This window comes from Scomber japonicus, chromosome 6 (assembly GCF_027409825.1).
Source record: "Scomber japonicus isolate fScoJap1 chromosome 6, fScoJap1.pri, whole genome shotgun sequence".
NCBI lineage: Eukaryota > Metazoa > Chordata > Actinopteri > Scombriformes > Scombridae > Scomber > Scomber japonicus.
Genome location: NC_070583.1, coordinates 396,715 through 540,893, shown reverse-complemented (window position 1 = coordinate 540,893; position 144,179 = coordinate 396,715). Strand labels below are relative to the sequence as shown.

The following is a 144,179-nucleotide window of genomic DNA, read 5'->3' as shown; positions in this document are numbered from 1 at the left end:
TTTTACAGGTATGTGTATTTTGTAATGTACTCCCATTTCCACTTCCACTTTCCCATATTTCTAAATATCAGGAAGTAGCAGAGAAAGAGTACATTGCCCTATGTTAGTAGAGGGTTATTTGTATGTTCTATGTATGTGACAAATACAGTTAGATTTACCCTCTAACTATGTTCACTAGTTCTCTGTGAGGAAAACAGTGTTCCACTTGTTTCATACCCAAATGCTGGAGGGAACAATATGTTTGTGTATTTTCCTTTTAACTTATTTTTGTTATGAACCAAGCTCTTCTGGTCAGGACTGTATTTCCTCTTCAGTAATTGTGTGAGCAGCCTTACTCATCCCATGACCTGGCCTGCTTTCATCACTGTCTGCTAAATGTCGATAGGCTTGCTGAGCCCTAGCGCGCTATCAACAAATCAATAAAGCTTTTTTAAACCCTAGAATCTGCCTGTTGCAGTTTTCCACCAATCAATGAAATCCAAATAAATGTCCACTGCATGAGCCGACACACTACAGTAACCATGCCTCAATCCAACTATTTAAACAAGTCACACACATTTTAAATTTAGCTAAATAAAAGAGGGAATTACACAAATGACATTAGTTTGTTTGATGATTTAAAAAAAAACCTTTTGGAAATTGTCTTCTAGTGAATTTCTTGTAAACAATGAGAATCACAATCACCTTTGACTCTTTTTGACTTTGATGAAGACATCTTGGTGTCTGTTTGTGTGTTGCTATTAAAAACTGCAAATCAATCAGTGTAGTCCAGTCTGTTCTCTCTGAGGTTTACTATCCCTTATCTGAGGGATACCTGATTCAGCTGTACATGGAGAAGCCCTCTTTACTCAGAATTACCCTAATGGCCAACATTGAAGACACATACAAGGGATTTGACTTCAGCACCTCTCAGTGTATTTCTACACTGTTCCAAGAACCAGGACCAGAATAACCCAACTGAGGGCCCTGGGAAAAAAACCTGAGCTCTGGACGCCTAGTGTTCAGGATAGCTCCAATATGCTTGGGCCTGTCCATCTTTGTTTTATTTTTATGTTGTTTTGTTTTTTTTTGCACTGACATATTTGGTGAAACTCTGTGATGTGAAGTATTTTGGAACAGTCCCCTGGGCCATTCTCACAAACCAGTAGTGCTGACGTCACTAAGGAGACAGAATGTGTCACTGCTATTATTCCCTGAAGCAAAGCAGACTGTCACCATGTTCACTGATGCATGAGCTCTGTGTGTGTGTGTGTGTGTGTGTGTGTGTGTGCTAGATACAGGTTCATGGTGATGTTCTGACATCTATAAAGGAGTCTGTGTAGTCTAGACAGTGTAATGTAATAAACACAGAGCAATACATTGGATTATTTTTAGGGCGGGGGTTAGGGTTAGGGTTAGGCGCGATTAGATTAATGCAATCCATAACACGTTATATTTTGCAAGCCTTTTTGTCCCTTCTACTCCCCCGTAGACGGCTCCTCTAGCTGTAGCGCTATGCTTTGAAGTGGCCTCCTGCAGTAAACCTACCGCGCTGATGGAAAGTAAGAGAGCTACTGGACTTTTGAACGGCTTGTTTAACTTTAAAACACTCCCAGACGGTTCAGTTGACAAGTCAAAAGTAAAATGCAACCTGTGTCAAACGGAGTTTAACTACCACCGGAGTACGTGGAGTTTGAGTTAGCACCTCCACGCTAAACACCCAGGTGCAGCCAAGCGGTTTGGAGTGTGGGAGTCGCAGCAGAGCCGTGATCGATTCCCAGTTAAGACACTCTGGTAAGAAATGCTTTACATTATGGGCTTAAAACTACGGAAGCGCATTGCATTCACTGGATAAAAAAAAATGTAGACACCTTATCTTGTAATTGCGAGAAAAGATCTCGTAATTACGCGAGAAAAGATCTCGTAATTACGAGATAAGAAAAAGGTGCCACATTAGGTGTTACACTGTACAGTGGGGGTCGACTGATTATCACCCAAATTGATGATTGATTAATTAATTGATTGTTTTTATCAGTTGGTTGCTTTTACAAAAAGTGAAATCTGGACAAATAAAACAAAGATTACCTGTATAGAGTAAAAATAATCATAAATAAATTAAATTATATTCTGCGTTTGTGTTTTCACAGCTATTGAAATGCATCCAAATGCTGCTTGTTTTCCTACTGTCACTCATCTCTGTGTTTGCACACTCCTCTCTCCCGAGGAGCAGAGAGACGGGAGAGAAAAGATTTCGTAATTACGAGATCTTTTCTACGAGAGAAGGTGTCTAATTTTTTTTTATCCAGTGAATGCAATGCGCTTCCGTATAAAACTGCCTTGAAATGTAAAATAACAGGATTTTAAACATGCAATTCAAAACGTGATTAATCGCGATCAACTATGGAAACATATGAAGGGATCTTCTAATGGTCAGTATGAACAGGAGGAATCATTACAGCAAAATAAACCTGTTTCATTGTTCATTTGGGCTCTTGACTGTTGTTAAGACAGACCTGAAAAATTGTGACTCCGTCCTTTAAGCTACTTACTAATAAATAGGTATTGTATTTATGACAGCTAATAAGTAACAAGAAATTCAAGTAATGGAAAGCCAGGGATGCAGCTTGAGTAGCTTTTTCTCCTCCATACTTCATACTACAACTCATACTACCAACTCATACTACACCATAGGTGTACTGCCCTTGCAGCGCGTAGTCCTGTGCAAAGCTAGACAGCCAGCTAACATACAATGAGTCCTCCAATAACGACACAAGGCTTGACTTTTCTTGTGTTTACTGGTTTCCTCTGTTGTTTTTTGTAAAACTGAAATATTACAGAGATAAGAACATAAATCAGTGTACAATAAAATATCAATAGAAATGGCAAATATCACACTCTTGCACAATTCTCATCAAAAAATAAGGCTACTGCTATAAATATTAGCTAGCAGCACACATCCCATAAAACACAAAGGTTTATAACATAATATTCTCAAAAACCAAAAGTGTTAAATAACTCTCCACACACACTAGGCTACTTACAGACAAATAGTCTCCAAGGCAGAAGCGTATCAAAAGGTGTTCAGCAACATGCGTTCATCTGTCTGTCTTGCTTGTCTGTTTTTCACTAAAGAAGCAGCTAAAACTAGCAGGAGAGCTACAGAGATGCAATAAAAAACATATAGAACAGAGCGCTCACTCTGACGCTATTTCTGAGACCTGACGAACAGAACACCCACATTTTACTTTTTTAACCAATAACTTATTTCACTTATTTAACTTAACTTTAAAGACAGCACAATAGGACATGTCTCACAATACTGTTGAATTCTGTTGCTGGTCTCAGTCCAAATTCATTCCACTCACTGTCAAAAAAACATCAAATATGCATTATTCGGTGAAGTGTGATTAGAGCAGCTCTTATCATGGCTGCTACTTATTCACATAGGAACCTTCCTAAGCAAAAAAGTCTACTCAACTGCACCCCAGGACTTAAATACAAACTGAACTAATGAAGCAGCAAGGATCAGGTGGCAAGACAGAAGGTACACTGGAGGCTGTTATAAGCTGGTGAAGATACAGGGAGCAGGACAGGGCTAATGAGACTCATGCAGGGTAGGTGTGGAGAGGAGAGCAGGCTGGGGAAATAAGAAAAAACCTACTCTGTACAAAGTTAGATTTCAGGTTTGTGAGGTAACTTCATTTTTCACTTTCATCACCATAGTAACTTATGCTTAAGATAACTGGAAATAAAGAGTCATCATTCCTGCAGGGTCCTAACATGAAGAAAAGTCCAACAACACAATGACAGTTAAAAAAGAACTATATATATTTTTATAGGTCAGTGGAAACATTTATTGATCCAAGCTTTCTATTTCCACTTTGGTAATAAAACCGAGGGCAAATTAAAAAAGGAACCCCATCCATGAGTGAAATAAAATATAATCATAAGTTTCAGAATGAAATACAAGTTAAATTGCACATGTCATACTGAGCAAATACAGTAAATGAACTTCAGCATTACATTTCCAACCTGGGAATCTTTGCTGTAAGGATGAGAGAGATAAAACACCAACAAATAAAGTGTGGCCTGCATACTAAGTGTGTATGTAGCATAATTAAAGACAACTGTTGCCCTGAGTTACAGTTTACTTAGACTTAGAAAAACTTTAATGGCCTCCAAAAAGGCAACTTATTGTCTAACACAGAGACACATTAAAAAAACCACCAGACAAACACACAATCCAAATATCATCCATAGCAGCATCACAATGTCATCACACTAAGCATTAACAAGCACAACAACAATGACAGCACATAGCAGTGATTGGTAACTTTAAAAAACAAAACAAACACAAGAACAATGAGACTCAGACAAACTGTGCTGCAGAGGCCTGTAGTACGAAGCTGGATTAACATACCCAGGATCTCTCTCCGTTACCTGGGTTGATTTATCCAGACATTCACAATCCTGATAAGCGGTACTACGAAGCTGGTTATCAACTCAGTAATTGAATCCAGGGTTTTCCAATCTGGAACACTGCGCTCACATAAAGGGGAGGAGTCTGCAGCGTCTGACCAATCACAAACATGCAGAAACCCTGCAGAGCAGACTACTTTACCATTTACAATTATTCTTCAACAATATGAAGAATTCAAACACATCATCCAGGCCAAAAGCAACACTGTTGCTTGCAGAAAATTGCCGACATTAACTTAGTTTAATATTCAACATTCATTTGACATTTCACGAGCAAGGAACACATCACCAATGAAATATGATTTAACAGATTTATTTGACAGAATAGAATGAATTGTGTATAATTGATGATGAGTGGTCTTGATACAGAGATTCTGGATGTGGTGTGGGGAGGTCGGATGAAGGATCCGCCGCTGCGCCCGGGCAGCGACGAACCCCTAGGAACCTGTGAGAGAGGAGAGAAGAACAGAAGAAAGGCGGGGGGGGGGGGCACACGAATGCGAGCGAACAAGGGGGAAGATGGTTATGTCTAAGCGGATATATCAGTGGTACGTTAATGAGGCCCAACGACCCTTTATTTGAATAAAGTGCTCGGGTATGCCGTTACGGGAAGCTCAAGTAGCGGCACCGATCCTAAAAGAGTGCCCGGAGTAATGCGTAGGCGATAAACCGGATAATGACAGTATTTGGCGTAAGTGATGATGAAACCAGGACCGAGTGGTGATTTGACCGTATTCGGAGATGAAAAGGGGGTGAGATAGAGGCGTGCCGTGGGATTTTCGGTAGAGGAGATAGTTAGAGAGGATGATGAATGGATCTAGGGGAGACTGGTTCTGAAAGTAAAAGACTGGTGTAGGATGGCCGGATTGATTAGGTTTAGTTTTCTTCAGGTGGAGTACTATAGTGTCGTCGGAAAATAGTGATAAGTCAGAGATGCAAGCATGACGGCACGGGTCGAAGTGGGATGATGACACGATGAATTCTGAGCATCTGAGGAAACCGAAAAAAGCTAAAATGAACATCGCTGCGAGGGTCAGGGCGATGTGAGGAGTTTGGTAACCTGAGCGAATGGTGTTTAGGCAAGCGGACAGTAGTTCGGCGGTAAGAGGAAGCCGTTTAGGAGGTCTGGCTGGTTCTTGGCGGAGGAGACCGGAGAGAAGAGACTTTACTTGGGGATGGTTTAAGGCTGGGCTGGGAGTACCGGTGATGAGTTTAGAGAACTAATACCAGTGAGGTAGGATTTGATGGTAGACGTTCTTGTCTTCAAGGCAGAATGAGAATAAGTAACGTAGCAGATTACAGCAGTGAGATCAAACAAGGGGAAAATGATGTTATGTCAGTTATGAAATTGATGGAAATTATTCCAAGCTGTCCAGTATGAGGAGAGTGTGGCAGGTGATAAACTGTTAATGATATGATTCTGGGATTCGACGATCAGGGGTATTAGAGATGGATTTACAGATTGAAAGTCAGTGCAGAATATGGAGGAACTGGAGTCGGCAGCGATTCGGCGTGCAGAGCCAAGTTTCTGAACTTCTGAATCATGAAGCGAGAGAGAGAGTCAGCGATGGTATTATGGTGGCCTGGGATGTGGACAGCGCGGAGGATATATTGGTGAGTGACAGAGTGCCATGTGAGGCGATGCATGTATGGCATAATTGAAATGGAGTTGGAACGACCTTTGTTAATGATATCGACTACTGAAAGATTATCGGAGTCATGATGAAGTGAACCATCTACCATTTAAAACTCTATCTCCTAAGTGCTCCTCTCACAATCTGCACCAATGTTGACAGGGTCTTCTAAGAATGGGCGGGTCATTTTCTAAGAGAGCTGATTGGTCAGGAGGTGGTGCTTTTATACTCATTGATCTCTTATCCAGAACATAACCTGCTCCGGAGCAGATTAGCCGTTCAGCATCAGTTACCATGGTGATTTACCCCGGTAAGAAGTGAACCAGCTTCGTAGTACGGAAAACCCAGGGTTAATCCTGAAGTTACCTCGATAAGAGAAAATCCAGCTTCGTAGTACAGGCCTCTGGTCTTCTGTGAGAGCCAATAAAGCTAGCAACAGTATCTCAAGTGGTCATTTAAAGGACTGTGAACATAGAGCCAGAGTCAGCCATAACCATAACATAACCTATTATATTTCATTTCACACACACTTCCACTTCTGTTTATTTTACTTTATTCTATTCTTTTCACAAACATCTTGATCAAAGCCTTGGTCCCATGCTGCCACCTCCCTCCTCTCCTCCTCCCTTCTCCTCCTCCTCTCCTCCTCCCCTCCTCTCCTCCTCCCTTCTCCTCCTCCTCTCCTTCTCCCCTCCTCCCCTCCTCTCCTCTCCTCCTCTCATGGCTCCAGACTGAACTGATTTGTTTATGTATAGCCCTGAGCTATCTACCAAGTTCATGAACTAACTGTTCATTAAGTCAGTTTTTTGCTGTTAATACTTTGTTCAGGTGTTATTACACAGAGTGCAGTCATACATTCTTGGTTGATAATGTTTTTACAAAGATTCCTCATTGCCTCACTGCTTGATCCCTAACAAATGTATTTTAAGATACTGACTCATTTCCTGTTGTGGGTTTTAAAAAGCAAAGCCACATACTTGAAGTTGTTAAGGTATGAAGTGTTTCAGGACTTTTTTCTTTAAACTAACAGACGACAGGAGGATGTGCAAACGACTATGAGATGAAAGAAAGAGAAGCCAGGAAGATGATGAAAAATAAAGTAACCCAACTTCCTGCTGGCTCACTGGGCTCAGGAGCAAACCATATCATTCCACTCCACTATTATTCACACTCACACACACAGAGAGAGAGAGAGTGGGGGGGGGGGGTATGTGAAAATGGTTCTCTGCTCCTGAGAAAGTAGAAAGGAGGCTTAAATTACAATTTGTAAAACTCATCTAGGTGCAAACACACTCACTCACTCACACACTCACACACTCACACACACACACACACACACACACACACACACACACACACACACAGAACCACAGTATATAATATGCCCTGCGGCCTTGGCTGCTCTTATCGGCCACAGGTTTCCACTCATCTATGACCAGGAACAGGAACAGATGCCTTCTCTCCATTTTGCTTTGTTTTTTTCAGCAATGGTTGCGTGTTTCCCCTGTGATGTTTGCACACATGTGATCTACTATCACACAGTACACAAAGAAAGGAATCATTTTAATTCACAAGATATGAAGAGAATTGGTGCATCACTTTTCTGTGCTGAAAATGATGCTCCAACAAAGTTGGTAGTGCAGTCTAACCTCTGGTCCTCTGATAGCATCTGATATCACATCTGTAGAGTGACTTGATGAAATTGGAGGAGCTCTATATGAGCAGCCCTGTCTCTTAGCCTGACCATCTGTGGTGTAATGTGTAGTGATCTTCCATGGCCTGAAGATATCAAGCTCAGTACAGGACAATGTTCAGCAGCTCAGTCTCTAATTTTATTTTCTAATTTTTTGCTCCTTTTTTTCCCTGCAGCTTTCCACAGGTCATTTATGGGTGATGCTACTTATATATAATAATTATAATAATATATAATAATATAACTTTTAACTCCTAATATCCATGGGCCTCTTGCTGTGATTGTGCTCTGTGAAGAGTCTGCTGTGATGTCTCAGTGCTTCATGATGATGAAGACAGAGTAAGATGTTCCTCTACTTGCAGCAAGCCATTGTCTCTGGATCTACGTGTTGTTTGCTCATTATATGATGATTTAAGGGTTTCACTATTCAATAGAAAAGAATTCCTCTGTGGTGTTGAGTAAGGTGAAATTGTTACAAATATTAACATTTTCACAGAGGTCACGAAGTAATGAAATGAGGCACTTAGTGTTGTATTACCCAGTTAGGAATTATGTTTTTTTATTTCTTTTTATATGTAGATACAACAAATGTCTGGTTGAATGTCATTTTAACAGTTTTGTTAAAATGCATTTCATGTCAAAGCAATGAAAAACATTACACTTTAGTCCACAATGACTTTGTGCTGACTGTGTGATGAGTTTTGAAATAGAGGACTCAGTATTGAGTAATGCCTGTTAGTAGTACTTAACTTGAACTTTGTGCACAAAGTAACCTGCAGGGAGGAAACATTTTAAATCAATCAATCAATCTTTATTTGTATAGCGCCAAATCACAACAGAGTTATCTCAAGGCACTTTACACATAGAGCAGGTTCTAAACCAAACTCTTCAGGTTTTAACTTTAAAGGGACCCAACATTCCCACATGAGCAACAGTGGCGAGAAAAAACTCCCTTTTAACAGGAAGAACCCTCAGAACCAGACTCAGAGTGGGCGGACATCTGCCTCGGCCGGTTGGGGTAGAGAGGAGAGAAAGGAAGGATAGAGGAGAGAGGCACAATGAAAATCAACAACGAAGCTAGAAGGTCTGGGACTGGAATCTGTCATCCAGACGTCTACAGGCCCAGATTACCTGTGAGACGAGAAAGCACAGACAACTCCAGGGAAGAAGTTTAGGTTATTGAATGCATTAATAGTACATGAATGTTAATGGATATAGATGGATGGATAGATGGACTTCCATGTTGCTGAGAGCAGTCAACAATTGGTTAAATATTATGGAACAGTTCTCTCACAGAGTGGTAGACAGCATGGAGGCCAGTAAAGGAAATGACTTATTTTAAACCACTTTACACATTTTATTAGTGAGATAGCCACAAGCAGTTTTGGAATTTTCAATTTCCAACACTTCCCAGTACTAGGCAGTCTAAGGGTTTTGTTACCTTTCAAATCACCACACTGTTTCAATCACAACTAAATGTCAGGCTGGCTGCTTTTTTTTTTTAGCAAAATAAAGAACCAGTGTTTAGATTATGAGTCTTTCAGGTCACATTACTCAGCATTTATTAAAAACAGCAGTGAAGCTTCTCATTTCACAGTGACACATGAGAGAGAGTCAGAGACAGTTTGTAATATTTTTTTAACACAGAGATTAATATAAAAGTCACAGCCTACTGCCACATCCATGCTGTCTCCAGTGTTAACACACACTCACTGTTGCAGGGTTAGTTTTATGAGCATGTAGTCATGCCAGCCAGGCTCAGGTCAGTAGAGCCTGACCATGTCAAAGCAACATATATCTACACATTGTGACCATATGAGATACATTCCAACACTGCATAGGGAAGGAGACCAGGTTGGGGGGATTTGTCTAGACTTGGTCTAGTCTGGCATTAAAGCTGTGACCTCAATGACACAGCACTGCAGGAACTCAACCTCCTTTGAAATGAGATGCTGTGAAGTCTTGATGGTGTTCTGAGTCTTTAATAACTGTGAATCAAAAGTTGATCTCATAAGAATGAATCTACTGGCACATAACTCTGGAAGAAATGGAGGAGGAAGAGGAATGCAGTTTGAATGAAGCAGATACATACAACACATATACTCTGTTAGGCTTGCTTTTCAAACTTGTTTAAGTGTAGGAAATCTCACCCATACCTTTTATCCATATGGATATGGAACAAATAAAATAAAACAGGAGACAGAGCCCTCACTTAACCAAATTTCATAAAAGAAATTTCAGTTTTTGAAAACAAAATCCTTTAACTTTAGTTCCTCATTGTCATTGTTAAAGATTCCACTTTGTATTTATGTTGTTTTCTATTTATGCCCATTAATATCTAATGTCCTTTAAGAGAAGAGCATTTTTTATTTTGTAAACTGGACCACAAGAGTGACCATGACTGAAAGTATTATAAAGAAAGAAAGTGTTATAAATACATCATGGTTTCTTGCTAGTGAGTGGAAGTAGGGAGTCTGTTTTTGACTTTGGTGTTTGAAGAGTCCTGGCAACGGCCTTGATCACAATCAACCTGATAATTACATGATAGTGTTGATAGAAAGTGTTTGTTGTTCTATAGAAGAGTTGTGTGATGTCTTTCTTTCATCCTCATATTTTACTCCTGTTTGTTGTTTTGACCTGGACATGAACTACTGAGAGTCAAGCTTTACTTTGCCAGCCTCAGTGACTCCACATGTTTTCATTTTCAGCACAGACTATTACACTGCTTTGCTTTCCTGTCCACCTCTGTCATCCTATTTATTCATACGCACACATCTAAGATGTGTTTAAAAACAGCTTGTATTTGCAGCTTCACTTTATGTCCATGCTTCAAACTGCCAAAGCTGTGAGTTAATTGTCACACAGAATATTCATTTTCTCTTTCAACATGAGTTTAGGTTGTGTTCTCCTACAGCACATACAGGTTTTATTAGCTCACTCCAACCACAGCCTGAGCTCCCTGCTGCCATCTGGAAAATGATCCAGAAGTATCCTTAGCCGTAGCACCAGGCGACAGAGCAGCTGATTTCCTCAGGCTCTGAGTCTCTGCAACTCCACCATGAATAAATGACTCATCACAAACCTCAGATCTACATACTATAAATGCTTCGAATGGACATTGCACATAAATCAAACCACATCTGTGAAATTTGCAATTAACTATTTGAAGTTATTTTTGGTGTTCTCATGCACGTTAACATAGCACCACTCTCTCTACTACTACTACACTATAACTGGAATATTACATTAGTGAAAGAGCTACACTACTTGAATGCACCCATGCGTCTTACTTGGCCCTGCCCCTTTCTCTTTTCCCTAAATAGAGCAACACACTCAGCTAGTCAGGTTACAGTGAGGTAGGGAGTCAACACATTAAAGGAGTTGGAATGATTTTAAGCTACTTGTTTTTATGTATTTTCTGATATTATATGTATGTATTATATGTTTTTGTTTTTAGGGTTTGAGAATGCAGTTAGCATTGACTAACCGACTAAAACACCTGCAAGTCATTCACAGACTGCATGTGGCTTCAATTAACATTGTCTCATATTATGGAAACCAGCCACAGCTATTTTGCTAAAGCCTTCCTTCTTTGTAACATTGTTTATCAAAGACAAGAAAGTAGCCACATTACTAAAGCACTACATACGAACAGTCCATTTACCATTTCTTTCTTTTATCGTGCTAGCAATGGCTTACCTGAACTCTTAGAATCCCCATCATATGTCATCATCATATTAAAAACAGTTATTATGTATCTGTTATTTTAACGTTGTGACAATAAATGTGCCCATCTTACACTGAGATCCACATCTCTGTGTTTATTACAGACATCCCAAATCCCCGGAAGTTCTGGGAGTCTCCTGCATATTGATAGCAGCTCCCTGACACCTGCAAATGAGATCCAATCTCCTGGAATCTAGAGCGAGCAAGCAAGAGCGCGCTCTAGAGAGTGACTGTGTGTGTGAGTTTGTGTGACTATAAATGCAGCACGTGTGAGAGCTCTGTGTTGCCGCTTATTAGACCACCCCCCCCCTCCCCCGGTACCTCCCTGACATGACTTTTTGCAGGTTCGGATGTCTGGTATTGCACATTTCTAAGCATTTGCATTATCTGCACTACAACTGTGAATTTTGACATTAAAATGTTTTTTGTATAGGCAACAGGTTTATTAGGCATTAAGTGTTGACAGTTGGCACAGCGTGGGATTAGAGAGCCAGATGCATCCTGGGTTTATAGCCGTCCTCATTCCTGGTGTCTGCCACAGCTGTTGGAGGTACTGGCGTGCAACCACAGGCAGCTTCTACAGGGACAATCCAAGTTGGACCTTCCAACACTACTTTATATGTCTAATCCTACAATCTCTCCCCGTCCTATCAGACTCTTCCAATTCTATCACACTGCTGCAGCTTTGGTTGCCCTATGCAGCTGTGGCTCAGGAGGTAGAGCAGTTTACTATATGTTTAGGGATACTTCTGGCAGAAGTATTGATGGACAAAGAAGGACAGGCTGGTATTAAAGGCAGGAAATGAATGCCCCTTGACTGGGCTTATTTCATGCTGAAGGAATATGCCTGTTCTAAATCATATGTAATACTGCAGGAGCATTTCTTCTCTAGGAAGCAGTAAGAAGCAGGGTTTACTGAAGGAATTTTGCCAGCATCACATGCAGTTGTCCAACAGATGAAAATATAAACAGCCAAAACATGGCCACAAACCAGCCTCTCTTTAACTATTCACCAACTGTAATTAAAGGATAAGGCTGGTAAATTTGTCAAACATTTAATCTGTATGATCAGCAGACTGTAAAATCAGCATGCACGATTCTACAGGAGCCCTCCCATATTCTGTTTCCTGAGGTTTTTAGCTACTGTCATGACCCTAAAGTAAAATTGCTCCTTGTGGACAAATAAAGTACCGTAGTTTATGGTAAGGGACTGAAGTTTCTTTTGTAACTAGTGCCAATGTTTATAGAGCTTATATTAAAAGCTTGAATATCTTTAGGTCAGATAACCTTCACCCTTATCTTCTCCTTGTTAGTATTCTAATCACTTGTCTGCATTTGGCATATACAATTTTATCAAATCCACAACTAGTACTGTACAATTCCGGCTTTGTGGAAAATTGTTATATAACAGTATGCTGGTGTCAAATATCAACGCTTTCCTGTTTGGTTAAAAAAAATCCCAGAATCTTTGGTTAACTCACAACTATGATCTTCTACCAACTCACTGAATTCACCACAGCAGTCTTTTTATTCAAGTCACAGCACAATAATGTATGCAGTGTTGATGAGTGATGATGTCATGTCTGTACTGGGTTAATAACAGTGTTGTGTTACAATCTTTCTTGACCGCTTTAAAACATTTGATAGCATGAAAACACATTACAGCCTAAAGTGTCAATATGATGTGTCTCAACCAGATCATTCAACATACAGCCAAGCAGTCTTACTGTCAGTAACTGGGTGCCACAGATGTCTGTACTTGATCAATTACTGTTTACAATTTAGATAAATAACATCATATTTATTGAATTAACATCTGATTTATGACAGAGTGGTATATGCACCTGGTTCCACTGGAATCAGATTCTTCTCATCTTCAGCCTTGGACATGTTGGTTTGGGGATGACAGTGGACCTGAAGAGGCGTTATCTTTTACCTGCATGGGAGCTACTGAGCATTGAGGCTTGATTTTAGGTTCATTCAAAGCCAGGCTTATGAAAAAAGGACAAAGAAGGAATCTTTTCTCAAAGGGAAAACACAGCTATATAAAAGAAGTTATGCTATCTCTCTTCTGTAGGGTTGTCATGTTCAACCAAGTCTTCCTGGAGTTCACTTTTTATTACTTTCAAAAACAACTTTAAGCATAGAAAAAAAAAACTACACCTTCCATGAAAAAACTTAAAGTGCATCAGTGCAGGTACATGATATGGGCAAAAATATTGGGACACTTAGCCATTACACCTAGAGGAGCTTTAATGACATTCCTTTCTAAATCCATAGGCATTAATATGGAGTTTATCTTGCACTCTTCTGGGACTCTTCTTCTTTTTTGTGAGGTCAGGCACTGATGTTGGAGTAGTGTCTAGTTCATCCCAAAGGTGTTTGATAGGGTTGAGGTCAGGGTTCTGTGTGGGCCAGTCAAGTTCTTACACACCAAACTCATTCAACCATTAGAACCATAGAAGCATTAAAGATGTCCCTTTACTGGAACTAAGGGGCCTAGCCCAACCCCTAAAAAACAATCCCATACTGTTATCCCTCCTCCATCATACTAGGCAGGTAACATTCTCCTAACATCCGCCAAACCCAGACTCATTCATCAGACTGCCAGACAGTGAAGTGTGAACATGTTTCCACTGCTCCAGAGTCCAGTGGCAGCGTGCTTATTAATGCCAAAGGAAGTTTGGAACTTTGCAGTCAACAGAGCATTGCCGACTTTTACACACTATGCACCTCAGCATTCATTGACCCTGCTCTGTGACTTTACATAGTCTGCAATGAGTCTGAATGAAACACCTGAATTCAATGATCAAGAGGTGTGTCCCAATACTTTCATCCAAATAGTGTATTTTGATCATTGCAACTTGGTTTCAGCCATATCCATAAAATTCCCCAATGCTTTCTTCCGAAGTCAGTGTTCATCTGTCTAGTTGTAACCTGTGCTGTGTAAAGACTTGCACATTGTTCATGCTGTTATTAAAGACATGTTTGAACTCGCTGTGACACCTCCACTTGCTCATGGACTTGTCACCTCTGTTGAGCCATGATGTTTAGCCTGCGAATGTCTGAGGCTTATGGGAAATGGTGTTTGTTAAAGGCTGCTATAAAACGTGAATATAATGAATAAATAACATAATTACATGTTGTTTTCAGAAACCTCCCATTCTTCTTATCATATAATAGCCACAACTCATACTGTTGAGAAAGGTTCTGTTCCGAGGATGGATTTTTACTCATTTGCAATGTTAATGACATTATTTTAGAACAGAATGTGGAAGTGCATGTTGGCCCTAAAAATAAAATAGAACAATGAACCTTTTCCTGGTTCCTGACCTTGATTATGCCTTATGGTCTTACACATGTAACAAATACCTGCAGAACATCCTGCAGAAAATGCTTATATACACTGGCAGGCTGCATATCTTTAGATTCAAATTAGTGTTTAACAGAAATGCCTGATATGTATTTGCACACACACACAGACACACACACATACACACACACACACGATTCAACTCAAAACTTCAGACAGACAGGAGATAAATGAAGCGAGGAAGGCCCAGACCCTCAGCGGGGAACATAGATTCTGTCTCATAGTGTCTGACAGTGGTTTACCTCCCTCCAAGTATTATAAAAGTAGTTTCTCTTTTTCATTGATTTGCCTTTCATCTCAACACTTTCCCTTTTGTGTCTTTTCTGGCTGTGGAAATCAATAACCCCTGTCTGCTCATCTCTCAAGTGGTTAAGAGAACTAAGCGGAATGAGGTGAGGCTGTCCCAGTGGCCTAGTTTACTGAAAAATCTTCCTTTTTAATATGAAGTAGGAGCTAAAGGACTGTATAAGAGGTGAGGCTCAACCTGTGAAATAGGAACCGAAGTGGAGCAAGCTACACAGACTGCAAAGCTGCAGTTTCAATGTAGCTTTAAAACTAAGTTCAGGACAATATTTTTAGACCATTAACCACAGTACTGACCCACTGCATTCAACACTGCAGTCATTATTCTTCATTATTCAGTGCACCAGCAGTGATTTAGTTCATATTATCCAACCACACCCATGTGTTTGCAGTATGCATTCTTCACAACTTGTGGAGAGTATACCAAGTCTGAACTTGTGTTCTTAGGAGTTTGAACTTGACAAGTTGACCCTGCAGCTAGCTGTATAGCTGACATCAGCAGCTTAGCTGGTGAATTACGCTTCAACACCTCTGATGTACAATAAATGAATCTCAATTCACAAACAATTTACTTAACTAGCCACTACACGCATTGACCATGAGGTGCTCTCATCAGATAAAGCTGTTATCACTGTACAATGTATTTATAATACATTTGAAATCAAATATCATGTACCACACTGCTGTTTTTAACATGAAGTCATCAAAATGAAGAAACCAAATACACTATTTGTCACTGCCCTTTAAAATGACACAGAAGCATATTCTCATCAGGATAACATCATTTATCTGAGCTTTCTAAATCTGTTACAATCACTGGTGAAAAATAAATCTGTTTTATAATGCAACAACACTATGATAAGGTTTGGTTTGATAGAGTGAGATCATGGTCACCAGGGCAACCATTGAACATCTCCTAAAACACTAGAGCACATTTTCATAAAGGCATCATTTTGATAAATCAAGTAGGTATGTGAAATGTAAACAGTTCAAGCATATCTTGTATCTCTATTGTATATCTTAAAACAATAGTGAGGAGCCCACAGGAACAATAAAAACTGTTTTGGCTTGCTGTAAATGTTCCTTCACTCACAGCAATGCTCTCTTTTTCAGGAAAGCACAGATCACTTTCACACAGTGACACATTGAGCAGGTGACCACAATAATATACCACCAGGAATAGTCTTTATTTTTCAAGGTAACAGCAGAAAGCTAAACAAAAACTATTTGTTGTGAGCAGCCTTGTCTTTGAAACAGCAGCAGTTCTCTTGGGTACACCCGCACAGAGTGGGTCAGGTACTCTGCATCTTGTAGAAGATAACACAGTTCTTCTTCTTCTTCTGTGGAATTTGGTGTCTCAGATGCTTCTGTCTCTTTATGTAATCCCAAACTTCCTGAGCCACTGCCCCCCTTAATGGAATTTCAAGTATTACTGGAAAACAGCTCTATCTGCTGGTAGCAGGGTGTCATTATTTCATTTCTTAATGACAGCTGGAGCCACGGGACTGGATAAAAACACTATTCATCTTACATATAATGTGTGGCCAATAAGAACAAGAATAAGAATAAGAAGGAACTTTCACCAAAAACCCAACCACAGAGGATTAATATATATATACATATATATATACATATAAATATATACATATATATAAATTGTATGTATAATTATATCTATAAATTCGATGATTCAATCTTGTGACTATTTCAATAGCTCTTGTATTTTTTTCTCCTTTCTTTTTGTTTGTTTTCTAGTGTGTGTTCTCTGTCTCTGTGATGTCATACTGCCATCTGCTGGTTAGTCCTGACCATGTTATAAACCTCTGAAACAGATTATAATTGTTCATGCGTGGCAGTAATCGTTAATTCTATGAACAAGAGCAAAATTGTGTTATTCTTAGAATGGGTCATGTGACCATCATTACCAGCTCTTTAACGGCCCACAACTTTGTTTTCAGTTCACTGCTCTCATCAACCTGGTTTCCAGCAGCTGCAGGCAGCTCTTATTCATAAATAAATAAACCCACTGTACACTGCCTGATCAGCACCAAACATCATAGTTAGAGAATAACTGATTAGCATAGTAGAGCGTTTAGTAGTTAAGGACAAGGACAAAGATATTTTTCTCAGGAGACCAAACTGTATATTCACCAGGTGAACACAAACATGATTCCAAATGAAAATAATGTTGCTCTGTGTCTGCTGGATGTGTAAATAGGAAACTGCTAACAAGTTTATAATAGAAAAGAAATATCTCACATGTTGTTAAGCATGTTCACATGGCCATTAAACGACATTATTGCAGAAATATTGTTGCAGGTTTAAAACTAAAACTTCAGTCACACAAGGACCATCACAACAGAGAACACTGAGAGTCTTTTGTGATAGGAGTGTGTCTATCCTCTCTTAGCAATGTCAGTATCAGGACCTGGGCATCCAAGTACTAAAAGTAAAATAGGAGATTAATGTGAATATTAACATATAAAAATGTAAACATAAAAATAAAAATAAATTTTTTTCAAAACAGTGCAACAAAAAGTCCTCACACACCAGTTATTATAACAGTATACGTTTGACACCTTATATTTTGATAATTAACCCTTTCACTCACAGTGGTCACTGCAGTGTACAGCTATTCAAAAGCTGTTTTCTTATGTATGAAAGGATTTTGATGGCATAGTTACACTTCAGCCACCACAGTGGACACTAGTGTGTCATATCATTTGGTGAAAGAAAAAATTAAGTTCAATTTTTTTTTCATGCCAATTAAGTTCAATTTATTTTTTCAATCCTGACTGAGGTTATCATAATTCATGCATGAAAGGGTTCAGATGAATTGAGTCAAATGCCTCATGTCCAGAATGAGGAAGGCAGGGGTATTCTGTTGAAGACTGCCAGAACATTTACCCTTGTCATTTGGCAGATGCTTTTATCCAAAGTGATTTGTAAGCAAGGCAAGAAAATCAAGCATTAGAGAACTGAGCCATGATGCAAACTGTCAAATAGCTGACCAGGTAAACTACAAGTGCAATGAGAGGGAGCGCTAGGCAGATGTTTTTTTGTTTGTTTTTGTTTTATCTTGTTTTTTAATATATAAATTAAGAGACAACAGGAAGTAGACAAGTGCATAAGAAATACCATAAGCAACAAGAATATAATGCAACAATCAAAAGTGCTGAGGTGTTCTCTTGAATACACCAAGGGAGTCAGCAGACTGTATGGAGCTGAGTAGCTCACCACTGCAGAACCACAAATAAGAAGAGTCTGGATTGTGATTTCATAGTAGACAGTTATGGGATTACCAGACATATGGGATGGGAGGGGATATACAGCCTGATGATTCAGTGTAGGAGGGTGCCATTCCATTTGTTGCCTTGAAGGCAAGTATTGAAGCTTTGAACATGATGTGAGCCACCACCAGGAGCCAATGGATGGGGATGAACAGACGTATGACATGAGTTGGTTCAGGTTCAACAACAGATGTGCAGCTGCATTCTGAATCCTGCAGTGCTTGTAGCGTTCTATGGTTCTAAGTGTAATCTAACACTTAGGTAGAGTATGTTTAGTTTATACATATACATCTGCCAGCACTTATAGATAAAGTTCTGTCTTGTGAGAATGCAGAATTACCAACTGAGCCCTAATGGTGTCCATCATCTGGACTACAATTGTTAGATTTCATCTGTGAGACTTACTGTATCTTCCAAACAGAATTTTATCATATATCAAAATGCATTATGCATTATCAAAAGACATTAGAGCCAGTGGTAACTTATCAAAGAGCTGTACTGATCAGATGATGATGGACGTTGACCGGCTGCTGAATTGTGCTGATAGCAGCTGAGATAACCAGCTGGTCTAACCTGGCCAGTAGCGCCTCACATCTCCAAAAACTTACTCTCTTACCTAAAAAATATTAAAACTTAATGAAGTGACATTAAGAGTCCTACAGCTTTTAGCCTGGCTCAGCTCCTCCTTGGCGCAGTCTGAAGAGACACAATGCATTATGGGGCAGTAATATGTCCAGTAAGTTCACACGGCATACTCAGAATCTCTTGCTAAATATACATCTGGGCATTTCTTGCATACACAAAATCCACATACTATGCAATTTAGAAAGACACAAGATACTCAATTATACATGACACTTAGTATGAATAGTAAGTTAGGATGTGATTTGGAACATAGCCTTAGTCTATGTGTTCATCTCTCTCTGTGTAAGTTCATCTCAGTACCTCTGTGTCTAGTGTTCCAGACTTTTTTTTCTGGTGTTACTTCACTGGTATTTTTGATACCTGCTCTGTTTTTTCCTGGACCCTTTGCTTTCTCCCTGTCAAAATTCTTAACCTTTTATCCTGACTGACTTCCTGTGTTCCGAATTTTACAAGTAAAGACTATTTTTCATTTACATTCCTGTCTTTGACTCGTGCAGTTGAATTCCTGCTCAAGTCATTACAAAAAAAAAGTCAAAATAAAGTGTGACAAAAAAATAAAGCATTGCAATGAATGGAGGCCTTTATACATTTTCAAAATAATCTTTTTCAGCAGTAGTCATCAACTATAGAAGGTATAATCTTTTGCTTTCTTACATGAAAATGTTTCCACCCAGTTATTAATGGTTCCAGACCAGAACGGTGCCCATACTGTGAAAAGCCACTGAGCCTTTTCTATAAACATTTGCTACACCTGACAAAACATGGACACCAACACAAAGCTGGAATATTTATAACCAACAGCCATAAAAGGAAACTGTAATGCTGCTATGCTAAAGAACTCAATTTACAAAGGGTGTGGGTCCCAAGATCTATAATCCCTCCAGCATGTTCTGGATCTGCCCTGATGCCACCTACCAGTTGGACATACCTCTAAAGTTAGGTGTTCAGGGTGGCCAAACCACTTTAGCTAGCTGCTTTCAATGGGAAGGAGCAGCAGCTACTCTGAGCTCCCCATGGATATCTGATATATTTTCATTCTAAAGCTGAGCCCAGACACTCTCTGAAGGAAACTCATTTTGCGTGCTTTCTTTCAGTCACTACTCAAAGCTTGTGACTATAGGCAAGGGTTGGAACGTAGACTGACTGGTAACCCTAACCCTAACCCTAAATTGGGAGCTTTACCTCCAGGCTCAGCTTTCTTCACCACAATGGTCTGGCGCAACACACATTCCTTCAACCCTACAACCCTCAGTTGTGAATAAGACCTCAAGATACTTGAGCAGCAGTTCTCTCCCAAACCAGAGGGAACAGTCCATATTTTTCCAGCAGAGCAGCATGGCCTCAGATTTGGGGGTGTTGACTCTCATCCAAACATTTTAAAGAACAACATTTTGAACAAAACATTTTAACTTCAATTCAAGGGGCATATATGGACACCAGGGGCCTCACAAAAGAGGTGCAGATGATCTTCCTCTTTTAATTCATCTGGACTGGCCAAGGACTAGCCATATAACCCCAAATGTCTGGAGTCACTGAGTCACTGAGTGATGTAGTGGTCAGACAGCACAGTGTTGGAGTTTCCCAATTGGCCGTTGTCTTTCCAGGCAGCACAAACAATACATCTATTGCATCCTTACAGGATGTTTTCAGCAGAGCCCTGACCACAGTGAAGTCCTGAAATAAGTTTTAAAAACACACATAAACAATATATTGTTATATAAACAAACAAACTATATAAACAAACCTAACCCTCTTCCCCTCTTTTGCTCTCGTATTCGAGTTTCACGTGCAGGCAGTCTGAGTCAAGCTTTCATGGTCATCCCAGAAACAGATCGTACTTCCCACATAATTGCATTAACAAAACTTGAACAAACGCTACGATTATTACTCCAAGAGCCAACTCAACACGGATCACGAACTGCAGATCAACCCGTCCGATTTGACTGAAGATTGGTGTGAAACCGGTTCTCCTCTCGTCACCCAGCTGCAGACCGCAGCCAAGCGTCCCGGCGGAGCTGCTGCGATCAGCAGTGCGCATACCGGCCTCGTGGGCTCTTCAACTCACGCTCTCCTGATGTGACACTCCCAGTAGATCTGCGGCTTCCTCTCCTCCATCAGCGAGGGCAAAAAACCAGGGAAGCAACGGGCATAGCCGCTGGAACAGCAGCTTCAACTCTCCCCTCCTCAGCTGCTTCAACAATCCAGATAATTCTCCACCACACCGAACTCACTGCCCTCCGTCTGGCCGCCCCTTTACATCCACAAATGGACCCCGACATCAGCAACCGAACTACCGTCCGCTTCCAATGGTTCATAACCCTAACCTCAGCCACATTAAACTAAAGCTTCATTGTTTACTCAGCAGCTACAACAGCCACCAGGTCTCCCGTGCTTCCGGGTTTTCGCCAAAGCCAATCACCGCCCGGTTCGGCACGTATGACCTCACTGAGCCCCGTAGCCCCACCGTCACAGCCCACATTACAGACACAGAGTTGCACGTTGCTAGTACATCTCAGTCAGTCAATCATCATTTAAGCATTATCTGCCATGCATGTACTGCCACGCATCATGTTGCATGTTACTAACACAGCTTATCACAAATACTAACTGAAATTGTGCTGTATTGTCCACGTTAAAAGCACTGGATCGCAAGCTACTAACACAGTTTATCACAAATACAACTAACCTGAAATTGCTTCTATATCATCTGCGTCATAAGCACAGGGACAGGGACATCAGACACCGTGATACCAGCAACCCATGCCGTTTCCTCACTACAACCGCAGCGCTTCGCTTAGACAGGGACATCAGGCACCGTGATACCATACAACCATGCAAACCAATTTTGTGGGGGTCCATGGTGGATGATCGTTCTGCGCTAAATGGCCAGCTCAGACAACCCCCTTTCACACGTTCAATGTAACCTACATTTCTTTCTATCGTCACTCCGTTCATTTCATTATCAAAGCCCCTTTCATACGTTCAACGGAGACTACCTGTCGTTCTCTCTCGTCACTTCAACCATTTCATTATCAACACCCCATTCACACATTCAACGTAACCTACATGTCATTCTATCTCATCACATCGACCATTTCATTATCACTGCCCTTTTCACCATTTGATAGGCTACTTCGGTACGCTTTAACAACAAATATTACTGGCACCACTAAAGAAAATAACCATTGAACATTTAATATTCAGGAACAACAAACTGACCACAATTTTGCACATTGACCAAACATGGCTCAGCTCTATACTAGGTTTTGATCTACTCTTGTTTTCTTCATGTTGTCTCTATAAATCTTTAGTTTCATGTGTATACCTTCTAGGAAAATACTTTAAACATGAGAAATATTAGACTGACAACAAGACAAATAGTTGGACAAATAGATTAGATATCCCAAATAAGTTAGATATCCCACAATAATGCAAGCTACAGTAGACTTGTCATACTCCACACAGTTGTACAGAAGATCATTCAACCCACAAATAAAAAGGAAAGGCAAACTGGAAAATGATTATTACTTTATGACACTTAGGTCACAATTAAATATTAAAAAGGCTAAGGAAACTGAAAAAGGAAATAGATAGTCACAGAGCACTGCAATAAGGTTGCTGTTTAATCTAATTTGCTCTTACCTTCGTTTTTAACCTCGAGATCTTTGATATATGTTATTAGACAAGAGACATGCACATACAAGATATAGATAATGTTATGAAGGTACTATAGAAGCATGGTGTTTGTAGCACAAGTGCTTCCTCTTGGAATACATGTTTACAACCAAACTAACTTAGTTTAAGCTACATTAAATATATACTAGACTGTTTAAACAACACTAATAAAAATAAAAAGTTCTCATGATTTGTTATTCAACATTGGCAATCATCTTTAGTTTAACTGATTATTATTTTTCTGCTCATGTTCTGTCTCTTACAAGAGAAATTGTGAGGGGGAACCTAGTTTTGGCACACTAACAGGTGTAAAGTATGTAGAAATACTATTCAGAATGTGAGAGGTGAGTAATCTGTATTTACCCTCTACCGCCACAATCACAGTTTTTATAAGGTGACAAAATGATGTGCGTTTATCTTGTTCCTCTGCCTTGAGGTAGGCAAAATATTACTTAATCCAGCTTCAATATTTTACTCTAAAAACCTACAGTAAGTCTTACTCCACTGAATACATGTGGAATCATGTCTGTGTAGATGGGTGTCTGAGAAAGGCAGTCTCGTGCTTTCACATGTGCATAAAACTCTTTCAACCCTCTAATTTGCCCCTAAGGAGAAAGACTACATAAGGGAGAGAGAAAAGAGCATAGCAAGCGGGTGAGAGGCAGAGTGGAACAATGGAAAAGTGAAGGGTGACACATTTCCCAGCAGTAGGTGAATGACCCATCTCTCACTCTTCAGACTAATGAGAGAGAATGAAGGAAAAGCTACAGCAGCTACAAAAATGTCAAGTGAATGGCTCATATTTCTGACGCTGTCATCTGCCACCTCCACAGTCAGACTGCTGCAGGACAACAGAGGGGGTAACAGCCAAAGTAATGTCCAACTTTATCAAATTGTCTGGCAGCTGTCGGATTCTTCAGTGTAAACATGACCACTATACACTTCTTTAACCCCCTTTCCACAGACCCATTTTTGATAGCAGGTCAACAGTATTTGCCACATAGAAGTGGTATACATCATCTGAAAGCTGGAAGCCTGAAGATTATTTTGGTAAATTGCCTATTCAAATTATGAAAGTTTAGTTAGTAGTTTAGTTAAGTGGACATCCCCATGCTCAATTATATATCATATATTTTTGCACCAATGTTTGGGTTGAAACCATTTGGTGCAGATTTGGTGCAAAATTGAACCATGATGGTCAAAAATGGTCAATTCTTACCTGACGCACCAAATGGTTTGTTACACAGAACCATTTGAGAAATCATTCTGGGACACTTTTCTTAAAGGGCAGGCACTTTCAAAAAATACTTGGCATATGACTGGATGAACCATCTGTCCATCACTGTCTATCACCATCTTACCTTATGAAGCAGCTGGATTTGTGATGCTGATTGGTCCAAACCAGATTCTCGTATGATGTCGTGATGTTGTGATGTAGTGAATCTAATAAATCCTTCCTAAAATACCACATTAAGACACCAAGACCCTCAGGAAAACTGCAGAATGGTATCAAAAACGTTTGTCTTTTGGAAATTACTGTAAGAATGGTGATGGTGATTGGATTGCAAGCACTGCTCAGGTTGTAAAGTTTCATGAGGCTGTGATTATCCTACAGGTTACAATGGGTCATTTTATACAGCGAGGTCAAATTTGGTCTCACTACAATTAAATGGTTACTATGGAGACTACCTTCATCATACATGAATAGAATTGAGCTCATTGAATTCACAAGCATTTTCTCAGCTTTCCAGTCAAACCAAATGTATGCAATTGCAAGACTGTTAAAGTTTGCAGAAATATTTAAATAACACATATATACTGCATGCAAAAAAACATGGAGCACTGACATGCTCAATGAATTTCATCTTAACCTGTCCTTTACAGTCGGATTTTTATTTAGTGGAATTTTTGACTGGTGGAGCTACAGGAAAAGTCAGGAGGTCACAACTTGGGTTTTTATAGTTTTGTCCATCATTTCTCTCAGTTATGGTGACATTGTACTCACACAAGTAATAGCTGAGATTCTGTACAACACCTACACCCCTCTACAGTGCCAACAGTACCTGTGTGACCAGCTAACTGTAACTGCAGTAACAGTAAGTACCCTTCAAAACTGCTAGCATGTTGAGGAATATCTGAGCTGGTTTAAATATGTTGCTCAGTCAAGCTCAGGTGCTTTATTGTGTTTATTTATTGTTTATTTCCATGTAAAGATGATGATTCACCACACAGCATTATAGTTATATATTTCCATACATACATATTTCTTAAATTCATTGATACAAGAACATCCTAGATAGCAAAGTGTCATTGAAACAATGTTGATTTTCCATCTGAATCATCAGAATGGTTGATATTGAAATCTCAATGCTAAATCAATGTTGAATCACTGTTACAATAGTGATGAAACCCAACGTTGAAAACAGTGACATTGAAATAACATTGATTTGTAGTTGACCGGGAAAGATGATTGAAAAGTCATTGATTCATAGTTGACCGGGAAAGATGATTGAAAAGTCATTGATTCATAGTTGAGCGGGAGACCATCATGTGTTAGACCAACGTTTCTGCACTGCACATCTCATTTCTGAATCCATATCAGGTAAGCACATTTATCTACATTTATCTAATCTTTGAATACTGAATTGTACCCAATTGATGTTCGTAAAGTGTAACATTATAGTTTATTTACGTAGTGCAGCATTATATGCAGTCATTCGTATGCTGTCAGAACTTCTACCATTAATTTATAAATTAATAATACACACATTCACGCAGCACCACAGCAAGTTCATTCAAGCGCTTCATAAACACTCAGAAGTTAAAGCAAGCATTTATGTAGGCCTACCGGTTTATTTCGTGGAAATGTTAGCTTTAAATAAACACGACGTGAAATTATCGATGAAGTGTATACATAACCGTTAGCATTAGCGTTAGCGTTAGTATTAGCGTTAGCGTTAGCATTAGCGTAGCTCGCTAAGATAGCTTAGCTTTTTAACTGTACGAGGACAGTGTTATCTAGGATCAGCGATCGAGGATACATACAGTCCATATTATCACTCAATTTACAAGCAATATGACCAATTTGCAGCCATTTTATTAATTACAGAGATAGACCTTCACTTTTCTTCTGAAGTTAGCATTTACGCTAGCGACATGACAGCTATGGATGGTGCTTGGATACAATCGGCATAATGATTACTATAACTTATAGAATATTATAAGTTAAAGATAAAGTCACCATACATGCACAGTAACAGCAGATTCATGTACACGCTGTGTGTTTCCATGGTTACAAAAACACTTGCTGTAGAGTTATCAGGACTGTGGTTGGTTGTTAATGTTAAATTGCTGTTTACTTAACCTTTTTTGTCCTTTTTACAGATCATTGATCCACATCATTTATCAAGTAAGCAAGTCTTTATGCCTTATTTTTGTTTCTTTTTAATATCTGAATCTGCACACCACTTGCACAATGACATGTACAGTAACAGCTATTTAACTGACAGTTTGTGTTTTGCTTGTGTTTTCTGTTTTAGATGCCCTGACACTACAAATGGGGACTGCAAACGAATTAACCTTTTCTCAGGCAGATCAGAAGAGGCTGCATTACACCACAGACCAGTCAGGAGGGATTGGACGCCCTTAGAAGCTGTGAAATTTATTGATTAAATAAATGACTGTTTGTTTTAAAAAAAAAAAACATTGTGTGGATTTGTCATTCGCTATTAGATAAAAACCTGTTTAATAAGGCCCATCATATTTAGGCCTATGTCCATAACACCCTGACTGTAGATAAAGCAGGATTTGTATTATTAGCCTATTTTTATAAAGGCATATTTAGTAATTATTATAGTTTAATATTATTATATTTAATATTGAAATATCATTGAAAGCAGGTTGATCTATAGTTAGGTTGAAATTTCAACATTGTTTCAACATTTGTGTTAGTTGAAATACCATTGAAATTCTGTTGATCTTCAGTTAGAAAATCAACATTTCAATTTTAATTGAGGGTGCAAAAATGATGTTGAATCAACATCAGAGTTCAACGTTGTTTCAATGACTTAACGTTGACAAAACAATGTTGATTTAACATTGTTTCAATGACTCTTTGCTATCTGGGATGTTACATAGTGTTAAATGTTTATGTAAATGCATATATGTGTGAGGCCTGTAGAGGTTCTGTCATAACTGCATAGTGTTTTGACATGAATAATAGGCCACTAGTGAGGTTGAATCCAACATACCATATTTATAATTGTGGGATACCCAGATCTGAATTCAACGCATATTTCAGCCATTAAATGTGTCAGTTCCATAGAGCTGGTTGACTCACAAGAGATTAAATTAAAAAGATTGAAAATCAAAGCAGCAGAAGCTGCAATGTCAAGTCCACAACAAGCCATTGTTTGTTGTTTTTACCTGAAATCAATCACATTTTCTAAAAAGGTCTACAGTATATAAATCTCGTTGATAAAGTGTATTAGTATGTACATGAAAAAGAAGCTTCTGGAAAACGCTGATGTAAGCCTGCCTTGACATTGATATGTATGAAAGTAAGGTGGTGACAACTGAATTCAAATGTTATTATAGCTGATCACACATTATAAGTTAATAAAAACAGATCAGGTTATAAGTGAGAGCTACATAGTGTGTTGGACCATTAAACACAGTGTAGGTGATGACAGAGAGTAGGAGAAGACTGAACAGAGGTTTAACCAGCTGGGTATTTCCTGTAATCCAAACCCTACTCACTACATGTTCCTGAACTTAAATGGAGAAAAAAGAGATTTAGCTGTTTTTCTGTTGGACACACATCGTTTTCATGCAGCATTTTCAAATTCAGCCAGAAAAGTGTGGGCGTAGATGTTCAAAACAGTTTAGTAATATTTTTACCATTTATCTTCATTCACATATTTTACTTTGTCTTAGCTAGGAGTCATTAAAAACCTGTCTGATTGTCTGATTGTCTGACTGTGGATTGTTTCTTTGTCTTATATATGTTTTACTCATACTACTCTGTACTATTTACAAAACATGTGCTTGTAGCTTCAGTTTTCACCACAAAAGAACATAATGAACCTACAAGACACAACACATATTAAATATGAGTACATACACTGACATAACAAAAAGAAAATCAAAAGAAAAGTACATGAACAATATGTAATGTAATATCTGTCTGATAAAAATGAGTTATCATTTGAGTTAGTGTAATATTCTTACAGAGAAACAATGTAGAGGGTTCAGTATTTCCTAAAGCTTGTCCTTCAGAGCCATGTTAAACGGAAACATCTGAGCAGCTAGTTGAAAGATTGCCATTCAGTTTTATACAAATGGTCATGGTCAAAATGTCATTTGGTCCGCTACTTTGATTTATGAACAAATACCTGTGAAAATAAAGGTTTCCTCATTTGTACTTTGTGTTTAGTGCTAATTGGCTAATGTTAGCATGGCTAGGCCTAAGATGGTTAAAATAGTAAACATTATACCTGCTTTGCATTAGACTGTTAGTATTCTGATGTTAGGATTTAGCTTGACACACCACTGTAGCCTCAAAGACTTGCTAGCATTGTTGATTGTCCTTGAAGAATTATCAAGAAAATCTAGTAGATTTCCTGTCGTTTGTTCTGTCAGCCAAAGTTTTCAGACAGTCCAACAAACACTACTGTGTTACTGCTCAAGGGTCAAAAGACAGTGTTAACATTTAACCTTCAGTCATATGGCTCCAGTATTGTTTAGTCACCAGCAAAGAAGCTTTGTTTGAATCCTTGGTTAAAACGTAACTACTGGAAGCTCACACAGTGATCGAGTAACAGTGTTGATTGTTTATTAATGAGTTAGTTAGTGTGAAAATGAAAATGTTGTGTTGCTAAGCATTGCTCAAAAAGTGTATAAGTGATTCCAGTGGAGAGACACAATGTTAGGTTCACCCTCAGGAAAATGTGTAGAAATGATCCATTAACATCCTAATATCATATTACCATTCAATGTTCATTCAAATGAGTGTATAATCATTTTACATGACAGGTCACATAATATAATATAATGAATAATAAAGGCGATGAGGACATAACATTTGGATCCATGCATGTACATTAATGTATGCACACATTTACACATACACATGTTACAGATGCACCACCTTATCAGTAAACCCAGTTTTTTCCCAGCAGCAGCTGCGGGACACCAACCAGCAACAAGCAGCTCTTTGAATGAACTGTGACAAGGTGTTGTTCTCCCCCCCCCCCCCCCCCCCCCCCCCCCCCCCCCTCCTTCTGTCTTCTGTCTTCCGGGAACACTAATAGGCTCCATGCAGAGTAATGTGACCAATTGAATCATCCTCGCCCTGGAGCTGGAAGCTGCAGATCGGAGGAGCAGAGAGCGCCGTGCTCAGTCCGGCTCCCACACTGAGAAAACCTCTCTGGGGTGACAGTGTATCACTTTCTGCTTTGGACTCCTCTGGGATTTTACACCCCGTCCTCCCAAAGGAACTAGTGGCACTTTTTTCATCTGCCTCGGCCCCTTTGCTCCTTTGGCAGACCTCAGACCAGCTCATAGGTGAAAAGGTCAGAGGGCCCCTCTTTAGCCCTGACAGCAGTTCTAGGTGAGTACCAACTCCAGCGTGTGATGCTGGGCACAGCTTAGGCACTGATACCAGGACAATGAGCGGGTGATTAGCTGTGATCTGATCAGTTTGGTGACCTGTTAAGACAATGAGGAGCGTAAGTCAAAGTAACTTGTTGACTCCATAGTATGAAACAGGATTTTAAATGACATCAATTCTATGCACTTTAGAAGCTTTCTAAATGACATTACACACAGAAAAGAAATTCTATCCTAACTGTTTTAAGCCAAAATCAGCTAAGACTTGGTCTGCAGCACAGAGGTGGTAAACTGACTGTTTTAGTTCTGGTTGGACATAACTAGCATGGACACAAGGACATCTGAAAGTCAAGACACCAGCTGTTTTCATGTTTATCACAATGCTACACATGATCAAACTTATTCATTTTTGTACTTCAAACATCTTTGCTGTGTGAGTGTGGATAACAGTGGATAACATTTACAGCTGCAGACTGAATATTACATAAACCCCTTCTGCACCCCTCCGAGTTTTCGATACGTAGACATTTTCACCAACTTCTTGACTTAACTTGTATATGAGCATAGGTTCGAGACAGGGAAAATGGCTGACCAGACACTATCACATGTAGCCATCATTACTAGAAGATTATAACAATAAGTCTAAATATTCCAGCAGCCTCAGGGACTTCACTGTCCTCAGAGAAGTTACACAAAGTGCTGTTTGTTTGCATCGTCATACATCAGAACAACTCACTGGAAGGAGAAAGCTGTTAATTTAACTTAAGTTCATTACCATAACTGAATTAAGTTGAAGTTATAGATTGAAGTTTTGCTTAAATTTAAAAAAAAGGAATTTGCCAAAAATAAACACAGTAAAGGCAATTTCCTCTAAGTGTCCAATGATCAACTATAGTACATAAAAACAATACTTGAGAAGATGTCTTGTCATTTTAATGATTTATAAACTTCATATAGGCTGAAAAAACAGCCTTCTAAGAACTCATTAACATTCACTCCATTTACATGAACTCTGCAGACTCTTGTAGTTTGTATACAAAAAAGGAAATAACAGATGTTTTGTGTCAAAGGTGTGTGATAGAGTCTGTTTCTGACCCTAGGACTTAAATGTTTTAATCTTCTTTAAGGTGAGGCCAAACACTACTACTAATGTTCATGAGCAAATTCAGTTTGAAGGAAAAATAATGCTCCTCAAATTACATTATATTAATACACATATTTTTTACTGCACATATCTGCAAATGTATATTCTAAATTATGTTTTATTTAGCATATAATTATATGATCCCCCCACCCCTCCTGTTTTTCTCTTTTTTGTTAAACTAAAAGGTTTGATATCACATTCCATCTGTTTCCCTACAACATACAAAGAAATATTAAGGTTTTTACAAGACAGCTCAAAGCACCTGGATACAGTTGGCTAAACACTGAAGTCAACTCAGGCTTAAAGCACAAGATATATTTACTTAAAGAAAGCTAACCACACATTATATATGAACCCAGGTCTCCTGGGGTTAAAATGCTGTGCTTCATACAACCAATGACCACACAACTACCTCCACATGTTTCTGTATGTTACCAGTGAATATCATGAAGGCAGAAATTATATTTCCTTCTAAATGTAAACACACCATTTGGTAGTATAGAAATGTCATTTTTAGGACACAGGGTTATGATTTTAACATGCAGTGTCATCAGTTTTTAACATCAAGGCAACTGATAATGAAACTGTCCTTACGCAGTGAAAATGTACATATATCTAACTACTCCTCAGGTTTGGTCGAAAGCACTTAAATAAAATAGTCAGGTACTTGAACTAATACTTGTCTTTTGACGTCTTACAAAAAGCAGTGTGTAGTTGGCTCACATTTCAGATGTCTATGAGTTGTTAACAGCTCCACCAAATAGTGATTTTTCCCTCTAAACTTCTCACATGCTTTCATTTCAATAAATGTTCAAATGATCCAATATTTCAGTAAAGATTAGAGAAAAAGTCCAAAAACTGAAAACACATTTGTGAATCAGAACTTTCTTTTTTCTTCTTTCCTCTCCCATTAATCATCTCAGCAGCCCTCACATTTATCTGCTGACCCTTTGGAGGGGCCCCACCCCTAGGTTGGGAACCACTGGACTAAACTAGCTAACGGTATATAAAGTAGCGTAAACTAGCTAACTGTATATAAAGTAGTGTAAGCTGGCTAACTGTATATAAAGTAGTGTAAACTAGCTAACCGTATATAAGGTAGAGTAAACTAGCTTACTGTACCTATATAAAGTAGAGTAAACTAGCTAACTGTATATAAAGTAGTATAAACTAGCTAACAGTATATAAAGTAGTATAAACTAGCTAACCGTATATAAAATAGAGTAAACTAGCTAACTGTATATAAAGTAGTATAAACTAGCTAACTGTATATAAAGTAGTATAAACTAGCTAACTGTATATAAAGTAGTGTAAACTAGCTAACTGTATATAAAGTAGTATAAACTAGCTAACTGTATATAAAGTAGTATAAACTAGCTAACTGTATATAAAGTAGTATAAACTAGCTAACTGTATATAAAGTATAGTAAACTAGCTTACTGTATATAAAGTAGTATAAACTAGCTAACTGTATATAAAGTAGTGTAAACTAGCTAACTGTATATAAAGTATAGTAAACTAGCTTACTGTATATAAAGTAGTGTAAACTAGCTAACTGTATATAAAGTAGTGTAAACTAGCTAACTGTATATAAAGTAGTATAAACTAGCTAACTGTATATAAAGTATAGTAAACTAGCTTACTGTATATAAAGTAGTGTAAACTAGCTAACTGTATATAAAGTAGTATAAACTAGCTAACTGTATATAAAGTAGTATAAACTACTTAACTGTATATAAAGTAGTATAAACTAGCTAATTGTATATACTGCATACTACATCACTCATAATACTGCAGTACTTTTACTGTAATACTGCATACTACATCACTCATAATACTGCAGTACTTTTACTGTAATACTGCATACTACATCACTCATAATACTGCAGTACTTTTACTGTAATACTGCATACTACATCACTATAATACTGCAGTACTTTTACTGTAATACTGCATACTACATCACTCATAATACTGTAGTACTTTTACCGTAATACTGCATACTACATCACTCATAATACTGTAGTACTTTTACCGTAATACTGCATACTACATCACTCATAATACTGCAGTACTTTTACCGTAATACTGCATACTACATCACTCATAATACTGCAGTACTTTTACCGTAATACTGCATACTACATCACTCATAATACTGCAGTACTTTTACCGTAATACTGCATACTACATCACTCATAATATTGCAGTACTTTTACTGTAATACTGCATACTACATCACTCATAATACTGCAGTACTTTTACTGTAATACTGTATACTACATCACTATAATACTGCAATACTTTTACTGTAATACTGCATACTACATCACTCATAATACTGCAGTACTTTTACTGTAATACTGCATACTACATCACTCATAATACTGCAGTACTTTTACTGTAATACTGCATACTATATCACTCATAATACTGCAGTACTTTTACTGTAATACTGCATACTATATCACTCATAATACTGCAGTACTTTTACTGTAATACTGCATACTACATCACTATAATACTGCAGTACTTTTACTGTAATACTGCATACTACATCACTCATAATACTGTAGTACTTTTACCGTAATACTGCATACTACATCACTCATAATACTGCAGTACTTTTACCGTAATACTGCATACTACATCACTCATAATACTGCAGTACTTTTACCGTAATACTACATACTACATCACTCATAATACTGCAGTACTTTTACCGTAATACTACATACTACATCACTCATAATACTGCAGTACTTTTACTGTAATACTGCATACTACATCACTCATAATACTGCAGTACTTTTACTGTAATACTGCATACTACATCACTCATAATACTGCAGTACTTTTACTGTAATACTGTATACTACATCACTATAATACTGCAGTACTTTTACTGTAATACTGCATACTACATCACTCATAATACTGCAGTACTTTTACTGTAATACTGCATACTATATCACTCATAATACTGCAGTACTTTTACTGTAATACTGCATACTACATCACTCATAATACTGCAGTACTTTTACTGTAATACTGCATACTATATCACTCATAATACTGCAGTACTTTTACTGTAATACTGCATACTATATCACTCATAATACTGCAGTACTTTTACTGTAATACTACATACTACATCACTCATAATACTGCAGTACTTTTACTGTAATACTGCATACTACATCACTCATAATACTGCAGTACTTTTACTGTAATACTGTATACTACATCACTATAATACTGCAGTACTTTTACTGTAATACTGCATACTACATCACTCATAATACTGCAGTACTTTTACTGTAATACTGTATACTACATCACTCATAATACTGCAGTACTTTTACTGTAATACTGCATACTACATCACTCATAATACTGCAGTACTTTCACTGTAATACTGCATACTACATCACTCATAATACTGCAGTACTTTTACTGTGATACTGCATACTACATCACTCATAATACTGCAGTACTTTTACTGTTAAACTGCATACTACATCACTCATAATACTGTAGTACTTTTACTGTAATACTGCATACTACATCACTATAATACTGCAGTACTTTTACTGTAATACTGCATACTACATCACTCATAATACTGTAGTACTTTTACCGTAATACTGTATACTACATTACTCATAATACTGTAGTACTTTTACTGTAGGATGATTTTTCATGCAGGACTTTTACTTGTAAAGGAGTATTTTGACATTAATATATTGGTATTGGATCTGAATACTTCCTTCTCCTCTGTTTTTCAATAGAATTTAAACTGTGTTGTTTTGTGAATACTATATTAGAACAAATGAACTTTACCCTAAAAACACAGTACCAGTCATAAGTTTTGACACATTTTTGCAATTCCTTGAAACAAAAGTGTGTCCAAACTTTTGACTGATACTGTACTTTATTATTAGAATCAAACCCATAAAGATATAGAGAGAAAGAGCATGTTTTAAAGAAGAAAGACTTCCATCTTTCTCTTACAAATGAACTTTGGTCTGATGTAGGCAGTGTATTATGGTGACTAGCATTATATTCGCAAATTTAAAGCAGCTTTTATATATAGATTTATAATAACAATGGATTCAATGTGAAATGGACTCCTTTTGACAAACCCACAGAGAATTATCACAGAACTCTGCAGTTCCCTTTGATTCCATCCTGAGAGTTTTATAGCTTCTTATAGCTTCTTTCAGCAGTTTTCTGGGCATAACTTTACAGTTTTGCTTCACAGTCAGCTGCTTTCTATGAGACCCCCAAAAAAGAGCTAAAGAGGTGGCAGACAGTGAATAGTGGTGAACATTCATCTCAACAACCATGACTCTGAATGAATGGTAATGTTGCTTTCTGTCTGCTGGAAGTTTAAATAAGCAACTGCTTGTTAACAAGTTTGTTATATGAACTTAGAAGTTGATCCTGTGTCAGTGTTGTGTTTAAAGCTTGTGACATGACTGTGTCAGGGTACTTGCGTGTTTTACTATTAGAATATATTTTAGCATTGTGTAACAACAGTGTCCTCATATATGAACATTTCATAGCCACTTCCATACAGTTACCACATAGCTTTATACAGGCATGGTACCACATATATTTACTGTATTGTTACATGCATGTATTGTAATATGCTAATATATTTAGGTATGATGAATTTATAAACTGGCACACTGTCTGGTAATTCATTAATGTGTTTACTGTTCTGATTCTTTTGGAAGTGAGTCTTAAATTTGAATTAAAATTAAATGACTAAATTAAAATGTTATTTTATTTTCAAATAGACTACAATATAATACAATTTACATTTTTACGGTGGAACTGAATGCCCAAAACATACAAACCATTGAAGTATGGGCTCCTTAATAACTAGTGTTAGTGGGGGAATGCTATATTTAAAAGTTTTGCATGTTCATCCAGCAATGCCAGGAATCAGTGATTTTCATGTATTTATTAGATGCTCTAATGAACAGTGAGGTCAGTGGCTGATGCAGTGACAGCTCTGACAGACTGACTGTGTACTGAGAGTCATTATAATAAAGCCTTAGCCAGCACATGGCTCTCATGTGACAACCTTGCTGACTGTTATCAGGCTGGTGTTTCCCCCAGCCTCATTACAAAGACAAATGTCTTAGCAGAATCAACAACACATTGAACCTACACACTCCTTATTGACCTGCTGTTACTTCACATCATGTCACAGATAAGTCCTGGATTGGATGCTGTTTCCTTCAAAGATGTGCATAAAATGTTTTCTCATGTCCCTAAACTTCCTCTGTTCTTATTTAATTAACTTAACTGGCTAAAGAATTGCCCAGTTTTTAGTCACTGATGAAGAGAACCAAGTAACTTTTACACTTGTGTTTTGAATGTTAAACTAGTTACTAAAATACTACAGTTTATCTTTGAAACAATGCTGTTGCATGAATTTGTCAACTTTATTAACATTATTCCTCATGAGCTCACACTAGATTTATTGTTTTGTTCCAACTTTAAGTGTCTCACTCTCCCAGTTTGTTGTATTTAAAGGGTATGCAAAGTTCAAATCAAATGCATGGAAACAATCTGCAAGTGCACATTACACACATGCATAAAATGATGTTAAATGTATATTGTAATTGGTGAACAAGACAAGTTGCGAGCCATGCAGTGCAGTAAGTTTAAAGCTCCCCGCAGTTGAAAGACGCATTCCTACTCTGCATGTCGCTGTGTTCCTCAGACAGATTCCCAGCTGGGACCTGCTCTAATCTCCTGGCAACAATATTGACATAGAAATAGAGACTCTGGAGAGGACAGGACTCTAGCTGTCCGCCTGTCAGGACTGCCTTCACATACATCTGGTGATCAAAATTCCTCTACACACACATATCCTGTTTAAATTAGATTCATGGTGATGCTGTAGAAACAGCTTAACCTTGGAATTTAAAGCAGCTGTCATACATTTGGATAAATATGATTTACTGTTTTTTTTCTGAGAGTTACATGATAAGATTTCCCATGATACCTTATCCTATCTTAGATCTAAAACTTTAAAACGAATTGTTAGTTAAGTTCCATCAATACTAAAACATGTCTAAAGGTCTATAGCCCTGTTAGCACCCTCTAGTGGCCACATTATTTATTGAACTCTATCATGGAATGATGCTCAACAATAGTTTGGCCTTTTGTTGCAGGAGGAATGGCCTATTTGTCAATCAAACTAAACATTTTTATTTCTTTGGGACCAAAAAGGTATTGAGGACATTCCATAACAATCTTCCTAAAAGATCAGTAGGATTATTGTGTCCAAGTTTATATTTCACTCACTGACATTTCATATCACCGTATACAGTAAATAACATGGCAAACAGTCCATTAAATATTATATTTCTGATTTGGTAGTTGATATTTTTGAGTGATACCAGAAGGGTATGTGGTTATGGCTGACATCTTTGGGGTTGAAACAAGTTTGTTTATTTATCTAGTGGCATCTACTGTGGGCTACTGTAGAAATATGGTGGTGTAACATGGCGACCCTTTCCTTATGTAGATATAAAGCTCTCTTTCTAAGATAACAAAAACACAATGATTCTTCTTTTCAGGTGATTATACACTAATTAAAACATACTTATGATTATCATATTCCAATTTTACAAAGTTCGTGCCACTTAATTCTACACACTGTGTCTTTAAAAACATGTCAAGGAGCAAAGAATTTGTGAGGGGAACAAAGACCTGACAGTGGAATAATTTAAGTATGATATGTTTCAATTTTCGCTTTCATCCAAAGCACAATTTGCCAGCCATTAGTAGTAGACTGGGGAAGATGGTGACTTGACTTGACTTGACTTGACTTCAAAATGTGGATATCAACTAGGGTTGCACATCTCTCTGTGCTAAACGATTCGATATGCATCTAGATACACAGGTTACAATTCGATTCAAAAACAATATCCTTTTATTACAGAACGATTCGATACGAATCGATTCAATACAGTGTAAGAACGATACGATTTGATTCTACGGTTAATATTTGTTGTAGATATTTTATAAAATAAAGAAGCCAATCCTACGAAATATGTAAAAAAACACATATCCCCAAGCATTGTGGATTTATGGCACTGGCAAAAAAAACCCAAACAGAACAATAAAATCACATGTCAATGTATTTATTTTTAGACATGGACCAAAAAAAAGTCTGGCTGAATCGTTGGATGGGAACTCCAGAGGTAAAAGTATCAGAGAATAGTCACAACAAAGTGCAACATTTCAGCCTGAGCATAGTGTTTTGAACACTAGAATAGGTAACAAAAGTGCAATATGATCACCTCCATCACTCAGGCTGACGTTGTCGTTCTTCACTTCCTCCATTCTCTGTGTTGTCACTTGTTTATCACTCATGCTAATACCAGCTAGGCAGCTACGGAGTTTTGCGAGCAGCTTCAGCTCTCGCGTTGTTTTAGAGACGCTGGCACGTGTGTGATGCTGACAGCCAACTCCAAGTCTCGTGATACCCGATCCATGACTCTACAACTGATTCATCTAGGAATTCATGAATAATTTGTATCAATTGAGGAGGCTGCTACCGATAAAGCCGTATCTCTCACTTGTTGAACTGAATATCCGGTCGCATCGGTTTATCGTTCGCAACCCTAATATCAACAGGAGCCAGAGATTAAACTGCCAATCCTGTTATTAGTGGTCAACCCACTCTACCTTCAGAGAGACAGCCACCATGTACCTGAGGGCCATGTGGCAGAAAGTCAGAGGTCACCATAATAAAATAAAAAAAAATGAAAGAGCTGGAAAGACAGACCAACCAACCATGTGACAGCCACAGGCACCTACTGTCTGACTTAGACATCTCATGACTGACATACTCATCATCAACACATGCATGAAAGAATAGCATAATTATATAAATTAGTATCATACTTTTGTGTCTTTTATCATTTTATTTCAGGATCATCAGCACCTTGCCCTAACCTGGTTGAGATCCACCTATAACCATGACAACCAAATCCAACAGCAGTGTTCTGGGTGGCAAGGCTTCCTCCTCTCCTCTCCTGTCTTCACCAACCCGCCAGCGCCTGGTCACCAAAGATGGACACTGTGCCCTCACTCCCCCACTGTGCTCTTCGGGCTCATGGCGCAGGGCATCAAGCCGAGCCTGGCTACTGGCCGTGCAGGACCTGTGGGGATTGCTGGTGGGTCTGCGCTGGAGATGGGTCCTGTTGGCCTTCTGTACCTCCTTCCTGGCCCACTGGCTGCTGTTTGCTTGCCTGTGGTACTTGCTGGCCCACCTCAACGGAGACCTGGCTGTGCAAGATCATGATTCCCCCCCACAGGGGCATGTGGTTTGTGTGAAGCACATTACCAGCTTCACTGCCGCTTTTTCCTTCTCCCTAGAGACACAGCTGACCATTGGCTATGGCACCATGTTCCCCAGTGGGGACTGTCCCAGTGCTATAGCACTGCTGGCTGTGCAAATGCTGCTGGGGCTCATGCTAGAGGCATTCATCACAGGTACAACGTTTATTTCCTAAACACTTCTCCCCACAAACATTTACATTATTTTTCATTGAGTGTGTATTCCCCTATCAAATGCTGTTCTCCTTACAACTTCATCATTAATTCAAACTACTTGAGTTTTGAAATGCTTAATTAACTTCAATGCAAACTCACCTCACCTGAGACCTAACCCCAACCATGGAGGGTAGAGCTTTGGAAACACACATGGAAAGACTATTCAAAGGGGAAATAGACTGTGACATTAGAACAGGCCTTGTGTTACAGAGTGAGCCTTAACGGTTATTTGCGGCCTTTATGTTTGGTACTAAAGTGTTTACTTGTGACCTCTGTGCAGGAATGGATTCATTGTTACAAAGATTTTGATACATCTGCTGGGCAAACTTTGGAACTATATGTGCATCGAATGATTAAATCATGAAACATGAGTCTATAGTGCTGCTTTTTAACAGTACTCAACAATTAACACATGCATGACACCTCTCTGACATAAAAGATAAAAAATGAACATTAATATGAATTCAGTAATTCTACAATCCAGGCTATGGGCCTGGTGTTGGGAGTTCAACGTGTTGTTTTCTTAGGGTTAGGGTTAGGGTAGCATGTGTGATAGGAACTGATGGTAATCTTTCTTAGTCTCTCTGTGTTGTGGACTTCACAGTCTCTCAATCTCTGATCACATGTGCAGTCATACAGAGTGCATAGAGTAAACACAGATGTTTCTGCCCTGTGGACTGTGAAATAGAGCAACTATGGACTACAAGTGGGGCTAATGTAAGACTTCATCCTCATTAACTAAAACCAGCCAAGGTGGGATAGAAGTGGAATCCATGAGCACAAGCTAAATCTTTGACAAATCCACTGCACATGTAAGCAGGTGAAAGGCTAGTGTGCTTCAGAAGAAGTGAATCATCAAACAGGGTCAGAATCCTCTTCTAAACCAGCCTCATACAGTAGGCTGGTTTTAATGTTTGCTAATGATTGAGCCAATGTAGGCTAGAAAGTGGGCAAAACAAGACAAAAAAGGGGGAAAAAATATGATTTTTAGGGTAATTTAGGGTACCCTATGCTTAATCCCTGTGGTAATTAGCCTTTTATTGGCCTAAAAGGGTTCGGTATGCTTGAGACTAACTAGGTCATACAACGTGTTGTACAACGCGACCACATCTAAAGGCAAAAGTTATAAAGTTACAAAAGTTTCTCGGAACAACTCCCCCAATTCTGATGTGAGAAAGGTTTCAGAAGAGGATTCTGACCCTGTTTGATGATTCACTTCTTCTGAAGCACACTAGCCTTTCACCTGCTTACATGTGCAATGGATTTGTCAAAGATTTAGCTTGTGCTCATGGATTCCACTTCTATCCCACCTTGGCTCTTTTAGTTAATGATTATCTTTTTAGGTTCTAAAAGCTAGCCCTTTACTAACCCATGTGGATTTACATGGATATTCATGGTAGGATCACAGGGCAGACCAAAAATCATCAAAGTGTTGAATATGCATTAAAATCAAAGACAGATACCAATTCATTTTGTGCTTCTACAACATTGTTTTACCATTGCTGCTATTGTCAGAACAAGATTTATTTTGCTGTGACTTATTGAAAAGCAGCATAAGACAAATATAAAAAGTAACAAGGTGAAATCATCTCATATCATCACATCACACTGAAGTATCATTGTCTTAACCTCCAGGTGCATTTGTAGCCAAGATTGCACGTCCTCAGAAGCGAGCAGGAGCCATCCAGTTCAGTCCCCAGGCAGTGGTTGGTCAACATCAGGGCCAGACATGCCTCATGCTACGAGCCACTAACCTGCTGCAGAGGCCTCTGGTAGATGTGAAGGTGAGTGCTGTGCTCTACGAGGAACATGAAGGCCAAGCCCTGCACCAGACCTCTCTGGACTTCCACTTGGATCATCTGGGCCAACAACCTTGTCCCTTCTTCATCTTCCCACTCACCTTTTACCACCCCCTGGACCGCCGGAGCCCCCTCTACCCTGCCCTGTGTGAGGGCATATCCAACCACTTTGAGTTGGTGGTGTTCCTGTCAGCCTTGCAGGAGGGAACTGGTGACACCTGCCAGAAGAGAACCTCTTACCTGCGCCAAGAAATCCAGTTTGACCGTCGCTTTGTGCCAGCCTTGGGGTTGGATGCTCGGGGGAGGTACATGGTGAGCACCCAGCATTTTGACACGGCCCACTCAAAGGAGCCTTTGGACAAGGACTGTGTGGTGCAGATCAACGGTGATGGCAGTGACAGGATGGAGTAAGGATACTGTAAGGGAGGTTTCCTTGGATCAAAGGGGAGTTTCTGAGGCATAATCTGGGAGGGTAACTATGGGGCTCATACTTTTGTCATCAGGAACTTCTTTCAATGTGGTAAATCTGAATTTGTGTCATTTGAAATTAAAAATCAGATTTCTCCTGCCAATCAGCTGAAGTCCCTAGAACAACAACCAATGGCTTCCCACCTATTGATACTGCCAGTTGTGTTAGTTAGAATACCTGTCCAACAGTGGGCAACTACTCTGGTAATTGAGTGTGAACAAATAAACTACTGTTTATTACAAATTAGATTATTTTGTGGCTCTGGCCATGGCTTCTGAACACTGATAAAATTGTTGTCCCAAATTAATTGCAAAGTTCTCAAAACATTATGAATCACTAAAATAGATCCAACGAGCCAAAAAACATGAATGGTCAGACGACAAGACGTTGTAAACAAACCTTCAGGTTAGCCAAATGTATATGGAAAAAAGATAATGAAAGGTTAAAAATACCCAATAGTTTCAAAGAATCATCACAGTAGTGCTGTACTGTTCTCTAAATAAAGTTGTGTATATAATCTGTACAACCTGTCAGTTTGTTTTCAACCTGTCTGATTGTTTGAGTGGTCATGTTTATAGCACCTTCCCCATGTTCACAGATCTTTGGTGAACCAACCTAAAACTGAAAGTAATTTTCCTCACTTGTCCTTAAATGTCTTCAAATTTCAATATTCCTAACTTTATGAAGGCTTTTGAAACTGGACTGAGTATGATCAAACCATATTTTAAAGTGTTCAGTTCCACTGTGGTGGCACAATGAATGTAAAATTAAGTTAAAGCTCCTGTAATCAATACTTCATTATTAACACAGAATGAAATGATAACATACAATGTAAAAAGGGCTCATTAATGATGATGAGAACAATCCAACTCTAGAGCTGGATTAATTTTTTTTAGCTTACAGTTTTGGTTTTAAGGCCCATTTACTATTTTGGTTCAGTCTCACAGCTCTGATTAATCTATAGTGCACTACCTGCCCAGCACCAAACATCAGACAAAGATATACACCTTCTGGTGAGCAAAGAAAAACTTTTACTTAAGTAGAAAACCATCATTGTAAAGCTCCTATTACACATAATGTCTTTGAGGAAACCAAATACACATAGATGTATCTGTGGATGAATGGAAACAGCTCAAACAGTGGAATCTGTGTTTTTAGTATAATGTCTCAGAAAGAATAATCTGATTTTGAACTGAATTTGAATGAATTATGTCATCACAGTTTGAACTGGTAAATCTACATTCTTTCAAATTGAATAATTCAACTGAATTCCACAAACATATCTTCATTAAGTCTCCAAACTTTACAGAGAAATGAAGAATATGGATAAAAATTCAAAATCAAACCATGTATGGTGTACAATTGAAATTTGAACTACACATTTGGACATACCCAGTGGTGTGCACAAGAGGGGGGGGCAGGGGGCGGTCGCCCCCCGCCTCGTGGCCCATTTGTTTAAAAAAACGCGCGCTAAAGTGCCCTCTTGGGAGCCAAAATGGGTGCTATGGTGTCCTCCTGGTTGGCAAAACACACTAAACTGCCCTCTTGGGAGCCAAAACGCATGCTAAGGTGCACTCTTGGTTGGCAAAACACGCTAAACTGCCCTCTTGGGTGGCAAAACATGCACTAAAGTGCCCTCTTCAGTGGCGAGAACGTATTGTATGTGCCCTTTTTTTTCTTTTCGCCCCTGCCCTTCAAAAAGTCTGTGCACGCCACTGGACATACCACATTCAAGTCTAATACCTGCTGACACAAATATCTGCTTATAGGTAACAGGTAGTGAGGCAGACTATGGGGTAGGACCAATAATGGTAGGCTTAATGATGAGAAGATATTACAGGGTTGATGCTAGGTATGTGTTATGAGAAGCAGTGATAAATTACAGTTTTCCATTTATTCATTTTCATAAGTGAAGTCAGTACTTGGCAGGTCATGCACTTGCATGCTTCTGAGTTTCTTCATCATTGACTATCCTCACTGATGTCTTATTTAAAGGACCATATCATAGTGTTTTGCATTGTTGTATGAGTTTTCTGTCTTCTAGACAGCCACTGCTTTCAGTTCATTTCATTACACAGTGAAAATAAACTTAGAGACACTTGAAGAAGAGAACATCACATCTCATTTTACTGCTACTGAAGCACTGTGTGGTAATATATAACTACACAGTATGTTTCATAGTATACTAAAACAAACAGAACCAAGAGGCTGTCTGTTGTGGACTTCATCACATTTAATTATTGAAGTAGTGTAGTTAGCCCTCCTGTTGTCCTCCAGTCAAGGAAGGAAGGAAGGATGGAAGGGAGGAAGCAAGGAAGGAAAGAAGGAAGGAAGGAAGGAAGGAAGGAAGGAGGACGGAAGGAAAGAACAAAGGAAGGAGGGAAGGAAAGAAGGAGGGAAGGAAGGAAAGAGGGAAGGAAGGAGGGAAGGAAGGCAAGGCAAGGCAAGGCAGTTTTATTTATATAGCGCATTTCATACAAAATGGCAACTCAATGTGCTTTACATAAAACAGAAAAACATGCAATTTGAGAAACTTAAAACATACAATTAACCCCCCCCCCCTCCAGGAAAGAATGAAGGAAGGAAGGAAGGAAGGAAGGAAGAAAGGAGGGAAGGAAAGAAAGAAGAAGGGAGGAAGGAAGGAAGGAAAGAAGGAACAGTCAAACAGACGGGGTCAATTTGACCCAGGAGGATGACAGGAGGGTTAAACAATGCATTACACTAGTGAATTTAAACTTTGCATGAAACTTTTAAGTTGACAAACCTCAGCGCCAACCCTGTAAAACTGAATATGGAATGAGGTGGTATGGCATGTATAGTGTGTTATGTAGTAAATATACTAAAGAGAAAGTACCAATAAAGAAGGGACAGAATGCAATGGCTGTACTGTCATCAATATAAAAGGGCATTGATGTTGCTGAGCAGACTGCAATACAACTGATGGATTAGACTATCAACATGAGCTGACAATCACATCAACCCATTAATGGTTGTAAATCCACTGTCAATATTAAACTGCTGAGATTATTCATCAGAGGCCTTTGGAACAAAAACATCCATGTCTTAAAGTGAGCTATCTAATATTAGCCTGACCTATATGAAATGAGTTGTGGCTCAGTAGTGACTGATAGAACAATACTGACTGCTGATTGATTTGTAGATTTATGCCTTTACTTTGAAAAATCATTGTCTAAATCATAATGTGAAGCAAAGATTAAACATATTATGTTCAATTTGTATAATAATAAATGTTTCTAGATTGCGCAGAGTTAGAAAGCTAGGGGGAAAAGGTCTATATGTTGTAGTTAATGTATGTTTGTATTTGGAGTATTTTCCTATCTATCTATATGGTTTAAAAGAAATCATGTAACAACTTCAGACAAAAGAGAGGAAATGTTCCACAAAGTATGATTGTGAAGGATGAGATACCATTGTGTCTCACATGCTTCAGTGCCTTTGTACAGTGTACATTATATGAAATAAATATTTTCTAAACAAGCTTGGTTGTGAGACAGACTGTTATTATAATACGCAACTTCATCTCATCACAGTTATCATGGAGATAACAGACACTGTACAGCAATGTGAATACAGACACTTTGACAATGCTGCTCCCTGGTGATGATGGCTTGTACACGTTCATCAGACACAATATAACAATAACCATTAACCTCCTGCAACCCTTTGTCCTCATATGGGGACATTACATTTTGGGTTTGCTGGACCTTATACTTCATTCTGCTTTACTTTGACCTGTTGTCCTCGTTTGTACACACGTTTTGTGCCACCTAGTGGTAGTAATGGCACAATACAGTGTAAAATCTGTATAAAAATGAGATGTCAAGCAAAATTATGTTTATTTATACTTAATAACGTTTGTAGTTTGATACAAATTAGACTAATTTAAGCTAAAACAAGCTATGACACTGCTAATCAAGATGTTTGAGGACATTGGGACTTTCAATTAATTCAAAAACTATGCTTAGTTTTTGTACTTATCAGGTCCCAAATATCTAGGAGACATTAAAAATGCACACCAAGCAAAAGCTCGGGTCTCAGGAGGTTAAAGTCACTAATATCCATTTCATTATTGTCGGTAAGTGGTCAAAAATAGTGTTATTTTGAAAAGGGTCCCTGTGTGAAAACCTAGTTTAAAGACCTTCAGGATTGTATGTATATGTTGCTAAATCATTTATGGGTCCTCATAAAGCAAAGTGAAGCAACATATACATCCAGGGTGCAGGCAGTATCCCAGCATTAGAATAACATACACAATGCACAGACAGTGGGAGGAATAATAGCAGCTACAATACATGGTTTTTAATGGCAATATCATTATTTGAGGGTTTGAAAATGCAATGATAAACAGTTTTGATTCAGATTACTGAGCCTTACATTTACTTACTGAATACTTTTGACCAAGATATGTACTGAGATAGACAGTATGCAGTTGAACAGGTTAATATTTCATATTTTTTGAAAAAGCACATAGTTTTTGATTGTGTGTTGTTGTTGAATAGCTACTGTTTTTGTGTGTGTGTGTGTGTGTGTGTGTGTGTGTGTGTGTGTGTGTGTGTGTGTAAATTCCTTATGGTGTGGAGATATAAATTTACAGTCACATGTGGGGACTCGCTTCCCTTTTGGGGAAGTTTCCATAATGTAATTTATTTTAGAATGAAGTTGAGGGCAGGTTAGCGTTAAGTGAAGGTTATGGTAAGGTTTGGGGTTAGGGTAAGTTGTCAGGGAACGAATGTAAATCAGTGTAATGTACTCTCAAACGATGGAAACAAACATTTATGTGTTCAAAACAACATTCAACCAACATACAATCAGATGACTGTAGAGGTATAGTTGTTGATCCTGACTGAGCTTTGCATTTATGAAATAACTAAATAACCTAAATAGATTAAATATATTAAAATGGTACACAGTTAGAATAGTCTTTTGTATGCATGCCATTTTCTTCAGCCTCACAGCTCAGAGGCCCAGTGAGCCTGAGCAGAAGTAGTTCAGATTTCATTCAGAGGTTACAACTGTGCACATACATGAACAATGATACTTCCATACACGCTTTATGAATAATGAGACACATTCAAATTTTAAATCCTTTACTGCAATCAAATCAAAGTTGTTTTTCCATTCTGATATAACAACACAACATCTTTACAAGTCCCTAAAAATATATTTCACTGAGCTATTTTTTTTAATAATTAGCAACTTATATGTCTCTGCTCAAACAAATATCAATATATACTATTTTATTTATGAAAAAATACATGTCAGTTTCCACAACAAATACCCAAGAAGGTATGTGATACACACAGTAGTTTTGTTATATGACAGCTAGATCATGCTACAACTTAAATATATTAATCAAGAGTAAATAAAGGGCCAGATACATGAACTGCACTTAACAATAAGCTCTGCTTAAGTCAGGGTTTCTTAGCCTTCACTGAGTCATAGCTTCAGTTAGTTGATTCCAAGTAGTCAAACAGTCATGTGGATGACATACATTTAACATTTAATACATATACACACTATATTTTTCTGTTTTATCATACTGTGTATTTATTAAAATAATTAATTTCACTTAGAGAACAGCTGCACATCAACCCCAAATATGTTCCTGTCCACAAGGCTGAGAAAGTGAAATAGACAGCTGTCACATTTAGGATAGAGCATGTTCTGGACATAGATATGTCATCTTTTAAGTTTGCCATATAGTGGATGTGTTGCATATTTGCAGCACTGTCCCTCTAAACTTTAGTCACAGTGCTCACTACTCTACATTAATATCAAGGGGGAAAAACAGCTGCACCCAGGTGATGTTTTCCCACTGAGGAGAGGATATGTTCACATGGAGATCAATATTGTGTCTATGTGTTCTATGTAGAGCTGGATTCAAGACATGGTTAGTTTAGCTTAGCAAGACTGGAATCAGGGGGGAAAGATAGTCTGGATCTGTCCAAAGTTTAAACATACAGCTACCAACATCTCTAAAGTTCAGTGATGAAACAGCATTTTGAGAGTATGTAATGTCCATATTATGATGTACATGTATCTCTGACCAGTGGATGTTATTGTTGAAATTGGTATAATATTGTAAAAGAGGTGCAGAATATGACAGCAGATGTATGATCTACAGGGCACCGTCTCATCTCAAATTTAACATGTATCTTGTTTGTTTCACCTGCATACAAACCAAAATGTAAAAAAAACATGCTAATCAGTGAGGTTTAGAGGACATAGGTGGGTACAGTAGGTGTGACTTTAGCAGGACCAGACTAGCCATTTCCCCCCTTTGCTTCCAATCCTGAGCTGTGTTTCTGAAGTTCTCCTACTTTATAGAAGAGTAACACTAAATCATCGGAGTACTGTTTTCAAACTTGCAGTGAAAATGCTTTAAAAAGCCAGAAACTACACTCTACAACCAAATCCTTATGTCACAGTATATGACACATCAAGGTGTCTAATTAAAATGAATGATTCAAACAATGCTGACCATTGATGTAATGTTGTGGATCACTGTGGTCACTTTGCTCTGCAGATGGTAGATTTGTAATATTGATCAATTTCACATAAAAATAAACTAATTTAAAATATATCAGAATCTCTACTGTATATAAAGTATGTGTTGTGCATGCATTGCATGCTCTTAAAAGACAGAACATTAAAGTACACCATACACAAATTCACATGACAACTTAGCATCTGTCTAATAGCTGGGTCATGAGAATGTGGGTCCTCAAAACAGGTTTACAAGCCAGGAGATGTTACGAAACTCTGGTGTAACAGCTAAGCATGCTTAAATGGAAGCTGCCCCTACAACTTTTATCTTAATGTTTGCTTTTATTAAATGGCCTTTAAATTCAGTCTGTTGTTGACCTTGGTTTAGGCACAGAGTCAATCATGAGTTAATGTAGCTCTTATAGATTGAAAGAATTGATTCAAATACACCTTTTCTTCAGAGTATGAGATGAGATGATCAACCTGAAACTTGTGTCTGTGTGTTACATAACACACATATGTAGACGTGGTTAGCATAAAGATTGTAACAATAATACACCAACAAACATCCCCAACAACTTGAACATTGCTAAAGCTCACTTATTAACATGTTGCTATCACACATTTGTGATTTGTAATTGTGATTTTTGGGGGAGATGTAACTATTTCTTAATCCACCTGGTCCCTCTGTACAGGGTTAGCGTTACAGCTTCTCAACTCTAATTAGCAGGTTGGTCACATACAGTGTGTGATTTTTACATGTACACTTTATGTACAGATTAAACTAATGCAATTGTTCATGTGTGATATTTAGAAGTGTTGGTAACTATATTTGAACTATGGACAGAGCTAGTTTAGCTATGTTCCCCTAAACACCAGTCTTTATGCTAAGCTAGCACAAGCACATCCTGACTTCCTGCTCCATACTTAACATTAACACAAATGTATCAATCTTCTCATCTCACTCTCAGGAAGAATTATTTTAACTATCTTTAAAGATAATGTCCCTGATTTTGAAACTTGAGTTCACAGTTTCAGTGGACATTTCATGATTTCAGACACCATAACAAAACCAGAGAGTGTAACTTTAAGCTTACGGTTAGTCCTACAGTTAAAAGCTACTTCAGACTGTTTCATTCTATGATTGCATGATGTTCATGAAAAGCAATCTGAATATGGGCAAATTCTTATTGGAACTAACAACTGATCCAAGAGTCAAAGTCAGTGGTCAAACTTGCATAAGGCTTCATTTGACTCCACACTATGTGATGTACTTCTTCTATTATACTGTTATTTATACATGTTTCTATTATGATTCTATCTTTATCATGTTGCAGGCTGTAGAGTTCACATTCATTTATTTACACCAAGTTTAATAGTGTTAACAAAGTCAAGATGAAACAAGATTATCTGACACAAACCATGACTGTAACATGACAATAAAAATGCTTCACATACCCAATACACAAATGTACAGTAAACCCAGAATAGTGATCTAACACAACATATACAGTAGGTATTGAGTGCAGAACAGACTGAATACAGCTTCACTTTGCCTAAACAAACTAAAATTCCTTTGAGGCGAAATTCCAGTACTTGTACAGAGGGACACATGAAGAAAAAATCCACAGATGAACACAATAAACTGATGATATTTCCATGAATTTGGACAGTTCACTAAATATTTCCTTACGTGTCTGAAGTAGTGGTTTTGTCTTGTGTTTGTATAGAACAGCTCCAGATAATGTGATATTAATAAACCTAGCCTGTGACGTGTTTTGAGGTATTTTCAAGTATATATGTGAGTATTTACTTTAATGCATGTTTCTATCTTTGTTATAAAGTGACAAATTCTGAGCTGATGACATAAGTTCAAGTATGAGTAGTGTGAATATATTTCTGCAATTAGTAACACTGAATGCGCACTTCAGGATTGTTATGTACTTCCTTTACAGGGTCAGGAGCAGAAAGTCGACTGCAGCTGCTTGAAGGCAGCTTGCCTCTGTTTTTTCTCCACTTCCTGTCTTTTGCGTTCTTCTTTTTCCTCTCGGATCTCAGCCTCAAACTTGCTTCCCAGAGACAGGGCCTGCATCTGGTGGCACACAAAAACAACAGTGTTCCCTCCCATAAACACAGACTTTCCTTAAATCCCAAACAGACCTGCATGGCTGCTTCCACTTTCATCAGATTTAAAGGGGCTATATGCGAAATACAGCTTTATTAGCTTTCAGGAATTTTATTTTTGCTATGTAACCCACTAATGGTGTATTTACATCTGGAGTAGAGAGTTATGTCACACGCCCTCTGTGTGTGTTGTTCTGGAGCCTTTGTTTTGGAAGCCGGGCCGGCCGCGCGTTCATGTTAGTGCATGTGAGCCACCTCCTCCTCTCCTCCACCGGAACCATTAACCCACTCCCCCTATATAACCGGGACCGTAATGCCACTCCCCCTATCAAACCACTGAGGACCGGCTGCGGACTTAGCGAAAGCGACATGGCGGAGGAAAACCCCATGAAGAGACCACGCTCAGTTGCCAAGAAACTCTCCAATAAAGAGAGGAATAAGACCCGGGTTAACATTGGCCTTGCATTTCCGAGGTGGAGAGCCCTGCGAGAAGAAAAAGGGATACATTTTGACTCGGAGCTAGCTCTTCTTCTCTTGGACCAGTAAGTAACGTTATGTGTATACAGTCACATATCTGTTTAGTTAGTGTTAGACTAACGTTAGACATTATGTTGCATATCATGTTCATTTATTTGACAGTCTTAGGACGAAGCCTGAGCTGCAGCTCAGCTTCATGATAGCCATGGAGGGGAGCATACCTATGTTCCCCGGTTTGCTCGGCGGCTAACTCGGCGGCTAATTCGGCTGCTAGCTCGGCCGCTAACCCAGCTAACTGCAGACGGGATCATCCCTATGTTCCCCGGTCACATACAAAGCGGGGAACATAGGACCCGGGGAACATAAGGATGATCCCGCCATGGAGCGAGCTAGCATTCAAACATAAAGAATATAAAGTGTGTGTGTGTGTGTGTGTGTGTGTGTCATACTGGCGTTAGCCGCAGCCACAGTGAGTAAGATGGTTATAAATTTATGTTCCTCTATGAGAAAGACAAAGACGAATAATCGGACTGTGTGTAACTCCTGTAGTGCTGGATATAATGTAGTTCTACTCAGACTGGTCCCGGTTTTGTTTTGCTGTTACCACAAACGAGCTAAAGCTAAGCTAAGCGAGCTACCGTCATACGTCTGAGCTGGTAGCCATGTGGCTAACGTTAGCAATAAGCATCATAAAATAGTAACAGAGGAAGGAATAGGAATGCTTACGACTAGTGCTGTGTATAGCACATTTTATGTCTGTCTGCATATTTTATAGCACAAAGGGAGAGAAGAGAGTATGAAAATATGTATGGCCTGCTTGTGTAATGTTAGTTGTAATACTGTCAGGGCAGTACATAGAAGATGATGATGATGCTAACCATGCTTCACTGGACCAGTCCTCGCTATTTCAGAAACTTTTGACTAAATGGAAAGTAAGATATTTTTGTCCTAAAAATAATAAACAGGCTGTTGGACTGGTGATGAAATACTGTGACTGTTACTCTGATAAAGATGATAGACATTTTGGTCTGACAACTACTTGTGTTTTTATAACTGAAGAAGTTTATTGTAATTGACAGTTTAGCAATTCTGACATTTTTAAATGTGTGAATTGTTGGTCATGTTGGGTTTGTTTAGATTAAAGCTCTGAAATATGTTATACACAGGTTACATTCCTCAGGTCATAATGCCCAATACTGCAGTTACTCCAATATGGCAGACTGGCAGATGCTGTGTGATGGAAGGAATAACACCAGGAGCTCCTCTTCAGACTCTCCGTCCTGTCCTCATCAGTGGCTTTGAGTACAGCAGGCGCCACAAAAGCAGACAAACCATACTGAATTACACTTTGCATGCTGCTACTTTGTCACTACTGATCATAAACCTTACATGGTGTCATTATTGTTATTGTTTCTGAATTTGATTTGCTTTTGATCTATTGTCTTCAGTTTGTTATAAACTGAAGGGGCAGTAAACCACAGTTGAGATGTTAAAACAGAACTGTAATACATCAATGTGTACGACAGTGGAGTTTAGTTTTCATTTCAACTTCAGTGTAGATTGTACAGATACAGATACAATTGACCTTTTTTTGTCCAGATGGTTACAGCAAGAAGAGAAAGCTGTGCAATACTGCTCACCAATAAACTTGACATGATTTGAGGTTATATTCATGCTTCATCCATTTCAACATTATCCTTTGTAACACTGTAGATAACACTGGCTTAGTCCACTACTGCTTAGAGTGTAATTCAATCGCTGACCATACACAAGTGAAATGTAAATTGATGTACTGTTTACCACAAAACAGAAAACTTACGGTGTTTCACAATTCTGTTATTAGTCAATGAAGCAGATCCACACATCATTTTTTGAAGAATATGTGTTTACTCATTAATGAATAATAGGCTAAACAATAACTTCTGAACATAAATTATTATAAATGATTAATTAAACATGTTAGGAGTCTACTGAACAGGACTGAGTTGCCTTTGATCTCTAAATGATGCATGTTCCTGTAAATATGGGGTGCATGTTGCTGCAGATGTCAGAGGTAGGTATGGCATGGCAGTTGAGCATCATGATGGCCCTGCTGCATCATCAGAGCATCAGAAACCAGCCCTGGCCTCAGGTCCAAAAGGCTCCTTCCAGGGTCAAGTCTTGAGGCAGGCTCTGTAAAAGATGAACAACACGTACACTGAAAAGTAAATCATGATGTAGACACACTGGAAAAACTAGCGTTTCACACTATGTTGATATTTTACAATTGACTTCAAATGGATAGAAACAGATGATACAAACCTGTTTCTTCTCATCTGAGCAGCTCACACCGGCTCCTCTGAGGAGGCAGACACTCTGCCGCTGCCTCAGCAGACATGATGCTGCTACTGCTGCCCTTAACAAAACCAAAATCAAACTATCAGTTATGAAGAGAGCAGCAACAATTATAATATAACATTATAATTTTATAAGGAACAAACTTAGCATTAGCTACCTTAGAGACAGTTGATGAACCAGACTCTGGCTACATTACATTAGCAACACACATCTTGGTCAATATTTTCACAATTGCACAAAAACCCAAATGTCTGTTTGCCAGCAGTGCTCATAAAATCCAACAGAAATGATCAATGTGAAGTTGTTAGCTTGGCTACTATGTTCAGCTTGTTAATTTTCAACTACTAGCAGTTAGCTAACGTTAGCATCGGAAAGCTAATAACTGTTACACTACTTTAGAAATACGTTACTAATACGTTACTCTCGCTTGTATTACTTACTTCGTTACTTGACGTCACAACGGTCCGTTGTGTCCTGAGTCAGCTGTTTCATCACGGATGGAAAGTGCTTCACTGAAAACAGGCAGGTAGAGGAGGAGGAGCGGACGGAGGGGGAGGCGAGCGGAAAGGGGGGGGATGTACCCCTTAGCTAGTTTTGTTTTGGTTGCACGCAGTCCAGAGCTGCAACGTCTAGCAGTGAAATTCAAATCGCATTTAGCCCCTTTAACTGATGAAATATATTTCACATTACTTATGTAAACACTTCCATGACTTCAGAGAGCAGCTCATCTGCTTTATCAGATCTATGCATTAGATCAACCTTTTATTCTGTGGAGAGTTTGGACTCATTGTTCATAAAAAAGGAAAGTCAAAATATTTTGAATTGAAACATTTGAATGGTTGCTAAAAGTAAAAAAAAAAATACAAGAAATACTTAATAATTGTACATAAAGTGTTATTAAGTTAAAGAGAAATAAGAATGTTATGTTTGGACTGGGCAGATTGGATTACATGTGTATGTTTCAACATTTCCTGACAGACCTCACAGTATAAACTGTACAGTCACTATCTGATTACTACTACATAGATAATAAAGCATCACAATGTTGCACTCTGTCAGATTTATGGCTCTATTGTGTCATTCTGATGGCAGCAACACTATAGGGTAACCAAGGTAACCAGGCTAACTTGGCTAGTGCAGCTAGCATACATCCATGAGCATGCTACAGTTAAGTTCAGATTCACTTTAATGGTCATTCTCATGCATTTCCATACATAAAAACTAAATAATGTTTCGCTTAAAATAAAATAGAATAAAAAAAAGAGGATACAAGGCAAGACATTGTAAGATTTTCTAAAATAAGTATTATAAATAAATAAGCTAAGAATCAATAAATAGGCTAAGAATCAAAATAAGGTGACTTCTCTAAAGTGCAAGTGCTTCACTTCATTTCAGCTGCTAAAACGTTCTGGGTGGAACATGTGCTCCAGAACAATTGTTATTCAACTATTTTGACAGTAACTGTTTGGGTCACAGAGCATATCAAATCACATTTACTGTTACAACCCTCGTACAAAGTGTCATCATACCTTAGCTTCAAAGAAGTCTTTGGCCCCCATCACTCCCTCAGTGGAGACGTTGATCTCAGACAGCCTGGCCAATGCCATCAAACCACTCTCCTCCTGCAGCTCGCCAGCTGCTGCCCTGCGGAAGATCAGCAGGAACTGCAAGAAGATTAGCAGATATTCAGTCACTTCTACAGGTCACATCTCCACAGTCATCCTGCACATTTGTCTTTACTGTGTCCACCAGAGCTTCACCACACTCTAACATCACGTGGAGCAAAACTCCCATCATGATTCTAGTTAACAACACCTGCACACCAGCTGGATCTGTGATGCTCAATACATGAAATCACCCCAGAAGAAGAAGATGGATGAGGACCACCAGTAATTCTTCAACTCAGCTTTTGTTCTGATTCTGGCTGCAGTCAATCAGCAGAAAATTCATCTTCAACTATTTTGATAAGTGAATAATCATTTGATCATTTTCAAGCAAAAATGATGGTTCAGGGTTGGCTTGTCTTACAACTGATATCATCTTGGACACCTTGGAAACTGTAATGCATACTGTAGGGTCCTCAGTGTCAATCAAAAGTAGTAATAAGACACTAACATCTATCTAGGTCCGATGAGCAGTTGTCTTTACTAATTCAGGGAGTGAATTAATGTATGATTGAACAGTAACAATTTATTGCCTCAAACAATATACACAATATACACCTCAAACAATATACACAATAATAGACAATATTGTAATTCTTTTGAAAAGAATTGAAAATAACAAATCAACAGAAATAGTCCGTTATGGAAATGGAAACCCTCAGAATGAAATGTCCTTTAGTTTACTGATTGTTCCTTTAATCCACATGTATTCCTTATGATTACATAGTTGTTTGTGTTGCATCTGTTCCAAGAGTTCACTACCATTACTACTACTACCTGGGTCGGTTCATTAGTGTTTGTGTCTCATCTATAACCCACTTAAACGGTTTCTCATCATTAATAGCTTGACAGAAGGTGTTTTCCTCTCGCTCACAGTTGGACTTCTATTAAAAGAGCAACTTATTAGCATTGTTACATGAACATTCATCTGACTTGTATGACCATTTTGCTGTTTCATACCAGGAAATGCTCGTTTGTTGTTTGCATGCTCGCACATCTACTGTGTTGAGAGAGCTGCTGCAGTGAAAAGGAAGAGATCACGTAGCCCCCTCAACATAACAGGCGCACCAGTGTATAAGCGCCCCCTTGAGGGAACAACATGTAAGTACACCTGTAAATCACATATATGGGTTTTGTAGTCTTAACATCCAAGTGGGTTACAAATATTTTTAAATATTTTCTGAAATTTTATAGACAAACTATTTATTAATTTAATAAAAATATTAAATCAGTGACATCTGCCTTTATTGTGAATGTTTTTTCAAGACAGACTTTTCAAATTGTGAACATGTTCTTAAATTAAAAATTAAAATATTGACCTGTGGGCCCCGGTTCAGGCTACAGTCACTCCCCTCCTCCAAGATCATATAATTCCATGCAAATGTATTTAAAGACCGTGTAAAGTGAAAATGTATTTGTGTTCTGAGTTAGTCACATCACAGACAGATGTGTTATTAACCATCCTTCCAAATTTGAATGCTATAAAAATTGTCTACTTAGACATAATTGTCTAAGTATGTAAAATTATCTTTTAAAATCATGAAAAATCAAGCACTTCTCTGTGCTGTCAAACACTGGGGGCGTGTCTGCTGAAGGCGCTGGAAACACACCCACGCGCGGAAGGAGGCCACCTCCGTGTAACATAGCAACAGTAGCAATGGACGCTAGCGCTAACAGCATTGCAATGACCCAGCCCTACATGTTTGAGCCATCAGAGCCAGACACTGACTCGGAGTCAGACAATGAACATGCACAATCTCGTGCCTCACAGTCTGCAACAGAATGGTAATGTATGTCTCCTATTTATGCAAGTTAGCAATATGTATTACTGACTAGGGATGATCCCGTCTACAGTTAGCCGAGTTAGCCGCCGAGCTAGCAACCGAGTTACGCTCCCACTGACTATTATAGCCTAGCTAAAAACGTTAGGGTTTCATGTAATGAAGAATTGTGATTGTTTTGTCTGTTCACAGATTAAACACTTGATTTTTATTACTGTTTCGTTAATTTAATTACTCCTTTTGTTTATACCTAATAAAGGTAGTACTAGTATTTGTTTCTAAGAGTGTAGTGGGTGGTAAACCCAAGTAAATTCAGTTTGTCCAGCTTTGAAAGGAGGCATTTTACTCGTTTTTTCAGATCACACTATTCAACAAATGTGGGGAAACGCATTAGGTAACTAATTAGACTACAAAAAAGTTAAATATAACACTAGCCTGTTTCACTTAGTCAGTTACTTACCTGTCTTCTGATTAATTTGTGGATTTCTGAATGTCATCATTATAACACACAGGCTGAATAAGACAATATGCTTCAACTGATTAGGTCATTTTGCTGAACCAGGCTTCATACTGAACTGACAACTGAAATGGTTAACATTTGTCACACTGTGATTAAAAATGTACTTGTGCAGGTGCACATGTGGAGAATGCAGAACAATGCCCACAGAGGTTGAACATGTCTGCTGCAAGGAGCTGAATGCTGTATGTAAATGAAAACTGTTTTTCACAATAATAATTCAAATAATGAATACATAAGCAGCAGCATACTAGATGTCTAGCACTAAAACACCTATTACACATATTCCTATAGGTTCAGAGTAGATGTGGAGAGCTGCCTGAAGAGCCACGCTGCATGACTCTTCATCCAGGCTTGGAGCCGGTCTGCCTGAACCCCTACTCCCTGCAGAATGCCCTAAACATTTATCAGGCAGACCATGGACCACTGGCGGAAAAGGAAAGATCTGGGTAACATAGACAATATAATATTTGTTTTACTGATTTCGGATATTTATAAATTACACTTGTGTTGATCAAATGACATGCCTTTCAAAGACAGGTAAGGTTTAGTACCCGGGAATAAACTTACATCATTTATACAATCATATTATAGTTGACTAATGTATACAGTGTATTTCATTTACACTTAAAGCACATGAGTGATGCTTGACTGTATCCATTTTAATCCTTCATCTTCCTGAGCTATATATAAACTCTCATGTTGGACAGATAAATACTAGTTCATTCTGGAGCTGTTTTTCACTACATAGTAAATCAACCAACATGTACATCACCTTGATATATAGATGTATAATCTGAATGCACATGATTGGACATTTATACAAGCAATCACTAGATTATTATTATTAGTTCTGTAAATGTAGCTGTGTGGTCGTGGAAATTCCTTGGAATAAAAAAACTGCTGTCCATTTTCTTGTCCATCCATTTAGCCAATATGATGAGGTAGACTGCAGGTTGATGAATCAAACTCATCTTCCGAGGTCCCAATCTGTAAGACATGACAAAAATGTGGAGGGAAAGGCTTTTTGTTTATTACATCAATCAAACAAATAAGTTCAGTTTGGTTTCAGATAGGTTCTTCTAAAAGACAACACATGTCAATAATGTTTTGTGAAAGACAGCTCCAGTGTCAAATTTGATTACACAGAGGACAACATACCAAAAGTAAACATACATAAAAATACAAATCAAAGTATTTTTCTACATTTTTTATTACAGGCGTTCTCGCTACCTGGCCTACAGGAGTTTTGTGTCCTGGTGCTGGGGATACCTGGGAAAGGACAACCGGGTTGTCATCCCCTCCTGTGTTGTCCTCCGCATTCATCAGGAGTACCCTGATGAAGATGGGGAATACACAGGTTTTAAACCTCCCCTTTAGATTGTTTTATTATTTATAGTTTATTGCTTACATATATTGTTATTTGTTTATAAAATGTGTCCAATATAAAATAAATGTATTATTGAGTAATGATTTATTTGTGTGTGTCACAACCTACTTCTTTTACAATGGAGGCTGGTGGAGCTCTGGTCCTGAGATTGGCTGAGGCAGGAGTAGGCTTGGGCGGTATAAAGGTGTTGTAGTATACCAAGGTGCTTTCTGAGTGCTTCATACTGTTATAGTGGTTTAATTTCAAATGTTTTAGTCACCACGGAAATTAGTCTCCAGAAATGTGTAATAAATACCATACACCAAGGTAAATGTCTGGAAGCTATGAAGGCTTGAAAAAAATATATATACCGCCCAAGTCTAGGCACAAGGTAAGTCACAGGAACAGTGGCTGCCAGATATGCTGGAGGAAGACACTGAGACCTGTACATGGGAAAAGAAAACAGGAATAAGGAAAAGAGACATTAGGCTGTCATCATGAACACTGCATACATACATACATACAACATACCTCGTGGGTACCTCGGAAGCCACTTTGACGCTCATTTTAGGTGTCCCTCGGTCCATGTTTTACATTACACACAAACGTAAAACCTCAGTCTACATATAATTCCTTGTCATAGCTATATTGGTGCACATAAAATATTACCTGTCGGTTATCATTGTGTTGTCAGATGGATGATGCTCAGGGAATACGGCCAAATTATGTCACGTTTACATGCATGCTAACATTACACGGGCATGACAGGGTGCATGATGTAAAATCACTTTCAGGATTTGCACATTCAGCAAAATGCATTTAATTGCCTAAATGTACAGTATTATAACTTATAAGCACATAACGTTACTTACACTCTCTGACAGGCACATAATGCCGGTGGCGGTGATGATGGCACCTGCTGTCGGCGGGACGAGAGGACGTAAGCCGGGGAGGGAGACGGTCGGTGGCGGTGATATATGCACCTGCTGTCGGCGGGACGAGAGGACGTAAGCCGGGGAGGGAGACGGTCGGTGGCGGACACGTAATGCCAGTAGCACCTGCTGCCGGCGGGACGAGAGGACGTAAGCCGGGGAGGGAGGCGGTCGGTACGGCCCCTCTAACCAGACACAACGGACTGCTCAAAAATCCAGACTTCCAGTGAAGATGCACACACGAGGAGGAGACATGACTAGTTAGTTAGCTAGCTGAAAATTACCTTAATTGCTGCTATCCAAAACGCGAGAGCGAGCTGGAAAACGACTGAGGCTAATGCGCTGAATGTATTTATACTGCAACAGCAGCAGGGGCGGGTTTAACGCGGCGGAGATTTCAGACCCGCCTACTAAATCCTGAACACAGAAATCTGGAAACACAGTGTGTGAAGTCTAGCTCCACAATTCAAATCTAAATGGTTGAAATGCTTTTTTACACCTTTTTTAGAAATACATTTATGACCTATTTAATGTGTTTAGAAGAAAATGTCTGAATTCACTTTACACTGTCTTTAAGAATGTTCAATATGCAAGCCAAAATAATATCCAAATCTGAATTTGACTTGAGGCCATTTTACCAGACAATGCACTCATGATGGAGGAGCCATGCTGAAGCTTTTATCAGTTCAGTTTAAAATAAACCGTAGAGGCCCCTGAGAGCCTGGGGTCCAGAGGCAGTTGAACCCTTTGTCTGGTTGGTAAACCAGCTCTGGACAAGACTTCTTTTAAGCTTACAAACTGTTCCTGTCCAGTGTGTAGGTTGTAACAGGTGGATCATCTTAAATGACTATTTTAACATACATGGAAACACAGTATCATTTAAAGCATGCTGTGCACTTATAGTACAGGTTTTATAGCCATCTGCTGCACAGCTGCACACATTAACATTTGAACTTTAGACAACAGTCTAAACTTAAGCCATTATTATCTTTAATATGTGTGTGTTCCACATTGTGGTGGCCGCTTCAGTTGCTGTCCACCAGTGTTAGTCATTTTTCTTACTTTTTCTTTACACAAACATTTTCAGATAAATAACACATAGTCTTTTGCGTTCACATAGTACACTTTATTTCATTACACAGGTTTTGTTTTCTAATTTGGATGAACACAATTTAGTTAACATTCTGTCTTTTGGTCTTTTCTGACAAAGGGCCGGAAAGAGAGCCTCCTATGGACCGCCCACAGGAAGTGGGAAGCAGCCATCTTGAAGATGGGGAAGAGGGGAAGGCTGGAAAAACACCAGAGCCTAAAGTTTCTGTTATATTTGTTAATGGACTATTTATTTTGAAATATTATTTATTTTCTTGGTAGATAGGTTTGAGTTAACTTAGTTGGTTAATTTAGTTTATTATAGATGATTTGAGGGTTTAATTGTTAGTCAGTGTCCCCCTTATGTGTCTGTGTTGGACTAGTCCACTTGTATATCACCCCTGTGTTTCACTTGTTAGTTAGGCTAGTTTTGATTGTGTTGCCTTACACTGAAGCCTTAGATTGATTATTGTTTAGTTGATCTCAGGTTTTTGGGCCCATTTTTTGTTTTTTTTCTAGTTGATAATTACTTTTGTAACCCTCTTGGATTTTTGGCTTTAATTAAAAATGTTTCCTTTTTACACCGGTGTCCTTTGTCTACCTGCTTGGTCCCTGACACACATACAGGGTTCAGTAGTGCTGCATATGTGGGTATTTCATGTACAGTAGGTCTTTGTATTTACAGCTGATGATGAACCATGATGTGTGACCTTGATATATAAAATCACTCCCACCTCTCTGAAGCTCAGTTTGCCGTCAAAGTCTTCATCCACCTCTTTGATCATGTTCTTGAGACCCAGGTGGGTCTGCGGAGCTCCCAGCTTCTCCATCATCAGCTTCAGCTCCATCAGGTCGATGAAGCCGTCTTTACCAGTGTCATACCTACAAAGCAAAAAACCCATTCAGCATTAGGTCCAACCAACAATCCACTCCAGTATCCTATAAAAAGACACACTGACCTGAAACCCACAGCAATACAGAGTTTTTTTGCAATTCACTTTTCCTCTGTCTACAAATTCTGCTTCTTAGGTATTGCTCTTAATGCCACAAAATCTGAACACCCATCTCACATCTGCATGTTGAGCTAATGAAGTTTCTTACAAGACTAGCAACCATCTCCTCTTCTGCCATGAATGTCATGCTGGATCACTGCATCCAATCACAGCTTCAGAATGTAGACCTTTTTTTTCCTCATAAAGCTCTCACCTCTGTCTCGGCTGCACGTGACTGTGAGAGATTCAAGCAAGCCAGTCAGACAGCTGTTATCATCAACTGGATGAGCCAATGGCAAAGCTCACAGTGGCTTATGTCTGATAGGAAGAGTATTTATAGAAGCTTTCAGCAGCTGTGTGTGTGTGTGTGTGTGTGTGTGTGTGTGTGTGAGAGTGTGTGAACACATACTGAAGTTCCAAGCCTGCTGACCCCAGAGTGAGATAATCTGTTCAGGCCAGAAACCGAGCCATTGTTTCATTTCGTTCCTCAAAAAGGCCATGAGGGCCCTTCTCCCTCTCTGCTGTTTAAAAAGAGCTTTCATTTAGCTGTTAACTGGGGAACAATCAGCTTTACATGACATCATCCAATCCAAGATTAAAAGTCTCTGTGAAACCTTAAACCTCCCCCCAAAAAACAACATGTAGAGTAAAATGAAGACACTTCTAGCACCCTAACATTATTTGTAGTATTTTAGCTATATTGACAACTATGATGTATTATCCTCAATAAGAATACTTTTGTTTGATCTAGTGGAAATACATAATACCTGAAAATGCTGATCCCAGGAACTGAGAATCCAAACCGGATCAGTACTGTTGACACTACTAATCAGATCAGATGTCAGCTAAATTTGACCATTACACATTAAAAACGGTTCCCTGCTCTTTTATGTGTAACATTATTGCCTTTATTAAGCTTCTTTCTGCATGTAATTCATTATAAATGAATTTTAATGTGAAAGGAGTGGGAAGCCTTTACTGTGACAGAGCTGTTTGTGCCATTCGAGGTAACACTGCCAAAGATTTTTCATCATGAGGTTGATTTCTTTAATGATATGATTAACTTCAATGACTCAGAAAATAATGATTCATCATATTAATGACTAAACTTGTAGCAACATGGTGGAGCTACATTGTTTAGCAGGACAGGTTTGGTTTTGGAGACGTGGATGGATGGATGGATGGATTGCACACAAACGCACAATGGAAAGTGTTTTGGTGGACAGATGCAGAAACATGTAATTATGCTGAGAGAAGCCTTTTCCTTTACCTGCCCCAGGAACACAGAGGACAGTGAGTGCAGCTTTGTTTATCACTGCAGCTCGGTCTGTCTGTCAGGCCTGTGTTCATACACAACAACAGCAACCAACAGCAGGAACTGTGTGTGTTACATAGAGCTGCAAATAATCATTATCTGTATTATCCATTCATCTGTTCATTGTTTTCATGATTAATCAACTAGTTGTTTGGTCTTTAAAATGTCAGAAAAGGGTGAAATGCCAATGACTGTTTCCCAAAACTCAAGGTGACATCTTCAAATGTCTCAACCAACAGTCCACAATCCAAACACATTCTGTTTACTGTCACAGAGGACTAATGAAACCGGAAAATATTAACAGAAAATCTGGAATCAGATCTGAATTTCTTTTCTTTTTGTTCACTCTTCAAAACAAGTAATCAATTATCAAAATAGTTAGATTTCCAGTTGAGTCTGGAATCTCCAACCTCAAAATCCAAGATGATCATTATGTAACAGTTTTGATTGTCACGTAATCTCCATCCTCTACTACTGGGTTTTAAAAATGGCGCTTATTTTGGTGCTTTCTGTTGACATCACATACCGTTTTGAGTAAATCCAATCAGCACCGAGTCAACCTCAATCCCCACCCAGGAATTTTTCAGGGCTGCATTGAGTACATACCTCCTTCAGGCGGATCCTGCTATGGAGACATGCCTCAACGGTCACAGCCCCCTAAATGACCCTGAAGTTCCTGCAGTGGAAACGGCCCTTAACACTGCTTAGTTCTGGTGAGTTGTGCTAAACTTTGATTCCTATTATTTAAGAGTTTAGGCTAGGCCTGTATGTTACTGAGTCAACCAAAGTGAGTCCACACATATGCTTGTTTCTAACAGTAATATAACAAGTGCATTAGTGAGTGTGTTACATTGTGTCCATGATGTGTGTGATGCCTGATGTGAACACAGAGAGAGGAGTGGACAAACAGAGCAAAGAGAAGAGTGGAAGCTAGCATTCTTGGCTAATTAAACACATTAGGTAAGTTTAAATTACGAAAACACAGAAGATGCTCAACAAATATTTTAAATATCTTAATACCGTAAATTCCGGACTATAAGCCGCTACTTTTTTCCCACACTTTGAACACTGCGGCTTTTACTATGGTGCGGCTAATGCATGTTTTTTTTTTTCGTGGGTGTTGTTACGTACTTTATTTTTTCACTTTGCTTCATGTTTGATACACGTTGTTGTCCGACTCGTTCATAGGAGGGAACGGGAGAGTTTGCTCAGTAGGCTCAGGGCTGTACAGTGCGACAGTTTTCGTCGCATTTGCGAATAAAAATCATCCTGTGCGAAGAGAAATATGTAAACACTCGCACATGTGCGAATGAGCTGCGCAGGCAGGCATCATGCACTGAGAAAAGTACTGTAGTATAAAAAAAGTAGTATTTGTGTTGGTAGAACTGCTCAATGGGAGTTGTAGTTCTAAGTGTATACTGTGCATGTCATTTCAAATATTTAAGAACTACATACAGTGGTCCCTCGCTATAACGCAGTTCACTTTCCGCGGTCATTTTTGTGTCATTTTTTCAATGTAATTTTTTTAGCGGAAAAAGACGCTCCAGCGGAGCAGCGCCAGGACACAGAGGCGCATTGAGAGGAAATGTGAGATAAGCGCGAGTCACTATTAATAATTTCTAATGTGTCCAACCTCGTAGGTTGATCGTTAAAAGTGAATTTGTTATTTCTAAAAGCCATCATAATCATTTATATGATGAATTGCATCGTTTACTGTATATTTGTATACACTGTAGTATATACAAATATATATATATATATATATATATATATATATATATATATATATATATATATATATATATATATATATATTTGAGTGTTTTAACAAGAGAAACTGTGAGAAAATGTTAATACCTGACTGATAAAAGTGTATAAGGTGTGTACTGAGGGGTTTAAAAGCCTTAAAAATCCATGGTGATTGTACAAAAAATAAAGCTGACTATTTCGCGGTTTTAGCCTATTGTGAGTTATTTTTAGAACGTAACTCCCGTGGGTAACTAGGGACTACTGTATATATTTCCCGGGTTCTGAACTTTCCCGGGAAACTATACGAACACAAACTCTTCTGTCAAACTACGCCAGCATCAAAATGAAACGCTATTTTCCCGTGGTAACGGTAAACTCGACCGGCCAAAATGACGATAGCCAGGAGAAAAGAGGACGTCTTTTGGAGGAGTCGTCTGTCGCTACAGCAAATAACGTTATGGACGGGAACTCGTCAACACTGAATGCTTCACCGTCAGACTGCACCGTCTCTTCGGACAACCGCACAAAGATTTACCGTTTCAACCCGCAGTGGTTAAAAGACTTCCCATGGCTTCTTTACGATCAGTAAAAAAAAGCTATGTTTTGTAAGTACTGCATGGAGGCAGGGGAAACGTTAGCTGGGAAGACCCCATACGTCACAGGTAATACTATATTTAAACGTGACAATGTTTCAAAACATGCCACCACAAAAAGACACATTACCTGCAGAGACGCACACCTTGCCTCTAGTCAGCCGGCCCGCGCAGGGACAGTCCCTGCTGCTGTCAACAAACAACTAAAAACCATGAACGAGGAAATATTGAAAGAAATGAAAATAAAGATGAACATCGCTTATTGCATTGCAAAGGAGGAGCTTCCATTTACAAAATTTGGCCCATTGATATTGCTCCACAAGAAGAACGGCGTAAACATAAGTGCAACATATGACAATCATGTGCGCTGTGCTGAAATGATCGGGCAAATAGCGGACGGAATGAAATGTGAACTCGCTACTCAAGTCAAGCACGCACATTACCTCTCCGTTATGATCGATGGAGACACGGACGTTTCAACAAAAGAGTGTGAAGTGGTGTATGTTCGGCTCATTGAAGACGGGAAACCAGTGAATAAACTTGTCGGGCAGCAAGAAGTACAGCACGCTCATGCAAAAGGTAAGTTGTCGCTCCTGTAACTGTTTTTTTCACGGTTTCTGTTGTACAAAGCTATTGGATTTGTTTTAATGTAATGCATCAATTAATTAATCTAAGGCATACTGGAGGCCACAAAAGCAACATTTGATGACCTGGGTCCAGATACCAAAGGCTGGATGAAGAAGCTGGATCAATTTGGAGCTGATGGAGCTGCAGTTAACATGGGGCACCAGAGAGGAGTTATTTCTCTTTTAAAAGGAGAAATTGGGGATCATGTGATTCCACTTCACTGCATGGCTCACAGGTAGGTGTAATTCTGTGATAGTCTTACAGTGTTGACTGTGCAGCCTGTCTGCCTCCTCACATCATTTTTCCTCACCTTTTCTCTTTTTAAATTGTTATTTAGATTAGAGCTTGCAGTCCTCACCCTCCAGAAAAAGGAGCCTATGGTGGCCAAGGTGTATGAGTTGCTGCACCTTGTGTGGAAGACCTACCATTACAGCCCAAAGTCGAGGAGAGAGCTGCAGGCCTTGGGAACGGAACTTGGGGTGAACATTTGTAACCCATCGACTGTGAGAGGAACACGCTGGGTCCCACATATTCAGCGAGCCTTGCATGTTCTGCTCAAGCCACCCGAGACAGGGGATCATGCTGAGGACAGTGGCCAGTATGCAGCAACATTACAACATATGAACCACCTTGCTGCCTCTGCTACCTCTGCTGATGTGCAAGGGAGGGCAAGAAAAGTAACTATTTTATTTTTTATTTCAATTATTTAATGTTTTGAATGCTGTTAATAATTGTATGTAAATGACTCAATTCAAATTCCGACTTAATTCTTAATTGCTTGCTGTTTAGGTCAAGGCCGAGATGGAACTTGCACACTTTTGTGCATTCAGCCATTTTTTGGCAGATATGTTCCATGAGCTAGGAAGACTTAGCTGCACTCTTCAAAAAAATGACCTGATTCTCCCAAAAGCCACATCTGAGCTCCAGAGAACAGTGATTGAGTTGGAGGGCATGAAAGTGAGGCCAAAAAGAGGTGGAATGTTAGAGAAGTTCACTGCATGCACCCAGAAAGTGACAGGGAAAGTCAAATTTCAGGTTTGTGAGGAAGGAATGGCAGGCCTGTACAGTGTTCTGACAGTAAATGTATTAATATTTAATATTTTAAATTATTTTCTTCAGTAATGAATATCTTGTAAAATTTTGATATTACTATTGAATGAGGGATTGCACATGATATTAAAAAAAACTTAATATTATTTATATCTGTATTACATTTTTCCAGGGAGTGGAGCTGAAAGGTGATGGTGCCAACCTTGCATTGAACAGCAAACATGTAGAAACAGCTGTGGATATCGCTGTGGGAGAACTCAAGTCTCGCTTTAGGAGTTTGCTCACAGAGTCTGAAGATCAAGCCTCTAATGCAGTCAAATGCTTCAGGGTGTTCAACCACGACGCCTGGCCTGAAAGTCAAATCCAGCTGTTGGATTATGGCATTGAACAGGTTGATGTCCTCCTGAAGCATTTTGGTGACGTCCTTAAAAAGTGAGTAGATTATGACTTTAAATCAGTCTACTTTAAATCAATATACTTCTAACTACCTCTCCTTATATTCACAATTCTCACTCCCCCACATCACATTTATTTTCATAGAGGAGGGTGCAACACTAACAAAGTGCAGGAGGAGTGGCAGAATCTGAAGGTCCTTGTTGCCAGCACCTTCAGCGACAAGGACTACCTAGCCCTGTGGCAGACTCTTCTGACAAAAGAACCATACAAACATGACTTCGAGGTATGTCAACAATGATATCTCTAATATTAGTCTAATATGTTCAAACAGAACCTGCATACATACAACTTACACATAGTTGCTGTTTTACAGAACATCCTGCACTTGGTGGAAACCATGCTGCTGCTTCCAATCTCCTCTGCCCAGTGTGAGAGAGGTTTCTCTGCACAGAATAGAATCAAAAATTCTGTGCGGAGCTGTGTTCATGTCTCCACCACAGAAGATCTTATTCGTATCAGCACTGAGGGAGGTCCATTGGAAACGTTCGACCCAACAAATGCTGCAATCCATTGGCTTTCCTCATCTAAACGTTCCAGGCGGCCAAACTACAAGGAGTGGCCACAGTCTGTGTCTCAAATTTAAGTCTGATGTTGTGATGTTGTTGTTCTGTTGTTGTTGTACTGTTAAAGAACCTGTTCTTATTGCTTTTTAACAAATCATTTCTGATATCAAATAACAACAATAAACATCTTAACGGTCCACCCGGGTGTGCTACTGAATTTTTCTTTGTGCTACTAAAATTTTTAACTTGCTAGCACCAGTGCTACCACTTGAAAAAGTAAGCGTACAGCCCTGAGGCTACAATGACAGGTGTGAATGAGGTAGATTACTCCAGTAAAAGTAAGACTTAGTTTAATGACTTAGAAGTCACCAAATGACTTACTTTAATGAATTTCCTTAGTTTATATAATGCAGATTTGTAAAATATTACTTTTATGAGTCACAGTCACAGACAATAAACTTACCATTTGATAATTGTGGTAGCAGCGGTATATATTGTCCATGGACATAGATTGATTGCACGCAATTGGGGGGGGGGGGGGGCACCTGCGGCTTAAAATCCGGTGCGGCTTGTACAAGTACAAAATTGATTTTCCTTCTAAAATTAGAGCTTTTAATCAGGTGCGCTCTGTAGTCCGGAATTTACAGTAATTATTTTAAAGTGAATATGAGACAAAATAGCCTATCCGTCCCTCACTTTCACCAACCTGCACCGCTATCCTGGTAAACACCCTGATCACATCTCGTCTGGACTACTGTAACTCTCTCCTCTTTGGTCTTCCACGGAAATCTCTCCACAAACTCCAACTTGTACAGAACGCAGCCGCTCGTATCATAACCAGAACTCCCTTCATTGAACACATCACTCCTGCCTTGCAGCAACTTCACTGGCTCCCTATCAAATCCCGCATTGACTTTAAGATTCTACTCCTCACATTCAAGATCCTACACAACCTGGCACCAACATATCTCTCTGAACTTATTCACATCTACACACCTTCACGAACTCTCCGATCCTCCTCTGCCAACCAGCTCTTTGCTCCATCTGCCAACTTAACCACCATGGGGTCAAGAGCTTTCAGCCGATCAGCCCCCCGCCTATGGAACTCTCTCCCACCTGACATTCGCACTTCAGACTCTGTCTCCACCTTTAAATCCCGCCTGAAAACGCACCTATTCAGAGTGGCCTACTCTATCTCCCATTAACCATGCAATCTTGGACTTCCGGTATGGCGGCGCACTAGGTGGACACACACCTCCCTCCTCAGTAAAATCTTTGCCATGAAACTCACTCTCAAGTAAACGTTTGCAACTAAAACTTGGTGTTATCTGTGCTTAAAAGTGCCAATATGTCGACTGCACCAATTAAACCCGGCAAGGGTCGCGGTAAACCGTCACAACCTAAAATTGACTTCGGGCCAACTAAACAAAGTGGAGAAGCTAAAGCTCAAGCTAGCGCTTTGGCTGAGGAGCCCATTAACACCGAAGAAGGATCAAGCCACGCGCCCGTTCTCGAAGCAATCAAACAGATGCAAGCCGACTTCTCCAACAGGTTAGACGGCGTACTGACAGCAATTGACGGTATGAGAAAAGAGGTCGGAGTACAACGTCTTGAAAAGGAAAACAGGGATATGGAGGACAAAGTGATTGACTTGGAAACGAGGTCCAGGAGGAATAATTTGAGATTGGTGAATCTACCGGAGAAGGTGCAGGGATCCGATACCTGCTCCTTTCTGGAAACCTGGATTCCGGAGACGCTTGACATCCCCCAGCTGAAGTCGAGACCATTTCTGGAAAGAGCTCACCGTATCGGCCCAAGACAAGACCCAAATGCCCCCCCAAGGACCCTCATCATGAAATTTATAAACGACAGGGAAAAGGCAATGGTGATGACAGCGACTAAAGTCAAAAAACAAATTCCTTGGGAGAGTATTCTGAGTTATAGTTGTATCTTAAAATTGCAAAGCCACAGGAGCCCCTTAATATTTAAATTTCTCTGTATGAGCACATTTGACAGAGCAGCGTTTTTCTTGGCAAAACAATTACTACTATATATTTTTTTTCTTCTTAATGGAGGGAGGGTTAAATGTTAAAATAGGAGGAGATAAACTATAAAGGACCATTCCTCAATTTTTGTGGACTGGTCATCAGCACTACCGGAGTGTGTAATAGGGAGTGAGGGGAATCAGCCACTGTGCTTAGGGGTTTGTGTTCAAATGTTGATGCAGTTTAAAGCATCTGTTTCTCTTGTAATGTTCTGGTGTTTTAAAGGTACATTTCTATTTTCTTCCATGAGGAGACAATTCATATCAAGCAGCTATGACCAGTGTTTTAGGAATTAAGATGTCATCGTGGAACTGTAGAGGGCTACAGAAACTTAAAAAGGTTAAACAAGTGATGGGAAGGTTAAAAGACATGCAATCCCAAATAATTTTTCTCCAAGAAACTCACCTAGCTGGAAAAGAGGACCTAAAGATTAAAAGAAGGTGGCGAGGAGAGGTGTTTTCAGCACCATTTACCTCCCAGGCGAGAGGGGTTTTAACTTTAGTACACAAGTCCGTCCCCCTCAAGGTTCATAAAGTAATAGCGGATAGGATGGGAAGATATCTGATTGTTCAAGGCACCCTTTTTACAGAACCTCTAAACTTAGTCAATGTCTATGCTCCAAATAAGGATGAACTAGGCTTTTTTAGTAACTTATTTTGCACCCTGGCATCGCTTACTGGCCACTATATTTTAGCAGGAGACTTCAATTGTACTCTTAATCCTAATATAGATAAATCATCACATTTAGACAAATCTCATAGCCGGAGTAGGGAAACCATCCTTCAGTTTGCTAGGGAATTGAATCTTAAGGATATATGGAGAGACAGAACCCTGGAGTATCAACATATTCTTGTTTCTCTAGCACACACAATTCTTATTCACGAATAGATTATTTTCTAATCTCAGCGAGTCTCTGTTATAAAGTGAAAGGTTGTGATTATGGCAGTATTCTTATATCGGATCATGCCCCAGCCAACTTGGTTTATATGGACCCAGGGCTGGTTCGTGACCCCCCCAAATGGAAATTTAAGCAAGAATGGCTGAAGGACAAAGACTTGATGGAATACCTTGAAAAACAAATTACTGATTACTTTGAATTGAATACTTCAGAAACATCCTCCTGCATTAGATGGGAAGCATTCAAAGCCTTCATCAGAGGTCACATTATCAATTTCACAAGCTCAAAATCCAAGAAGGCCAAACAGAAGCTACTAATACTAGAATCAAAAATTAAAGCAACTGAGAATATATACTTTCAGAATCCCTGTCCCAAGCTACACCAAAGTTTGATACTGTTAAGAGCTCAATATAACGAAATCTCAGCCTCAAAAGCCACAGCTAATTTACTAAAACTTAAACAATCTGTTTTCGACCAAGGGGAGAAATCAGGTAAAATTCTGGCTTGGCGTATAAAACAAATTCAATTAGAACAATCAATTACAGTTTTAAAAAATGATAGAGGAGAAACGATATCTGACCCCACTGCAATAAATGATTCCTTTAGGGTCTATTATGAAAGACTTTATAGCTCTGAAGTAGCCCGAGATGAACTAGATCCCAATTTTTTTTTCATTTTTGAATAACATAAATATCCCCAAAATAGGAGAGGAGGAGATCTTGAAACTTGGGGCAAACCTGACTTTGGAAGAAATCTCGGAAGCAATAACTTGTATGAAGTCTGGAAAGGCCGCAGGGCCAGATGGTCTTCCTATTGATATTTACAAACATTTTTTATCCAAATTAAAGGTTCCCCTTTTGGAAATGTTTTCTGAATTGGGGAAAATTGGGGATACTCCCACCTACCCTTAGAGGGGCCCTAATCACCCTTCTCCCAAAACCTGGAAAATCAAACGATAAGTGTGAAAATTTGCGTCCAATTAGTCTTTTGAATTCGGACCTAAAGATACTTTGTAAAATTCTCGCAAAGAGACTTGAACGCCTTTTGCCAGATATTATCAAGGAAGATCAAAATGGATTCATGGTTGGGCGACAGGGATTCCATAATGTCAGAAGGGTCTTAAACATCTTGCATGAACAAAGAGGGTCGCCTGATACAGCTTTCTTGGCATTAGATGCCGAGAAAGCCTTTGATAGGGTAGAATGGCCCTATCTGCTCGAACTACTTGGTCGTTTCGGTTTGGGAGAGGGATTCTGCAAGTGGGTTAAGCTCCTATATAATGACCCATATGCAGAAATAATTACCAACAATATTATCTCAAAACCAATAAAGATATTGGTTGCAGACAAGGCTGCCCGCTATCTCCCCTTTTATTTGTAATTGCAATTGAGCCACTTGCTATTGCTATAAGGGACCATGCAATGATCTCGGGTATAGAAATTGGAAGGTTCGACCATCGAATAGCCCTGTATGCGGATGATGTGATGATGAATCTGGAAAAATCTATCCCATCCATTTTAGATCTTATTAGTAACTTTGGCGCTATTTCTGGCTACAAGATTAATAAATCAAAATCCTCCATAATGCTTTTAAACTCAGCAGAAAGGATGAACCCACCTAAACACACGTACCACTTCAGGAATGTGAATAAATTTACTTATCTAGGCATTCAAATCGTTCCGAAATTGGAGGATGTGGCGGACTATAATTATAATCCAATTATGACTGACATATCCAACTCAGTGGAAAGATGGTCGAGCCTCCAAATTTCACTGATTGGAAGAATAAATATACTAAAAATGAATGTTCTCCCTAAGGTTCTATATTTGTTCCAGAATATCCCTCTGCCACCGCCAGCAGGCTTTTTCTCTAAAATAAAAAAACTGTTTAACCAATTTTTATGGAACAATAGACGTCCCAGACTCCGTCTATCCCTTTTATACTTGCCCTTTGACAGAGGAGGGTTACAGTGCCCCAATATGCTTTGGTATTATTGGGCAACCCAATTAAGGACTATCATGTTCTATTATACTTCAGAAAAGGCCCCCTCATGGAGAAATATTGAATCGCTCTATCTTAAGCTTCCACTTCCTGCATATATCTACTCTGATAAATATAATAAACTTAAAAAGACCACTCTTAATCCTATAGTTAAAAACATGATTTGTATTCTACATGTGACACGAAGATATTTAAAAGAAAATTCCTCCCTCTCTATTTTTAGCCCAATCTGGGGCAACAACTTTTTTGCTCCTGGTAGGGCGGATGGTGGCTTTAAGTTATGGGCAGACTTGGGGTTGGGACTGATCAGAGATGTTTTCGGGGGGGATGGAAATTTTCTAAGCTTCAATCAACTAGCCCTTAAGTTTAAAATCCCCCAAAAACATTTTTTCAAATACTTACAACTTAGGAGTTTTATTAGGTCCTATAATAAAGACTTTACACATACACCCCCATTGTCCACATTAGAGAAAATCCTATCTAAAAACCCCTATACTAAAGGTATGATATCTGAATTTTATAACTTGCTGTTGGCATCATCTATGGATACCTCTACTACTAGGCTTATTGCATGGAGCTCGGACTTGCAGGAGGAAGTGACAGTGGAGCAATGGAGCACAGCTTGTAAGGCAGCCCAATCTCAGACGAGCAACACACGTCTTAAATTACTGCAATTTAATTGGCTGATGAGGGTGTACATTACACCAGAAAAACTCAACAAATTTAATAGGCAAATCCCTGACCTCTGCAATAAATGCAGAGAAGATAAGGGCACATTGTTCCACTGTCTATGGTCATGTCCAAAAATAAGTGAATTTTGGGAAGAGGTTAGAGCCTTACTTCAGAAGATTTTATCAACAAGGCTAGCTATGGAACCCAAACTCTTTCTTCTGGGCTTATATCCTGCAGGTCTTCATAAATATAGGAATATTACAGGTTAAGAGAGTGATAGCTCTATCATGGAAGAAGTTTGGCAAGCCGAGCATCATGCAATGGTTCAAAGAAATGTCTATGTGTTTACCACTGGAAAAAATTACATACACTTTAAGAGATAAGCAGGAAGTATTTCAGAAAGTGTGGGGGGGTTACATTGGGTATATTAAGAACAATGATCTGTCTGACCTACTGAACGAAATAGGGACAGAATAACTATTCCCTGTACAGGACCACAATCATATGCTGTACTCTGAACCTGACTCTCGTCACCTCATGGACTCAAATGCCAATTTTGAATGTACCTAATGTTTGGTTGTCTGTTTATCGTTAAACGTGTATGTTGATGATTTTTGTATAACTATCGAAAAATTTCAATAAATATATTGTTGAAAAAAAAAACTATGCAATCTTCATTCTTGTTTATTTATTATATTAATGCACTTCGTTCATATTTATTCTTCTTTATTCTTTATCTCTGCACTAAATGTTACCTGATTTGTATTGTTTGATGTACTGTTGTTGTGTTATATGTGCCTTGTAAGGTGACCTTGAGTGCTTTGAAAGGCGCCTTTAAATAAAATGCATTATTATTATTATTATTATTGCTTCATCCTGTTAATAACTGTGTGAAACTTACAGACAATTCAATCAATGCTCTGCATTTCTTCTGCTCATTATCATGATCAAACAGCCTGCTGTTAACATAGCCTATTTAGAGACAATTCTAAATAATCTACTTTAAAAGACAAATACATCATGTTGTAATTCACATGATTGTCGTGTAGGTGGGATGCTAAGCAGAAGATGACTTGAACGTGTTCTTGAGCAAGCTCCAGCCATTAGGAGACAGCTGGATGGTGCAGCCAACATTTGATTCTGACATGGAAGAACCCTCTGAGTCCTAAAATCTGCTAATGCACTGAAGAAAAGATTATTACAGCATCCTCTGTGAAATCAGTCAACCAAGGAAGACACAGAGTTGACATGCAACCTGAAAATAAAAATGACGTGTGAGTTAGGGTTGGAAGACAAATTCATTGATTGACTGTAACCCTGGAGATGACTGAATGAGGAGATGCTGGCAGTGCCAAAAAGAGTGGAGTTATGACGGGGATGGAGATGATGACCAGTACCTCAACGGCTGGAGAAGGGGCAAATGCACCACCTCCTGCTCCCAAACAAATTCATCTTGCAGGTCTGCTTGGAAAAGAACAGACCTCCACTGCAGTCCCTCAGAGAATTCATCCACACACTGAACCGAACTGCATTCAGATCTGCTTGCATGGTGACAGGACAATCAGGCTTGATGACTTCTGCTGTCAAAGGGCGCCAGAGAATATATATGACTACATGTGTTGCTAGCACTCCCTCTGAGAGTATTCAGTGTGGCTGGCAATACTGTCACTCCACTGAGATCCTCCAACTCCAATAAACCAGACAAAGTGGATATGTTGGTTTTCCTGGCAAGAAACATGAAGACTGAACAATAAACCAGCATGATTGATATGCTAATTCACTGAAGCAGCACATTGAGCAGTGATAGCAATACAGTACACACAGAGAAACACAGGGGATAAGTAAACAGGGTCAACTGTAAAATAAAAAAAGACTCTTTTTTTGGCAGGGGTTCTAACTAAAGCACATAGTTTAGACTCTTAAGCCCAATTTCCACTGAGTCCGTCAGCGGCGCGTTACAGCTGCGCCGCAGTCACCGGAGCTGATAGGTAACACTATAATCAATGAGAGTATCTCCACCAGGAACGTTTCAGCAGCGTGTCAGCAACGTCTCAGCAGCGGCTCCCGCGCCGCAGCGCTATCAATAGGTAGCATTTCTATTTTTGACGGAGCCGTTGCCAACTCGCGACAAGCTCAACAGAGCAGATTGCACCAGACAGGAAGTCCGACACTGAATCGGCACAATAAAACTTCCGTTTTTCAAAATAAAACAACCCGTGCAGCCTCCCGATCGTATTTCAGCAACAAACAGGAATAAAACAGACAGATAAAGACTCCATCTAGCTACGTAGCCTACTGACAGATGGGATAAGCACAAAAATCAAAGAAAATTACCAAATCAACCAAAATTGAGCAAGTTAACAAAATATGGGCCATTTAGTTGTGCTGCTACTACAGTAATTACTGTAGACTTAAGGCACTCATTCGGATTTGATTGGGCTGCCGTAATTACTGTATTAACAGTGCAACTTCATGGATGTAAACTCTGACCTCGAATGTTAAAGATGTTAAAGACACATACTTTGTATACTTCACTGTGGTACACTGAGTAAACAACTTCCAATGTGATCAGAGGAGATACTGTCTGCATACTTACTGCATTAACAGCAATGCATGGCATGGACTGCAGAAAAACATAGGAGCATTACATCACTCTTACTCACACACAGCAATGTTCACTTAATTAGTGTGTATGGGTATGTGACAGCTGCTCCACCAACTGATCATCATGGCCATGATTCCCGAGCACCTGATGGACACAGAAAATGAAAAGACGACTGGCTGAGTGTAGACTAGAGTAGTTGTATTAAACTAACTGTGATTGAAATGACTGCAGCTAATTATAAAGGCACTGATTACAGCCAGAGGGAGGGCCTCTTCTCTTGGCACAGCATTCCTGTACTGGGAACACAAAGGCGTGGACTTGTTTGGCTCTTCTTTCTGGGAGCACTGGAATGCCAGAGGCACACAAAGCAGGGTGTTCCCCTGCTGCCATCCTGCCAATGAGCAGAGTGGGCATCAGTGCCATGGACACACAGGAATGTCTTTTATCAGACAGTCCCTCATCTACAATGCTTTTTCTTGTTTATCCATCAAGGTTTTCTATGACTTAACACAGTACAAACTGAATAAAGTTGTTCTTTATGGTTTACTGTGCCTTTGCCGTTAGGTGTTAGCTTGCCAAGTTCTTGTTACAAATGCCTGTATTTATACAAAACATGTAAAAGCTTATCATAAACATTTTCTAATATTTTAGCATGCTAACAAAACAGTAGGAAAACAAAGCTACCATAGCATCAGAATATTAGCAAACAAACATTTTCATGTAATACTGCACACAGATTAGCTTGCTAGCTAGCTACTTCCTGTTTTCACCTCACCTATTTCTCTGAGAAACTTTGTCCTATAGTAGGCTAATGTATTTGCCTGACTAATGGAAGTATTCCCTTATTGAAATTAGCTATTTAGGGTGACACAACACTATCTTAAAATGTGTTTATTGTCCCTATTTAAAAAGGAGCATTGTCAAAATGAACAACCATTAGCATACCTTTAGTAAGCTTTTTCTAACTAGCTACCATTAGCCTTCCACTGGACAGCTAATGACAGATGTGTGACTGCAACGTTGGTTGTGTGAAAAATACCGTGAATTGATTCAAAGTTAACACAATAAGCATTAAATGTGGCTTTAATTATTCTTAACTATGCACTGTAGCTAACAAGAGGAAGCCATGTGTGTTGGGTTTCCAGGCTCTTCTGTATTATTGACTTGTATCAGAGCTTCTACAGAAACTGGTAATTATTAGTATTAATGTAGTATTAGACAGATTTCACTGTTCAACAAATACATGCTCAATGTAAAGCAACACTTTTGGTGGGAATGGACACTTTTGTCTGTTGGAGACCAATTCTCTAATCTGTGTTTGACTGGATTTTCAATTTGAAAACACTACTCAAAGCAGTTTGAGTTTACGTACCAACAGCTACATAGTTTAACATTTATTATACTTTAAAAAACTGTTTTTACTCTAAATCCAAACTGTGTTTCAATATGAGTGAAAAGTGTAAGAGAGAACTGATGTCACATTGTCTACCACAGTTTGGACTGAGCCTCATTGTTCTGCAGCTTCCTTGTTAATTATAGATGCCTGAGCTTTTGGTATGAGGGGACTCACTTTCTCTGCTAGTATTCTTCTCCATCTCCTCCATTATGACCCTCTCATTTCAACTCAGCTCTGTGTGCTCTCTGTGGCAGCCCAAAAAGATTTAGGACGCAAAAGTAGCACATTGTAGATTAAAATTACAGGGTTGAAAACAGAAGAGGCTGAGGCAACAGGGAGATGATCAAATTACAAAATAGAGCCATTGGTTGAAATAAATCATTATGAAGTCTCAGTATCATCTAGGGCTGGGCGATAAAACAATAGCGATATATATATCACGATAGACACAATAACTAGAGCTGTGTGTTGATCAGAAGTATTTCAGACACTAGTTGCTGTGATGTTTCAGTATTTACACACCAAACTGATTTTGAAGTGTGATGTACAGTAGTCTATTTGCACACAGTGTCAGCTCTGATGAAGAGTTGTATGGACTCAGTAAGCACACAGCTACACATTGTATAAATATGTAAAGGTACTGTGTTCTTTTAAAAGGTTTAATTGTAACCCTAACCCGAACACAGTCTGAGTTAATATACTGGTCCAGTTCAGTTAAACAAATCATTACTGGACCATTAACTACTAACCCCACACACTGTTTCAGGTGTAATATGTGTGTTTTAATAGTGTTTCTAATGAAAGAGTATAACCATATGTGATTATAACCCTAACCCCTGGCCCTTATTTTTAAATAGGTCAATAATTATTAATATGACTGATATGAAACACTTCTATCAATGCAATAAAATTAGGGTTAGGGTTAACCCTAACCAGGGGTCGACAATATAACTGGCCCGGTGGCCCGACGTACTTTTAAAACCGTCAGGGCCACCAGAACGCTCCAACCACTGGCCCGATGGGGCCAGTAAAAATAATGCCCTTGATTAAAAAAAACAAGTAAAAAAAAATCTAACTTCACATTAATTCCCCGTGGTTCCAATGTTTTGCGATGATTTCTGTTAAATCGTCTCGGTAACTATACCGCTAATACTTTACGTGATCCCGATCAAAGACAGCCGTCAATGCAACCAGACTGTGCTCTCCGTGGGACGTAAACACACCTTGCTCGCTCCCGCAGAACGCGCGCGGCCGCTCAGTGCAGCTGCTGATACCGTGTATTTCGTGGATCATTAAGCTTGTTACAGTTTCTACCTGTTGAGAAGATCTCAGTCAGAAGTATGAGATGAGGAGAGGAGCAGCAGCAGGTTAACCTCAGGTCTCTACACTGAGAGTCTGAGGTAGGAGCAGCGGAGGAATCTAGCGCATCTATGGAAGCCTAATGGTGCCAAAAGTAAAATGAGTCACACTAACAAATTATAACACAATTTATATTTTGTTCTACTTGTGTATTTATGTGATACATGATTTGTGCAATTTACTTTTATTTCTGTGTTGTTTTATTTATTTTATATTTATTTTATTTTATGTTATAATTTGTGAGAATTAGATTCTTTATTTAATTTATATTTATATATTAGAATTGTTTCTACTCTTTATAATTTACTTTTTAGTATTTGTGATTTATCTAACTTAGGTATTTATGGTTGTTATTTCCATTAATATCAAAATTATCAATATATAAAATATCTATATGGGGAAACCTTTTACAGTGCTGCAAACTGCATAGGATAATTATATATTTAGAAAGTAGAACTAAAGTGATTCATTACAAGATGATTAGTTAAAACATTTCAATTCCATTTTGTGAATTTCAAATAAAAGAACAGTCATGTATTTCCTCATTGAAGTTTTCTTAAAAATACAGTTAAAGTCTCGTCTTGATCTTGTGAACCCAATATCGTGCCTCGTCTCGTGAGCTGAGTGTATCGTCACACCCCTACACACTACTACACACTACTACACACTATACACACCCCTACACACTACTACACACTATACACACCCCTATGAAATACAAATACAATAGTAAAGCAACGTTTTGGTTTTGGCTAGTAAAAAATCTGGTTGGCTAGTAACTTTTTTGATCTACTAGCCACTTGGCTAGTAGATCAAAAAGTTAATTTCAAGCCCTGGATGCAATTATTTTAACAGGCAATTAACGATAGACACTTGCTTTATAGAAATGTAGAGTGGCTAGTTTCATATATTTACAAAGGATGAGCAGTAAAAATTATTTTTTTTATTTCTTGCTTGTTTATTTGAGGAGTTCTCCACTCTACAAGGGCCATGTAGCAGAGCGGGCTACTGGCTTTGACCCTCATGAAAAGAGCATCGCACACCAAAACTGCTTTAAAAAGAAGAAGGCAGAGAATGTAACATCTCCTGTGTTAGCTTGTGTGCATGTCAATAGTGAAATGGCAGCAGGGTTCAAAAAACAAATGGGAAACATGTTCCACACAGCCTATTATGTGCTGAAGAAAGAAAAGCCATTTACTGAATTGTTCTTTTTCATGATTATTGGGATCTATACCTGACGTTGACCTGGGCCACTGGTTACAATAGTCGGGCCAGTGATCTTCAAATTTTCCTTATTGTCTACCCCTGCTAACCCTAACCCTTATTTTTATATTATACATTTATTTAGGCTTTTTCAACAGAGTCCACACCTTTTTTCAGATTTAGTGGTTACATTTCCCTTTTTGAATTGTGTGGTAGAAAGAAGATACACACCTCTCTCTCTCTCTCTCTGTCTCTTTGATAATTTCTTCTCTGATGGTAAATTTGAACTTGAGTGCTAGTTGAGTCAGCTGTAGATGTAGTGTGATTAGTGAATGAGTATGCAGGAGGTCTGACTGTTTACTTGTTACAATTTCTTCATTATTGTTCATTTTCAAGCCGAGCTGTAAATGAGGTAATGACCTTAAAGTTATTAGAATGAAGATGTTTTAAATACTAAAAGCAACTAGAATAACACCAGTGTTAACATGTCAGCTTTGTCAGCTGTTTTATAAGTCTTACATATACATAGATAGAAAGAAGAATACTAGAAATGTGAAGTAGTTAGTTGGTAAAATGACACATTCCACATTGTGAACCTCCAGGACTCTAAACTGAGCACAATACAGATGCTAAATGTCTTCAGAGAATCAGCCTTTTCACCACACAAGGGTTTGTGCTTTTAATGGACATTAAAATGTCAGCCGCCCCTGTTACAAAATTACCAACATAAATCTATTTTACTTTAGGATACGGGGCTAATCTGGAAATACTCCAAACTTGCTCTAAATGACATATATATATATATATATATATATATCTCATGTCAATATCTGTTACAGCCTGATGAACTGTTGAGAGCTGAAATATGCCTTTAAGCCAAAAGGAGGAAAAGTGGGTCAGCAGGCGGTGGTTGCCCCATGGGAATGTGGATGTGTGAATGGGATCAGTGCAGCGAAAGGAGTGAGACTAAAGAGATTTGAGAGAGAGGAAACTGAACCTCCTACATCACAAACAAGTTCTGAGGTTAGAAACCAAGCTGTTTTGAAATGCAGCGGGTGGGCTATGACCCCCCCCCCCCGCATACAGCTTGCTACAGCCACAGCTGATCCATACCATCAGCACAGTGGAAGTGCTCCAATTCTGGATGTGGGGGAAATTCAGTGGAAAGGAAAAAACAATAAGAGCAGTCAGCATCATCTGACTGAGCAGCAGCACAAAACTAATAGGACAAAGGTGAAAGGACAAGGAGCCTGCAGGCCTGAGAAGAATAAGCTCTGTCTGGAGATGCTCTATCACCACACCAGCCAATCACATCTTTGTTACTAACCAACTACCATGTGATTCAAGATGAAGATGCTCTAGTGCAGACAGCAGACATTAGACATTACACACAACATTATCCTGCTGTCTCTTGGATTGATCCAACTGGCATGTTGTGGTTTCGGAACCAGAATAACTGCTGATCCAGGTTTGTGAATACATGTACTGTACATACACTGGATACAAGCGGCAACACCAAGAATCTAATTTCATTTGTAATTCTCTACAACAATCATGCATACTGTCACATGTTGTCCACTATGAGCAAGACAAGACTCAGTGAGTGAGATGTTTGTGGTGATGCAGGAAAAACAAGTCTACAGATTATAGGCTCACATGTTGAGAGCAGAGATACAGATCATTAGTTGCTTTAAAAACAGGGAACATACTAACAGTAAAGAAGCTTTTGAAAATGCATGGCAAACATTTTCAACAATCAGAAAAACCAAAGAACCAACGCAGCCAACTATGCTACAGTTAAAGTCCGTGTACAGTAAGAATAAATATGTGTTTGACATACCACAGCTCGTAGCTTGGCGGCTAGTTCAGCGGTTAACTCAGCTAACTAGCTAACTGTAGACTGTAGTAGTAGTAGTGTGTGCTGAATGTATTTATACATCTACAGCAGCAGGGGCGGGGTTATGATTTTCAGACCCGCCCACTAAATCCTGAACACAGAAATGTTGAAACACAGTTTGTGAAGCCTAGCTCCACAATTCAAATCTAAATGGTTGAAATGCTTTTTACACCTTTTTTAGAAATACATTTATGACTTATTTAATGTGTTTAGAAGAAAATGTCTAAATTCACTTTACAGAGTCTTTAAAAGGTGCCATATTCTGAAAACCTCACTTTTTCAATGCTTAGTGCGTATGTATGTATGTGTGTATGTATGTATGTATGTATGTATGTATGTATGTATGTATGCATGTTTAGTGATGTAACTCTTAACAGTCAGTTTGCTGTGGGCTGGCTTGCTCTGTATTCATGTGATTCAACAAGCCATTCAGATTTGATGCCTCTTCTTCTGTCACATAAGCTACATTTCTTCTAGAGGAATAAACACCTGCTTCTGTTCTAATCTGGAGCAGTTTGGGGTTTTTTTACTTTTGGGATTAAGTGGATTTTTCTTCAATCTCACTTCTTAATCTAGACATAAAACTGGAGTTATACACTGCTAAACTGCTGTCATCAACAATACATATCTTAATGCCACTTTATATTATTTTTAAATTAGACAGTATGTAGATATTTATTTGTATAATTAATAAAGTTGATGTCATATTCATGGCTTCAGATGCTGTTATTTTAAATGTTAGCATAGCTCTGATTAATCTGAACTCCATTAAAACAATAAGCATTTAAAAGTTGTTTGCTTGTCGTCTTGCAGAAAGATCTGACAAAGGATGAATTTAGAGTTTTTACACATGGACATTATGATGGAGTTATTTTGACATCCTTTTGAGCCACTTACTGCAATTAGATCACATCATAATGTAAATGTATTTACACTCAAACCTGCTGTTGTGAACAGAGCAGGATGAGAAGGCTGCTGTCTGCTTGATCCTTGTGGTATTTTAACCAAAGCATGTTGGATACATTTTATTAGGACACCAGGAAACTGTGTTAAAGCAATGGTTTGGCGTAATTTGAACCTAGCATCATATGCACCATTACGTCTTTCTCAACACCGCCTCAGCACTTGTTTTTCATTTGGTCCCAAATTAGTGGAGTTAGCGGTATCAGCCGAATGGCTTAGTACAGGCACTAATGGAGCTGCGCAATCACTGAAATGCCATGTGGTGGCTTTAGCAGTAGCAGCCATCAGGTAAGTGTTTATTTTAATAAACTCCTGGTGTACTTACAAACTTTCTAATCCATGGATTTATGAGTAAAGAGCCTATTTGTACTACTGTAGAAGTTTGATAACAATCCAGTAGGGGTGTGACGATACACTCAGCTCACGAGACGAGACACTATATTGGGTTCACGAGATCGAGACAAGACTTTAACTGTATTTTTAAGAAAACTTCAATGAGGAAATAAATGACTGTTCTTTTATTTGAAATTCACAAAATGGAATTGAAATGTTTTAACTAATCATCTTGTAATGAATCACTTTAGTTCTACTTTCTAAATATATAATTATCATATGCAGTTTGCAGCACTGTAAAAGGTTTCCCCATATAGATATTTTATAGATGGATCATTTTGGTATTTATGGAAATAACAACCATAAATACAAAAGTTAGATACAATCACAAATACTAAAAAGTAAATTATAAAGAGTAGAAACAATTCTAATATATAAATATATTTAAATAAAGAATCCAATTATCACAAATTATAACATATTGCTAATAAAAGTAAATTGCCCAAATCCTGTATCACATAAATACACAAGTAGAACAAAATATAAATTGTGTTATAATTTGGTAGACTCATTTTACTTTTTGCATCATTAGGCTTCCATAGATGCGCTAGATTCCTCCGTTCCTCCTACCTCAGACTCTCAGTGTAGAGACCTGAGGTTAACTTACTGCTGCTCCTCTCCTCATCTCATACTTCTGACTGAGATTCACTTCGACGAGAAATATCATCACCCCCCTACAGTCCAGACATTATTAGTGGGGTCATTTACCAGATACACTGGTGGTCCCGTTAGCGCCTGTACTAAGCCATTGAGCTGATAGCTCTAACTCCACTAACCGCTGAGGCAGTGTTTAGATAGACGTCATGGTGCATATGATGCTAGGTCAAAATTACGCCGAACCATCGCTTTAACTTGTAGAAAAAGGGTCCCTTTAAAGTTACTGTTTTTATTTGTTTGGCTCAGTTAGTAACTATAGAGTGGTTTGATATCTTGAGTGTTATCTTGACTTGAGGTTGACTCATCACATTGTCCTCATCATTGGAGCTGCTTACTAACTAGAGGACCAGCAAGATGCTGTTCTCAGAAAATACGTGGTGTTACTCACACACAATGCAAAGCTAATTCTATATTTTGACACAATTACATACATTAAGGGTTAGGGTTAGGAATTTGACCCAGGGCAGTGTGAACTGACACAAACACATTCTGCGCAAGTAGAAAATGTTTCAAATTGAGCAAAAAATGTGCATGATCATGCCACATAACTAGGCCTGCAACGGATCATCATTGATCCGTGATCCGTTCGGACCATCTATTTCGGTTCGGCACACGCATGATACGCGGATTGATTTATGAAAAAAAAAAAAAAAATGTGCGCATGTTCAGTCCACACACAGCTGTAACCATTCCTGCTAGTTCCAGGGACAGAGCTACTTAACACGCTCTGGGTAAAAGTCTGCAACAGTTCCCTTTTCAATAAGCAAACTATGGCTCGTTGTGATTTATTGTCCTCAGTGTACAACATGTAGAACAGTGGGCATGGAAAATAAAAGTAGGCTAGACTTCGGTGACTACTGTAACGATAACTGCTGCCTCTAGTGCTACGTCTGTTTCCTTATACTCGCGCTGCCACACAAACCAGTCGCCTAGGTTAGCCTACCACACAGACGTAACACGTAGCTGACATATGAAAACATGTTTATTTGTCTTGTCTATTTTTTTTTGGCTGATCCGAAAAATGATCCGATCCGTGACTCTGATCCGAGGAACGAGCCGAACCGTGAGTTTTTTGATCCGTTGCACCCCTACACATAACACACAGTCAGGACATCAGCTGCTAGCTACTTTACAGGTATGTCATGTAATGTAGAGTGCAGAGCAAGTCAATCCAGACCCAGCCCAGACCTCATGTGATGAATACATCAGAAATCTGACATAACTTCCATGATTGGTAACAGGTCTACTAAAGCATTTGGAGTTGACCCATAGGAGAGCACCACAATGCCACAAACATGTATCTGAAAACCCAATGGACAGAATTTCACCAACATTGGTGTGCATGCTCTGGGAGCAACTATTAACCAACAATAATGGTGCAAGTGGGTGTAGTCACAATCACAATCACATATTAGCTTACAACTTTAAGCAAGCATGTCTTTGAGCAATCCTGGTTAAACTTAGGCCGAGTCCACGCGTACCAAAACGATCTTTTCCCCCTCCGTTTTCCCTGGCATCGTTTCAAGAATATTTGCGTACACACAGATCCATCTCAACACGACTCAACACGCTACTTCATATTCCAGCCTATAGGCGGCGCAACATCTAACATCCTCAATCAGTCTTTTCTGTTTAAGTGTGAATGTGTCATTTTAACGGAGTTACACAGACTCTAACAGGCAGCACTCGGTTTGCTAACACAAACACAATAGTTACTCCATTGCAGCTGTTTCCCCGCTGTATGTTCAAACACACGGTGCGTTCAAGGGCCTGTTGTGCGTTCAAAGACTGTGTGTTTAGGGCCCGGGGGAACGCCTTGGATGTACATCCATGGCTGAGGCTGTATCTGTTGACTGTATGTTATCACAGTGGAAGGCTCAATCAATCAATCAATCTTTATTTGTATAGCGCCAAATCACAACAAAGTTATCTCAAGGCACTTTACACATAGAGCAGGTTCTAAACCAAACTCTTCAGGTTTTAACTTGAAAGCTCGAGGGGTGTGGCGATGACATCATCGAAACGCAGATATGCGTCTTCACCATCCAAACGAACACTCAAGAGCTGCGTGTGAATTTTTTCACCCTGGGACCAGGTTTCAGAAAGCTTCGTTTTCAGGCAATGCGTTTACAAAACAATGCAAAACATCTGCGTTTAAACCAAAAAGCGTCTCCGTGTGGATGGCCCCTTACTGGATCCTACATTACATAAACACCATGTTTCCTTCATATCCAATGAAGGAGGGACAAATGGTGGAACTTTGAGTGCATGATTACTGAAATGATGCAGACTTTGTGAGGATGAAACTAGTGTGAGATTGGTCTCACTGTCTTTAAACAGAATTAAACTTCAGTCAGGAACACTCTCGTCATAGATTAAACCATTTATTGCAACAAATGGTAATACAGTTTTACGCGTTACAGCATTAAATATTCCACTATAAGATGCTCCCTGGATTAGCCAGCAGAATGCTGAGCTAAAAACAAGGGAGCACAATGCAAGACCCCCTTGGAGTGGGCCGAAAGAAAGACATGAATTGTACATTGACCCTAGAGCCATGATGGGACCCTGAACCAGAAAGGTGGAGGCAAGCTTTTCCAGCAGCAGTGTGAGCAATGGTTAAGCTAGAACAGTATAGGTGGAAGTCATATTTAAAGGGACCGCCTTGTAGTGAGAATGGCTGTGATTGGTGTGTGACTGATAAGGTGTGCTGATTCAATCAGTGGCTGTCAGCTGATTACAGCTGGAGCGTATGACTTCATGTCCTGCATGAACTAATGCGTTGCTTCATTCGCTGAAGTGACTTTGGCATGCTTCCTTCTGATGAGCACTAAAAGGTTTAAATCCATGACTTTCTGCCTGCAGCTATATTGTGGCTGTATTTTGGTCACATTCTGTAACACCTCCAATGAGACCAGCAGTCATTTTCCATTTCACACTTTCAGCAGTCAAGCATGCGTCATGTCTGCTGGTTTATTTCATCAAACTATATCTTCATGTTCTCTGATAAAATGACAGACAGGTCAAGTCCTTCTAAAGAGAGAAATCAGCCATGATGACTCATGTTGCTGTGACTCTGCTGTGTTGTGATGTCAGTGAGAGAATAATACAGCTCTTATAATGAAGACATTCAAGCTGACATAGGAAACCTTCATGAACTGATAATATGTATTTAGAAGGGAAGAATAAGATACTGTGAACCATCACTTTTCTCTGCTGTTTGCATTTAAAGTGAACATTTCCAAATCAGCCTCTTTTTATTCTACCTGTCCATGTTTGTGATTAATGCTCATGTTCACGACACAGAGCAATGCACAGTGATCTCATGTCAGTCACCAGAATAAAGTGATTTTCCTCTGTGACTCACATGGCTCTGATGATGCTCAAGTCTGTGGAACTGTCCAATGTGACTTCATGTACAACTGTAACAAATGTGAACCAACCAAAACTTCCATATAAACAAGAACAGAGAACATGAAGTTTACTAAGAGTGTTCAATTTTTATTAAATATTTTTTATAATAATCGGGACATATCACACAGCATCAACACCCATACTGATATATCTGTAATAGGCCAATATGGGTTAATGGGATAATGTCAGTTGAACAATATATCAGTCAGGCTCTACTGTTCAGAACAGTATGAGACTTACTAGGATTCAGTATTCACCTTATTAACCAAGTATTCACTACTACTGCTTCCACTGGGTGAGTCTGCATTGTGCCCAGCTGTACTGTGGCTGTCAGAGCTGACTGTGTCAGTGACTCTAGTCAGTGCTTGTGATCCCATAGATGAGCTGCAGCAAGTTCCAGAAGTGTGGGGGAAGAAATCACAAGATTTTATATGACATCACTGCTGCCATGACTGCCTGGGTCCCTGGCTTCCTGTCCAGGTAGAGGGGCGGCTCTCCTCTCTCTGGCACCGCCGGACCAAAACAGTCAGCTTCTGAAAAGCTGGCGGTGTGCAGAGGATGGAAGAGAAGAGCATCACAGCCGGAACATAAGGAGGCCGTGCCCAGTGGGATCAACATGCTAGTATTCTACTGGGAGAGCTCTGGCAGTGGGACAGCTGTTCACCTCATCAACACTAACTCTGATATCATTTACATCTCATGTTTGGAAGTGTTGTTTCCCACTAAGTTACACTGACACTGAACTAAAAGAGGTGCAGCAAGTCAAATCAAACCTGTGCTTCAGACAATGTTCCATGTTTCTATGTTTTTACTGTCATATGATTCATTTATCAGTTTTATTCACTGCATGAACCAAAAGCAGTCTGATCCATCTGAATATTTGACTTATAAACAGATACTTGATTCAAATTCTTTAAAAAAAATACAATATTGATATTATACGATAACATATAGGATTGTATTCATATTGCATACCACTAATGGTAACAATATTTTTCTTGTTTTCATTATCAAGTATTCTTATTACTTATTACTATTACTTTGTTAGTCTTTTATTCAATTTAGAGCTTGAAGCTTCCAAAACACAAAGATATTAAAACAATAATTATATTAAACAGGAAGAAGCAGCAAATGATCTCATTTTAGAAGCTGGAGCCAACTAATGTTCTGCACTTCATCAAGAAATTATTAAGAAATGAACTGATTATAAAAATTGCTGTAGCCATCATAAAGCCATAACATAAACCAAATACACACATCATCAGTGAGGTTGGAGTAAACTTAGTGGGTCGGCGGTGCTACGACAAAATCAGGTCTGATTATAGGTCAACTCATTTTAGGTAAGCAGAACTTTGATGATAAATTTAGACTAATGATACATTTTCAACAATTGAAATGAAGCCAAGTCACTTCTTCATAGAAACAGCCTCTCAGAGTCCTGATGTGTGATTCCAGCAGCACACAAAGATGTTATTGTGTAATGATGGAGGGTTTGCCCCCTGAGGAAACTGACCAACACAATAGTTGCCCTATGCTGCAGTCGAAAAATACACCAACACACAATGTTATACAATCAGTAAATGTCACCATCATCTGATAAAGCCAACAAACGGTATATAAATCACAGAGGTACAGTTATTATATTCATGAACTCAGACCCTGTTATTGATACTATTCACTGTAATTACCTCTGTGGTAGTGTGACACTCCTGCACTGGCTTCATATTACCTGCTCACACACACATGAGGGACTCACTGAAAACAAGGCAGCATGAATGTAACTCCACTAAACTGTAACCTCATTGATTCATGTGATACAGCCTCACTGTTTACAGATGGCTCTCTCACAGCTGTTAAAGCTCTATGAAGTTCCTGCTGCTTCACAATACAAGCACTCAACCACATGAACCAAAGGAGGCTTTCATTGTTGAGGAGCTACAGGATATACACTGAGGTTAGCATAAATGTCATTAAATAATCATTCATTATTGCAAGGAAGGGATGGAGCAACCACTGGCATTGTGCACACAGCAAGAGGTTACAAAAAAAGTAAAGTATTGACTTCTTCTGTATTAAAACAAGACCTGATGGATCCTTTCAGTCAATGGTCTGTTTGGCTGCACTGTAAATAACAACAGTTGCTCTTCTGTTGCTTTTTTGGCTAGACAGCAGCAGCAGCAGCAGGGCAAGCCCATGGATTTATTATAAGAGCTGGATACCGGACCAAAAATGGCACCCATTCAGTCCCATGAGAATCAGAACAGAGTGGGCTCAACCAGCAGGAGGGGGGCTTTAAAGTGACAGGGGCTAGAACAACCTGTTTGAGACAGAGGCTGAACTGAGGGACTGTATAAAGGACCAGTAAATAGATAAATGAGTTTTTAACTGTATCCATATACAGTCAAGCCCGAAATTATTCATACCCCTGGCAAATTTTGACTTAAAGCTACTTTAAGTCAAAATTTAACTTTAAGTTGTTTTTTTGACCGGAAATGACACAGGCGTCTCCCAGAAGACAATAAGACAATCATTGTGAGAGGCATCATTGTGGAAAAAAAAAAAAATGTCAGTCATGTTTGACATTTGAACAAAAAGTGGCATGTCAAAAAAAGTCAAAAATTTGCCAGGGGTATGAATAATTTCGGGCTTGACTGTACATATGTATATAGTGATCCAAATCATGCACTTATCATGCAAAATATATTCCAGTAGATTAAAAATATAGACCTGTAAATGTGGGTAATGTGTCCTTTTTAAACCCACTGTAAATATTTGAGGGCACCATTGTAACCATGACAAAGATATAGGTAAAGACCTCACTACATGAGAATACAAACTGTGTCTGATGGCTCCTGCAGTAAATGTTCATCTCTACTTTTGCAAATGTGAAAAGGACAAATTTAAGCTTTTCTACTGAATTACAACAATCATCTGTGTACCATTTCTCACCTCACTATTATTCTAGTTTGTCAGATTTCACTCAGTTTTTATCTGCATCTCCTAACAAGCCCCCATCATTTACATCTTACTGTCATAATATCACTGCCATGAAATAACAGAAGCTATAATAATTCATATTTAAATGGCCCCCTCATTATTAGATGAGCAACATCAGCGAAATAAAAGATGGGTCAACGTAAACTAAACACAAATACAATGCATGAGAAATAAATTTTTAAAAAAAGAGGTGGACTGTAAACAATTAGATTCATATATTGTTAACTTTAGCAATTAGATGAGCTATTTAGAGCTATGTCACTTCTGGGATTCCATCACATTATTTTGGGCATTTACGTGTCAGTGAAACCCCCAAAATCACTGGAGATGGTTAGCATGCCAACGCGTGACGAGTCAACCTAACATGCAGCTCACAGCTCTCTCTGATCACGACACAGGCTTACATGATGAAGCAAGTGCACAAACAAGATGGACAAAAATGCCAGTTAACAGCGAGGAGGCCTGCAGTGAGCGCAGTGAGTCAGTTTTAATCATCAGTGAGCAGAGTGACAGCCAGAGCTTTCACCTGGAGGCTTCACGTCAGCAGCTCCGTTAATCTCATCATGAGCTTCCAGCCCGACATGCTCGTTCAGTCCGCCAGTAAACACGACGGAGCACACAAACAAACAATAAACACTTTAGCTGTGGTTGCTCAGTCTGTGCTTACCGTTTAAACATCGCCTCCATGTCTTTAATCTGTTTACGGGAGAACTCCTTGAACTCCGTGTAAGGGTTGAAGACGCGGGTCGCTCGAGGAGCAGCATTGCCCTCATTGATGTCCAGCCTGCGGGTCAGTACGGCGGACAGCTCGGAGGACGATTCACCGCAGGCTGCCTCAGGCTCCTGCGGTTTGGGTCTGACCGGGCTATGCTCGGGCTCCTGCCTCGGTTCAGCCTCCTGCGTAGCAGCAAGCCTGGACTGCAGCTTCCTAGCCAGCTCGTCAGATGCCATGCTGAGGATACGAAGATGCTCACTGCGGCTGACAGAGAGAATGGAGCCTGGCAACCGCTTCAAGTACCACTGTGAAGCTGCCTGAAGCCCCGTGACAACACAGAACACTACTTCCGGTCGGTTGTTTTTTCAGAATAAAGGGCTGGTATGTGTGTGTGTGTGTTTATCTATCAATCAACCAATCAGTCAATCAATCAAGCTTTATTTATATAGCGCCAAGTCACAACAAAAGTAATCTCAAGGCACTTTACACAGGTCTAAACCGTACTCTTTAATTTAAAGAGACCCAACATTACCACATGTAAGTTGCTCACATTGAAAATAACAACAACATTTTGCAACATTTAGTTTCAAAGTGTTTTAAAAAATGGTGTGAATTAAAAATCACCTTTCACCACATGTACATAATATTTGTGATATTAGAAATATATTAAATAGTTAAATCTAAATGCTAAATATGAATCTAAATGTTAAATATAAATCTAAATATTAAATCTAAATGTTCGGACTGAAACTAAATATTTAGCTAAAATCCTATAGTCTATGGCTAAAATGCAAATTCACACTGTAACCAGAAGTACCGAAAATCCTGCCACCGCAGTCCACTGTCCGTCACCTTCTCCATGCTCCTTGCTCGCTCAGCATCATGTCAGCATGTCCAGCGATTGAGCCGAAAACACTGGAAGGGCCATTCTGGCTGCAAGACAGACAGTGGAGTGTATCCTGTGAAATAAAGCCATATTACATCAGTGTAACAGCATTACCTCTGAACTGACACTGGCTCTACATATAATGTGAAAACTGCATCTGGTCATAATAAAATCTGATTTATGATCACTAATGAAATGTTAACACTTTTCTCATTTCAGGAGATAATTCAGGACCTTGAACTTGAACAGTCTCATCAGCTGCAGCACTGTCTGATGAGAGACCCAAGCATTACCATGGCAGCGCGTATACAGGGCCGTTTCAAGGAATTTGGGGGCCCCAAGCAAAATGGACTTGGAGGCCCCCCCACCACCACCGCCCGCCGACACCCCTGGACCACAGCAAAAAAATCTACGCCTCACCATCCCACCCCGCCCGCCCAAAGCCTACAGGAAACACAGCATAGACACACTGTTGAAGTTCAACCACACATTATATCAATAAAATATTTCTTAATAGTGCAAATACTGCTTACAAATGTTGCATATAGGCCACTGCACAGTATGTTTACTTATTTTATTTGAACATTTGCAATCAACACATACAAAAAATTGCAAATTCGGTATTAAATATAAAATCCAACATAGATAAAAGTACACACACACACACACATATAAGATTAACCTTTAAAAAATATGCAAATTATCTACATCTGCTGTTTGCGAGCCTTAGCTTCAGCAAAGGCAACCACAATGTCCTCCATGTCCAAAGACCGGCGAACATCACACTCAATTGACGTAACGGCCAATCCTGTGAGCCTCTCTTGGCTCATGGTAGATCTCATGTATGTCTTTATCAGCTTCAAAGCTGAAAAGCTCCTCTCACCTGAGGCCACAGTCACAGGGAGAGTCAGTAGGTAGCTAACATAAACAGGGATCATCCCTATGTTCCCCCGGGTCCTATGTTCCCCGCTTTGTATGTGACCGGGAAACATAGGGATGATCCCGTCTACAGTTAGCCAGTTAGCTGAGTTAGCCGCCGAGCTAGCAACCAAGTTAGACGCCGAATTAGCCGCCGACTTAGCAGCCGATACAAATGTAACTGTGCAGCAAGAAATGACAAGGTTTGTTATTGAAGCCACACAACGTCATTCTCATTTGTACTGGGGTAAAAACGTTTTGTTGTTAGGTCCACGTCATAGCTGCTAAGATGTGACCTTAGTTAGAATTTGAATACAACACTTACTAGACTCACATTTATATTTTAATCCACAGATCGTTTCCAGGATATTTCAAGTCAAACTTCAATCGTGGTAAAAAGAGGTGTTTGACTGCCACCAAACATCATCTTAAGATAACTAGTAAGACCACTGCTCTCAATTTTTGTCTGCTGGCAAAAAATACAACCCACACACCGTTGCCAGTAGAGGAGCTTGAACTCCTTCAGGCGGGCATGGGGAGACAAATGGTGAGCCTTCTTGAAGATAGTGACCACACAGAGGTACAGCTCTCAGTCCAGTTGTTTAACTTATCATTAAAGCTAGTTATTGTACTTTGTACTTTATCTTAAGTTATGTGCACTGTCATATCTCTCTTTCTCTCGCGCCCCCCCTCCCCTTTATTATTAACAAAGATTTCAAGGCTACTGGCTGACACATTTCCAAAAATGGAGGGTCTGTGTGGAGGGTGGCTCTTGCATAAGGCTACAGGTTTGTAAGATAAATATAGTTTCAAGTTTTATTTACTGATTATCACATCCCACTTTCCCATTTGTGGTGTCTTTAAACCCTTATGGTGTGTTGATTACTTTCTGTAAGCATTAAAGATGCCTGACTGACAAAATGTTTTGTTTTTTTCTCAACAAAACAAATGATTTTTAAACTTTTGTTTTATTTCTCTATTTCTCAATTAAGGTGGGAGTGGTCGACAAAAACTCACTGTCATTCCACCAGAGGCAGAGGGATATACTGCCAAAGCTCTGCGAGCTGTGTCAGCAGGCGGCAAAGCCACTTTTTACATAGTACCGCTTCAGGAGACATTGGACACCTCTCCTCTTCCTCCTGACTCACAGCACTTCTCAAAAATGCCAAAAAAGACATGTTACCAGTGTAATGAATTGATGCCTTTGCAGATGCTTGCAGTGCACATTAAGACATGCAACGGGAAACTGTCTGATGATGAGGTGAAGGCAAATTGTTTTGTTTTTTTTTCAAATTACAATTAAATTGAATTTACTGTTCTGTAAATTTGCAGTCCTCTGATGGCATATGTGTTATGGAGAACAAGTGTAAGGTAAATATAGCATATCATTAAAATCCTAGATCACTTTGGTTTGCTTTGCACCAGCTGTTTTTTTTTTATTTTTTATCATTAAACAACTTTTTTTATTTTTTTATTTCAGGTGGTTTGTCCAATTTTCACCAAAGATTTCCCAGATGATGAGATCACAGTCCATGCTAGTCTCTGTGGAGAGAGGTAATCTGCTTTGTCCTGCTGTTTATATAATAAACATTTTTCATAGATTAATGTCTGTATATGGTCTATACAACCTGAACAATGTCTGTGTATACTGTATGTACAGTGTTTAGTGTGTGAGACTATTGTTTCCTGTACAGCTTTGAATGTACAGTGACTTCTGCACCAAATGACAATAGTCCAAGTACAGATCCAGAAAGACAAAAAAACAATATGTCAAGACTTATTAAAATGTTGCACTGCTGTGTGTATTGTTTCCATAAAAGTGTATCTGTTTATACTCAATATAGAAACTTAAAACTACAGGTTATTGAACTGTTGCCAAGGATTTTAAACATGTCACGTGCCTCTCACTCACTGCAACCAACAAAGGCATTATGGTTTGTTAGTGAAAATTATCTGCATCTACACAAAACATGACAGGATCATTAGACATCATAACCATGTTGTCAGTAAAGATATTCGCCAGTGGGTTCCACAGTCCAATTGCTTCTGATAAGTCTGTCAGAAAACAAGATTGGTATCAGCTTTCCACACACTATCACAACTTTTTTTGTGTGTGTTTTACATCCTTTTATAATGATGTACCTCAAGTCTTTCCCTTTCCTCTAGATCTTGTAGATGTCCCATACACCACAGCTGTTCGGGAGTGAGACCTCCTTCTGTCCGCAGAGTATGATTATTCCATCCTCTGATGAAGGTGTCAAGGTCAGCCCGGAGTCGAGGGACAAAGATGTAGTGCACACCAAAGAGGTGTACCACATCAGAGATATCAAGCAGACCATCTTCCTCCAGAGAGTGAAGGACATCATGGTACTTGCTAGTGACTGCAACCCAGACGTCACGCTAAAGTCGCTCTATTCTAGAATAAAATTTGAATTGGTCAACTTCAATTTATACTGCAATTTGTGCTTTCATTGAACAACACAACTGCAACAACTACAATAATTAGGTATTCAAAAATTGTAAGACTTATAAACAACTAACCTCTGATTGTGCACGCTCTTTCCAGAGATAAAGCTTGCTCTTCCTGTTCCTCGTGTGGCAAACATGTAGTGTGCAATGTCCACATTTTCGACACCCTGATCCCCTCTTACCCTAAAATGAAAATACATTTTAATGATAATGAGTTTAACAATTAATCTAACAAGGTTTATTTAACTTTGAGATACAATGAAAGCTGTACATTTTTTCTTTTTTTAAATATGAAATTTAAAAACAAACATTTATCCCTGTATATGTTCGTTATGGCAGAATACCTGGATGGTACTGTAAGCCATGGAGCTGGGTTGATCTCATGAAGAATGAGAATGCAGTTGCTGCTTTGTTATTTGTTGCAGCATTCAAGTACATGATCTGCAATAAAACCACATGGAAAATTTTACATCTTGCTTTCAGCTATTACATCAGACTTATGGCTTACATCTTGTAGTGTGGTATCATACCATAAAAAGAAATATAGGTCAACCCTACACCTTTACACACAGCCACTCAAATAAATTTGATCTGAAACACACACCTATACATTCAGCTGCATCTGAAATGTTAACCTTTGCAAGAAATGCAAGCTTATATTGACATTTTCATACAAAATGCATTTTCTGTTCTAATTAGAATTTAAATACAAGCTACATTAAGCTGATAACATTGAAGATCTCCTTGAATAATAATTTGTCATTTTTCAAGTTCAATTATCTCCTTAAAATCCTTAAAATTACATCTACACCTTTTCCCTCCTGAAAAATTCCAGAATCTATAAATATGAAAATGTTTCATTTCAGAAAAAAAAGGCAGTCACTGTTTGTGAAATCGGGGCTTCACATTCCTACATCAAAATCTTATTTTCAATGAGCACAGAGAAACACTTTCAGTAGATCTGAAAACGTCCTTCCACTGACAAACTGCACATACATCATTCTGCACAGTTAAGCTCAAACATACGGCTGTAGGAACAAGAACACATTAATTACCTTCCTTGAATAACCATCTACTCCACCAAAGATCACAATATTGTACCTGTTAAAAAAACAGAATATAACTATGACTGTTCTTATGATATGCCACTTACTTCCAACATTCAGTATGTAGATAATTGCATAAACAGGCTATTTTACTACCTCATGAGTTTGTGATTTGTGTCAATGTGGACCAGAGAGAGAGGGCCTCACATAGCATAACTTCTTCGCACAACACACCCTAGTGCCACGATCCGTGAGAAGATCCCTGCAGCATCAACACGATGCATGGAGGCCATCATTCTCCACCACTGAATGCGGAGACCCATTGAAACCAAATGTCCTTGAACCATTCGATAACCAGCATTTGGCATCTGACCTTTAATACCTGAAATAGTGTTGTCAAGCTCTTCATCAGTCACTGTGCTGTATGATCCTCTTACAGACAAGCCAAATTCTTGCATTCTTCTGTAAAGCGTTCTTCTCGAAACACCAAGGCATTTTGCAATGCAGGAGACTGGCAGATGTGTGTCCAGCAGACTCTTCAGTTTTTCTCTCTCTATTACAATTTTGGGGTGACCAGAACCTGGACCAATTTCCATTTCCTGTTCCACAATGGGTATAGAGCTGACATTATTTTCCCACTGAACAGCATGATGGAGGTTTTGTAGAGCTTCTGTAATTTCTGACACACCGCCTATCTGCTCAGAGAATGATTCAAAGAGAATGAGTTGATGGCGAGTCAAGAACTCTAAATAATCCAAATTTAGTGGTTGCTGGTTCATGGCAGATTGCAGTTTGGTAAGAAGTCCCTCCATCAACTGCTGTCTCAACAAGTCCTGTTGGACAGTCAGAGCTCAGATTAGCAAGGAAGAGGGATTCAATCATATACGTCTCCGAATAAAAAAACACATGATTATGCAGTCATGTAGATATGCAGAGGTGGGCAAAGTAAAAAGTAAAAATGTGACATGTGCACTCCCCAGCCAAGTGAGGTGAGCTAATTAGCGAAATCACCTGTTTTAAGTGCTAGTTTTGCTAGTTCGCAAACTTACAATGGTTTAAACTAATGTGAAAACAGAACTTTACAAATGTTTTATAACACACTGTGTTTATAACAAAGGCAACACAAACTACTTACATGTGGTTGTTGTTGTTTACCTGACATTATCTAATGGTGCCCAGGACAGAAAGGAAACGTCTTCGTCAGTCACACAACAGCTAATGTCTCAAAATAAGAGGATATAATGTAAGCCCAGACAACGCAACCCTAACATTACAACACTATAGTACAAAAACTAACAAGGTAGTTCTGTAACATCAGACAATAATCATAATAATAATAAATACTGACCGAAATGTGTTTTTAAACACGTCCTCTTCATCCAGTCCCAGTCCATCTGATGCCATCTCCTTTGTTTTTTCCGGGTTAATATAACCAGCGATCCAATTGGAGAGCAACCAGCCAATCAGGACGTACTTCCGCCAGCTCTCTGATTGGTTGTTTGTGGCACATTTGTAACGTGTGTGCCAAGCTGAGCGAGCGGAGAGAACAAACCCGAGCGCGCAGAGGGAGAAATGTTGAGCGAGAGCGTGATGGGGGGAGTGAGCGAGCACAGCGGCCTGTTTGCGCATACAGAATATATTCTTGTTTGCTCAAGTGTAATTTCTATTTGAAATATAATTGATGTGCTTGCAAAATAAATTTTTCTGTGCTCAAAATCTCTCCTTATGTGCTCAGAATATATCTTTGCTCGCTCAGGATTCTGGCACAAATATAATTCCATAGGAAGGGAAACCGAATTTTGCCTGCAACTGTGCGAAAGATGTGAAGTGGTCGTTGATGTAAAGATCTCTGATGGCAGTCAACGCCTTTGTCGGACCACTGAACAAAAGCAGCATCCATTGTGCCTGGTATAAAACAATGGTTGTGACAAATAGGGGCGTAGGTAGACAGTCTGGGGAGATTCAGCACACCCTTTATCTGCTTCAGAATCTTCAATGTGTTACGCATAACAAAATCATCCTTAAAACATCTAAAAGGGAGATTTAGTTTTGAGAATAGGATGGCCGCTAGGGAGGGACCTGCATGCACTGAAGCTGACCGAGTCTCTATTACAGGCCAACTGGGGCAGAGGGAATCTCTCTGCTCGGCAGCAGGAGCAGGGTGACTCCAAAAAACCAATGCTCTGGCATTACAGGCCCAATAGTAATGGCGAAAGACAGGGAGGCTGAGACCTCCCTCGGTTGTGGGTTTGTGTAGGTGAGCCTTAGAGATACGAGAAGGCCTATCAGCCCAAATAAAGGGAATAATGATGGAATCTATCAACTTGAAGAAAGAGGCTGTGAGATATATGGGTATGTTTTGAAAAAGATACATACATTTTGGGAGAACAACCATCTTGACAATATTGACACGCCCAATTAACGAGGCAGGAAGAAGTTTCCATTTGTCTATCATAATTTTGAGTTTACCAATCAGGGCAGAATAATTCAACTTAAAAAGAAGCTTTGGATTCCTGGTAATATTGATCCCAAGATACACAAAGTACTCTGTGGAGACTTTAAATGGTAAGTTGTTGAGAAAGGCAGGGTTGAGCCCATCAGACAGAGTCATAAACAGACTCTTTTCCCAATTACTGGTAAAGCCAGAGAGCTGTCCGAAATTCTTTGTAAGATTTAAAAGTGAAGTGAGGGACACCCTAACATCTGACAAAGTCAGAATTACATCATCTGCGTACAGACCGATGGGACTATCAGATGCTCCACGCCTGATGCCAATAATCTGAGGACAAGATCTAATGGAGATAGCCAGAGGCTCTAGAGCGAGCGCAAAGAGCAAGGGGGAGAGGCTGCATCCCTGTCTAGTACCGCAATGCAATAAGAAAGGGGGAGATCTGTCATGGTTATTCAAGACCGTGGACTTGGGGCACGCATAAAGCATTTTTAAAAGTTTTTTTTTTAACTTTTTGAGTGTCGCAAACATGTATCTCCATTCAATTTGGTCAAACACTTGTTTAGCATCTAATGAAATAACAGCAGAGTGCGGTAGATTGGTGGAATACATAATATTTAGCAGGCGACGGGTATTGGAGAAGGCGAACCTATCTGGGATAAAGCCTGTCTGATCGGAGTGGATTAATGTGCCAACATGTACATTTAATCGGTTAGTCAAAACTTTTGCAACAATCTTTTGGTCGCTATTTAAGAGGCTTAAAGGGCGGTAAGACGCGACATTAGTGCTGTCCCTGTCTTTTTTAAGGAGAAGGCAAATATGAACATCATATACGCTACAGGGAAAGATTCCATCTTTCACAGAGCAATTTATCATTCGAAGAAGAAGAGGGGCAATTATATCAATATGTTTTTTATAGAATTCTATTCCAAAGCCATCAGGGCCACAAGCGTTACCGTTGGGAAAGGAGCGAATGGCCGTTTTTATTTCCTCTAGTGTGAGGTCAGAATTAGGGATGTGTGATACCACACTTTTAGGATTCGATACGATACTGATACTTTTTCTTGCAATTTCATCGATATCGATATCGATACTGATAATTTCTTTTTGGCAATTTTTTCCAGTCAAAATATTGTCAAATAACTGTCAAATAATCCAAATTGCAATATGGCTGAATCTGAATCACAAGAAGCTGCAGTTATTTTTTTTTAATTTGTGATAAACAGTATTATAATTAATCAAATATGAAAATCATGTTACAGATTGAAGGTCTTTTGGTGGACAGCGGGTGGTGCAGGAGACTGAACTTTCTCAGCAGCTTTCCTTTTTTCAAGCTCACTGTGGCTCTCGGGATGTGTGGTCTTCAGGTGTTTGGTTAAATTGGTTGTGTTGCTGCTGTGTGCACACCTGGCACCTTCCTGTAACTTCATCAACTGGTGAAAAATAACTTGCATTCGTGTTGGCTGTGCACTGTGCACTGTCGGCTGAGTGGCTCATGTCTCAAATTTCCTTGTCACGTGACACAGGCCACTGGGGCCAGCGCAATATGCTGCCAGGTACGGGGGTGTCTCGACACATAGTAATTGAAGTAAGCTATCTAAAACAGTTGAAAGTGATGCATGCACCCCCAATTCTTATTTGTTAGTAAATATCGATATTTGTTTAAGGAAATCTATGCCAAATGAGTAGCGTGTGAGTATCGTTATATCGATACCACAGGATCGATACGCCCATCCCTAGTCAGAATCCAATTCAAGCATAGCGGCTTCATTAAGAGTTGGAATGTTCAGAGAATTAAAAAAATGATCAAGGTCTGAGTCAGTGGGGTTAGATTTGGAGGTATACAACTGACTGAAAAAATCTAAAAATCTGTCATTAATAAGTTTGGGATCAGTAATCAATTGTCCAGTGGCAGAGGGAATTTTGTGTATTGCCCTGTCAGCCTGTACACCTTTTAGCTGCCTAGCAAGTAATTTGTCAGGCTTATCTCCTCGCTCAAAGTGCTTTTGCTTAAGTTTACGTATATAATTTCCAACCTGTTCTCCCAACATCTGGTTATGGTCATATTTTATCTTCAGGATGGCGCTAAGGGTGCCTTCATCATTTGTATTGCGATAAGTGTCCTCCAATGCTGCTAACTCAGCCTCAATAACTGCAAGACGCCTCAGCCGGGACCTTTTAATGGAGGATTGATATGAGATGATATGACCCCGTAGTACTACCTTAAATGACTCCCATAGAACTGAGTCAGAGACTGCCCCATTATCGTTAGTAAGCAGGAATTCTGAAATCTTAGCTGAAATAAAGTCACGAAATGCTTTATCTGAGTTTAGCGAGGGATTAAATTTCCAGTTGTATGAAGGTGTATTGAGGTTGAAATTAATTTGGATTGAAAGAGGAGCATGATCGGACACTAAAATACTATGATATGTTGAACTGAGCGTGTGCGAGATTAGCTTAGAATCTACTAAGAAGTGGTCAATTCTGGTAAAAGTACCATGTACAGGAGAAAAGAAAGAGTATTGCCTCTCAAGGGGGTGCTGAAGCCTCCAAATATCAACTAAATCGAGCGATTTCACCAAATCATTGAGGACTGGCACAGATTTCAACGTTGGGGCAGCTTTGTTGGAAGACCTATCCAACTGAGGGTCAAAATAGCAATTAAAGTCGCCCCCAATGATTATATTATGAGTATTATATTCTGCACAAAGATTGAAAACTTTACGGAAAAAATCAGGGCATTCAAAATTGGGGGCATAAATGTTTGAAAGAGCTAGCGGGAAAGAATTGATTGCACCAGTGACAAGGACCTGGATCCGTTGTTATGGAATTGAATACAAACGGGATAGTTTTGCGGATAAGGATGGCAACCCCTCTCGCCTTAGATGAGAAACAAGATTGGTACACTTGTGACATCTGTCTTGCATTTTTGACAGACTGAATGGACTTAACCTGTCATTGCAAGGTGAAAACACAAGCATCATGTCAATGAGTGATAAAATCCGCGCATTCAAGAGAAAAGTGGATCGCTGGACTGCACGAGTTGAAATGGGCAGGATTGACATGTTTCCTGAGCTGGACGAATTCATGGAGGAAAATGATCTGAGTGTTCCCATTGTGAAGAAGTCTATCACTACCCACCTTCAAGCCCTCCTGGAACACTTTGACAAGTATTTCCCTGAGGAAACGGCTCCGGAACAATATGACTGGATAAGATCACCATTCACTGTAACCACCGCAAGTCATCTGTCAGCCTGCATGGAGGATGCACTGGTTGAGCTGTCATGTGACCGCACTTTAAAGACAGATTTTAATTCCAAGACGCTTGCTGAGTTCTGGATTTCAGTCGAGAGGGAATATCCACAGCTATCCAAGGCCGCGATGGACGTACTGACGCCGTTTGGCTCCACATACCTGTGCGAAAAGACGTTCTCTGCACTGACATATATTAATATATATCGCGTCTAAATGTGGAGGATGATCTCCGTGTGGCCGTCTCCACAATTAAACCAAGAATGGACTTGCTGTGTTCCGTGCATAGCGCGCATCCATCTCATTAGATGAGATTCACGCTGAAACATAGTTGCCAAAATGTAAATTTGTGCAGCAACAATGTACATATGTTTACAACAGTTTGTGGATATTACCCTGACTGAGATATTCTTCTGTTAAAATGGAAATTAAAGTAATGTTTCAAAGTTAAGTTTGCACATGACAGAAATAATGTGCACTCATGTTACATGGATATTATTTTGACTGAGGTATTCTGCTTTTATCATATAGTAAATTTCTATATGTAAAATCATAACAGGCTGCTCTGTTCGTTTGTGTTGTCGATAAGCCTAGTGCGTATGGCCGGTTCGCACATTTTATTTTATTTTTTGAGTCACATCTGGGGATAGTGGGGGTCGCCAGCCTCTGGCGGAGGCGGGGTCTGTGTTTACATCCGTGATGCGTGGTGCCGGGACGTAAACACTGCTCACCACTGGCGGAGTTTATAAGGTGCCGTCCTTTCTACCTGTGGAGGGAGTTTACTGCGATTTTGCTAGTCGTTGTATACATTCCTCCAACCTCCAACAGCAACTGTATCAGGCCATCAGTGAACAACAGACAGCACACCCTGATTGATTCACCATCCTCGCTGGGGATTTTAGTCATGCTGATCTTAAGACTGTCCTCCCAAAACTCTACCAGCATGTACATTTTCCAACAAGAGAGAAAAACACTTTGGATCTGGTTTACACTTCTTACAAAGGAGCTTACAAGGCCTCCCCCCTTCCCCACATTGGACTCTCTGATCACATTACTGATATGCTAACGTCAGCATACAGGCCAAGAGTAAAAGTCACCAAACCGGTTTGGAAGCAGGTACGTGTGTGGCCAGAGAGGGCCACCTCTGCTCTTCAGGACTGCTTTGCAACAACAGACTGGGAAATGTTCAAGCAAGCAGCCACATACAACAACCACACAGACATTGAGGAGTACACAGACACTGTTACCTCTTACATCAGTAAGTGCATGGATGATGTGACCCACACAAAGACCATCATCACTCGGGCTAACCAGAAGCCATGACTGACAGGGGATGTCCATCGGTTGCTAAGGGCCAGAGACAACGTCTTTATAGCCGGGGATGAAACTGCCCTGAGAACAGCAAGAGCCAACCTGACCCGTGGCATCAGGAAAGCAAAACAGGACTATACAAAAAAGATAACCTGCCACTTCAAAGACAGTAGAGAGACACAGAGCCTGTGGCAGGGCATTCAGACCATCACGGACAACACAAGCCCACAAACCCCCCCCCCCCCCCCCCCCCCAGACAACATTCCAGGCTGTGTGCTGAAGGACTGCGCAGAGGAGCTTAAGGATGTCTTCATGGATGTCTTTAACACTTCTCTGAGACAAGTTGCTGTCCCATCACATTTCAAGGCCACCATCATCATACCTGCCAAAGACACCTGCTCCATCCTGCTTCAATGACTATCGCCCTGTGGCACTGACCCCCATCATCATGAAGTGCTTTGAACGGCTAGTCATGTCACACATCAAGTCCACCCCCCCACCCTGGACCCCTTTCAGTTTGCATACCAAGCCAAACATTCCACACAGGATGCAATCTGTTCTGCTTTTCACCCAGCCCTCACCCACCTGGACACAACAGACTCATATGTGAGAATGCTGTTGATAGACTTCAGTTCAGCATTCGACACCATAATACCACAACAACTCATCTGTAAACTGGACCAGCTGGGGCTCAACACCTCCCTTTGCAACTGGCTGCTGGACTTCCTCAGTGAAAGGCCACAAGCAGTACAAGTCGGCAACAACACCTCGAGCAGCATCACACTCAGCACAGGGCCCCCCCAAGGCTGTGTGCTCAGTCCCCTACTCTTCATCCTACTGACTCACGACTGCACACCAACCTACAGCACCAATCACATGGTGAAGTTTGCGGATGATACAACTCTGGTGGGTCTCATCACCAAGAATGACGAGACCCACTACAGGAAGGAGTGGATGTCCAGCCCACGCCTACAAATGTCCAGCCCTGCCCATAATCTAGATCTATAAATTCTCCCCAAGTTGCTCCATCCCTTCCCATCTTCCCTACTTGCTCCATCCCTTCCCATCTTCCCATCTTCCCTCCCTCTTCTCTCCTATGCTAAAGCAGAAAGAAGAAAGAAAGAAGAAGACAAAGAGAAGACACACCTGTTGTCCTCCTGGGTCTTGTTGGACTGTTAATAAAGCATGAAGTATAAAACGATCACACAATTCTGTGTTAAGGCCCATTTATGCTCAACTTTAAATACGGATACGGATACGGACGGAGCAGTACCACCGTAAACCGTGGGGGCAGCATTGCTGTCACTACTCGATACGTAGCTCTAGTGAGACTCGAAGAAGAAATAACAATGGCGGAACTAAGAATACTAAACCGGCTAACAGCGCACAAACTCCGGCTACACGTGCCGCCACCAGCGCTGTGGGGAAGTTAGCATCCTTTGCAGCTAACAACCCTCCGACAACGACAAAAACCTCTGAAACACCTGAAGAGCCTGCTGCCATGGCTATGGACCAACTGTCCACAGAATTTGCAAAACAGAGGACCTCACTCAGGGATGATGTCTCTTTCCTAATCCAAGAAGCAACTAAACCACTACAAGCTTCACTGGACTCTCTGCAGACTACAGGGAACTCTTTCCAGAGCCGTCTTACCTCTGTGGAGTCTGTAGCTCAGGGAGGTGGAGCTACGTTTCTTCGCTTCGGTTTATCAAAAATGTTTTTATTCTGCTGTATGCTACTACGTGTTAACGTAAATTTATACTATTCAGTGTTCTACATTGACAATGTCGTATCCTCCGATAATCTGACAGTGGTATTTAACACATAGGCTAGACGATTACTTAAGCTGTGAATTCAAGATCACATTGACTCGAAATGTAGGCTACATTAAACCATAAAGGTAATAAAAGGCTGGTCTTTTGTCTTTTATTTTGTGAATATTTCAGGTCATGACTAGTGAGTATGGAGAAGTTTACTCTGACATAGCTCAAGTTACAGGGGGGATACTTATTATTTCAGGCTGGATGTCCAGCCTGCCATAATAAGTATCCCCCCACCCCACACTAGACAGATGAGGCACTATCATCTTGTGTTTCATTTTGAGAGTATTTCAGGTCATGTCTAGTAACACTGGTGAGTATGGAGGAGATTACTCTGTCCTCGCTCAAGTTACAGGGGGGATACTTATTATTTCAGACATCAGTTTTTTGTGCAAAGATTTGTTTATAAAAAGATGGTAAACTTAGAATACATGTACAAAGATGTAGTCAACTAATTACTATTATGGTTTAATAATAACAAAAAACAAATAAGTAAAATAATTTAAAAAATAAAACATTACAGAATATTAATAAAAATAAACATAATGAAAATAAGTCACACAAAACACCTTCATAATGTACACGTTATCTACACAGTGGTACAGGCGAGACAAATGAATGATTTGTCTGTTCGTGGGCCTTTCACACACAGATGGTGGAACCACCTCAAACAAATGTCACACTGAATCTGTAAAAGAAAGACAATTGGGTTTAAAATAAAATGTCCTCAGTAAGAACATGCACATTTTATTACTGTTATGATGTTATCTTTGTCATACACAGTACTGGAGCTACAATAAAATTAAAATGTTAGTCCTTGGTTAAAAAAAGAATCTGACATTAATTTTGCAATACAATTCTTAACAGAACACATTCAATTTCATATTTAGAAATCTCAGTCGTTTAATTGATTTAGTTACTGTTCTGGCAATTTTTTATTTATCAAGAAGCACAAAGCCGGTACGTTGTCTTTCTCTAGTTTATTCAGTCGTCTGCATACGGACTCCTTGCTGTCTCAGGCGTGAGATGGCACAGCGAGCCCAGAGCAGAGGAAAGAGTCAGATTATATACATTATCATAGAAAGGATGACCTTGTTCTATCAACAGACCAATGTCATCACAATAGGCATGTCATCACGTGTATACAATCAGGACAATAGTTAATCAGTAGATTATAACCAGTGTTGGGGGTAACGAGTTACAAAGTAATGGATTACAGTAACGATATTACTTTTTTGTGTAACTAAGTAAAGTAATGCATTACACTAAAAATATCGGTAACTATACTACTTTACTAGACTATAGTAACGTGCTTTTCTGCGTTACCCTGCCTTGTTTGCCTGTGTGTAAAGTTCTGATCTGTTAAGTGGCGTGTGTGCATGCGCGTTGCTTGTGTGTGTGCTTGCCTGGGCAGTGCACTGTTGTCATGGAGATCGATTTGATTTGAGTGACGTCGCTGCCGGTGAGAAGCAGGGAAGTGGAGATGGAGATGGAGACACCGGAGAAGATAGGGGGTTTTGGCCAGTGACGATATGCACATTACTTCCAGTTTATTTCTCGAAAAGACAAAAATATCCGTGTGAAATGCACTCTATGCCCTGGCGACAAGTGTTTTTCAACTGCTGTCACGTCAATGAGCAACCTGTCTCAGCATTTGTCAGCGCAGCATGGCAATACAAAACTTGTGGCCAAAGATCCTGCTCGTCGGTCATTTGAAGGAGTCACTGAGCAGCTGACCCCACCTAAACAAGCTAAGCTTTTGTCAAGTCTCGGAGCGCAGCAGGTAACACAAAAAGAAATTAACAGGCTAGTTGCAGGGTTCATTGTAGAAGACATGCTTCCCCTGTCGACCATTGAATCGCCCAGGTTTAGAAAAATATTAGATAAAATACCCGCGACCCTGCATTTTCTGTTTCCTTTTTATGGGCTTAAGTGCATTTCTGTTTTATTTTATGGGATAAAGTGACCTTTATGTTTATATTTTTCTTTGACCACTTTCATTGACGCCTGTGTTTTGAAACGTGTGTGTTCATTGACCCCACCATAGCCTCCTTTAAGCTGTTTGTGGCTTTTACAGTGAGGCATATTTCTTTGTGAAGACAGGGATAGTGTTCTTTCATATGGTTTTACATGCCATTTTCTATACAATAAACACTATGTGGACAGACTAAGTGATGTTTTTCCATGTATCTACACGGAAATGGGAAAGTAAAGTAATAAGTAGTGAAGTTACTTTTCAAATCCAGTAACTAGTAAAGTAATCTCATTACAATTTACAGAAGTAACTAGTAACTAGTAATGAATTACTTTTTTTGAGTAACTACCCCAACACTGATTATAACATACATGATGTTCCATCAAAGTTCAATGATATACATTAAATCAGCATTTCATGTTATGGTCAGCAGATTATGACTGCCACACACATACATCTAATCAAATACCATAACTATTCATTTGCTCAGACAAGATGAATAATAAGAATGTCCATTACATTCCCCCATTTGAGCGTATTACGCTCACAAACAAACATTAATTCAAACAAACATTAATTATTGAAATTCAAAACTAATGATTAAAAAATCTAATTAACATCTTTTTTTTAAGTAATCAAAGCAAACAATATTGCTAGATTACGCAGTACTGTCAAAATCATGAAAGTCAGCATAGAGTGGAACCCAGTTCAGAGAGGAATCATCTTCAGATTGAATCATGAATTGCCCAACAGAGGTTTTAACCAATGAAGTGACCAAAGCTTTAATGCAAGGTATAGCACAACAGATCACAACCATAAACACTGTCAGGGTAACAAGCACAGGTGTCCATGCTTTCAGTAATGTCATTTTCCATCCTCCCTGGGTCAGCCATAGCCATGGATTTTGATTCACAGAGTCTTTGATCTTTTGTTCATACAACAGGTCATTCAGGTGTGAGACAATATGAGTCATATTGTCCGTAATGTCCCACAGGTAGCCGTAACCACCTGCTTGCACGGTGATATCCCCAGGGAGTGCTCTTGTTCAGTGAAGCACTTCCTAGTGAAACAAACAGTTCCTTGTTGTTGGGTGGGGTTTGTAGTCATGACAGATTGGTGAACTCCTGGTTGTTTCACCTGTGTCATGTTCCAGAATCTCGCCGTTGAACCCCTGTAGTTGATGATGCTGATGTTGCACATGTCGATGTTCTCAGCCATGTCCTTCACAGTTCGGTCCTCCAGGGAAACCCCCAGGGTGAAAGCTACCATGACGCCTAGTGTCTCCGAAACATTCAATGGGGTTGGCGTCACAGGTATTGCGTCTCCCACCCCGTGAGGAAGTTGTGTGCAGGCATAGCAGCTGTCATTTGTAATCCTTCTGGCTGTCGATAGTACTACAGCGTACCAAGAATTTTCCTCAGCCTCCATTGGGGGGTGAATAAACTCAGGCAGCAATTCTCTCCTCTTTCTGCAGTTGGATGCTCTGAAGCTGCTGTTTGAGTTCCCCCCCCCCCTGTTGTTGTTCAGGCTGAGATGTGTCTTGTTGCAGGAGCAGTAGCAGGACGATGATGACAGTGAGCAGGAATATGTTGCAAATTCCTCTACATCTGTCACCCCTCCAGCGCCACTGTATATTCGTTGGCGTCATTGCATCAGCCGTGGTGCCTCAGCTTACCCTCGTAATCAGTGTACTAGAAACGTGTGGTCCTATTTTAACCACACCCCTCCTTCACGTTCAGTACAAGGCGGGGGAAAGCGTTGGTTCACTTACTGATGCTCTGCACGCTTGATGGTGTCTCGTCCGTGGGTTCAGGAACCCGTTTGCAGTGGCTGGCGTGTATCCAGGTGGTCCGTTCTGCGACCTTCACTGCTGTTTCCGTGGTGAGGAGGATTTGGAAAGGTCCGTTCAACCTGGGTACTTTCCAGCTCTTTCTCCTCAGATCCCTCACTACGACCCAGTCTCCGGATTCCAGGTCATGTAGTTTTCGCTCCGTGTTTTTTTTTTTTGGTAGGGCGTCCTTAGCCTGTTTGTGAATATCAGTAAGCACAGAGGACAGGTTTGCACAATAACGTAACATTTCATCCTCACACTGGCTGGTGTGGGGGAGTTGCCTCTTGACCGGTCCAATCCCTGTATTCATTGGTCGTGCGAAGAGGATTTCAAATGGGCTGAGGCCATTTCTGCTTCTGACCCTAGCTCTCATGTGCATCAAAACAATCGATAGTGCTTTTGTCCAAGTTAAACCAGTTTCCTCACAACATTTAGCCAATTTCCCTTTCAATGTCTCTCTTTCAACAGGCCCCCCGCTGGCTGGGTAATAAGCACAATGTTGCCTCATTTCAATGTCAAAATACTCACCCACGCTCTTCAGGGCTGTGCTCACAAAAGGTGTACCATTGTCGGATGAGATTTTACCTGGAATTCCCCATCTAGGAATTATTTCTCTGATTAGAGCCTTGGCTACTGCTGCTGAATCCTGTTTAGAAGTGCGAAAAGCCTCTACCTATTTGGAAAACATGTCAACAAAAACCAAACAGTATTTCTTTTCCTCTGCCTGCATTGTTAGTAGCACAGATCACACAACTTTGATAAAAAAAAAAAAAAACTTGGCATAATGAGGAAATAAGTATTTGGGTAGACAAGGTCACCATTAGGCCCGTACCACACTTTGTTAGAAAAAAGCAACCTGCTTTTTTCCCCCCAAGCCATCCTCTCTTCAGGGCTGGCTCTGGCCTGTAGGTCCAACAAATCAGCTGTGGATATCAGTGGTGAGTTAACAACGGCAAGACATTGTATGTTGTTGTTAGTGTTATCTAGCTGTGCGGCTGCCTTGGCTGCAGCGTCAGCTCTGGCATTCCCCTGTGAAACAAAATCGTCATTATTTGTGTGTGCTTGGCATTTGCAGATAGCAACCTGTTTTGGAAGGAGGACAGCATCGAGAAGTGCAGCAACCATGGCGTGATGGGCTATAGGTTTGCCTGTGGATGTTAAAAAATCTCTATTGGCCCAAAGATGGCCAAAATCATGTACCACTCCCCAGGCATATCTACTGTCAGTATATATGTTGGCTGTTCTGTTAGCTGCAATCTTGCAAGCCTCTGTCAGCGCTACTAATTCTGCTGCTTGTGCAGAATAATTTGAGGGGAGTAGCTGTGCAACAATCGTGGCATGTAGTGTTGTAATAGCAAAGCCTGTTTGGTTTTTACCGGTTGTTGAGTTTCTCGAGGCTGAGCCATCCACAAACAGTTCCAGGTCAGCGTTCTGCAGAGGTGTGTCCTGCAGATCAGGTCTGGGGGAACAAACTTCAGTTATTACTGCCACACAGTCATGTGGTTGTCCATCGTCTGGTGTAGGGAGAAGAGTTGCAGGGTTAAGAACATTGCATCTTTTAACAGTTATGTTAGGCATGTCAAGCAGAATTATGTTATATCTGAGCCACCTTGCTGTTGACAGGTGGGAAGTTTTCTGTTCAAGCTAAATCATTGAAACAGCATGTGGTACCAGTAGGTTGAGATCAGCATAGCCTACAATGTCACGTGAAGCTATCACAGCTTTTTCTGCAGCTGCCACAGCTCTTAGACATGTAGGAAGTCCTGCAGCAACCGAGTCAAGTCTTGATGAGAAATAGGATTCAATATGGAAGTCATGTACCCCCCCCCCCGTTCGTCAACAGTCTTTATGAATGGTTTGGTGCAATCTGGAAGGCCCAATGTTGGAGGAGGTTGTAATGCCAATTTCAAATCAAGAAAGGCTTTTACAGCCTCAGGTGTAATGACTTTGTCTTTGGGATCCGCTGTCTGCAATATGACGTCATTCCTAAAAAACTCATACCCTGTTTCTTTGTGTCTGGCTGTGGAATGTTTTGGATTGCTTCAATTTGTTCGGGTCAGAGGGTTTTGCCCTCTGCTGTGATCACATGACCCAGGAAAGTAACTTGTTATGAAACAAACTGAAGTTTTGACAAACTGGCCTTGTGACCGTTATCAGCCAGATGGTTCAGGAGAGCAAGTGTGTCTTGTACACAGGCTTCCTGTGTGAGAGAGCAAATCATGAGGTCATCCACATATTGCAAAAAAAAAATACTACCAACTGGTAAGTTGAGTGAATTTAGATTGTCTTTTAATGCTGCATTAAAAATGGTTGGAGATTCAGTGTAATCTTGACAGAGCCTAGAAAAAATGTACATTTTGGACTCAAATAGAAAAGCAAACCAAAATTGGCTCTTTATCCACTGGGATACTAAAAAGAATGCATTTTCGAGATCAACAACAGAGAACCATTTACTGTCAGATGGAACTCGAAAGAGAATTGTGTGTGGATTTGGTATATTTGGTGCGTGCGTGGACTGCTGCATTTACTGCTTGCAGATCCTGTACAAATCTCCACTTATCGTGTTGCTCAGCATCTCTGATTTTCTTTACAGGAAAAATTGGTATTCGCACACGAGATTTTTCATATGTAACAATTACTCCTGCTTTAAGGATATTGATTTTGCATGGCCTGTACAAAGACTTTGGTGTGATCACAACTGGTTTGGCATCTTTAATCAGTCCTACATCATATTTGTGCTTTGCCCATAAACATGATGGTACCTGACCTAGCTCAGGAATTTCAGAGACGTCTTCTATGACAATGTGATTGCCGAAAAATGAATCAAAGAAATCTTTTACCTCTGTGGTTGTTTGGAAATTTGTGTCTGGAATGAGCTCAACTGTGTCTTTTTCACAGTCACTACAGCAGAAAATCTTTTTCGGTGCACCTTTAGAAGCGGATGGAAATCAACATCAGGATCTGATGTTTTTCCCCACCCGGAGGCCTCATTGCAATCCAAGGTCCTAAGTCCTCCCACCCTTTAGTTTTGGGTTTGACCAGTGAAACATGGGGGTTGGAGTGTGGTATCCTGAACAGAGTTTGAAAAGATGGATTAGACAGAGTTACTGACACAGCACATTGATTACGGGTCCACTGTGTGTCTGTCCTGATCTGTCCTATACCATGTTTCCTCAAACTCACTGTCTGCTCCCTGTGAGATGTGAGAAGTGCAATGGAGGCCTTGTGATGTCATGATGTCAGTGTGCGTGTCTTTAGTGAGTGTCTTGGCCTCCTGTATCAGTGTGTTGTTGACATTAGGTCTTCCCTACCATATCTGACAAAGGAATTTGTTTGGGGAATCCTTGTCACAAGAATACATTGGGAAGTGGAAACCTAAACAAATAAAACCAAAACAAACCAAAACAAAATAAACATTTTCAGAAATTCTTTCTTCTGTTGAATGGCTGGTGAGATAAGCTGTTGCTTGCTGTGTGTGTCTATTTCTGTTATGTTTTGCATGTCAGTGGATGCATTTCTACTTATCTGCTATGTGGAGTGATCTGCCGTCTCAGCCCTTGCGTCATAACCAGATGTGTCCGTCACTGTCCTCTGCTCCACCCCTAGTCAATCAGCCTCGGTCTCATGTGGGATCTCGCTCTCATTTTCCTTGTTTTTCGAACAGTCTTTAGCCCAATGTCCCATCATTCCACATGTGAAACAAGCGTCAGTTGTCCCACGGCCTGTCCTGTCCCTTGTTGTGATGTCCTCGTCGCTTCAGTTCATTCAGATGGTCTGAATTGTTGACAGAAAATGTCCAATTGCGTTGCAAACTCCTCTCCCCCATTTTGGACTGAGGGGAGGTGAGTAGCAGCTTCTTTCATGTCGTTGTATGTCCATGGTCTGAGTAGTCTGTTGACTTGAAAACGGTGCCTTGTCGTGTTCTGCTTTCGTCCCATGGGGAAAGGTGTGCGGCGCACAATATTTTGTAGTGTATGGTGGAGGTGGAAGTCCTTGTCTTTCCACCCTTGGGTATGGACCTGGCCGTGATGGTGTGGTTATGGCTGTGGCTGTCATCATTTCCAGAGCGCTGGCTGCTCCTCCTTGGTCCACAGCTGGTGCTGGCTGTCTTCTGGGCGGAGCAGAGTCCAGATCAGGATCTAGTTTGAGGCACTGAGATGCAGAGGTTAGTGTAGCTTTCCCTGCCTTCTGTCTTCTGTCCCTGGTGTTGGCTTCATCAAGCCAACAAGCATAAACATTTTCCCTTTTTTTTTTTTTTCTTGACTCACTGATTTCTTCTTTTACTGTTAGTTGGATTTCTAAATTTTTCTAATTCTGTTAGGCTAAAATTGCCCATACATGGAAACCCACACTCCTGAACCCAGATTTCAATTTGGTCAGTACATTGCATGTTCACCATATTTTGTGATCATAAACCGAATATTGGGAGAAGACATTACAGGTGGATTTACAGTTGTTTTACCCTTGGTGTTGTTAGAAACCATTTTTTTAGATTTTTAGTTGCTTCTTCTCTTTAGGTGGATTTGTAAGGACCTTGGATTTTTTATTTATTTATTTATTGCTACTTCAGCTAATTTAGTGTAGATATTTTACTGTTCGTTTTCTCTAAAGTTTTTCTTTTTAATTTAATTGTGTTATTTTACTAAACTCCTCACTTTTTTTTTTTTTTAACAAGTAGAGTGTAATGTAAAAATATTCTATACCCCTACGTTCTTAGAACTTTAAACCTAAAACTAAACTATCGTTGATGGTAATATTCAAAGCTTTTTTAATGTGCACAAGGACTGTCTGCTACAGTCTCTAAGGTCCCAGACCCCCGAAGCTTCAGCGATCCTACAGCGGTAAGCACCTGCCCTGTTAATACGTCTATTACACCCACCCTCGGTGGTGAGGATCTATTATTACTGATTGTACACAGTAAATTTTGCAGTGTTAAATATGCAGTGTCAAAGTTCATTGACTCTTTCAGAGTTTTTACAACAACAGATTGAGTAGATTGCCCCCCAGTGTTGGTGAAAATTTACGTAGTTAAAAGAGGTCGTGTTAATTCGACACTGGAAAGCTCCGCCCACCCTTTTCCGAGTTCAATCTGATGAAGAATTTTCTGGACGCCATTTTCTCACCATCCAGCAACAGAGGTAAGTTTCTTATTTAAACATATTAACTCAATTTTATGTTAGCAAAAAATAAAAATAAAAGCATTTTCAACAAAAATTGTGTTGGCTTCCGTGTTTGCACGGGGTTTGTATCTTGTATCCATCAAATTCAAGACGGCTAACGACTGAGTGAATTACCTAGCTTAAAACGCGCGCGTTTGCCATGTCACAAAAGGTAATTAATTAGCAATATGATAGTTTTATTTTATTACACATAAATTTAGTTCTGATGAAAATTATACTGGGCTGAAAACGTTAACGTTAGGGTATGCTCCTTTCTTTAATTATTTGGTCCTTAGCCCTTAATCATATGCTCCTTTCTTTAATTATTTGGTCCTTAGCCCTTAATCATATGCTCCTTTCTTTAATTATTTTTCAAATCTACCAGTTAATTAACGTTACCGAACATTTTATTAACATAACATTTGCCTGTGCTGGTGACGGGAGTTGGCATATAGAGCGAACTTTCGTGTTAATAATTAATGTTGATGCTCTAAAGTTAACTTTGATATTGGCCACACTGTGATATAAATTGCTCTGCGCCAAGGTATTACACATTAACGTTATATTCAGTCATTTTATTTTACGGGCAATAATATGATAACATGAAGCTCAGAGAATCAGTTTGTACGCTAACGTTACGTGTTAGAGAACTTGACCATGTGCCTCCTCCAGCTTGGTCTGCTCATTAACGTTACTCGTATCTTGTCTCAGCATAACTCAAGATGGCATCAAATTTTTTATTTTTTCGTCTATCTTACGGTGATGTTAACAACACAGACCCATGGATTTTATTTTGAATTTAAAAAATAAGCTGTGCGCAATGCTGCAGTGGGTCTGGATCAACGTTTTCCTTCGCAACAGGGGATTTCTGTCTGTCAATTCCCAAAAATAGGTAATTTAAATAACTTAAATGATTTTGGAATTACTGCGTCTTAATTACTGAGTCATGTTGAAACTACACCGCCGTCTGCTGATACAGAGGACTGAAGCGGCACATGTTAGCGTCGTGTTGGGCTTTGCTCCGTTCATTGCTGTGTTAGATGTGTGGCACCAGTTAATCCAAATAGAAACTTCTGAGAGTGGATGTCTACATCAGTGCAAGAGCAGTTAAGATTATGCACCATGCACTTGCTGTTATATTTGTGTTTTTCTTATCATAATATAAGCATATACAATTTCTGACTGAGGAATTATGTGTTGCAGAAGCCATGTTGATTAAGGCCAGACTTGGTGATGTCCAAAAATGTGTTAAGATAACAGAGCCAGACCTGAAAGAGTTTTTGATTGCAGGTAGGACATTGACATTAAAATTAAGCTTTCCAGTGGAAGCTTTAAAGTGTTAATAGTAACTGTACCAATACCATTTTACTTTATCTTTACTCTTGTTATTAGGGCCCAAGCACTATACAGTGCGAAGGCCCTATTGTATCTGTAGAAATTATTAGGGCCCAAGCACTATACAGTGCGAAGGCCCTATTGTATTTCGTGCGATTATTATTAGGGCCCGAGCGCTGACCAGCGCGAAGCCCTATTGTTTTTGCCATGATTATTATTCTTCTTCTTCTTCTTGCACGACGACGGCCTTTTTGCCCCCCTGAACGTGCCCCGAAACTCACCAAAGTTTGCATTCAAGCCAGACCCGGCGAAAATTTCGATATTTTATGGTTTGCACAAATGGGCGTGCCAAAATGGCTCTCTAGCGCCCCCTACAAAATCAATGAAAGCGAGCCCCTCGTGACAGATTGACATAGAGAAACGAAACTTGGTACACATGTTCATCATGTCAAGACGCACCAAAAAGTCTCTTGGACACATACCCTAACACCAACAGAAAGTCGGCCATTTTGAATCAAAATATTAATTTTAATGCAGATTGTGGCATCATATTTGAGCGAACTAGTCCTACAGATTTCATCCCATCCACTTCAAATTCACACAGAGTCATCTTGAGACATTGGAGATGAAAAGTTATCAAAAGCTTTTTCGTCCGTCATTCCTAGTTTCCGTGGTGACGCGGCGAATTTCGATGCTTCGCCATGAAATTTCAAACCCTCATAACTTGACTCCACATAGTCTGAGCTTTACCAAATTTAATATGCTTGTTCAGTGTCCTGGTCTGAACACATGTACAGTTTCATATTTAGTGACAGTCATAGCGCCACCTACTGGCAACAGGAAGTCACTTGCTTCATTCTTTCACTAATTACTCCCATAATCTTAAGTATTTATTCCTGAAATTGACTCAGCTGAGACATAAGACCTTGGTGATGCTACATATTGCAGCTCATGACCCATCATCAAATACCGTTGCCATGACAACACATTCAACGCCATGAAAATACGATTACAGTTTTTAGGGGCAAAGGATGCCTCCACAGTAACGAAACTCAACACACACATCTGGAGTGGGTTCATTTAACGTCCTATATACTTCAATGGGATGGCCGTGACTAAATGGCTCAATAGCGCCCCCTTGAATATTTCAAAATTGAACCTCAGACTTCCCCATTGACATAGAAGAATGAAATTCGGTAGGTTTATGTATCATCTCCAGACGCACAAAAACGCCATTTGAACCCATACCCTAAGACCAACAGGAAGTCGGCCATCTTGGGAAAAATGCTCAATTTTGGTGAGTGTTTTGGTCATTTCCAGGCCTCATATTTGAACGCACTAGTCCTAGAGATTTCATCCCATCCACTTCAAATTCGCACAGAGTCATCTTGAGACATTGGAGATGACAAGTTATCAAAAGCTTTTTTATGACTTCTTCCTGTTGGGCGTGGCTGTGCAAACAATTTCGATGCTTCGCCATGAAGCAGGAAGTCCTTATAACTCCTACAGACATTGTCCCACCTACACCAAATTGCTCACACATGTAGAGGGTCCCGCCCTGAACACATCTATGCATCAATACAGCTTCATATACACAGCGCCACCTACTGGACACAGGAAGTCAGCCTCATATGACAAACATTATCCGATTTACATGAAATTTAGAGGATGTGTTCTCCACATCACACACTGCAACATGACATGTAATTGGTGGGTGATCTCTAGCGCCACCTAGTGGACACATGCAATGTGACTTAGCCCCATCACACAGTGTTCATTACAAGCCCCGGTGCCAAGACGTCTACTTGCCCGCTGTGTCTGCCATGTGACTGCAGCATGCACCGACATGCGCGTACAAGGCGGTGCATGGGGGCGCGAGGGCCCGTTCATCACTGCTTGCAGTTTTAATTATTATTCGTCTCCCACAACGAACGCGTTTTTGACAGCCTAAACGTGCCCGAAAAGTCACCAAAATGTGCAATCATGTCCGACCCGGCGAAAAATTTGATATTTTAAGGATCACGAAAATGGGCGAGAAAAAATGGCTCAATAGCGCCCCCTAGAAAATTTAAAAAAGCGAGCCCCACCCCTGAGATTGTCCTAGACAAACGAAATTCGGTACACATATGTATCGTGTAAAGACGCACAAAAAAGTCTCTTGGACCCATACCCTCACTCCTACAGGAAGTCGGCCATTTTGTATTGAATCTGCGTTTTTGGCGCCATTTTGGCGATTTCCACACCTCGTACTTTAACGAACTTGTCCTAGGGATTTAATCCGACCGACTTCAAATTCACTCAGAAACATCTTGAGACATTGGAGATGAAAAGTTATCAAAAACTTTCTGATTAGGGATCCGGTTTGGCCGTGGCGGCGCCGACAATTTCCTTCGCCATTCGATCCTTCGCCATTAAACAGGAAGTCCTTATAACTCCTACAGACATTGTCCGATCTACACCAAATTAATCACGCATGTAGAGGGTCCCGCCCTGAACACGTATATGCATCAATACTGTGTCAGCTCCATAGCGCCACCTACTGGATACAATAGCGCCCCCTTGAAAATTGAAAAAAAATTGAGCCCCTCAAGTCAGATTGACATAGACAAACGAAATTTGGTACACATATGTATCTTGTAAAGACACAAAAAAAAGTCTCTTGGACCCATGATGTCACTCCAACAGGAAGTCGGCCATTTTGAAAAATATGTGCGATTTTGGCGTTTTCCACGCCTCGTACTTTAATGAACTTGTCCTAGGGATTTAATCCGACCGACTTCAAATTCACCCAGAAACATCTTGACACATTGCAGATGAAAAGTTATCAAAAACTTTCTGATTAGGGATTTGGTTGCTTCGTGGCGATGTGAGGAATTTTGATGTTTCGCCATTAAACAGGCACTGCTGGCCAAATGGGGGTACTGCACCCCATAAAAGATTAAGGAAATTGAGCCCCTCCCTCCAGATTGACATAGATGAACAAAACTTGGTATATATATGTATCATGTAAAGAGGTACAAAAAAGTCTCTTGGACCCATACCCTCACTCCTACAGGAAGTCGGCCATTTTGAAAAATATGTGCGATTTTGGTGTTTTCCACGCCTCGTACTTTAACAAACTCGTCCTAGGGATTTAATCCGACCGACTTCAAATTCACTCAGAAACATCTTGAGACATTGGAGATGAAAAGTTATCAAAAACTTTCTGATTAGGGATCCGGTTTGGCCGTGGCGGCGCCGACAATTTCCTTCGCCATTCGATCCTTCGCCATTAAACAGGAAGTCCTTATAACTCCTACAGACATTGTATGATCTAAACCAAATTAATCACGCATGTAGAGGGTCCCGTCCTGAACACTTATATGCATCAATACTGTGTCAGCTCCATAGCGCCACCTACTGGATACAATAGCGCTCCCTTGAAAATTGAAAAAAAATTGAGCCCCTCAAGTCAGATTGACATAGACAAACGAAATTTGGTACACATATGTATCTTGAAAGACGCACCAAAAAGTCTCTTGGACCCATGACGTCACTCCAACAGGAAGTCGGCCATTTTGAAAAATATGTGTGATTTTGGCGTTTTTGATGCCTCGTACTTTAACGAACTTGTCCTAGAGATTTAATCCGACCGACTTCAAATTCACTCAGAAACATCTTGAGACATTGGACATGAAAAGTTATCAAAAACTTTCTGATTAGGGATTTGGTTGCTTCGTGGCGATGTGAGGAATTTTGATGTTTCCCCATTAAACAGGAACAGCTGGCCAAATAGGGGTACTGCACCCCATAGAAGATTAAGGAAATTGAGCCCCTCCCTCCAGATTGACATAGATGAACAAAACTTGGTATATATATGTATCATGTAAAGACTCACAAAAAAGTCTCTTGGACCCATGACGTCACTCCAACAGGAAGTCGGCCATTTTGAAGTGAATTTGCAATTTTGGCACGGTTTGATAGAATTTTCACACCACATGCTTTAATAAATTCCTCCTAATCCAACCAACTTTATATTGACTCTGTATGCGTCACAGCAAGTCTCGCTCAGTAGTGGCGGGTCGGGGGAGCTTGGGCCCGATCATCGCTGCTTGCAGCTTTAATTAGGGCCCAAGCACTATACAGTGCGAAGGCCCTATTGTATCTGTAGAGATTATTATCGTTCTGCCTAAACGAACGCGTTTTTGACAGCCTAAACGTGCCCCAAAAGTCACCAAAATTTGCACGCACATCAGACCCGGCGAAAAATTTGATATTTTAAGGTCCGCGAAAATGGCCGTCGCAAAATGGCTCAATAGCGCCCCCTATTGAATATAAAAATGTGAGAGATTGACGTACATGAACGAAACTTGGTATATATATGTATCATGTCCAGACGCACCAAAAAGTCTGTGGGGCCCATGACGTCACTCCAACAGGAAGTCGGCCATTTTGAAAAATATGTGCGATTTTGGCGTTTTCCACACCTCGTACTTTAACGAACTTGTCCTAGGGATTTAATCCGACCGACTTCAAATTCACTCAGAAACATCTTGAGACATTGGAGATGAAAAGTTATCAAAAACTTTCTGATTAGGGATCCGGTTCGGCCGTGGCGGCGCCGACAATTTCCTTCGCCATTCGATCCTTCGCCATTAAACAGGAAGTCCTTATAACTCCTACAGACATCGTCCGATCTACACCAAATTAATCACGCATGTAGAGGGTCCCGCCCTGAACACGTATATGCATCAATACTGTGTCAGCTCCATAGCGCCACCTACTGGATACAAAAGTGCCCTGTTGAAAATTGAAAAAAAATTGAGCCCCTCAAGTCAGATTGACATAGACAAACGAAATTTGGTACACATATGTATCTTGTAAAGACACACAAAAAAGTCTCTTGGACCCATGACGTCACTCCAACAGGAAGTCGGCCATTTTGAAAAATATGTGCGATTTTGGCGTTTTCCACGCTTCGTACTTTAACGAACTTGTCCTAGGGATTTAATCCGACCGACTTCAAATTCACTCAGAAACATCTTGACACATTGGAGATGAAAAGTTATCAAAAACTTTCTGATTAGGGATCCGGTTCGGCCGTGGCGGCGCCGACAATTTCCTTCGCCATTCGATCCTTCGCCATTAAACAGGAAGTCCTTATAACTCCTACAGACATCGTCCGATCTACACCAAATTAATCACGCATGTAGAGGGTCCCGCCCTGAACACGTATATGCATCAATACTGTGTCAGCTCCATAGCGCCACCTACTGGATACAATAGCGCCCCCTTGAAAATTGAAAAAAAATTGAGCCCCTCAAGTCAGATTGACATAGACAAACAAAATTCGGTACACATATGTATCTTGTAAAGACGCACCAAAAACTCTCTTGGACCCATGATGTCACTCCAACAGGAAGTCGGCCATTTTGAAAAATATGTGCGATTTTGGTGTTTTCCACGCCTCGTACTTTAAAGAACTCCTCCTAGGGATTTAATCCGACCGACTTCAAATTCACTCAGAAACATCTTGACACATTGGAGATGAAAAGTTATCAAAAACTTTCTGATTAGGGATTTGGTTTTTTCGTGGCGATGTGAGGAATTTTGACGTTTCGCCATTAAACAGGAACAGCTGGCCAAATGGGGGTACTGCACCCCGTAGAAGATTAAGAAAATTGAGCCCCTCCCTCCAGATTGACATAGATGAACAAAACTTGGTATATATATGTATCACATAAAGAGGCACAAAAAAGTCTCTTGGACCCCTACCCTCACTCCAACAGGAAGTCGGCCATTTTGAACTGAATTTGCAATTTTGGCACGGTTTGATAGAATTTTCACACCACATACTTTAATGAATTCCTCCTAATCCAACCAACTTTATATTGACTCTGTATGCGTCACAGCAAGTCTCGCTCAGTAGTGGCGGGGCAGGGGGAGCTTGGGCCCGATCATCGCTGCTTGCAGCTTTAATTATTATTATTATTCGTCTCACAAAACGAACGCGTTTTTGACAGCCTAAACGTGCCCGAAAAGTCACCAAAATTTGCAATCATGTTCGACCCGGCGAAAAATTTGATATTTTAAGGATCACGAAAATGGGGGAGAAAAAATGGCTCAATAGCGCCCCCTAGAAAATTTAAAAAAGCGAGCCCCACCACTGAGATTGTCGTAGACAAACGATATTCGGTACAAATATGTATTGTGTAAAGACACACAAAAAAGTCTCTTGGACCCATATGCTCACAAGGCAAAATGGCTCAATAGCGCCCCCTAGATAATTAAAAAATTCAGCCCCTCCCTCCAGATTCGGTACACATATGTATCCTGTAAAGACGCACAAAAAAGTCTCTTGGACCCATACCCTCACTCCAACAGGAAGTCGGCCATTTTGTGTCGAATCTGCGTTTTTGGCGCCATTTTGGCGTTTTCTACGCATCGCATTTGAGTGAACTCTTCCTAGAGATTTAATCTGACCGACTTCAAATTCACTCAGAAACATCTTGACACATTGGAGATGAAAAGTTATCAAAAACTTTCTGATTAGGGATTTAGTTTCTTCGTGGCGATGTGAGGAATTTTGACGTTTCGCGATTAAACAGGAACTGCTGGCCAAATGGGGGTACTGCACCCCATACAATATTAAGGAAATTGAGCCCCTCACTCCAGATTGACATAGATGAACAGAACTTGGTATATATATGTATCATGTAAAGAGGTACAAAAAAGTCTCTTGGACCCATATCCTCACTACACAAAATGGCTCAATAGCGCCCCCTAGAAAATTAAAAAAATTGAGCCCCTCGAATCAGATTGACATAGACAAACGAAATTCGGTACACATATGTATCATGTAAAGACGCACAAAAAAGTCTCTTGGACCCATATGCTCATGTGAGGAATTTTGACGTTTCGCCATTAAACAGGAACAGCTGGCCAAATGGGGGTACTGCACCCCATAGAAGATTAATAAAATTGAGCCCCTCCCTCCAGATTGACGTAGATGAACAAAACTTGGTATATATATGTATCATGTAAAGAGGTACAAAAAAGTTTCTGGACCCATATCCTCACTCCAACAGGAAGTCGGCCATTTTGAAGTGAATTTGCAATTTTGGCGCTGCTTGTCTCCATTTGACTCAGAAGATGCGTCACAGCAAGTCTCGCTCATTAGTGGCGGGGCGGGGGAGCTTGGGCCCGATCATCGCTGCTTGCAGCTTTAATTGTTAGTTATTATCTCTATTACACTGAGTATGTTTAAATGCATGCTTTCTTTGCTTTAAAAGTAGAAATACAAGTTTCATTTTACACAAAGTTATTGATGTTTGTTCATTGTATATGTGTGAGTATTTGACCAATATGAAGTCTGGTTAAAACAAACATTGTCTTTTCTTGTCAGTTCAGGGACTGAGTTGGATGATGATGTATTTGAAGATGTTATTAAGGATCCCTCAGTTGGAGTGCTAACCATTAAATATGACACTGGTTTGTCTCAGTTACATTTCTAATTTATATTGCAGTATTTAATGGATTTGTTAGTTCCTTGTGGTTAATATTTTTTCTTCCATCTGCTTCTCCTATCATGGTCAGAATCTGTCTCATCGGTGCCTTCTTGTCAGGAGTCTGAACCACAATCCCTTGATTCATCTTGTTCTCAAGATACAGAAATCCTTTCAGAGAGTCTTTCTGGTAAACGACAGAGGCTGGACACAGAATCCAAGCATGTAAGAATCAACACACAAACACCAGAGCCGAACAGATTATTTTAGGTCACCAAGACCATAAAAAGAATGTTGTTGTTTTTTTAAAGATCATTTTAAAGGGACGTATTCACAGCATACAGAATTATTTTGCCCTTTCTTTGAAGTTGGTGGAAGGCATTCTTACCAAGAAACCTGGTGGGGAACGCGTAATAAATGAATATAATCGGAGCAAGTCACTCACAGATGAAACCAGAAGGAAAATGGTGAACATACTGGCAGCTGATATGACAGAGAAGCATGGGTAATTTGTAAATATTTTTAGTTAGCTCAAGCTAGTTCTTAGATTACATTCAAATTGTTGGAATTATCGTATATAAGTTATCCCATATTTACCCTTTCTATAATCATTAGTCTTTATAGTCTACAAGCGTGCTGTTTTAAAGTTGTTTTTCAGGACCTGTGACCCTGCTCAAGACGTCTTTGAAGTTCTGTGACCAACCTGTGACCCTGCTGAGGAAGTCCTGGAAGTGTGTGACCACCATTGATTAACTTGTGACTCTGATCAGAAAATCTTTAAACTGTGTGTGACCGACTTGTGACCCCCACTCCTTAGAGCAAAAATGACTATGTAAATTAGGGAAATCCTGAAACCAATAAAAAGAAAGGGTTCGGCAAGGTTTGCTCAGAACGGGTTGGAGATTGAAACTGAGCAGATCTCTGGCGTTCTCCTTGCAAGTAGAAACTCTAATCCTGTTGTCTTCTCTCCTTTGTGTGATATTTTAAGTGTTTTAGGTTGCCTGAACCTGACATTAACTTGGTCCTTCGAGCCGGAGACCAACAGACTTAAGGATTCCAGCAGGCTGGTAAACTCCAGGAAGACCGTGGCCACAGCAAAATCTAAAGATCCTTTTCCAGGACTGGTTTTTGCCCGCCTGTTGGGATCTGAAGGTTGACGGTAGTCCGAGAGGAGAAAGACAACAGTGGTGAGTTAGAGTTTGTTAAACACAAGCGATTGACTGAGGGTCTTTGCGCGTTGTGATAAAAACCCTGAGAATACTAGTCACTATCAGGTAACGAGGGACGACGGAGTCCGAAAAATTCTGTGTAAAGTAAAGTAGGCCTAGTGGACAACGGTGTCCTGTAAGACTCAGTGAAACGTACGTGAGTGAATGTGAGTGTGAGTGGAAATGAAATACCATTAGGTATCTTCATTTCATACCAAAATAGTAGGATTGTAAACAGCAAACCTCTTGTGGATACAAAGGCAAGAATTCTCCACAACAGGAAATTTTCTTGCTGTCCTACTAACAAGAAACCAGTTTTTAGAACACCCTAGGTGTTGAATAACTGGATAAAAAATGACTAAAATGGGGAAGAAGCGAGTAAACTAAAAAATTAAAGTAAAGAATATACTCCAAAGATTGGAAATATGTCGAAACCCGAAAAATTAAGGACGTACGGATAGAGATACTAAGAGAAGCAACTAAAAGATACTAAAATGTAATAAATATTAAAACTTGGGGAGACGTCCCTAGAACATAGAAAATAGAGAAGTATAACCTTTGTACAAAGTAATGAGTATACATAAGGAAGGAGAATAATATAATAATGAAATAAACTAGTTGGAAATTGTTAAAACTCAGTAATGAGATATATATATATAATTTTCTAAGAAATAAGCCTGTCAAGAAAAGTACAAATAGGAAGTTACCATGAAAAAGTAAGAATGAAGGAAGCGTAAAGTAGAGTGAGGGTAAGTAGGAGTGTAGGCAAAGATGCCCGAAGGAATACTGTGTTGTTGGCGTTGCAGCAAAAACGGACATGTGGCTCGACACTGTCCGAAGAAAGACAAGGGACGTTCTGAAGGGAAGACATTAGGGTGTTGGCGTTGCGGTACAGAAGGACACTTAGCTAGAAAATGTCCATTGAAGAGAAGAGAAGAGAAGAGAAAAGAAAGAGACAGAAAGTGTAAGAAAGAGAGGCAAGAGAGAAAGGAATAAGAAAGAAATAGACAGTTGATGTTTCAAAGAAAAGAGGATGATGAAACAGGGCCAGTTAAGTGAAGGGAAGTTAGAGATAAGGAAGAAGGTGAAGAGGTACAGCAGATTCGGCTGACTGAGTTGGGGCCTGATTGGCATTATGTGAGAGGGGATTGGAGTCCCCTAAATAACATTAATGTGGTGTTGGCATATGCTGGTAGTGAATTGACTACTCGGGTAAGACACCTTATTGGTAGAGTTACTCAACGCTTTAGGTGAAGAGCAAATTATGTGGAGATAGGAAGAAGTTGAGCAGAAGGAGGATGAGCCGTTCGAAGAATAAAAAATAAGAATGACCACTGCTTTTAAGACTCATAGTGGGCTTAAAGATGACAATCAACCAAATGGGCCTTTCCAGCAACAGCTAGAAAATGCTCTTCATGCAGGATCTAAAGATGCAATCCGTAGTTGGGTGACTAAGCATTACATAGGACTTCCAACAGGAACTCTTGATAAATATGTTAATCACGCTTTGCATGCAGAGAAAGTTGTAAAAGAAAAGAACAAGAGTAAGAAGGCTGTAGAGACCTTTTACCATGACGAGGAAGAAATCCTCTACCAGGGAGGAGGTAGAGGAGGTGCTAGAGGAAGAGGAATAAATTATAGAGGCAGAAGGAGGAGCAAGAAGAGGAGGAGCAGGAAGGGGACATTATAGACAGAACATAAACCCTTTCTGTTGTTGGAGTTGGAGAAAGAAAGTATAATTCAGCCTGACTAGGCCAAGAATGGCAGGCAAAGTGTTATCAGGAGAGTCAACAGGATAAGACAAATAGAGACTTTTTAAATTTACAAGATATACTCGTTTTTGTGTGACACAGGAGCTTGCAGAACTACTTGTAGGGAAGGTGTACCACAGGCTAAAATTAATGGCAATGTTGTAGTAGTAAGATCTGCGAGCGGGAAGTTAACTGAAGTTGAAGAATCTGAGCCAGTGTGGCTATGAGATCTAAGAGATCTCATAGCCACACAGATCTAAGAAATCTGATGTTTGCAGAATGTCCAGTTAACCTCCTTGGGAGAAATGGGTTGTTGTTAGGATTGGCTTTGGTGCCTACGCAAGAAGGGCGAATTGTAGTTAAAAGAAAAGCAGAACTACAGAAGGGAGACTTTTTCCTTCTCACGAGGGATAGGATTACCACACTATTTCTATTCCCTCGATGTTCCTAATAAACCACCCCATGAGACCGCAGATGCTAAAGTATTTACTGTAGTGGATATCAGTAATGCGTTCTTCTCTGTACCGATAGATAAAGATAGTCAATATTGGTTTGCATTTACCTTTGGAGGCCAAAGATACACTTATACTAGATTGCCTCAAAGTTATTGTGAAAGTCCAACTATCTATTCTCAAGTAATGAGTGCAAGCATGGCTAAGTTTCAACCCCCAGGGGGAAGTCAAGTTTTAATATATGTAGATGACGTGTTATTAGCCTCCCCTGATTGGAAAACATGTAAAGAAGACACTTTGTCTTTATTAAAGTATTTGGCTGAAGAAGGCCATAAAGTAAGCAAAAGTAAACTCCAAATGTGTAAAATGCAATTTAAATACTTAGGACATAATCTAAGTGTGGGAGGAAGAACAATAATGGAAGACAGAAAGATTGCAATTCTCCAAGCTCCAAAACCTTTAGTAAAAAAGCAGATGATGTCATTTCTGGGGTTGACAAACTATTGCAGAAATTGGGTACCAAACTATGCTAAAATAACGGCACCGTTAAATAAATTAATGTATGAAGAAGACCTTAAAATGACATCTCAGCTAAAATGGACTAAAGAAGCTGAAAAAGCTTTCTGTGAAGTAAAGCAAGTGTTAGTGTCCAGTACAGCACTAGTATTGCCAGACTATAACAAACCATTCATTCAGATGGTTGACTGTAAGGGTCATTTTATGACCTCTGTATTGGCACAACAATATGGAGATAAGATGAAGCCTATAGCTTATTTTTCATCAAAGCTAGATAGTGTAGCTTGTGCACTACCACATTGTGTAAGAGCAGTCATAGCAGCATCCATGGCTGTGGAAACAAGTACAAGTACCAAGAAAAATAGCAGTATGCAAATGTGCAGAACACACATATGGTACTGATAAAGTTTCTCTAGGAAATGCATTTGCAGATAAAACCGCGAAAGCAGCTGCAGCAGGTCAATTTAATATATTGACCTTAGAAGAACAAACTAATTTAGACGAAATCATGCTAAAAGACATGCAACAACAAAGTCCACAATCTGAAAAAAAGCATTTGGGAAAAGAATGGAGCTAATTTACAAAATGACATCTATGTATGACCAAATAATAAACCTGTCCTACCAAAGAACCTTTATAAATGAGAAGCAATATTGAGCCATGGTGTAAACACATGTCTCAACAGGAGGGATTGTAGGACAGATACATCAATACTATACCACTTATGGATTCAACTCTTATTAAAAAATGTTTTGTAGAGCATGTTTGACCTGTGCTAAACAAAATCCACAAGGTAATTTGAGACCGCGTAGAGGGCGTTTCCCAACACCTCAGTATCCGTTTCAAATTATCCATATGGACTTTATAGAGTTAAACCAAAGTGAAGGGAAAAAATATTGTTTGGTCATAATAGATGCATTTTCAAAATGGATTGAACTTTTCCCAACCAAGAATCCAGACGCTTTGACGGTGGCAAAAGCACTTTGTAAGGATATTATTCCCAGGTATGGCATTCCTGAGAAGATATATAGTGATAATGGAACCCATTTCGTTAACCAAGTGGTTAAAAAGATTGGTGTAATGTTCCACATAGATTAAAAAAAATCATTGTGCATACCACCCTCAAAGTGCAGGATTAGTAGAAAGGATGAATGGAGCAATTAAGAATAGACTGAAGAAATGTATGGAGGAAACAGGCAGATTATGGACACAATGTTTAGACCTGGAAAAAATTGTATATTGATATTACTACTGGGTTAACACCATATGAAATATTATTTGGAAGACCTTATAGGTTACCTCAATTTAAGAATCAATGGGAAATAGATGAAGAGGCTAATTTAGCTGACTACATGAGAAACAAAAAACAAAACAAAAACAGAAACAAACTGATGAAAATCCTTCTGTTTCCCAGCAGGAAATCCAATTAGTGGAACCAGGAGATTGGGTGCTAATAAGAAGCATAAAAAAGAAACACTGGCACTCACCAAAGTGGGAAGGGCCGTATCAGGTACTGATAACAACCCCCACAGCATTAAAAATAGCAGAAAGATCAACTTGGATCCATTTAACACACTGTAAAAAGATCATTTCGACTGAAGACTCCGACAGGGGAGGTGAGCCAAAGACCGATAATAAGGTGGACCTGGACATTTAGAGTTCAGGTACACCTGAAAGTCAGTGAAGATCTTACAAGCCACCAAACCTAGTAGAGGAGGTCTTTCGGTCAAAATGACTCCAAGATGGTCTGGTACTGAAATATCAGGAAAAGGAAAAGCCGTTGTTCTTCAAGAAAGTAGCTAGAGGTAATTTTACGTACATTAAAATGGAAATAGATAGGAGATGTTTTTAGGAGAAGAAACCCCCTAGGTAATCTTACTGTAACCTCATGCAGAAAACATATAAGAGTAAGTACAACTGGTTCTAAACCTAATGATTTCAAAGAAGTGTCTCAAGGAGACATTTGGTGGTGGTGTAGAGACGAAAGACTTTTTTGACAGGTTGCCTAGAAATGTGACTGGATATTGTGCATCAGACAAGAGGGTCTGGCTGCAGACCTCTCGCGTGAGGCCTCTCCCTGTGCAGGCTCTCGTCTCAGGCCTACCTCCAGCGTGAGGCCGTTTATGACCGGAAGTGCGCACAACAAACTTCAAAATAAAACCACCTCCAGCGTGAGGTCGGTTGGGACTGGAAATGCGTGCAACAAACTCCAAAATAAAATAGTTATCGATTTTGTAAGACAAAACTTTGTGCCTTTATATTTAATTAATCAATTTTGTAACGTGAAAAGCTATTAGTTTCTTAAATATATGTAACACTTTTGATGTTGCCTTTATTTGTGGCATTTACCATGATTACACCAGCAACATATTAGTCCTAATGGGGTAAACTCCAAGTGCACAGAAGAAATTTCAAATAAATCTGCTGCATCAATTTATAAACTTTTAACCTAAGAAAAAACAAACCTTTAACCTAAGAAAGACATGTATTCAGATGGCACAGGATAAAGACACAACAGATACATGTGGTATCTGTTGTGTCTTTATCCTGTGCCTGTCTACCTGGAGTCCCTCTGAAGAGTACTACATGAACACATCAATCTATGTACATTTGTTCAGAGACTTAAAAGCTCATGCATAACATTTATATAAGGTAAATGCCTTTTTTTTTTTTTTTTTTTTTTTATTCTATTGTATTAAATGATTCGACTTTTGTCTTCAATGACATTAAGATCTTAAGACTATTGAGGCCAATTAGGTTAACTATGCTTAAATACAAAATTTAGGGAGGAGAGGACTAAATAAAACTGCATTCTATTGAAATGCAATAACTCACCTGTGATCTTCATTGTATAATAAAAGCAAATAAATAAATATATAATAATTAATATCAATATACTATATAAATATATAATATAATTAAAGCAATAAGGAAAACAGATAAAAGTACAAACATTTTAAAAAAGGACAAAATCACTTGGTTCCATTAAGCCTTTTATTAAATACAACCCATCCTTATTAGCCTACTCCTTCAATCTGGCAACGTTTTTCTTCATCTTCATCCCAAAGCCTTCTGTACTGCCTCACAACCTCTTCCACTTCTTCCTCTCCCATAGTGAGGACACAGGGAAACTCCACCTTTGCCGAAAACAAATGTTGGTTTGTTTCAACCCACTCTGCGGCCTTTTTGCAGTGACGAAGTATCCTGGCCCCCACTTCATCCTATGAAAAAGATAGAAAAAAAAGAGAAAAAAGGTAGTCTTGCTATAGCAAAACTGCTGTACAAACTCTATTATTCTCATGGAAATAACAGTGCATATAAATTAGAAAAATTAGACTTCAAATAGAACTTTTGCAAAGAATAACTTAGTTTAAAACAGAGAATCATGCATACCACATCCACTGGCATCTCGACAGCTCTTTCAGTGCAAGATTGCTGACGCTTTGAAACAGGTTGTGGCTGCTCCTCTGTCTAAAAGGTGTATGGGGTGGGAGGTGAAGGTGGGGTGGGGGGTGAGGGTGAGGAACACACAAATCTTTTTATTCAATATTCAAAATAATGTAATGACCATGGCTGGCGTTGTAAGGACAACATGTTGATGCATCAAAATACTGATAAAGAATATGCACACCCAACATTGTTCATTCCAGCTTTCTCTAATACTTCGACTAGTATAACATGAGCCCTTCTTCCAATGGGTGAGAAATCACTGACCTCAGTGATGTCATCCATTTTCCGTTTCTTCAAATGATACACTGGTGGCACCTCATCTTGCAGCACACCCTTTGAAATGTCTGTCCAGTGGGAAAACATTTTGCCATAGCTCAAATAAAAATATAAACAAATATGCTCATAAATGTGCTGTTAATATTTTCAACACAATTAAATGTTAAATTTTGTGCTCTTACCTTCCAAGTTCAATATTTTCCAGGAGCATAACACACCACCACTTTCGCAAAGCTGGCATGTCCACCTGAAAAGAATATCTTAGCACAGTTGGACAGAGTAAGTGATTACAGTTTACTTTGAATATGCAAGTCAACTTACCACGGTGAAATCATAAGGGGCATCCAGAACAGAGTAGAGGGCTCTCTAAATTAAATAAGACTTCTAACATCTCCTACCATCAACATGAAGATCCCACAGTCGTGTCCATATAGCTGTCTCGGAAAACCCTATGATGACAGAATAGAAGTCAGTCGATGATTTTAAATGGTGTTAAATGGAGATTACATGTGGTATATGCTGTTACCTGTATTTCCAAACCAGTGGTCTCGTGCCACACTCCAGGAAATATCGATTGAGAAAGGTTTCTAAAAGTTAAAAGACATTAACATAGCATCACATAGTTGTCCAGGTCATGGTTAGGTTACATGTAAACCATACTGTGTGTAAGTAATTTAGGTCAGGAACAAACCTTTACATGCAGTCACATACATGCAGAAGGCTTTTTATGGTACTATTTTATGACATATATTATTAATGTAATGTTATCATCTAAGAAAGTTTAATTAAAAGATGTAACCGATGTGCCAAATTGCAATAATATTTAGGTGATACCATAAAAAGACTTTCACAGATCAGAACATGATCCAATGACAAAACAATGTAGAGCTGGGCAATATATCAATATTCACATCTTGTGGGGTTTTGGATGCTGTAATGGTGGGTTTTGACTAGGGATGCAACAACATTTAATATATATTTAATATATCAAATCATTGAATGCCCATTAGGTGCAATAGACAAAGGCAATTTCACTTGATTGGATACTGCATAATTTTTTTATGGAAGGAAATGATTTGTGATGATAGAAGTGTTAAATTTTGATTTGGTTTTTTGTTTGACCATATTTGTGCTTTTAATTATTTTTATATGCAATATTGGCTTAGACAGAACTGTGGGAAAACTCTACTGTTGCATCCCTAGTTTTGACCATTTATCCATACTGCTCAGCCCTAAACCTTTTCCGAATAGCATAGGAACATGAACACCATTCAGAACAAAAAAATATGTTTTTGTTAGTGACCTCAGCAGTGCTCTCATTTCCTGATCACCAAGCCCAAATTGTGCATGTGCACATTTGGAATCAAGAAAGAGAGTCTCTCTCTGGACTGGCTTCAAAACCTATTGTGGTTAATGAGATATCATTTCATCGTAGGGGGAGAGGTTAATACAACACAGACAACAGAAACACAACAGAACAACACTAATGCAGCACACCTTTTTTATTTTTTATTTTTTAGTGTGTGCTTAGTGAATGTAAAAAAGATGTGAGGACAAGGAAGTGTGGTTGCCTCCACCACAGGAAAGGGAGTGTGTGGTTAAGTTATAAAAGTGACAGCAATAAAGAAAAAAATGCAACTGTACTTATACACAAATTGAAATGTCCAATTTTCCACACAGGGATAACAATGGAGTCCCTGATGTGAATGTCTCCCTAATATCAAAGAAACATTTAAAAGATAAAATAAATCAACATAAAAATATATTATTAATTGAATCCAGTATACTTACAGGTAAACCTGAGAGTGGGTTGGCTGCTGTTGGCTGTCGCCATGTCGGTACGACATACAAATCAGCCACAAAAATGCACTTCCCCTGCAGAATATATTGCAAATGTAAACATGTAAAACAGTATATAAAATGGATACAAACATATTCTGAGATCAAACGTTATACCTTTGATTGAGCAATTCTTTCTATAAGCTCAAAACAGGCATTTCCAATCTGCAAAAAAAAAAAAAATCAATATAATAATTACTTGGCAGCATTATTGACATACATATGTCACGTCCTCGCTCTGCACCTCCTGTTTTTGTTTTTTCTTGTCCCTCTGTTTGTCCCTCCCCTCTCCCTCTCTCCTCAGTAGACCTGCTCCTGAGTACCTCTGCTAGCCATTCTCCACCTGCCCATTCCTTTTCACCCTGCCTCAGATTCAGCCTCATTCTCTCTGCCATCAACCTCACGACCTGCGGCTCCATCCCCTGGCTCCCTCTCCCCTCCATCCCATTACTTTTCATTTAATAAATTATTGGTATTACCTCCTGCATGCTGTCTGCATTTTTGGTCCAGTATTACCCGTTCTCACAACATAATTGGTTCACTTATGAGATCCATTTAATATTAACTCACGGTTGATTCCATCTCCTGATTCAAGCCAAGAGTCCAGAAGTCACCACGCGTTAGGCAACTCTTCAACTCTTCTTTGTCTTCACAATTAGTTGTGTCTCTGGCCTTTCAGTATCCAGGACATAGTCAAGCTAATGATTGAAAAACATATATATATATATATATATAAAAAGATTGCACCATATTGAATATTTCATAAACACCATAAAATGTAGCCCAGTACTTTCACAGGTGTCAAGATTTCAATATAAGAATCGCAACGCTTTTTTAAATACATACCAGTTGCTGTTGGGAGGAATGCATGTGTAATGTCCATGACGACCGGCTTGGTTGTATGTTCTCACATTTAGTGATGTTTTCACAGTGTGGTCCACATGTGTCACCATCTTTACAGGAAAATCCAAGTTTTAAAAAAAGGCTAAATAAATTAATGTGGATTTGAGAAGCTGCTACATACCTTTGTGTGTGTCAGCGTGAAGACCTTGTGGCTGCAAAGGGGCTCCAACTGGTGATGGCAGATGTTGATGCTGTGCAGAGTTCTTTGATGGTCGGATTCCCAAGGCTTTAGAAAAGACATGGTTTAGTACAAGCATTATATTTCACATTTCAAGTATAACATTAAAAATCCCATATTTCATATTTGCCTAACATTGCTTGTCCATTTTCATTTAGAGCGATGTCATGCAGAGACTCTGAATCTCCTCTCTTGAGCAGGTTTTTCAGAATCTTTGTTTTTGTGTTTCGATGATGTACCAGGTTTCTCTTTGTAAAAATGTGCGTTGAAGGTGCCATGTTATTGAGGAAGTAATTGTTTTTCCGCAGAGTTGAAAACAGCTGCTCAGCCACCTGGCTATTCAGGGAACCCTGGAGTTCTGGGACCAGTTTGATCCTCCTTAAAACCTCCTTTGGATCCTTGGTGTTGGCCTCATGAAATTTGTCATAAAGGACATAATGGTCTGAAGACCCAGTGCAAGGATGCCCATCAACATCAGGATTTTGTAACTTTTCAGTCAACCAGGGAAGAGGGATTCTGAGTTTTCCCAGGTGAGCAGCTGTGACATTTTCGTCGGTTGTTTCAGCCAGTCTCCCTTCATGTGGCTTGATAGGTAGTGTGGTTGGGACACGGAGGTTGACGTGAGTTGCCAAACCACGAGCAAAATCATAAATAGAAACATTTGGCAGGTGCTTCCAGGAGAGAAGGAGATCAGCAAAATCTCTTGGCGATTCTGCCCTCAGGTTAAACTTTACACTGTATATAACACCATGAGGGCAGAGAATCACAGACCAGCCCCCTATAAAAGTAAGTTGAAAGTCTCTTTAGTTAATGTTAACACATTTCAGATTGTTTTTAAGAACAATGTTTGACCCATACCTGAAGCTCCCCAGATTTTTTGGAAGATTTTGTCATATGCATGTTGTTAAGCTCAGACAGTGGCGTAGCCAAATGTGCCAGATACCCCAGAGACAGAGACACAGAACAATGTTTCTTTAGTCCAAAAGTGTTTATTTACTCTGAAATGAGGGGGCGCTGACCGAGGAGGTAAGGGGGAAGTTTCCAGGGAGAGGTATGAGGGAAGAGGATCCAGGAGGCGGTTGAGAGGAGCTTCGGATGAGCGAGGAGACACTGGGGTTACGGAGGGAGCCTGGAACACAGAAGAACAGGATTAAAACAGGGAAAACTGGAATAGGCAGTGAAAGCGAGCATTCACAAGACTATACAAAGCTATGAGACACACAGCAGGCTAGACTGACCACAGTAGTCAACGTTCAAGCGACGGGCGCCCCTTCTCAGCCTCCTTTTATACTCCAGCAGTCCTGATGTTGATGAGGAGCAGCTGGGCTGATTGGAATCGCCAGCACCTGTGCTGGGCTGCCTGGCTGCTGGCTGCTGGGGAGCCACAACATATGTCTGGTTTTCATCTCGTCTCTTAGTCTGTTGATGAGGTCATTCCTTGATCCCTTTGAGTCCAAATTGCAGGCCTTACACAGCTTGCGCACTGTAGAAACCTTTTGAAATAAAGAAAATGTGAAATCAATTCAAATTTTGTTACACGCTGCAACAAAAAATTAATAACAATATATGTACCTTCTGCTTCATGAGCTCATCCATCAGACGGTCCTCTGAAACCATGCTCAGCTCAGCTTCAGATGAGGACTTTGAAGAGGAAACTTTTTCAAATTCTGTGTTTAACACAGTGTCAGATTTGCGTGTATTCTTCCCAATCCATGGGGCCCAGTGCTCAAAACTAGGATGGACAGCAAAGTTGTTCTTTGCATGGCCTATGGAAAAGGCACCAAACATGTAATTAATAGTATGTTACAGTTCAATTATTTATTAAATAAAGGTGATAACAAAGAAAGAACTTGTGTAAATACTTGGGAAAAAGGCACGCGAAATCATGTCAAGCTGCACAGAATCCCAGAACTCCTCAATATTGACCTCCCCAGTGAAGTTCTCGGAGACTTCTTCTATGTCACTCACTGAAAGAAACAGCTGTAATTTACTGTCTGTAATACATGCACAAACACATGCACACATGCATGCACGCACAACTTTGTGACTTACCAGGCAAGTTGAACACCCCTTTTTTATGGAGGTCCATCACAACCACTGGAGGATGGTAGCCACAGCAGACACAGGAATAAGAATAATTGTGGTTTGTCAATGCCTCGAAGTGGAGGTATGCATGGAGGATTGTATTTTTGGATGGAAATGTTACTTTCCTTAGGCCTTCCAGTGACTCGATTACCTTGGAGACTGAAACATTGTTCTTAAAGAGAAAAATATATTTCAGAAAATTACAGGCAGGGTTATTTCAGAGGAATAAACATGTACCAATAAACATTATCATGAAAGTTAAATTGTACTGACCTGTAAATTCAGCCGCAGATATAGACAGAGTTCCAGGTTCAATATGACACGATCATCAAAATTGTGAAGGCTGTCAATCCATTCCTGATAACGGTACACCATGTGGCACTGTGGGCATCGCCGGAAATAGGTTGATACATCTGTTAAAGAAAGAAAAAACAACACATTTTTAAACAATTTTATATTTTGTGAAAACATGTGGTGTTACAAGATTTTGAGTAATTGAGAATGTTACAATCACATTTTAAAAATACTTACGTTCAATTACACCATTCATAGTGATTATCCGTGCATTTTTGGAAATTAAAGTTGATTTTTCAAGATGCACAGACCCAGGACAGATGGTGCAAGTTGTCTCAGATGGATGCAACTCTGTAATGTAACTTGCTGATGGTTTTGGTTTAATAATGTCATCTGGCAAGGTGTCTGGAAGCCGTTTATGTTTGTTAATGTAGTGAACAAGTTGCTCCAAGATGTCTGCAGATGGCAGATAGAGACTATTTTGTTGTAGCTGAGGTGTAGCCTACTTGCTACAGTCTCTGTTCTGAATATTTCTGGTGTTTTCTGAAATAGATGCCACTTGCCAATGTTTTTGTGGACACAGGATGTTCTTGGTTTGGCACAAGGACAATGCCAGGTGTGAGCTGTGGAGTTGTAAGTCACCATCACCCTCCCAAGCCGACTGTAGTGGTGTAAAGCTGGCTCGTGTACAGACAAACAGTACTGAGTAGGATTTTTTTTAAATGAAACCTCTACACAGAGAGGGACGTGGTCCTTCTGTGCCTGTTGTTGCCTTTTTTTGCAGGTTGCCTTTTTTGCCTCACCAAAGAATTTCAAGTTTTTTTTTGCACATGAATAGGCACTGAAAATCCATGGGATGCTTTTTGTACAGCAGATATCCCATTTGTTGCATCCACACAGATAGCCCTCAACACACTGTCACAGGTTTTTTTCTTTCTGTGTTTCCTGTGAATGTGATTGTTCAAATTCTTTGCAAGGCAGATTAGGCCGCAATGAGAACATTTTGCCTTCTTATAGCTTGTAGTGTGCTGGATAGAGGAGGAGAAGGAGGTGGTAGGCTGGGCAGCGGAGGAGGTGGTAGGCTGGGCAGCGGAGGAGGTGGTAGAATGGGCAGCGGAGGAGGTGGTAGGCTGGGCAGCGGAGGAGGTGGTAGGCTGGGCAGCGGAGGAGGTGGTAGGCTGGGCAGCGGAGGAGATGGTAGGCTGGGCAGCGGAGGAGGTGGTAGGCTGGGCAGCGGAGGAGATGGTAGGCTGGGCAGCGGAGGAGGTGGCAGGTGGGGCACAGGGAACATCTTGTGGAAGAGTAGATGGTGGAAGGAGGGGGGGGGGTCGGGTGCAGCAGATGTGTCCAAAATTTGACAGGTCTCCAGATGTTTCTCCATGTCCGCTCTTCTTATAATGGTTTTGTCACAAATGAGACAATGGAAATGTGCGGTATTTCTGCAGTTTAAACTGCATTTGCAGATTTTTTGGTCTAGGAGGAAGTCAACAAAAGGTTAAATTTGCCAATGATTAAAAAGATATATGAGCACATGAAAACACAAACACATTCACATACACATACCTTTGAATGTGATGGCGTTCTTGAAATGTACATCCAGATGTTTCTGGAGCCTTCCTCTTTGGCCGGGTTTATATTTTGGGCAAAGGGGGCAATGAAAAAGCTTGCAACAAACTGTGCAGCGCTCCACTTTATAGCCCTCACTTGATGGAAAAATGGAGTGATGCATCTACATAACACAAAAAAGTGATATTATGTTCAATATTTTATTTCAGTTGGTAAAAATGTATACCATGTGAATCAAGTTAAACTGCTTCGGACTGATTGTGATGTTACATAGGCTACTTGTACTTTGCAAAAAGTGTCACTAACACCACGGCACAAACGCGCCTCGTAATAAGTAATACCTGGTTTATGACAGGTAACACTACACAAATGCAAATAGTGTAACACCTATAGGATAATTAACCGAGCTACCAATTGATTTATCAACGGTTAGATATAATGCACACGACCAGGAGGAGGGTCAGCAAAACCGCGGAAAAGCGGACTTGCAGATCTGAAAGCTAAATTGCATTCAGCATCTATGCTGAATGCAATTTAGCCTATAAAACTATAGAAACTAGCCTATAAAACTCTATAACCTATAAAACTCTATAACCTATAAAACTCGTATTTTGTTCAACATTTAGCTATATCTCAAATTAATTATTTAACGCATTACAAATAAACCCCTTTGCGCGGTTTTCCATTAATTATATCAGGGTTTAATTATCCACAACAACGTCCTCACCAATTATTCCTTACTGTACTTAACACAGCTCACTAACAAACTTAATTAGGTAGTTTCATTTTTCATTTTTGAAAGTTTCACTTACTGTCAAAACTGTAGCTCGTAAGCGATGTAAAACTGTCGGAGTCTCCTCCTTCTGTTTTTGAAGGCTTTGGTGGTTGGTCAAAATGTCGGACTCTCACTGGAGGTGTGGAAATTTTTTTTATTTCCGGGCCTCACGCTGGAGGTAGGCCTGAGACGAGAGGTCTGCAGCCAGATCCCTCTCGACATTACTGTTACCAGTTTCAGTACTTCCTATGACAGCTGAAGGACTGATCACTGAATCAGTTAAATTTGTGTCACAACAGTGGCTTCATAAGAAAAGATCCACTGCTTGGTTGACAGATCCAACTTACATTGATGCTATCGGTGTTCCACGCGGTGTACCTAGTGAATACAAACTGGCTGATCAAGTTGCGGCAGGTATTGAGTCCACCTTCTGTTGGTGGTGTACCATAAATAAAAACGTAGACAGGATTAACTACATTCATTACAATGTTCAAAAACTAGGAAATTGGACCCAGAGCGGATTTGAAGCTGTACATGGCCAATGGCAGCTACTTCCCTTATGGCTTTTCAGAATAGAATAGCGCTGGATATGCTGTTGGCAGAAAAAGGTGGTGTATGTGCAATGTTTGGGGGAAAGTGTTGTACTTTTATCCCCAATAATGAGGCTGCTGATGGCAGTCTGACTAAGGCCATTGAGGGCCTGCGTTCACTGAATGGTAAAATGAAAGACCATTCCGGTCCACATACAGCATGGAATGATGGCACTTGGGCGGTCCGCTCACGTTTGCCAAAAGTGGGCCATAACCAAGCCATCACAATACCAGATGTCAGCCAAGAAGAGACCAAATAAACCAGCACTCACCCAAATGTGGGCCACTGTACAAAACTCTTTTGGGCCAGATATGGACCCACATTCATTCGGCCCACATGAGCGGACCGCCCAAGTGCCATCATTCCATGCTGTATGTGGGCCGGATGAACATGTCAGGTGTGGGCCAGATATGGACCAAAAGAGTTTTGTACAGTGGCCCACATTCGGTTGAGTACTGGTTTATTTGGTCTCTTCTTGGCTGACATCTGGCATTGTGATGGCTTGGTTATGGCCCACTTTTGGCAAACATGAGCGGACTGCCCAAGTGCCATCATTCCATGCTGTATGTGGGCCGGATGAACATGTCAGATGTGGGCCAGATATGGACCAAAAGAGTTTTGTACAGTGGTCCACATTTGGGTGAGTACTGGTTTATTTGGTCTCTTCTTGGCTGACATCTGGCATTGTGATGGCTTGGTTATGGCCCACTTTTGGCAAACATGAGCGGACCGCCCAAGTGCCATCATTCCATGCTGTATGTGGGCCGGATGAACATGTCAGGTGTGGGCCAGATATGGACCAAAAGAGTTTTGTACAGTGGCCCACATTTGGGTGAGTACTGGTTTATTTGGTCTCTTCTTGGCTGACATCTGGCATTGTGATGGCTTGGTTATGGCCCACTTTTGGCAAACATGAGCGGACCACCCAAGTGCCATCATTCCATGCTGTATGTGGGCCGGATGAACATGTCAGGTGTGGGCCAGATATGGACCAAAAGAGTTTTGTACAGTGGCCCACATTTGGGTGAGTACTGGTTTATTTGGTCTCTTCTTGGCTGACATCTGGCATTGTGATGGCTTGGTTATGGCCCACTTTTGGCAAACATGAGCGGACCGCCCAAGTGCCATCATTCCATGCTGTATGTGGGCCGGATGAACATGTCAGATGTGGGCCAGATATGGACCAAAAGAGTTTTGTACAGTGGCCCACATTCGGTTGAGTACTGGTTTATTTGGTCTGTTTTTGGTTGACATCTGGCATTGTGATGGCTTGGCACTCACCCAAATGTGGGCCACTGTGCACTTTAATTCTGGCCCACCTACCACATGGAGTAATGACACTTGAGTGGGAGCCATAGTTAGCTCTCAGACTTACCCTGAACTGGTTTACACTCTATGACCTTGTCTAACCTGCACACTTAGGGAGTCACAACCATGATAAAATGGTATGTCAAATATGAAAACAGGGCTGTACGCTTACTTTTTCAAGTGGTAGCACTGGTGCTAGCAAGTTAAAAATTTTAGTAGCACAAAGAAAAATTCAGTAGCACACCCGGGTGGACCGTTAAGATGTTTATTGTTGTTATTTGATATCAGAAATTATTTGTTAAAAAGCAATAAGAACAGGTTCTTTAACAGTACAACAACAACAGATATATATATATATATATAATATATACAAATATATATATATATATATATATATATATATATATATATATATATATATATATTTGTATATACTACAGTGTATACAAATATACAGTAAACGATGCAATTCATCATATAAATGATTATGATGGCTTTTAGAAATAACAAATTCACTTTTAACGATCAACCTACGAGGTTGGACACATTAGAAATTATTAATAGTGACTCGCGCTTATCTCACATTTCCTCTCAATGCGCCTCTGTGTCCTGGCGCTGCTCCGCTGGAGCGTCTTTTTCCGCTAAAAAAATTACATTGAAAAAATGACACAAAAATGACCGCGGAAAGTGAACTGCGTTATAGCGAGGGACCACTGTATGTAGTTCTTAAATATTTGAAATGACATGCACAGTATACACTTAGAACTACAACTCCCATTGAGCAGTTCTACCAACACAAATACTACTTTTTTTATACTACAGTACTTTTCTCAGTGCATGATGCCTGCCTGCGCAGCTCATTCGCACATGTGCGAGTGTTTACATATTTCTCTTCGCACAGGATGATTTTTATTCGCAAATGCGACGAAAACTGTCGCACTGTACAGCCCTGGAAAACATAGAATAATGGTCTGAATTTGTGGCTACATGCCATTATGGTATAAAATACTGTTTGAATGGTGGCATGCAGTGGTCCAGTCTTGTTGGGACTCATCTTGGGGTCTAAGATGAGGAAACCTACTGAAGAAATGACTAAACACGAGAAACAGCTGGTGAACAGCAGAGGATTATGATATTTTTTTATTTTTTGAACATTTTTGAACAAAACAAAACAAAATTCAGGCCAAAGGAACAGTTTTTAACAAAAAAAAAATCCTGCCTGGCCCCAGCATTATGGCTATTCTTGTGGCCCTTTAAGAAAAGCACAAAAGAACAAATTTAGTTGACTCAGTAAAACAGTACTGTGGTTACTGCATATGGTGGCAGTGAAATGCAAAACACAAAACCTCATCAGGAGACCAAACAAAAAAGGCCCTGTAAAATGATATAATCTGAAGATATAGTTGCTAATATGACTATATATATATATCACTGACCCAATATCTGCTTGCTCAACCTCATTCTGTTCAGACAACAATGAAAGTTGATAACAAGCAATGTGAGCTGGAGTAAAGCAGCTTCATCAAACACTCAGACAAACTTCACATTTAATCTGAAGTTAGAGTAATAAAACATAATGTTTATGTCAGTTTGTCTTCGTGTTAAAGGGGAACTATGTGCAGCCAGTTGATTTTTTGCTATTTTGCTAACCTTTCCTCAGCATTTGTTTTTAACAAAACCAGCCAGAATGCAATCCATGGAGCAGTGGATAACGCTATACAGTATATCATATACATGTTACAATGTGTATTTGTGTAGTTCTATATGTCATAAAGAGATCATGGATTACAGTGAGTTTTGGTGTCATGGTGCCACCAGCACAAGAGCTGGGACACCGGGTCGAAGGCTCTGATCTCACATGGTTGGTTTTCAGCCAAGAGACGCTAGGTGGAAGGCAGAGAGCCTCCATTCTCTGGAACAAGTTACAAGTCCCTTTATTTAACCAGCAACATTACTCTGAAGCTGTTACATTAAGTAAAAAGTAGGTGAAATCTTGAATATTTCCTCTTTAAATGACACTGCATGGGGACTATCAAGCTAGCTGTCAGTCTGGAGGGGAGCATAATAGGTATCCACAAAACTGGACATTTACTGGACCAGAGGTGTGTGCCATGGCACGGTGCTCTGGTGGAACACTGGGGCCATACTCGAATCTAAAAGCCCTCACAAGAGGGATCAAAGATAGGATGGAATTAGAGAGGTCTCTCTGTCCTGGTTCTGGAGCTGAGCAGCAGTTGCTGGGGAGCAGAGCACCAGTGGAGATGCACAACCTGTGTAATGTGGCTTCTAGGCATTTTTAACACACCTGAAAAACTGCTACAGTAGCTGGAATTAAACAAACGCGAGGAAATGTTGAGATGAAAGAACTCTTGCCATGACAGGTATTAACTAACTCATTCATGTGAGTGGCTCCACATCAGCAATTTACTTCATCCAGCAGCTCCAACATGACCTGTCTTATAGTGTCTAGATTTTTTTTTTTTTCTGTTGGTCCAAAAGGTTGAACATAAGTGAGAAACAGATTGTTTGTTCTACAGGGGGAGATGGTGTTTATTTTTTATATATTATGCCAAGGTAAGTATTACTGTATATACCATTGCAACATGGCTGAGGCTATCAGTTGGAAGCAACTCCATCCCACATATTAAACCTGCCACATATCAAGTTGGAGATGACAATGAGTCAGCTAGCCTCACTCACACAATTATTGTGTAGGTACAACAGTTGACCACACAGTGGAGCTGTAGACCATGAATGTAGCAGTAAATGGAAAAGTTTGTATTACTACAGGTCACTGTTGTGACCTAAAGGGTATTTTAATTAAACCTGCCTTTGGTTTATTCTTTCGAGCTTTACTCCTTCAGCTATGAGTTCTGTTGTAGCCTATGTTTATGCTCTATAGATTTAATTGCAAACTACAACTGTTAAGTAAGTTAAAGATGTGTTGCTAACGACAGCTGTGGCGATAAGGTTTTAAAGGTGTTTTGGAAGGTCTTTAAAAGTCTTAAAGATATTGAAATTAACCTCAGGATTCCTGCATACACCCTGCACTCATTTCTTTTACACATGCTGGCAGCTTCATCTTGATTTCTGCTGTCAAACAACATCACATATATTGCAAAATAGGTATTGTAGCTGACTTACCTGTGTGCTGGGAGGCACGCCTTTTTTCCTCCCTCTCTCTCCTCCCACCATCCCTGTCTCCAGCGAGATGAAGCCATCTTTTTATATAGGCCTCCACCTCCTGGTCAGTGGCAGTGGCCGTTAGCTGGTTGTTTCTGACTGTTCCTAAAAATTGAGAAAACTCTACAGCTTTTGATAGATTACACACAATGGTGAGAAATGCATGGCATGCTATATCCTGCCCATAGTTGGGCAGCAATGATGAATGTAGTTTGAACAGTCTAGCCATGCCCATGACCAGCCCATTACTAAAATTGTAGGAGGAAAACTCTGCCCTTCAGCTGATGAACTGATTTCAGACCGGTGCATCTTAAAGCAGGGCACAGATAAACAGCTGGCAGGTCTTCTTCAGAGCAAACAGAGCATTTTATGAATGACATCTTTAAACTGGTGCCTTATAATGTTTTCCAATTGATTGGCTGTATATGTTGTTGTATTATAAGTGTAAGTAATGTGCAGTGCTTGACAGCCTTGTCTGCCTAAATTAATTATAAATAAACATAAAGACTAGTAGTCTATTTTGATTTCTATTAAATTCTTTTTGACTTAATTATGTTGCACTGACATTAATTACACACTCTGTCGGCTGTGAAAGCGTTTTGCATCACGTGCATCTGCGCAATATCGTCGCCCATGATTTCCAAAAATATACCATAAAAAAACGGGAGTGATCCCATCATCCTCTGCTTCAGAGAGGGACAGCCTTGCACTGCTGGACGGCAGGTCTCTGCTCCGTGTCTGGAGCCCGGTCGGGACTGGAGACAGACCGCAGCGCAGGCTGTAAAAATGCTCTGATTGATTTGAATGGGAGCGAAGCGCTACGGCGTCAGCGCAGCGAGGAGAACAGCACGTGAGGAAGATGAAGATGAGCTACTGAACAATCAGCTTGGTCGCTAATTTGTAAAAATAAACGGAGGGATTTAGAAATAAAGGCCTCCCTCCCTCACCCCGACTACTATTTGAGGAAATACGGTATCTGTCTAATGGGTTGGGCTAATCCAAAGTAGTGAAAACAAGGGGGGTGGTTCTGAAGACAGACTGTTACCTGTGAAACAGGGGTGCTCTGAAAACACCCCCATTACATTTTGGTACTTTCCTCCTGATGAAATTAACACGGCAAAAAATCGACCAATCAGAATTTTTGTCGAGCCAGGCCAGAACGTATCGA

At 39.8% G+C, this 144,179-nt stretch overlaps 2 protein-coding genes and 1 pseudogene across 2 annotated transcripts; 1 reads left to right on the top strand and 2 right to left on the bottom strand.

Annotated features, from left to right (window-relative positions):
- Positions 1 to 38,559: 38,559 nt before the first annotated feature.
- Positions 38,560 to 41,346, top strand: kcnj13 (potassium inwardly rectifying channel subfamily J member 13). The gene is made up of 2 exons (XM_053320431.1): positions 38,560 to 39,076; positions 40,772 to 41,346. Exons 1-2 carry the CDS (start codon positions 38,560 to 38,562, stop codon positions 41,344 to 41,346), a joined length of 1,092 nt encoding a protein of 363 aa, XP_053176406.1.
- An 8,522-nt stretch (positions 41,347 to 49,868) lies between these two features.
- On the bottom strand, positions 49,869 to 90,937 carry efhd1 (EF-hand domain family, member D1). The gene is made up of 4 exons (XM_053320433.1): positions 90,654 to 90,937; positions 60,936 to 61,083; positions 54,379 to 54,513; positions 49,869 to 50,003 (listed from the first exon to the last, which is right to left on the bottom strand). Exons 1-4 carry the CDS (start codon positions 90,935 to 90,937, stop codon positions 49,869 to 49,871), a joined length of 702 nt encoding a protein of 233 aa, XP_053176408.1.
- Positions 90,938 to 133,163: 42,226 nt separating this feature from the next.
- LOC128360728 (uncharacterized) lies at positions 133,164 to 136,969 on the bottom strand (annotated as a pseudogene).
- Between the last annotated feature and the right edge of the window lie 7,210 nt (positions 136,970 to 144,179).

What these genes read in the sequence shown, in the direction of transcription:
- kcnj13 (XM_053320431.1), top strand. Translation starts at nt 38,560, where the DNA reads ATGACAACCAAATCCAACAGCAGTGTTCTGGGTGGCAAGGCTTCCTCC. An exon ending in GCTAGAGGCATTCATCACAG is followed by an intron (nt 39,077 to 40,771) that starts GTACAACGTTTA and finishes CTTAACCTCCAG; the next exon opens with GTGCATTTGTAGCCAAGATT.
- efhd1 (XM_053320433.1), bottom strand. Translation starts at nt 90,937, where the DNA reads ATGGCATCTGACGAGCTGGCTAGGAAGCTGCAGTCCAGGCTTGCTGCT. An exon ending in ATGGAGGCGATGTTTAAACG is followed by an intron (nt 61,084 to 90,653) that starts GTAAGCACAGAC and finishes TTTGCTTTGTAG; the next exon opens with GTATGACACTGGTAAAGACG. An exon ending in GCAAACTGAGCTTCAGAGAG is followed by an intron (nt 54,514 to 60,935) that starts GTGGGAGTGATT and finishes ATCTTCTTGCAG; the next exon opens with TTCCTGCTGATCTTCCGCAG.